At 36.1% G+C, this 144,179-nt stretch overlaps 1 protein-coding gene across 2 annotated transcripts; it reads left to right on the top strand.

Moving 5' to 3' along the window:
* Window positions 1-23,367: 23,367 nt before the first annotated feature.
* LOC138711575 (uncharacterized) lies at window positions 23,368-142,865 on the top strand. Of its 2 annotated transcripts, XM_069842732.1 has the most exons (12): window positions 23,368-23,434; window positions 29,868-30,175; window positions 34,399-34,545; window positions 62,891-63,106; window positions 70,523-70,708; window positions 97,277-97,595; window positions 112,151-112,639; window positions 117,394-117,626; window positions 129,813-130,026; window positions 140,522-140,762; window positions 141,670-141,766; window positions 142,600-142,865. In XM_069842732.1, exons 2-12 carry the CDS (start codon window positions 29,955-29,957, stop codon window positions 142,658-142,660), a joined length of 2,424 nt encoding a protein of 807 aa, XP_069698833.1. In that variant the 5' UTR covers window positions 23,368-23,434; window positions 29,868-29,954; the 3' UTR covers window positions 142,661-142,865. The 2 variants fall into 2 exon arrangements, 1 of the variants encoding a protein (XP_069698833.1); XR_011335396.1 differs by lacking the exon at window positions 140,522-140,762.
* Window positions 142,866-144,179: the final 1,314 nt, after the last annotated feature.

Raw genomic sequence — 144,179 nt, 5'->3', positions numbered from 1 at the left:
GTTTTCAAGTACAGCAGGACGATCCGTTGATTTCCCTTTGCAGAGGCATTCCGTAGTTTCAAACTGAAATCGCTGAATGGAGTTAGCGCTGGGTGGATCTTCATGGAACTTCGTTCTAAAGTGTCGCCGAACCGTTGTGACAGATTGACTTGAATGAAATTCGAGGATTGCATAAATGTTATCTCACTGTTTGTCGTCATCTTACAACTGTAGCGTTTTCGCGAGAACATATGTTTGTCGCACAATTCAAAGAAAACTTTGAGAAATGTTTATAACACCAAACGCGATTACCACATCTCTAATACCACATCATTAAAAAAAATCATGAAACCGCTTCAATCATTTGTAGACACTTCGTACGTATGAACAATCATACTCAGAATTACTCCAAGTCGTTTTTCAAAATTTATTTTAAAATTCAAATATCACACCAAAGAAAATAGGGTTGCTCAAGTTGGTATAGGATTTATATTACCTAATCAGACATGAATGCGGTACCAGAAAGAAATTATAGTCATAATGATTAAAATGATACTAAAGATAAAAATGAAATGAAAGTGAAAATGTTGAAGATGATTAAAATTTATGAAAAGAATCATTTAACTATCTATACTACCTATATTTGAAGAATATTCTGCTATTACCTATTACTATCTTAATACTTAAAATATCAAGAGATTATTGAAATATGTTGTAATATTTCTTCTACCTTTGGTGCGGAGGAGAGGCCCGAAGGCTAAAGCTAAAGGCTTTAATGAGTTTATTAGGCCTCACTGCTCCTATACTTATGAACGGCCACGCTTTTGTAAATTCCGTGATTCATAGATATGTGCTGCCACCTGCTGATTCAGACGTACAGGATTAAGGTTTCATTAAAGCCTCACTAGAGTATCTTTTCACCTCCGAAAGCGTACTTGATCTCTTCAGACTGACGAAATCTGTACTCCAGTCACAATAGTAATCACGTCTCTGGGTTTTTGGTGAATACAAAAAAAGTATTTACCTCATGCAGTATAAAAACCGATGACACACAGTAAGGAATTAACCAGAGGAAGGCAGGGAGAGCAGGCAAGAATCTTAATTGGATTGGCTCGCTATTTGAGAGTAATTGAGCTACCCCTGTAACAGACAATACAGGAGGCCCTTACCCTAATGAGATATCATGGGCTGTTCTTATTCTTATTCTGACTATTGAAAGTATGACAGTGAAAACTGAAGTGGAGAGTGAGGGTGGAATAATGGAGAAAAACGGGAGAACCCTGAGAAAAAACCCTAAAGAAACTTACCTTTTTACATCATAAATACGAATCCGCCATCGCCGGTATTCAAACCCCGTTTCTCAGCTATCGTAAACCGGTGCTTTAAAGATGAGTTATCCAGACAGTTACGTTATAATATTTAATGTTTTATAAATATTACTAATAATGTGTTGGTAATTAAAAGTTATTTTATTTGATGTTATTTCTGAAAGTGTAGCAAATATAAATATGATTTTACGATTAAAATAATGAAGTAGAAAACGTGCCGTATACAGGGTGTTAAAAAATACGGGGCATAATTTCAGGTATGTATTTCCCACATGTAGACAATCAAAATAGTTCATTACAACATATGTCCGGAAATGCTTTATTTCCGAGTTAAGGCCTTTACAACATTGAAATTCATTGGAACGTTTTCCTTTCCGCAGGTCGTTGCCGTCAAAGGAGACATTAAGAGGGCATTCTGACAGTTCATTCCGAGGCGAAGGTTACATTCAGTGTTGTGTAGGCGTTAGACTGTGCGACATGTATTCAAATCAAGAGCTGGCAGAGATACACTTCATGTACGGTAAGGCGGACGGCAATGCTGCGCTGGCTCGTCGTTTGTACCAGGAGAGGTACCCACAGCGACAATGTCCAGATCGGACGACATTTGTACGTCTCCATTACCGTCTGTGCGAGTATGGAAAATTTAACTCTCCTGGTTTGGGAAGGGGACGACCAAGATCTACAACTCCAGAAGTACAGGAGGAGATTCTGGAGGCTGTGAACATGACTCCTTCATCAGCACACGAAGGGTAGCGTTGCAAGTCAATGTTCCTCATACGACTGTCTGGAGACTGTTGAAAGAGTATCAATTGTATCCTTATCATTTGCAACGTGTACAGACCCTGTCACCAGCAGATTACCCTGCGCGAGTTAGGTTCTGTCAGTGGTTCTTGCAGCAGTGTGGTGTAAATCCGAACTTTCCTGCTTTAGTATTATTTACAGATGAAGCACAGTTCACACGAGATGGCATAACAAATTTCCACAATCAGCATGTATGGGCGTATGAAAACCCACGTGCAACTGTTCCATCTCATCACCAGGTGCGGTTCTCCCTCAACATGTGGGCCGGCCGGTATCATTGGTGATCGATTAGTTGGACCCCATGTACTTGTAAACAGACTTACGGGGCAGGCGTACACAAACTTCCTGGAAAACACCATACCTCATGTTTTAGAAGACACTCCACTGATCAATCGTCAACACATTCACTTCTTGCATGATGGCGCTCCTGCACACTTCAGTCGTACGGCTCGCCGGTACTTGGATCGAAGGTTTCCTGATCGATGGATAGGTAGAGGTGGCCCAATTGCTTGGCCTCCACGCTCACCTGATCTGAACCCTCTCGATTTCTACTTGTGGGGCCATTTAAAATCATTGGTTTATTCGTCTCCGGTGCCTGATTTGGAATCCCTTCGGAATCGAATTGTGGCATGTTCTGAGGACATACGCAATACTCCTGGAGTTTGGGATCGTGTTCGCAGGTCAATGAGACGTCGATGTGAGGTCTGTATTCAAGCAGGAGGTGGACATTTTGAACATCTTCTGTAATGACACGACCTGCGGAAAGAAAAACGTTCCGGTGAATTTCAATGTTGTGAAGGCCATAACTCGGAAATAAAGCATTTCCGGACACATGTTGTAATGAACTATTTTGATTGTCTACATGTGGGAAATACATACCTGAAATTATGCCCCGTATTTTTGAAACATCCTGTATAAAGGAAAACACGAATGAAAACTAGTCTCCTCACGAAGTCTGCACCGTGAATGAGTCGAAGAATAACAGCTTTAACAGCTTCGTCCATTAATGAAAATAATACTACAGCTGTATGACTATTCTGATCATTTTGACGTTTCTAGGATATGAGACTAATTAAATTGCAGCCAATTAGCTTCATAACCTTAGAGGGACGAACTCACATACGTAAATACAAAATCAGTATAACATTGGCCATGACAGTCACAAAAACAAATTAATTCACATTTGTTAGCTATTCCACTAATTACGTAAAATCTCTTCATTAACACACAGCCACTCTTAAGGGAGAATATATTCATAAATTCTCACACACCAACTGGTAATATATGAAAGCATTCAGATACAGACATTGGACTCATGTTTATACGAATCATATTACATATTGAAATTAGTTAAGGAATATTTTTTGTCCAAAGATAGGGCTTTAACTTTCCGCCATTCCCCCCGACTCTACGAGCGTGTTCATATATGTCGCTAGTGCCGAGAAACATAGACCACTTTAGTTCATCAGAATACATCCAGAGTGCACCATAGGCGGTAAGTAAAATTGCTTAGTAAAGTCACAGTCTAGTATATACAGTCGCGAAGCTCAATACGTAGTAAATATGCAAACATTAGATAGTTGCTCACCACTAGGATCGCTAATATCGCCTCATTACAGGCAATGCAAAATAGTACCGTCACAGTCTAGTGTTTCTAGCACCCTCAAAACTCAAGCTTCGTGACTGTATACTGAGTGTTCAGTTCAAAATGTGTCTTGGCTCGCTGTATGCCGTCATGTGGCTAGTTGATGAGCCTAGAGAATTCAATCTTCCTACACTTCCGCAGCTCAGGTGTATAACCTAAGAGGCAGAGAAGATGGCTAGCAAGTACGGCGTTCATTCTGAAGAGTACGTACCGGTACGTACGATAACGCCGGTAGTGGCAGGAATGTGAACTGTTTGGAAATACGTACTGTCGGGATATGGGGAGAGGGTTAAGACGATTACTTACGTATTTGTTGGCATTAACTTCGACGGTCAACATGGACACGGAGCATTTGATTTGTGTTGTGGAATGTTACCGTACGCAACCGATGATAGCAAATACCCTGCGTACGACTTGCCGGCGCAAAACACAGTTCGAAAGAGGTTATGGTAGCACACAGACCGTACAGACCGCCATCTGTTGCTACGACGTTCAAGTTATACCTACCGTACATGTTCTCAAGTTCAGATTGAAGAACGCCTTAAATAATAGGCAACTTCTCTAACATATCAGCTGAAACTCGCTTCAAATCGGTGACCCAACAACAGTGACGTCATGACACACTTTGAAATGAACACCTAGTATAGCAGACTGTGGTAAAGTTAAGAACATAAACCGAAAGAAAATATTTGAATTTGTATACCCTGTTCAACATCCACTTGGAGAATTGAGTGAAGAACTGTTTTCAGGACATGGCTAACAAATTTGTTTGTTTTTTTTTTTTTCAAATCTTAATTGTTTCATCACAACAATGGAAACATTCGTTTTAGCACGAAATTTTAATCCCTTTTTTTTCACACATTCCACAGCCACTTACTTTATCTTGATTTCTCAGTATGTTTACAGATTTTATACAAATTTCAATTATGTTAGTTACTTTATAATAACAATATATGTTTTTAAATATATTTTCCAATTCACTTTTATTTCAGACGTAATCTTTGTTCAGCAGTAACGATACACCTAGAGTTACGTTTTGTTACACACGAAAGTAATAAATTTAGGCAAATCTTAACCAACAATAGGAATAAAATAGTAAACTGAATCAATATTGAATTCCATCTTTAGTATAAGGTAGCGCAGGTTGGACCTATAAAATATAAAGAGGGGAAATGATAGTAAGAGAAAGAAGATTAAAGTGCATAATATTTGCTGATGATATGGCGTTGTTAGCAGAAGAGGAGATGATGCTAAGGGATATGCTACTGGAGTGAAATAAAGCTGTGAGCAATACGAGATGAAGATTAAATGCAAACAAAACGAAGACCATGGATGAAAAGTAAAGAAAGTAAACTTTCGAATTATAAATGAGACGGTAGAGCAAGTGGACAGCTTCAAATACTTGACATGTACTATAAGCAGTAACATGAACTCCTCCCAGGAAGTCAAAAGGAAAACAGCAATGACAAAGGAAGCCTTTAATAGAAAAAGAAAGACCTTCTGCGGACATCTAGAAATAAAACTAAGGAAGAGACTAGTGAAATGCTTTGTATGGAGTGTAGCATTGTATGGAGCAGAAACATGGACATTACGACGAAGGGAAGAGAAGCGATTAGAATCACTTGAAATGTGGATATGGAGAAGAATAGAGCGTGTGAAATGGACAGACAGAATAAGAAACGAAGCTGTGTTGGAAGGAGTGGATGAAGAAAGAATAATGTTGAAACTGATGAGGAAGAGAAAAAAAATTGGCTGGGTCACTGGCTGAGAAGAAACTGCCTACTGAAGGATGCATTGAAGGAATGGTGAACGAGAGAAGAGTTCGGAGCAGAGGAACTCAGATGACAGACGACATTAAGATATATGGATCATATGCGGTGACAAAGAGAAAGGCAGAAAATGGGAAAAATTGGAGAAAGCTGGGTTTGCAGTGAAAGGCCTGCCCTTGGAGAGAAAACTATAAAGTAATAAATAGAAATATATATATATATATATATATATATATATATATATATATATATATCTGCAATCCACCACATCACTGTCTTTGTATAACTTCCTCACACAAATTTTCTTGTAGTCGCTAGATGATCTATAATAGAGGTTGTTTTGCTTGACTTTACGAGGACTGGATTCGGGACGGGTCCGTAAAATCAGCGCAATAGATAGATGAAGAATGTAAACAATCACGTAAGATTCCATGCCCTTTACCTCTCCTTGTGATTGGTGCATAGGGGGAAGGAATTGGCTATGGAGTGTTTATATTCTCCAACTATCCATTGCCTGGCTGTACACTTAGGCAGGCTTTGGCCCAATCTGTGCCCAAGATATGCAATGATTAACCAAGTTAGACAGGTGGCCAAGGTGACATTGCTGAATCCGATGCTGACAGTTGGCTCATCCTGCCTTTAACCTCTGTTAAGAACCGTTTCGCGGACGAGTATCCTCATAAATTCCAGGGGCCCGGGGTCACAAGCCCTTCTTCCCCAGCATGTATTTACTATTGCATATTTGATAGATGAAATGAGGGAGAGATGGAGAGTGTTGGTGGAATGATAGAGGAAAAGGGGAGTACTCCGAGAAAATTTCTCTACAGCGTTTGCTTTGTCCACCACAAATTTCAACACGGCCTGGCCGGGGATTGAACCGGGCCCCTAGATAGAAGACCAGCGCGCTAGCGCTTCAACCACAGATGCGCTCTATAGCAGAGGTATAGAAGTTCCCTTCGAGTGGGACACGAAGGATTCCTTGGCACTTTGGTCCAAACAGGCTTTTTGTGCACTCGTGATGGAATAAGCTGAGTGCCGATTTTGCTGCCCGGCTTAATCAGCTAGACCATCCGCCACAATACGTATTTCTCTCCAGCCATCAAATCCATATATCATACCTCTCCTGGTGGTCTGCCATAACTCACAGATCTACACGAGTCGTCACGTTCCGATGAGACAAAGATGAACCTAGAGAGTTCCGGTGCCCCTTATGAGATTTGAGTCGTCTATAATCCACCACTATTACCACTACCAGTCTATGTAGGCCTACAGACCGCGGGAAACACATTATGGCAGACGATCGGTTTGGCGTCATGCAAACACAAGTATTGTTCTATTTTTCGAGTCGGAGATGATGATGAAAGAGGAATTCTGGAGTGTGTTGGTGAAGAGACGAGGAAAAAACGGGATAATCTTGAGAAAAACTCTCACAACTCTGTTTTTATCCAGCACAAATACAACTCTACATAGCGAGATTTGAACTCGAATCCGCGGTCCTTATTAGCCAGCGCTCTGCCAACTGAGTTACCAATAGATAGTCTAAGTCAATGAGATACAGAAAAATAGGAAAAGCCCCTGGTGCTAATTAAAAATGATAAATGTTTTGAAAATGTTGTGGTGTAAAATGGATTTGAGGGAGGTGGGATATGATGATACAGACTGGATTAATCTTGCACAGGATAGGGACCGATGGTGGGCTTATGTGAGGGCAGCAATGAACCTGCGGGTTCCTTAAAAGCCATAAGTAAGTAAGTCCTCATATCACTTCTCTTCTCTCTATACAGCAGCGGTGACCAAACTGAGTATCGTAATTACATCGTGTAATCAAAGACATTCATACTGGTAAGGGAAGTTTCCTGTACATTGCTCTCTGTCTCGCTCACGTACTGAAGGTAAGCAGTGTCGGTACCATGTCGCTCTACAAACCCTCTGTTTTTACGAGCAGGAACAGAAGGTTTCGTACAGAATGGGAAGAGAAATTTATTTGCTGTTCTGTCGGAGAAAATGTAATATGTTGCTTTGATCAACGCTTTATTATTAGTAGTATTTAGAAGCGACATTACAGGGTATTACGCTGAATACACAGGCATAATAGGTATTATTATTATTATTATTATTATTATTATTATTATTATTATTATTATTATTATTATTATTATTATTAAATCAATAACTAATAAATAACTGATGTCATCAAAAGATTAAAAAATAAATTATCAGTTATTTACTAGTTATTGATTTAATAATAATAATAATAATAATAATAATAATAATAATTATTATTATTATTATTATTATTATTATTATTATTATTATTATTATTATTATATAGGGAAAATGATTGAATATTACGTGCTAGTGTAGTAATGAAACGAGCTATTAAACTCCAAGAACTGAAATCAGTCTTAAATCATCGTCATGAAGAAAAAGATGACAAATAAATATAGGCTAAGGAAGTCAGTTATCTAGTGGCGAACAAAATAGATCGTTCTCTTAAGCCTTCCAACGAAGGAGAGTTTTATAAAAGCACAATGATCAAGATGGCTGAAATAATTTGTCCAATGAAAGTTGTTAATTTTGAAAAACTGCGCATTTCTCGACTAAATATCCAGAAGAGAATTCAGGAAATTTCTGATTGTGTTCATGACGAATATTTTTAAAAAGCAAGAAAATTTGTATATATTTTTATTTGTTCTTGATGACAGTAATGATAGTACTGATACAGCAACGCTTGCCATTTTTATTCGCGGGGCTGATGAAGAACTCAATGTTGTGCACGGACCACCACTGGTTGTTATTTTCATGCTATATAACTCTCCCCCGTCTTTTTACTTCTTAGACTGTCTCTCGCGTGTAATCACTGCCGTTCGAGTTTTGGTCACCGCTGGTATACAGCATATAACAGTGTTGTTCATACACCTCATATATTGTTAAATTAACCTTTGAAATTACATTAAAATTCAAAATATATCAATAAAACTAAATTCATTATGTTTAATGAGTTAAACACGAACACAGTGACATGAATAAAATTAATTTACATGCACCTACTACTTACATAAAAATTTAAAACTACGTATTCCGTGAAATTCATGTAACACTGTTGTTTGTACAGTTACCCCACGGACAGAGGGTAGTTACGTTTAGATGTATAGTAAATAAGCATGCAGTGTGCACAGGATTGCCTTTCAGTGGAGGTCACTTGATGTTAAGTCAGTCATTCAGAAATGTGCACAATGGAGCATCGTAAGAAGCTCAGTTCCGATTTAAAGAAAGTTATTGTTCGTCTGGCTCTGAAAGGCTATTCCTATAGAAAAATAAGTCAAGTAGTGCATAAAACACATTCTACAGTACAACACATTGTATAAAAATGTCGAAATCATGGAACTTGGAATAGCTTGCCAAGAAAAACTAAGCAAATATTGATAAATGCACGTGACGAGAGAGTCACAGTTAATCAAGTTGTCAAAAATCCAAGAATAAGTGTTCCACAAATTCGAGTCATGATTAAAGAGTCTTCAAACACGAAGATCAATAATCAAATTATTCGGCGTGTGTTGTGAAAAAATGGTTACCATGGCAGAAGACCATGAAAGAGGCTGTATATTAGTGAGACAAATCGAGCTCGAAGATTGGACTTCGATAAAGAATTATATATGGATAACTATATGTACAGCTGTCAAAAGAAAAAGTGGCCGCTCTCCTGAAACAAAGTTCCCTTCGGGTATCTTCGCTACAATTCGGAGACAGGCGATGTTACATGTTGTTGGACGACGTTGCCTGATATCTACGGTTATAATTAAAGTATTCTGTGTGTTATCGATAGCATAATGGTAGCGTTCAGGCCTCTTATTCATGAGGTCCTGCGTTCGACTACAACCACGTGCTTTTTATGTTCTTTTTTGTTCTGTTTTTGAGAGAGACAAACTATACATAATGGCTCCTTTCTCTTTTACGATTATTTTAGTAATTAACATCAGGTTCATTAATATATTATGCCATGACTTTATCATTATGATATTGTGGCTGCAAATGGAAAGAAAAAATATTTTATTCTCAATAAAAATGTCTGTCGTGGCATAAACAAAACAAATTTACTGGCGTCGGCCTTAAAACATTCAAACAATTAAGCGTTCAAAAAACAAAACGAAAAGCCACAATTCAATATTTAGTCTATCTTCCTCTTATCTCGATCATCTTGCAGTCGAGTGGGCATGGAATTGACTAGTCTTTGCAAATAGCGACTGTTCTTAGACACGATATTCCAGGCATTCTGCACATACATACATACATACATACATACATACATACATAAGTGTTCTGTCCATGGGCAGGTCTTTCATTGCAAACCCAGCAATCTCCAATCTTTCCTATTTTCTGCCTTCCTCTTAGTCTCCGCATATGATCCACATATCCTAATGTCGTCTATTATTCTTTTCAACCAGAGACCCAACTAATTACTTTTTATCTTTCTAATCAGTTTCAGCATCATTTTTTCTTCACTCACAATTTTATTTCTTATTCTATCTGTCTACTTCACACGCACCGTTCTTCTCCACATCCACATTTCAAATGCTTCAATTCGTTTCTCTTCATTTCGTCGTAATGTCCATGTTCCTTCCCCATACAATGCCACACTCCACACAAAGCACTTCACTAGTCTCTTCCTTAGTTCTTTTTCCAGAGTCCGCAGAAGATCCTTCTTCTTCTATTAAAAGCTTCCTTTGTTCATGTTTGCAGTTTTTCTTGGGAAGGATAGGCCTAAATGCGGTAACATCCCGTTGCTTTCCGCACACCACTATCTCTTTCGCATCTTATTAAATTCCAGGGGGCCCAAGCGTGGAGATGAGGAGAGTGGATTTGACTAATTGGGCCCTCCGGACTTCACCGAAAGTCACGGCAAGGGTTAAATATTAATTCTATCAGGATGTTTGACCCCATCAGAGATCGGGAAATCTCAATTAGCCTTTGCCCCCCGCATCCTGGACTAGCTTCTACGAATCATCAGAAAATCTTGGAGTGTGATTGGGCTAATTTTTCCGAAAATGTTTCCACACTTTTGCCCTCGTAGCTCAGCGGACGAACGTCGGAATTTAGATGTCAAAGTCTCAGGTTCAATTCCTCGTTACTCCTTTTCATTTTATTGTGGTTCAAGATAGTATAATGTAATAATACAAAAAGAAAAACTAATAGCAGTATTATGCAACTGGATTTTTCCAAACCTAATATTAAATTTATGTTATTTATATCGCTAAAGAACGATTACAATATAAATAACTTGAATATTATTTATACAGTATCACTAAAGAACGATAACACAATATAAATGATAAATATCGGTTTGTTTAATTAATATAAGATATTATATAATACGTATTTAATTATCAAAATAAAATAACCTATTTTACAAAGAAAGATGTTTATTTGTGTTATAATAATTACTTACATAAAATACAGATTATTTATATTGCGAAAGAACAATAACAATATAAATAACTTGAATATTATTTTATAATGCTAATGAAGGAAAACAATATAAATGATAATTTGAATATTATTTATATCGCTAAAGAGCGATAACAATATAAAAAACGTGAATATTATTCATATCGGAATTTCACAGATTTATTACAGATGTATTTAAGAAATTGTAGAAGAATAGTAATTAGTAACAGTGTCCTATTTATTCTTCTTGGAGCCAAATTTGTAACTTTTAAAAGTGTGGTTACTATGTTGAAGTGTATGTGTTGCAACGGATGCTTGATTTGTTATGTATGTGAGTCAGTTATGGGATGCTTGATGTCGTCGCAATGTCGTAATTATAGTTTGATTGTGTTTGTGTGACTATTGTGTATTAATTTATGATGTATGGTACGGAAAGCTGCATATTTGTGTTATAGAAGTGTTACGTATGTGTGTTGTTAATGTTTTTGTATGTTTCAAATTGATAACTGATATTTGTTTTGCAATCGCAATGCCTAATTTACGGATTGTTTATGTTTTGTTTACATCGCGTAAGCTAATTTAATTTTCTTTTCCATTTCTCTTTATGCTTATCTTTTTGTGTATAAAACTATAGCCCTAACATACATATGTAAAATAGGGCTAACCCCCATTGGAGATACTGTAGCTACAATAGTAATAATAATTATTCATATCGTTATAAAACGATAACAGAATACAAATGATGACTTGAATTTTATTCATATCTCTAAAGAACGATAACAAAATATAAATAACGTGATATCCATCAAGAACGATAACTGGATATAAATGATAATTTGAATATCATTTACATCGCTAAATAACGATTAAAAAATAAAATGAAAACTTGAACAAGGCGCGAACCCAGAACCTTTGAATCATTAAACAAGCACTCTACCGCTGGTCTGCGAGGAGCAGATATGGAACGCTTTCATAGTTCCGGAACTGCCTGTACAAGCACATGCATCGTGTAACATCGCCGCGACCCGAAGTGGACTTTGAAAATATTCGCTGTTCACGAGTGCGACCACTTTTTTTTTTTTTTTTGACAGCTGTACAACAACATTTTTAAGGTCAAATATTAGCCAGAGTGCACAAAAAATAGGGATGTCACCTGTGTATATGTTCCAACAAGACAATGACAGTATATATACTACTCAAATTAATAAGGATTGGCTCGTATGGAATACAACTCGGCAACTGCGAACATCTCCTCAATCACCAGACTTAAAACCCATTGAAACGTTTGTGGCAAATTTTGAAAAGAAGTGTGACAAAGCAAAATTGTATAACTGTAGAGGAATTGAAACGTGTAGTGAAAGAAAAATGGGATAAAACCAAACTAGAACAGTGTAAAAAGTTGGTAAAATCAATGAGAATGGGATGCCAAGTAGTAATAAAGTCAAAAGGTTATGCTACAAGATATTCGTATTAATTGTTTTTCAAAAGTGTAAATAATCAAAGTGTACAAACAAGACTGTTACATAGAAATTGGACATGTTTTTGTTTATTTTGTTTTGTTTAATGTATTCAAATGTTATATTTTATTTTTTGACCTTAATATATTCCAAAGTCCATGTGTAATAGTTCTCTCATATGAAAATAAATTAAATTATATATTTTCATAAGATAAATTTGCATTTTATTTGGAAAATAGAACTGTACAAACAACAGTGTTATATACTGCACATCCAGTAGTCTTCCTCGGTAATCTATTTGTCCAGGGTGCGAATTAACGGCGGAGATGGGGGGGGGGATTTCCCCCTGTTGGAAAGTTATCCCCCTCTCATAAATTTATAATAGTATCCCTGCCAGGAATAAATTCTATTCCCCCTCACAAAATATAATTGTTTTAATACGAGTGTACTTTATAAAGTACGGTATAAAGTAAGCAAAGAAAATAACATTAATGTATTATCTTCACCGGCAAGCTGACAATAACTTAGGAATTATACATCTTATCTTAAGCCTGCTGATGGATATAATTATTGCTATAATCAAGTTGCAAGACAAGCAACTCAGTGCGACCAAGCGTTGAGTCGTATCGAATGAGGATAGTAATAATTTTATGTATGGTGTTCTCTATCTAGGATTCTATCCACCCCTCATCAGAAATCTTAATTCGCGTCCTGTATTTGTCACCGTATCTGTCAATAGTTCCGAAATTCGATGATTAAAAAATGGAGAGAGAGGGCAATAAAATATTTATAATGAATTTCTTGGAGAAGTAAGGAAAGCTCTGAGGGGGTTGTATAGTAGATCTCCGGTACGTAAAAGATGTCATGTCCTGAATAAGAGGGTTCTGTGCAAAATGTATAGCACAGTCATCATCCTCTCCAAATTTGGACTGTGGAAGTAGCATATAGGGTTCGTGCCATATCTCCAGTGTACAGTGGATAGCAGGCAACACATAACGCTTATTGTCAATGTATGCAACATTCACTAAAATTATGGGGTATTAGTGACGTAATTATAGACCATGCTAACTGGTTTTTTCTTCGACTTTCCTGTTCTTTCCACATTTCACTATTAAAGTTAAAAACATCTAATGTTCACTTGAAAACTATGAGCCATGTGCCGCCATTTAACAACGCGTCCATCAAGACTAAAACATGTATAATGTATTTTTTTTTATTTTACTAGGTTATTTTACGACGCTTCATCAACATCTTAGGTTATTTAGCGTCTGAATGAGATGAAGGTGATAATGCCGGTGAAATGAGTCCGGGGTCTTGGACCGAAAGTTACCCAACATTTCCTCATATTGGGTTGAGGGAAAACCCTGGAAACAATCTCAACCAGGTAACTTTCCCCGACCGGGAATTGAACCCGGGTCACCTGGTTTCACGGCCAGACGCGCTAACCGTTACTCCACAGGTGTGGACTGTATAATGTATAGGCCTTGGCTATTATATAAAATGAGAAAATTTAAACAATATAATTACTCGTATATCAGATTTCAGCTCATTTTGATTCCTATTCGTTAGCCATGAACACATAACATAAAAGATCGCACACGCATGCAAACGTGTACGCACGGTATCGCCAACTAAGCGTGTATAAAATGAATTGGTCTAGTCAGAACGGTGGATGGCAAAGCGTAAAGACTTCAAAGAAACAGCATACACAGACAAACAGGCTGCTGCCATGATATGGGCGTATACAAATTCAAATCAAGCTCTTCATTTATTCACCACGCAATAAAAAACGAGAAGATCCGGGAAAAACAAACAAAAACTGCTGTTACTATTTCAATATTTTCACTTGCCGCCATTTTGTTTAATTAACGCACGAACTGGCATTGCACAGTGGAGTAATAGATCGTACGATGTATGAGCGTGTTTGCATCGTTACATTGTTGAGAGATAGCTAAAAAAAAAGTATTTTTTCACAACTCACAGAGATTCTACTGATTCCACTCCGACAATATAAAACGCTTAATTCCTCTTTTGTTTGTCATAGCTGCCATATTAAGCCATGAATTGCTGTTAAGTCGATTTTCCGATACATAAATTAGCAGACTAATACATGAATACAGTACATTTCGGGAAGAAGGTCGATATTCATTCTAAAATAAAATAATTACAAGAGAACTTTATGTAAAATTTCTCAAGCATTTACATCATTATCTCTAACAGACCCAATGGTTTGGAAGAAGGATATAACGAGCAGGATTCCTGCGCCCCGGCTACGCTCGGACGTTGGTTCCAATCCCGATTCCGCTTATTATTTAAGCTAGGTTGTTTTTAAGTTCTTCCCAAACATTAAGCGAAAATGTCAGGTAATCCCATGATCCATCCTCGTATTCACCTTGTAAAGATACTATAGAGTTTCCACAAATGATTTTTCGAGTACCGAACAAAGGTTAACAATGTTATTACGTGGCAGTGTCACCACCCGTGATGTACTGGAACAAAAAAGAACAAACAAACTTTTTGAGAGTTTTTCTTTCTATCGGTACCAAATAAGCTCGAAACCCGAAAGATCATTTCAACCTATTAGATGTAAAACTCGTCTTGTCGAAAAACTAATAAAAAATTAGTTCGACACGGTATCGCATACTTGATGTTGTTCACTACCGTATGGAATATGTTTCTACATCAAAACTTGCCTATGTGCAGTTTTGTGAGGTGTCGAAAATCGTTATTAAATGCATAACTCGTCTAATCCATTATAAAATTTAATGCAAAACTTGCATGAATCATCTATAAAGGTCTGAGAAAATCCGTTCTTATTCCTGGGTATATGTATCTTCAATGGCAAGGATCAAGCAAAACTTGTTTTGTACTGAATTGAAATTTGTTTTCAATCTCTTGCATATTTCAAATGTTTTATTCCAATAAAAATTTCAAATGTTCTCTGTAATGAATTTGAAGGGCGATGTTTCATTATGTACCTTCAATTATTGCTAAATAATAAAATTGAAGAGTCCACTGCAAGAATGATGGATGTCATTCGGAATACATTTTTCAGGAGAACCAATTGAAAGTTTGGAATGCTTAGTGCTCAAAGCTTAACTGTGATTTTCCGATCATTACTGGACAATGACTATTAGTGTTAATGCCATATAACTCTCTATGTACATCTATGTCTTAAGCTCAGTCTTGGTTCATTTTCTACAAGAAAGTGACATTCATCATTCTTGCAATGGACTCAATTATATTCAGATACACTATCATATAATCAGTTTACTTTCTTCAAAACTTGCTTTATTCATATCATTAAATAGCATAATTTGATCTTATCCAAAAATAAAAGTCAGTTCATGCCAATATTTTTGGGTTTTGATTTTTCACAAAATAAGGATTTAATACTATCATACAACGTAATCTAACATACCTAATTATGTTTCTTGTTTCAGTGACCAATAGTTCAGGCTTCAGGAGTTTTTTGCGAATTGTGAAAAATCATTTAATCTGGACAAGGCGAGTTTTGAATCTAATTATTATGAGTGTGTTTCGGGAAATACTCAAAAATCAGTTGTTTAGAATTGTGCACACTTAATTGCATGTTCGCAAAAACAAACTCAGTATTCTTATATTTTGGTTGTTCTTTGGATGGTATCTATTAATTTTGAATATAATTATTGTTGTTTTCTATTTTACAGGGATTTGTATTTTTCGAATGGGGTTAAGTACCCTACCAATTCTGTAGTGGGGGTCGCATACAGAAGTCTCGCCCAAAAGTGGGTCGCGCCTTCGAAAAGTTTGGGAAGCGCTGGCATAGATTAACATAAATAGTCAAAGTAACAGAACTATGTAGAAATACCATTACTTTAATTAATTTTGTAGTTTACAGTAAATTAATTTTAATATCAAATGTTAATTACTATAGTCGATGCATTGCATTGGCTCTATCTCCAATTATGAGTGATCTGACATACTTTTTGATAAGGCTCTGATCAAAGTGAACTGTTAGACTACAGTAAACCCGTATGTAAAGAAATTCGGTTTAGTACGTACATAAAAGGGTGAAATGTATTTCTGAGTATGAAAATGTACAATTACAGTTGTATGTTATCCGCAGGATAGAATAACGATAGTTTTCATCATGGAAATGCGCAATATGGATTTAGAGCCTCAAGAGCGATATAATGACGGTCATAACGCTTTTTATGCTCGCACGTAATAGTTTCATTTATCTGTAATGCGAAAAATACAACAGCATCATGTGTGGCATATATTCATTGCCCAAAGTTTCGTTGTAAGTGATGAAGCAATTTACTTTTTTAAATACGCATCAAGTTTTTATTAGCACGATTTACAAAAGTTGTTCATGTAAGCTTAACATCTCTGATAAGCTTCGTTTTTTCTCATCAAAATAGTGTCGTGTTATTTGAAATATATATATATATATATATATATATATATATATATATATATATATATATATATATAGTTTTATTTTCAAATTTTAGTAACTTATTCAGATTTTACTTTAAGCTCTGCTTGTCCAAATCAAATTTATTTATTCACAGCAAGAGAATGCAAATGTACAGTACATTATCAGCAACAAATTATACCATCGTTCTTCCAATACACAGTCAACATGATCATAAGACTTTCACGGTGACTATGTTCAGAAGTAGACTTCAAGATATTTCACCGTGCATTGGAACTTAACATCACCGACGTTTTCAATTAGTTTTATTAATCTCGAATAAATTATTTACGTTCCTCTTATACGTAAAATTATATAGAAATATATTTTCATATATTTTCGGGTGTCTCATTTGACTCTAGTCGTTCGTTATCAGCCATGACCATCTTACGAAAGGAGCAAGCGGATTAATAGCGCTGTCCATCCTCCCTAAGGTTTTTCCTTGGTTTTCCTAAGGCGCTAAGACAAATATCGGGATGACTCCTAAAATAAGTGGGCCACGGACTTACATTCCCTTCCTCATCAAGACTCAGGTATTTTTTCCAAACATTTAATATAATCACTTCCCAGCTAGTTCCCTTTCATCGATCGCTTCCTAATTGAGTCACAAAAGAGCCAATTGACTAGTCCCCTACACTGAGACAACATATCAGGAATCAAGTCATAATTCAATAGACACCTCACTTAAGAGCCAATTGGCTAGTCTCTTAAATTGAGACAACTCATCCTGCCTAAGGTATTTCCGTGGTTTTCCTAAGGCACTAAGACAAATGTCGGATTGAGCCCTAAAAGAAATGGGCCACGGATCTACATGCCCTTCCCTATAAAAAGTTTCTGAAATTTTTCAACAAAAATTCTCGACATATGTAGATGCCCTGGCTCAGCTTCCATATATTACCCTGTTACATGAGCGAGTTTGCTCGACTCCACGCTCACTGTGAAAGGACATAGCACCTTTCAATGTGCAGACTTACATTTTCCGGCATTTTTTTTTCCGATCCTACAGTCAGCTTCTCGAACGCATCCCCCTCCCCTCTCCCGCCCCGCATGTGGTATCTAATAGATTACGTCCATTTCCGGCTTTTCTTCTTCAAAATTTTCTAGAGCTCCTTCAGTTGAGCAGCGAAATCCGGAGTGAGACAAGAGGCCAACAGGCTTGGAGTTCACATATTATTTAGTTCCTCTCAGCCCCGAACTCCTTTTGCAAGGACGCTTTTTCGCGTAGCTTTTCAATGTCTCCTCCCATTTGCCCTGTCTTCAATTCAATGACGCTGCCCAATTGTTTAGAGTAACAGTAACAACGGGACAGGTAACTCTTCAAGTCGCAGCGACTGTGGCTACAATACTATCGCGTTGACCTTCCATCCAGACGGTCCGTGTTCGATCCCCGGCAGGTTTGGATGAAATGTGCGTTGGCCAAAACAGCCCTTTCTCGAGGGTTTTTTCTCAGGGTACTCCCGTTTCCCTCCTTAATTCCACTAACACTCTCCACTTCCCTCTCATTTCATCTATCATCTGTAATAGTAAAAGCAGGCTGAGGCGATGTCTGGGGGTAATAGGGCTACGGGTTTCCGATTCTGATCTAGGTTCCAAGGACTTGAGAGCTGAGAGCTCTGGGCTCGGGCTTGGGCTTGGGCTTGGGCTCGTCAGTAGAACATGGTAAATCAGTCAGAAAATCATCGCATTTAGATCGCACAATGGGCCTAAACGACTAAGTGCAAGGTTCCATTCAGGGTCCAGCTCTCGTGAAATTAATCAATTAACTCAAGTCGGTGTTTAGAAGTTGAGTCCCACTGTTAGAATTGTTTACCAGTTAAGTCCCCAGTCGAAAAGTAAACAGCATTAGTTGGGACCGAGTCGAAGGTGAAGAAGTGCTGGTTTGGTCCCCGTGTCGGAAGGGAACCCTTCTAGATGGGTCCGATACATATTACACTACGTATTGAAATGACGTGAATATTAACAATATTCTCCTTCTCATTTTAAACAGATTCAGAACTGTTGTAATGTCCTGCATTTAGTCACTTTGAGTAAAAGTTAGGTGTACATGGATCATACAAGACTGTACTGAGACCTCTCCCCATTCCATTCCATGTGTTTAGGCCTACATCTGCTTATTTCAAACTTGTTTACCCTCCGTGTACAGTATTATCCTCCGTGGACCAGCTTAGTCCATGGAGGGGATGTCCACGGAGCAGATAAAATTAGGTATTTCATTTTTTCATTGCTTCAGTTTTGAGGTCACAACAGTGGTATCGTCGACCTCGGTAATATTTAATCGGCCTTGATATGGACTATATTTATTTTAAAGCTTTAAAATATGGAAAATATATTGGAAATTACTATGTGTTAAACTCCTAAAACAAGGAAAATATAGAAAATAAAAACAGCATTTTTCAACTCTACATATCGTAATACACAAAGATATTACAAAACATTAATTTATATATATATATATATATATATATATATACATCATATATACCACCGCGTACAACACAGCCGAAAATCAAAATCACTCTTCTAAATTTAATATAAATTATTGAATGATTTACCTACTTACTAAAATAAGTCAAGTGTTAATTTATACTTTTCTAACAAATGTCTCGACCTAGTAGCCCATATTCAACTTTGCTCACTTTTGCAGTTTCATGAAAATGTCGAGTGCACAGAAGATATGAGTGCTTTATAAACATGGGATGAGTTTTTGATGAACGTTGCGGTCTGCGGACACTATAACGGCCATGTAATTTGGTTACGTGGGATACAGATGAGCTTAAATGTGGCTCTCGTGTGGTGATTTATAGAGTAAACGTAACAATGCAAGCTGCGGATTCGCGGAAGAGCGGGATATTCAACACTAGAATGTAATTAGTGGGGTAAGACAGTTAGTTTTAAGCTATATCATCTGACCCTACAACCTCAAAACATTATTTTTCTCCTTCTCTAACTTCTAGTTTTAGAAACGTGAAATCTGCATCTTTACCTCTCATCCATTAATTCATCCTCATCTTTACCCATGAGATTAAATTTGTAATCCACTTTGACTTTAGTAAGTGATAGTTCTCCCTACTAAAGACCCATTGAAACATAGTTGCATTCCCAGAAGAAAATAGTTACCAGCTTCTCATATTATAGACGAGCCAATTTAAAAGGAAAACAGCTCAAACTTTAAAGTTTTGATATAGCCTACCTGCATTATAAAGATTCATATTGCGAAAAATCCAAGGCTCATTAGAATCTTTTAAATTATTCCAAATTCTTTAATGTTAATGATGTTATATATAGGCCTAATGAGTTTCAAATTAGCGTGTGTTGATTGGATTTTTCACAGCAACGTGGAGTTTTAAAACACAGTTTTCTCAAACCTTTAAATTTTGAGTTGTTTCTCTTTTGAACTGGCTCGCCGCGTCGTTATGTTATGTTGATAGACTGTTTTTGTGTCACGAATGTTTTCTCCTACTTTGTACATGCCGTTTTTTAAGTAATTTTAATTTCCTCAATCTTTATTTACTAGGATTGTGAGCTAATAAATAAATTTCACTTCCAACAAAAATAGTTATTTTGGAACACTTTGCAGAAATTTCAGGGTTGGTGCAATTACTTGCATTTTCATTTATATTTTCAACCTATAAAATAAGATATAAAATTATTTAAAGACATGTAGTTCTGATATCTAGGTTATATCAGGGACTTTCTACATAAGTAAAATATGTCTACCTACTAAATAACTGCATTTAGCTTGGTTGACACAAAAGGTTTTTAATAAAAGGCCAAGCCGCCCAGGACTATAGTTTAGTCTAATAATAAGTCCACATGAACTTAGAGTACATTAAATATATCAGAATGATACCAAAATCATTTACGTATAGTAGCGAGTACCTATCTAATTCCTAAGACATTAATATATAATTATTAGGTACTGTAAACGCCAAGTTAAACTGGTTTGCCATACACCACTGCTTTCATAGGGTCTGGCGCTGCGGTCTGCTCCGAGAGTCTACCTGGATTGCTACGGAGAACGAGAGAAGCTCGCTATGACGTCACAGAGCATTGAGTTAGAATTCACTGCTCTAAGCTCTACCAATAGGCCTACATTCAACCAATATTTTAAAATTTTATACTCTTGATTACACGACTTTTAACACTGTATATATAATTGTGGACCTAGAAAAGAAGTTTGACAGAGTGGATTGGAACAAACTGATGGACATCCTGAAGAAAATAAGTGTGGATTGGAAAGACAGAAGGCTGTTCAGTAACCTATATATTAGAGACCGGCAAATCAGACAAGACTCACTCTTTATTTTATGGTCCAACACGGCAGAAAATTCTTGATTAAAGAAATATAGTTTTACAATTTATTACACTACAGAATTTCATAAAATAATAACATAAATATTATACATTTTATTTTTCTGCAAAGTGTATCTGACTCAAGAAATAACGGCAGGTAATTCTTGATTAAAGAAACACAGTTTTACGATTTATTGCGCTGCAGAATTCATAAAATAATAAGACAATATTATACATTTCATATTCCTGCAAAGTGTACCTGACTCAACAAAATAGTAACATTTCGTAACTTGTGACCAGTTGAGAAGGGATGAAAAGGAAAGTGCAAGTAATTTATAATAAATGTTGGCATTTAATGGATATTATGTTGACGAGAAATAGTTTTCTTTGTCTTTATTAACGGTGCGTTTCAGAAGACAACAAATTAAGTTTTCAGTAGTTTGTCTATATCTGTAGGCTTCTTGTCAGGTTTGAATGACTTTGTTCATATTTATCATGCATCTGAAAGCAGCAGTCTGGCGCAAGTCGGCAAAACACAACAGTCCTTTCGGGCCACTCTTAGGACTGTTTGGGAGTCGCGTGCAACCATACTGCCTGCCTGCTTGTGAGGGAAGGTTGCAGGCGGGCGAACGATACTAAGCGTAAGCCCGATCACGGACGTAAACAGTCATGGGCAAGCCTGAGAGACATTTTGCCTGTCTCTGCTACATATGGAGCGAGTTAAAGTAAGGATAGGAGAATAAATGTCTGAATGAAGCGAAATAGGGAGAGGAGTACGACAAAGATGCTCTTTATCATCTAACTTGTTCAACATCTACTTGGAGGATTTGGTGAAGAACTGTTTTCAGAACATGGGAGGGGTAAAAGTAGGAAGAAGAAGAATAAAGTGCATAAGATTTGCTGATGACATGGCATTGTTAGCAGAAAAGGAGATGATACTAAGGGATATGCTTCTAGAGCTAAATGACAGCTGTAAGCAGTATGGAATGAAGATAAATGCAAATAAAACGAAGACCATGGTCATAGGAAGAAGAATAAGGAAGGTAAATTTTCGAATTCTAAATAAGGCAGTAGAGCAAGTGAACAGCTTCAAATGCTTGTGATATACTATAAGCAGTAACATGAGCTGCAGCGAGGAAGTCAAAAGTAGGATAGCTATGGCAAAGGAAGTTTTTAATAGAAAAATGAGCATCTCCTGCGGACCTCTGGAAAAAAACTAAGGAAGAGACTAGTGAAGTGCTTTGGGTGGAGTGTGGCATTGTACAACGAAGTGGAGAGAAACGAATATAAGCATTTGAAATGTGGATATGGAGAAGAATGGAACATGTGAAGTGGACAGACAGAATAAGAAACGAAGTTGTGTTGGAAAGCATGGGTGAAGAAAGAATGATGCTGAAGCTGATCAGAAAGAGAAAAAGAAATTGGTTGGGTCACTGGCTGAGAAGAAACTGCTTACTGAAGGATACACTGGAAGGAATGGTGAACGGGAGAAGAGTTCAGGACAGAAGAAGATATCAAATGATAGACGACGTTAAGATATATGGATCATATGCGGACACTAAGAGGAAGGCAGAAAATAGGAAAGATTGGAGAATGCTGGATTTGCAGTGAAAGACCTGCCCATGGGCAGAGCATGCATGTATGTATGTATGTATATATGTATGTATGTATGTATGTATGTAGGCCTATGTACAGTATGTACTCGATACTCCTCACTTAAATTTTTATATTGTCTTATGACTCGAGCTTTGACCTTTAACGATCTCTTTACTTTAAAGATGAATATGTACAAGAAGATCGGACACAATTATTTAAAAAATGATCACAAAGTAATTTTACATTTTATACTCTAATATGCAGCATATTAACTGGAATGTTTCTTATCACTGTTAATAACAATCAATAAATGTTTATAAACCATGTTGAAATACATAAATTATTATGTATTGGTTAATATATAATTCAATGTTTTGATACATTGTGAAAATACAATTCCATAAATTAATACCGTCCTTATTATACTGAAATATACAATATTATACCTAAGATATATTTGAATGAGTCTGTCATTAAATTTATAATATTACATAATTACAACGCTTGAAACATGCAAAACATAACGTGGATAACAATAGAAGGCTGTGTATACTATTGCTTATAAAACAAACGAACGTACTTTAGGTACATGGTGAAATTGCTGCAGAAGTCGTTTGAAGGTTTTTAGCCCACAAAAGCTTCTCACAAAGTTACTATCGGTAAGTAAAATAATTTTCAAATTGTAATAAATATTAGACAATAATCAAACATCAAAATCCTTAACATGATGAAGTAAGAGTATAAAGTTCGGTGCCCGTGGCACGATCCCGCGAGAAACTTTAAATAAACTTAATTTAAAATTTTTGATGCACCGATTGATGCCATAGGATTTCATGTGTTAAAATAATCCTTAGCTATAATTAGTCATTATTTGTACTCAAACGTTTATTGTAAATTATTCCCTATGTTTTCTCATCATTTATCTTAATGTTCTTTTTTCTTTCAAATTGTTACATACATACGAGTAAATGTTTTCAATCATTGTTCATTGTGAATTGATTAGTAGGCCGATCTATGAACCCTTATTTAGGGCGGCTTTTGTTGATACAAATTTATATCATCCTTCACAGTAATTATTTTTAAATCTTACTCAAGAGACTAAGACTCAATTGGACCACATTCTGCAGAAAGGAACCAATCCACAAACAAATTTAATGTCTCAATAATTAAATAATTGCAGTGATCAATATTTTGAACAAAGGTTTTGGATAAAGCAATAAGTATGTAGTTATATTTACTTGCGAATTTATCACTCACCTTTAACTTTAAAGTGCATTTTTCTCAGTTTAGGTTTAATATGGGTTGGTTCCTTTCTGCAAAATGTGGTCCAATTAATGTTACGCAGTTTTAAAGTTGACTCGTCCCCTGTTCATTACCAGTGGTTTCTAACTCCAGCTTCAGAGTCAAGACACAGCTGGCTCTTCATGCACGAGCATACTTGACCCGAAGTGGCTGTGACGTAATTTAATTACCAGTCTTAGAGATCCAAGATAATTAGAGTACAATATGCGAATGTTCAGATACAAATCTGAGGTGAAAGAAATGAGATAATCGCTACAAGCAAATTCATACTTTAACTAGAGAAAAGAAATAAACATTATAGTCAGACAAAAACGTTTGTTGCGTCCAGGTATTAATGTTGCTTAAAGCAGTAATTTAATTTCACCAATAAAATCTAAATTTCATCATCATCATCATCATCATCATCATCATCATCATCCATTCAAGTAGTAGGCCTAGTGGTCTGTTACCCAAAGATCTTTTCTCTCGAGGTATGTAAGTTATGTGAGGAAATTGCACTTTTTCCTTTGTTGATGATAAAACAAATATAAAAAATTGTACCGAAGAAGAAGGTAAATTTAACCTCGCAAAAGTTGTGAAATTTTTTTTAATTTAAATTTTTCCACCGCAAGCGGAAGAATTTATACTTCAACCTCTTCTCAAGATGACAAATTCGGTGCATGTGTTAAAATTCGTTGCCTTTTCACTCTGGCTTTACTTGCGGGAATTGGTTTGGATTCATAGGCTATCCTTAAATAATTTAAATGCAATTTCCATAAGAGCACAAGCTATATTTTCAACATTTGTCAGCATGTCAACTCATAGCTTCTCAGGAAAGAATTAATGGCTAGATCTCTTAAATATATTTAAAAATTGATGTAAAAGAAATCGGTTATGTGATAAGTTTTCTCCCAAAATTTCACTTTTGTTTACATTTCCCATTCTATCCTTTTTCGTCACCTATTACCATATTAATATGACATCATTTTCTCGATGGTCTCTGCTTTTTAAGAGAGGTGTCAAATAATTATATTCCGTTACCCAGCTATGTTTTTATCATTTATATAAACTAAACATCCTCATGTATCTTATAACACTTAAGTTTGTGACTTATACATTTTATGAGATATGACAGAAATAGGCCTACTTGTGAGTTGCTTACTATTTCCGTACAGTAATCACCTTACTTGCCCCTTGGCAGTCAGTTCTCGGAGATCTTTGAACGTCTCATATATTTTTTTCAACTCCCTTATAGGTTATCGGTAGTTCGTAACATCCATCTCTTAATTCTCATTTTTCTGATATCATACTCCACATTTTCAATATATATTTCCGTTGATCTTCTTTTCCTTCTTCGTTCCTCCAGATTTTCTTCTGAAGATATTTTAGGTTCGCGCTGTGCTTCCATTCTACAAATATTCCTCAGCCATCTTAACTATATGGATTTAATTTTAGTTACCAAATCTAAATCTTGGTTAAGCTCTACGAGTTCTTCATTTGATCTTATTCTCCAATTTCCTTCTTCGCACACTAGTCCAACGCGTGGGAAATCTTGAGAATAAATACAAATTACTTTCCAAAGTTGTCGCAATACAAGAAATCACTAGTTTCAGATTTATAGCGAGCTAAAAAACGAGTGCTTTTGCTTTGAGGACAATATTCTGCATACAAACTTTCGTCTATTATTGGCGGATTTCCATGTGAAATCTTCGAACTACTACTGCTGCTGCTGCTGCTGCTACTGCTACTGCTACTGCTACTGCTACTGCTACTACTACTACTACTACTATTATTATTAATTTATGGAATGAAGCTGTCCTGTTTCATTTTCTTGTTTTAGCAGAAAAGCCATTCCACTCTAAAAGATCAAGATTTGACATTGCTAACTCCGATTTTTTTTTTTTTTTTTTTTTTTTACATTTTCGGACATGTTTAAGACTAAAATAAATGTAACGCGTGTATATTTATATTGCTTTTGTACAAAAATCAGTATTTCCGCATATAATTAAATTACGAAATTTTCGAAAAAACCGCGTGCACCACTTCTTCGATCAAACTAGGGTATCTCCGATTATAATCATTCATATTATTTAGTGTTGGACTCAGATGAAAGGTAAAAATATACAGTATTCATGTATTGTTATGAAGATTTATACAGCTACAATGAAAGTATAGCATGTAGATATAGGCCAATTTCCTACTTTCTTCAATTAACTGGTCATATTCACAATATGTATCCGTTTATTCAAGAGAAAATACGCAGAAAACACAAGTTGTGAAGATGGTTGTTGTAACCTGAATGCGAGTTCTGCACTTGGCGTGAAAGAAACCTGTCCAGTGGTCTTCAGCGCATGCCCGTACACAGCGACGTTTTGAAAATATAGCCGAGAATCAAAGACTCCTCAATGCAGCTAAGATAGCGAACATCGCGTACGCAGCTCTGTGTGGCCAGTCCAACTGTGAATAAACAGAGCTGTATCTTGCAAACATAGCGAACATCGCGCTGTGTGGCCTCAGTATAATTCTCGCAGTCGTATGTGACAATAGGTCTGTTACATAATTATAATATCGAAGTCAGCAATAAACCCCTCCAAGTATAACATCGACTTATACAGTTTTCTGAGCATCTATCTGGGCAGTATAAGGTCGTTTTACTAGCTCTGTATTAACTTTGCACACAGACTCTATACTTTACTGTGTTGTGTAAGGTTCGTTACAACACACGCACTATGACAATGAAGATGTTTCGATTACCAAATGAAACATAATTAGCATTGTTGTTAACTTAAGTTCATATCAGTAGTAAAACACATATGGTAAGCGGCAATATTCCTCATGTTACAAAATTACGCAGAGTTCGCCCAATACATATTGCAGTGTAAGAAAAAATGCTTGATAAAAATACCAGCGGATATATTTTTGAGATACATGTTTCTATGGTCGTGTAGCTGTTATTTCCGGCGTGACTCTTCCTCTTTGCTTACGTCTTAGCAAGTGAAGGCTCTATAAAGTCACGGAAGATAGTATCGCTCGCCATTTTTGTTCTTTCGTTGCCGAGCTACCAGACGAGGAATCTATTTGCCGCACCGTTAAACATTATCATGTCGTAGCTCTTATGATAATAAATCAAACGCACTGTAATTGGGCAAATAATTGAGCGGCAAATAACGTCCTCGTGTGCTTTCTGCGAACGCCAACGAAAGAACAAAAATGGCAGGCGATTATATTAAGTATTTATCGAGCCTTAGGAAGAGCATAACGTCATCAGCAGCGAATGACAAGACGCACACGTTTAAATGTAGCAGACCTGCAACGTGACTGAGTACCGGAAATAAGAGCGACGGGACTATAGTGAATGGCTTTTTCCACTCAGGTTGCAAAAACGTTCTCTTTTTGTTTGATTTTTAACGACGCTGCGTCAGCTACTATGTTATTTAGCGTCGATGGAATTGGTGATTGCGAGATGATATTTGGTGAGATGAGGCCGAGGATTAGCCATAGATTATCTGACATTCGCCATACGATTGGGAAAACCTCGGAAAAAACAATCAGGTAATCAGTCCAATCGGGAATCGAACCCACGCCCGATCGCACCCAGATCAGCAGGAAAACGCGCCTGTAGGAATGTTAAGCGATAATAAAAACTTAAACAAAAATTTAGGAATACGAAATAAACATAATAAAATTAGGATATGGATATACTAATATTTAGTACCCTAGTAAAAATGAGGCATTAAGACACAAGAAACAATGACCCATTCCGATAGACGCCAAGTTGAAGCATAATTTGTGCGATGGTAGGGCAGACTATGTTTTTTTTTTTTTTCATTGCTTTATTTTACGACACATAACCAACAGCGTTGGTTATGTATACTTCGTTCCATAATGTCTGACAGGAGATGAAAACATTGCCAGCAGAGGAGGAGAGAAGTATAATTGCTATTCAAACAATGGCAGGGGTACCATTCCAAGCTTGATTTGAAGTTGGGCGATCTGAAGCGTTCTACCTCCACCCAACTTCAAGACAAGCGTGGAATGAGACTTTTACCATTGATTGAATAGCAATTATACTTTTCTCCTCCTCTGCTGTCAATGTTTACTTCTCCTGTCAGACATTATGGAACGAAGTATGATGTTCAAGTGAGATGAAGGTGATAATGACAGCAAAGTAAGTCTATGTGCCTGCGCCGAAAGTTAACCAGCATTTGCTCTTAATGTGTTGCGGTAAAGCTCCGGAAGCAAGCTTAACCAGGTTACTTGTCTCAACCAGGATTTGAACTCGGCCCCGCTTGTTCACGGTCAAGCATGCTAACCGTTACTCCACAGCGGTAGACGGCAGAATGTGTTATGGATAGATAGTCACGCTACTAGTTCTCTGAAGTCCTGACTGAAACTCGATGGGTTCTCTACGCCCGATCTTAGTTGTGGATATTCCCCTTTTTTAAAAATAGCTGTAAGATGTGGAAATAATAGCATTACAACTATATTATATTTCGATCGGTGAACTATGTTACTAGTCAGCGATGGAGGGGGAAAGGAACTGGCCATCCTACTCTATCATCTCCTGACTTAGTTGGCTATTAGTGATGTCTCATTGATGTTATTTATGAGCAGGCTTCGAGACTTTGGACCCGATACAATAAGTTTACTGTGCATGCACTATAGGTTGTTGACTCGCTGCAGGTAGATAGAGATGTGTTGAGGTAACAACGTTGGTATTTAGAGTAGAGTACGGTAGAATGGGGAAACACACATATGTACATTCTGAAAATAAATATACATTGCACAATGATAATGTAAAAAGAATGTGAAAAGCATTTATTCTCCTGTCTTTTATAAGCATTTCTGTTTAATTATACACTGTTAATGGTGGAAATAAGCATGTAGCAATTTTAATTTTTTTCATTTATCCTATTGGTCGTCTTTTGGAAGTGCAGTTACTGTACCGAATTGCAATGTACCTACTACAAGATACATTTTCAGTGCCTCAAACGTAAATCTTTTTCGGTTATCTGCCAAAGTTTGTACTGTAGAAAGCTACGCTCTACGTCGCATGACGTGATAGGAGCAAAACGAAAAAAACCTAACATCATTGCAGTCTCTAAGAGATAGTCCAGTCCTTTATTCTCGTGTGACTCTATGTCCACTAATTTGCTGTTTATGTTACACAATGTTCCATATCCGTTATTTTTACATAAAATTGACTTCCACTTCTGTTTTACACGTTCAGTAACCGATGTACTTGATGTCTCATTCATTCGCTGCATCATTTTCTAAATTAATTTGAGGGCTTCCGCCATCTCTTGCTCTGACTTCTCTAACCGTGTAATAGTTTCAGACAGTTTGTATGAAAACCAAATTATTCGTCAGAACCTTCAAATCTAGAGCGTTTTCCTTTGCGTATTTGTTGGCATTCATTCTATAGTACCCCCACCCACTGTACGCTTTACCACTATACTCAGTACGCCGTTATGGGGATTTCCCACTGAACTGCTCTATTGGGTCCGAAGTCTCGAAGCCTGTTTATAAGGTTCCAACCAGTCTTCGGACTGCTGACTAAACATTCAACATTATATTTTCTTGTATCAAGTGTGTGTGTTTATTTTATGAGCAAATGGATCTTAACACCTGATACTCTGGTATGAACAGTAGTAGTGGTGTTTGTTACCTGCATCACTAGTACTTCTATTATTCCTCTTTGGAGTACGTATATTTTAATTTTTTATCCACTTTTAAATGAAATTAGTTAGTTTACATCTTTGTGCTTTAAGTTAAACCTCTCACTTATAAACATTTCTTCTTAAATTGCAGGTAACCTCTTGTGACATCCTTATAAGACGATGAAACAGTAATAAATATCCCAAATTAATTAAAATTATAAATTGAACAGAGTCGAAAATGAGTAGAGTGTACACCGCTTCCCGCGTCATGCGCCCGAACTACCCGGCTTATTACTACAACCTGCACAATGTCCAGGCCATTGCGAGCGATGCCTCCAACACTTCGGTCGTCTATTCCGACACTAACGACACCCAAGATGTGTTGATTAATTTCATCGAACAACCATCTCTCAAGGAATTGTTCAGACGGCGCCGACCTCAAAAGAGGCGTTCTAACAGGTACGATATTTCTTTATTCTTTATCCTCTCGACTAACGCCTTTTTTTTCTCGATACCAAAACATGAAGTATGAAGATAAATTAATTAATGTTATGCTACAAATAATCGACTTTTATATTTTCAAGGAAATATACGTTTAGAGCAGGGCTGGGCACCGGGAGCGAATCCAAACTCCAAACGGGGACACTTAATATTCATCTGTCACGGCATCAACGCTGCGCGGTATTCGGCGGGGAAGAAAGGGGTTGAAGAGAAGTCATATGGCTTCCCGTGACAGAGTAGAATTTACTTTTGGTGCCCAGTCCTGGTTTAGAGCATCCTCGAATCGAAATACTGATTTTGGACATGCATGTGTACAGAGATCTCTTGAATTATTTGACGCATTTTATTCATTTCCAATTTGCCAGTTTAGCTACAAATAAAGTTATCCGGAAATTACTTACATGGATAATTTTAGAAAAAAACTGAATTTATCTTACTTGAATTCAGAAACTCACACTGGCGATTTCTTTCAAATAAAAATACCGATTTTATTTGTGGTATTTTTATTGTGTTAACTAAGCAGAAAAATCAGTCTGTAATTAGTAAAAGTTATTTACTAATATCAATGTAGGTGTACACTTATATTGCGATTTTAGTGTAACATTTTACCCACCTCTATCAGTTGCTTATACAATTATGTAGGAAGGATATTCCTTTCTTAAAATATTAAAGCCATGGTTTTTCTGAACCGAAGCATGCGGTGTGCGAGATGTGAAGCCCGCCTCGCACAAATCTGGACAACACGAGAAGTAGTGAGTGGTTTTTATAGCTGCGAGATACGCAGACCTCACACCTCGCAGTTATAGAAACCACTCACTATCTCTGAGCGTATTCCGAATCTCAGCGCTGAGCAATCTGATGCCATCACGGTGTTCCGAATTTCACCGATGGAGTCACTGATGCTCCACCGGTGTCGCACCGGTGCCATCAGCTTGCAGAGGTGGTGGCAGTCTCCATCAGTGAATCTGATTGGTTCTTGTATAGGGCGGGAATTAGCAGACGAATGACATCGTCTACTGTTGTGTCATGGCGGTGTGTTCTGCTTTAGTTCTGCTGTATTGTTTGTAATGAGCATAACGTAAAAACAATATGTTAATGGCTTATGAGCGAACATGTCAACGGACCAGTTACTACTGGTTCAAGAAATAAATTGGTTATGCTCTCTTTTCTTTGAACGAGATGGCAGTACGGAAATTTCGCAAAATTTTGCTAGCGTAGCACAGACGACAACTTATACAGTCGCCATGACAGGCATCGATCCTTCCAGAGTTTTGTTCCAATTTCGCTGCAGCGTGACGTCATTGTTGTCCACCGGTCTGGTGAGATTCGGAATACGCTGTCTCATGTAGTCCGGATTTGTGCGAGGCGGGCCTCGCATCTCGCACGCCGCATGCGTCGGTTCAGAGAAACCAAGGCTTAAGAGTCACTAGTTGTAAGCAACTTTTGTTATGCGTGGGTAAATTTCTACAGAAGCAATTAGTATTACAAAGGCGTGTCTACTTAAAACGTAAAATTCATACGTGAACCGGACAATTAATACTTGAAGCCAGTGACCGATATATGAACAGCAAAACCCGTTGTGGGTGGGGAGGGTAGACCTTATGGAGCCCAGATGCTTAGGAAATTTATGGAAAGTTATTATCGATGGTTTCTTATTAGCTTAGATTTTGTTTCTATTTCCTAATTTTAGCTACTTTCTTTCCGGACAGCAGGTGGTATTGTTGAAGACTCTAATCTTGAACCTGACAGGAATGCGATGCGACCCTACACTTCGCAATAATAACTCCTATCAGTTTGGAGTCATGTTCTGGAATGAATATTTGATGAAACTTTTACTTTGGCAAAGAACGCACTTGCTTTTAGAGGTAAAAATCAGCATGACAACTATGACAGAGACACTTTACAAAAGAAAGGTTTGAACTTTTCAAAAGTGTAAAAGGTCAAGGATATGATGAAGCAGCAGACATGAGTGGGTGCTACTCAGGAATGTAAAAAAGGATCCTTGATGTTGTCATTCACTCCCACTGTGAAGTCAGTAATTTGAACCTTGTCATTAATGACATAGTTAAATGTAGGCCTATCAAAGAGATAACAAGCCGTTTCCCTCGCTCTATAAAATTTTTATGTTTATTTTCGTCATAATATTCTTTCATCTTTCAATGAAGATCCTTGGGTTCCTCTGAAGAAACTCAACCCCACTAGATGGGCAGCAAGATTCCAATTTATACTTGCCCTCAAGCTCAGGTATGATGATAAACCCGTAATATTCTTTTTTCTCTAAAACATGATTCTGGAGATTCATGAAAAAATCTTCTATGTAATGGATCGATTGGTGATGTACTTCCATTTTCCGGGACAAACCGGAATTAGGGATAACCGGGGTCGAATTATAATCTAAATCTTGTAAGATATCTCCGAGTAGGACTTTTAAAAAGAAAAAAAAAAACATTCACTACAATTTTAGTAATAATCATTTTTATTTAAACTATAAAAACAAAAGAAATTGTACCTTTGTTTTGGTTATGACTAGTTATGAGACTCTGTGATGAAGAAAAATAGATTATTGTGACATTGGGAACACCCATTCTCACACAACCTACTCGTAAGTGCTCAAAATGCCAACCATCATGTGCCAAATAACGCTGCAATCTTCTTATGCTCTGAGTTGATCAGAGAACTTCAGCACTGCTGAAAGACCCACAGGCTGCTCTAATTCTTTCTTTCATGTCGTCTCTTATTGTTGGACGCACTTGGTAGACGATTTTTAAAATCGCTCCCGCAAGAAGTCATGTGGAGGTAAGTCAAGAAAGTGGCGAGGCCAAGCTACCGGTCCTCCTCGTCCAATCCACCGTCTGGGGAATAACTGGTCAGCAAGTTACCGAGCCATTAGTGGACTGCCATCCTGTTGAAGCCACATTGTTAACCTTAACAGCGAGAGGAGCACCACCGAGCAGTACGTGTGGCTCACGACAGGAATAACTTGGCTGTGAGATCAAACTGCGCATGCGCGGACTTCGTTAATGAAAACCCAAACTAACTAAACCTAACGTTCGTATATGCAATGTGTATAATCGGAGTACGAAGGGAACTTCTTGATTTGATCTGATTGTGCACGCAAAAATAAATCCAGCTATGGATCACGCTGGTAATGCATGATAAGTCCGTTAAAGAAATTTTAAAACTTGGTGCACTCAGACAACCCTGTAAAGATTATTGCCTGGACAGATGCAGCTCGCGTAATGCAAGCGATGGATGAGACGAGAAATGTAAACGTAACACTCATAATAAAATTGTTTTAAGGGAAATTTGGTTTCTTGTAGCTATATAAGTTTACCTGTTACTACTTTAAAAATTAAAGTGGGAAGGAACTATTTCTAATTGGCTGAAGAAAATGCTTGTAATACGACAAACGGATATTTTTTAGTCATTCATTAGATTTGTAAAACATAAAATAAGCTTTTCTTCTCTCTGTTCACCACCGAATATTTAATTTAAAATTAAGTCGAAGATATTAAAAATAATATTTTTAATTTAGTTGTTTAACATAAAATAAGAATATCATATTTTTCTTTTTTTCTTTAGAGTTTTAAATGTTTTAAAGTGTTGTTCTTATAATGTGCTATAAGCATTATTATTGTTTAAGTTCTCTAGAATGTTCAATTGAAATGGAAGGGTAGAAGTATGTTTAATTTTTTTAATTTATTTTGAAATAAGCGTATCTTATTATTTGCGTTTTCTGAACATCTGATTAAAATTAGGTTTATTTTAAATTTTTTTAGATATTATTTAACATGAAATGAGCAGTGTTCATTCTCCGCTCTCTAACTTAAACACAAAAATTAAACGGTATAGCCTATCATCTATATTTTCTCTTAAGAGTTTAAAAGCAATGCACGGGGCAATGACCTTCAACATCTCTGTTCATAACAAGCCGAGTGAAGAGATTGTTCAGTGCAACACAGTCTTATGTGCACTCTCTACTGATTACACAGCGTTGCACGATCTCGTAATTCATGCATTTTTAAATGCACATTTTTCTGGAAAGAACAGCAAAATGGTATTCGACTTTTTTTTGCCCTTTACTAAAGAAATCATACACCAGTATATTAATGACATTACTTACGGTTCAGCCTGTATACCGCTACCTATTTCCGTTACATTGCTTCTTCTTTTATTTCTAGACGAATTCGTAGAGTGCCAGTAGTTCCAAGTCAGATGTTCTGCCAGGATCCTCAATGTTATGGACACTACCAGGTAAAGAAAAAACGCATCCGACATCAACAGCGCTGCGCAACTCCAGTTTTTTACGAGCCGTGCCATTGTAACAGGTGAGATCGGAATAGCAAGGTTATTTTATGTGTGTGCTTCTTCGAAATAAGTCGTAACAGTATTCTGAATGAGTAGCTTCTTTCTCTTGAAATATCAAAATTTTCTTCTCATTGTCAGACTCGCGCACAAAAGTGTATGTAGCTTATAACTACAGTTAGTGTATAACCAAAAGAATCCATATGAATGGATCGATGGATGAATGGATGGACATTATATGTGTGTACGTTCACATGCATAATTATATGCATGCTCGTAGTAAAAATGTATGGATTGCACAGAATGCATTTTATATGAACGCATAAGGCTTTCGAACAACACAAGTAATATGGATGTACGCATGCAATATAAATATACGTAAAGACGGTTGCATCAACTCACTCGTAGTATTTAAACACGTGACCAGTATTCAGGTTTAATTCTCCTTTGCGTGTATATTTGTATATATGTAATTTTCCTCAGTGTTATTTAGTTATAATTTACATTTGAATTTGTTATTCTTGTAATTTGTAATATTGGTTCACTTACCGCTTGCATATTAATTGACTGTAACTTCTAGCCTTATATTATTTTGTAATTATTATTTAGTATGTTTGCATTATTTTACTCCACTTGTGCTTGTATAACTATATAAATTTTTATTAGTGTTCTTTAAATATTTGTCTGTAAAATTGCATCAGCTTCTTTTGTTTCTGGCAATGTGGAAGAGAAGGCCTGATGGCCTTAACTTCGCCAGAATAAATAAATAAATATTATATTAAAACAGCAGCTGCAGCAGCAGCAGCAGCAGCAGTAGCAGTGGTAGTAGTATAGGTCATTCGCTTTCTCATAAAACCAAGTGTTTGCGTGCGCCATAACTCTTAGTATGAGACCCTTACGGTGGGGCAGAGTCCTGCCCAGCCCATGGGCTGCTTTATCACTGCACAGCACTGGGCTACACAGTGTCGCACGGAACTAGCCCGTGACGTCACCCTGCATCACTGCACGGTAGCGGCGGACTGCTTGTGGAGCGGTTTAGTGCGGTGGACTTGTTTATATCAAAGCATAGAGTCCAAGTTTCCTCCTCTATCAGTTGCTTATGAATTGATTTGGCACGGGTTTGTGCTTGTGTGTACGATTCGATCAAAGATCAGCTACTTTTTCAAACGTTTTCTTTTTTTGAATTCTCTTTTTCAAGATGAGACCAAATAATGGTGCATCGCAAAGAAAATACAGTCTCTGTGAGACTGCTATTACACTATCAAAGTTCTTTGACAAAGAATATTATATTTGTGTTCATTAAATTAAAAAAAAATTCTAGTTAACGATTACCATTATTGTTGATTATCGTTGCTGATGGAGTAAACGCACGGCTGACTGTGCAGCAGCGATATCTGATTACTTCACTACCCACAAAACGCGAGACGAAAAATAATTTTGCGATCTAGAGTGCCTCTATTGTGATCAGCAGTGCTGAGATTCCTTTAACCTGCGCGGTGCTGTAAACACTCAGCAACCACAGTCTAGTACAGCATATACAGTCACGAAGCTTGAGTTGTGAGGGTGCTAGGAACAATAGATTGTGCCGGTACTATTTCGCATTGTCTGTAATGAGGCGATATTAGCGATCCTAGTGGTTAGCAACTATCTATGGATGCATATTTACTACGTATTGAGCTTCGTGACTGTATATACTAGACTGTGCAGCAACTATGTTCGTAGAGAGAAAAAGAGACAGAATACCTTTACGATTCCATTCAGAAGCAGTGCTCGCGTGTTTACAGGTACAGTCGGATGAAAAATCTTCTAGCAGGTCAATGAAACAGTTTTCATGTGTGCTAATTTTTTCATTATTTAGCAACATTTGGAATTTAGCACAGTAAACTTCATTTCACTTTCAAAAGTAATTAAATAAAATACATAAATACAATACGCTTCTATGAATAACAAAAACTAGGCATTACAATTTGACATACATAAATAAAATATACTTCTATGCATAACAAATACCAGTACACGCTCCTAATGTTATCGAGAGCTGTTTCATAACATGATTGCACATAATTTTTGCGGAGGTTGATTGACATGGAGTTTTCCAGAGTTTTCCACATATGTATTTCACCATGAAATCTTTAAAAGCCAAATTTTCTACTTTGAAAATGGGAATATTGGCACTTACCAACATTTTACACAGGTCCATAAAAACTCTTATTGGGTATTTGTACTTCGTGAGGTGGACGGGAATTCTTCCTGTTGTGTTTTAACATGAATTTTCATATGTTCACTATGTCTTCTTGAATTACAGTATGATTGAACGAATGTCTTTTTTCCGCTCATATTTCCACATTACATACTTTACGAAATATATTACACTCTATCACACAAAAGAATTCACAGCCAAATTCATTTACCAATATTTGTTGCATGTTGTGTTTTCTTATTTTCGGCATATTTCTAAACAACGTAAGACTACGTTCTGACTAGCGCTTGTGCTCGTAACAAATTAAATGTTCAGAGGAGTAAGGCAAACAAACCTTCACGGGACGACTTCTTTGATATCGTATTCTCGGTGCAAGTGTACGCTCGTAACTGTATACGTCAGACTGCAGCTAGTCTAGACACCACGCAGTGTTGCCACGACCAACTCACGAAAATCAGGAGAAAACCATCGAAAAAACAGGAGATTACAGTAGATTGATTAAACATGAATTTCCTCTTCGTATTGTAATATTAATTACAAAACAGTATATACTGTAAGAAAGATGATACTGTTAAATTACTATATAGCACAACCCTAACCAATGAAATGGAACAATTTTGCTAAATATAACTACTGTCATCTTTACTCAGCGTATGTAATTAAGTCATGCAATTTTGTTTTTACACAGTAATGTCTCATTGACAATGATTCGGTAGAACGAGGTTTATTTTAAAGATGATATTAAAGACAGTAGGCCTACTGCATTAGCTACGATTATAACAGACGAAAAATATCTCTTTTCCTGCTATTGCGTAACTACCCTTTAAACTGTTCATTATTTTCCCACTCTGATTTATAATTCTGAGAGTATTTACTTTTCTTTCTTGCTAGACACTTTCACCCATTTTAAAAGATCACTGTGCAAGATATGTAACACAAAAATACCATTACCTCTACTTCACTCTCTCACTGTTACACGTGCACACAATCAGAAACAAACTTCACTACTGCACAAGTTTCGTTTTTATTCTGTTCCTCGGGTCCCCAAAACAATAATGAAATAACTTATCACATGCTTAAATTGCATGAAGATTATATACTTGAATGTATGTGTGTGCGTGCGTGCGTGCGCGTGCGTGTGCGTGTGTTTTTTTTATTTTATTTTTTTTATTGGACAGCATGTTCCATTACAAGGTTAGTAATACTACATGCCTTGTTGATCATTCAATACAATTCTAAATTACTATTAGATAATCACTATTAGATAAATGTCACATATGTCTTCAATGTTCTTTGAGTGTGGTTCATAATTATCTAGTTCCTTCCCATTTATGTTTATACTTGATACACTGCTATATCGCTAGTATTACTAAGAGATGAGTATTATATAGTTACACAATTTTCACTATGGCTACTGATTGCACTTGTTATATTGTTATTACACTACTATATACACTATTTACAACTCTGTTTCTTTCTTTGCTCTCTTCTTCTTCTTCCTTTTGGGGTTATAGCTTTTCTAAATTTACAGATTGAACAAATTCTATGTATTGTTTCTTATATTTAAGTATTAGTTCACTCAATATGTTAGTCCAGTGACCACCTAGTTTTAGGATGTTGTTTCTGAACACACTTCTTTCTTTATCAAGAATAGCACACTGGAAGATTAGATGCTCAGCTGTCTGATCGCCCTTCCCACAAAGGCATTCGGGGCTGTCCAATATGTGGAAACGGTGGAAGTAGGCCCTTAGTTTTCCGTGGCCGGTTAGGAATGCCGTAAGATTATTATTCAAGGGTATACTGACCCGGAGTCGGTCCTTTACACTGGGAAAATATGATTTGGTGACTGGTCCTTTAGTTGTTGTCTGCCAGTCCTTTTCCCATTGAGACATGCTTTCCTCTTGTAGTACTCGTAGCCACTCACTTTCAGGAATCCTCTCGTAGCACACTTCTAGGTCTTTATTCCTTGCTGCTCTCTTGGCTAATTTGTCTGCTAGTTCGTTGCCTGCAATACCGACATGCGCCTTGACCCATGTGTAGTGGATAGTCCATCTCTGCTCCTTCATTTTTCTGGCCTGTTTTCTGATTGTTTCAATGATATTTTTGTGGTTTTTGGGATTCCGTAGCGAATCTAATGTTATGAGGCTATCTGTATGGATTATAGCTGAATTCTGCTTATCCTGTAGGTTGTCGAATGTGGATATTTTTTCAAGTGCTTTCAAAATAGCTATCTGCTCAGCTTGGTTGTTCGAACATTGGCCATGTAATTTGAATTGCATTTGATGTGCGAGCTCTTGGTCTATAAAGATAGCAATTCCCGACCCCACTTCAGAATTACTTTTGCTTCCGTCTGTAAAGACTTCTACCGTGTAGTTCATATCTTCTTGCTTGTCGTTTAATTCAACTATATCTGCAGGATGCGGCCATTTGGTGTAATGCAGTGCTGTATCTATCTCATATCCTTGAAATCGATGTCCATTTTTAAATGTATAACAGCTAGCGATCTTGTGAATCTCTATTAAGATAGGTGTAGCCTTAGTTAAGATACACAGTGCTTCGTGAGATACAGTTCGGTAGGATCTCGCCATTTTTATGTTTATTAATCTCTGTACTCTCTTTATTTTTGCTGAGTTGTGTGACTTGTTCATTGCTTCTATCCACATCGGTGCCCCATATGAAATCAAAGGTAGAATTGCCCCTTTGTAAATAATTCTTAGTACATAGGTATTAAGCCCCCAGTTGATTTTTGCCGATTTACCTAAGGCGTGAATTAATTTAATGCATTTTTGAGTTACATTCTCTATGTGCTCGGTGAAGCTGAAGTTTTTGTCTATGGTAATTCCCAGATACTTTATGCTATCTTCTTGTGTTAACTTCTTGTTGTTTATGTAGATGTTAATCCCTCTTTCACCCACCCGTCTTCTTCCATTAATAACAAGTAGTTTGGATTTCTGGTCATTGAATTCTATTTTGTTACTCCTGGCCCAGTTTGCTACATTTTGAATTTCAATATTAGCATAGTTTTCTACTTCAGGGAGGCTCCTTCCTTGAATAATCATCAGAAGGTCATCAGCTTAGGCTATTACCTTAGTGTTCTTACTGTAATTTAGGTTAAGAAGAGAATCATATTGTATATTCCAGTAGCCTGGGCCAATGCAAGACCCCTGTGGGCATCCTTTACTTGGAGCTCTACTGGCTGTGACGCTGTTAACTGTTAGTGTAGCTCTTCGGTCACTAAGATAGCTTTTAGATATATTGTAAAGGTTTCTGGGACATTCCATAGATTTCAAGGAAGTCAAAATACTTGGCCACCACGCGGCGTCAAAGGCCCCCTTCAGTGCCACAGGCATTTCGTCTTTCATGCTTCGCAGTACATTTTCCTTCAAACACATAAGCGCATCGATTGTACCTGTCTGTGGAGTAAAACCGAATTGGTTTGTGTTCATTAGATTGTTAGAATACAAGTGGTGCGAAATCCGTGCTATGACCAGTTTCTCTAGGACTTTTGCTATTGTGTTTACCAGACTGATGGGTCGAAATTTGGAGATGTCATCAGCGTTTTCCTTCCCTGGCTTTATGATCGGGATAATCTTCGCTGTTTTCCATATCCGGGGGAAACATCCTGTCCGTAAACATCCATTATATATTGCTGTGGTAGTCTTGGGTAGTGATCTGAACACAAGGCGGAAAATTTCCATTGTAATGCCATTTTCTCCAGAAGCTTTATTTGTGTTAATTTTCTCTATAACAGAACTTACTTCTTGCTGTGTGAATGGCCTGTCATCCACCGTGTTAGGTAAGACCGCTGTCCCAGCTCTTGTCATCCTGTGCTGGACTTCGTCATCGCTTTCGACGTCATCTTGTATGAATGAGTCCATCATGTAGTTTATTGTGCTCTCGAGGTCGCTTGTGTACGTGCCATCTGGTTTCCTTAATGTTGATAAGGTGTAATTGTTTTTCATTTTCCCGGCTGCCACTTTATAGATAGCGTTCCACGGATTTGACGCATTGGTTACGTTGCAGTACTTTTTCCAGGACTCAAATTTGGCTTTCCTAATGGCGGACTCATACTCCCTTTTCCCGCCGAGGTATTGTTGTTTGCGTTGCTGTCTAAGTTGATCATTGCCTCTGGTCTTCTGATATCTTCGGCGCATAGCATTGGTTTTCTTCCTCAGTATCGATAGCTGTTGTGTCCACCAGGGTACTGATTTGTGTTGTAAAGGCTTTCTCGATGTCTTGCATGTTATGAATGACTTATTACAGGCTGATGTGATGGCGTTCTCGTAATTTTCAGCTACTGTCTCCATATCCGTCTCATCTGATATTATTATTTGTAATATATTATCTATGTCTTCTGTTCCATCAGCATGGTTTTGGACGTTAAATGCTTTTTTAATCTCTCTTTGTATATTTAGTTCAAATTTGACATAGTCTTCTTTTTTACACCTGTATCTCTTCCCTGAATAACTATATACATTGGTAAGTCTGTTCCCATATTCTATACTAAACTCGATCAGTCTGTGGTCGGAACAGCTAACATCATTAGAGCAGGTCCAGTTACGTACAAGTGGAAGCATCATGTTATTGGTGATTGTCAGATCTACGATACTAGTTCCTCTACTTGACTCATATGTAGTAACGTTTGTATTGCAATTGAGTATGTGCAGATTCGATCCTAGTATAAATTCCTCCATGATTTTTTCCCCTTTGGTTTGTTATTACATCAAACCATGTCTTTGATCTAGCGTTACTGTCTATTGCTATTAAGGTTGCTTTACCCTTTGCGTATTGTAGAAGTGCCTCTAATTTTATTAGATCCCTGCTTATGTCGTTAGTTATGTCGAAGTACACGCTTGCTGCTAAGATGCGTTGTTTACCTAAAGAAACTTCCAGAACTACCATATCTTCGTCTGAAATCTGGTATATTAATATGGCACCCAGTTGCTTATTAGAAACTATCACACAAGCGCTCTTCTTTCCTGTGCCTGAAGAAAATATTCTATGCCCGCGCGATATTCCCATTATATTGTTTTGATACAGGTATGGTTCTTGTACAAGCGCTAAATCTACACCTTGTTGCACGATCTGTTGGTCAAGGTTGTACATAGCGGCTTTGGAATGTTGTACGTTGGCCTGTCTGCAATTTAATAGAATACGTGTTGTCGCTTTCCTATTACAGTATGCAATGTTACTGGCCATACTAGTAATCTATATTTTGTTTGTATTTCTCTGTAACTGCTATGTAACTAGTGCAGCTCGTGTCCATCGAAGAATGGTTCACGCAGACAGATTGGTTTTTGCAATATCTGTTATAATTAATGCAATTAATGCACTTGAATTTACTGGTATCCTGAACTGGGCAGTCTTTTAAGCTGTGGTTTCCTGTACATCTAGGGCAATTTAATTCACCTTTACATACGCTGGCTCCATGCCCGAAACGACTACATTTAAAGCAACGAGTCACTATTAGGTAATCTTCCGCATAACATATGAGCCAGCCTACTTTCAATCTTGTCTCCAACAGCTTTTTCCTGGTCTGTGAGCCTACTTCGATTACCAGATTCCTAAACTTCCTCTTGGTATTGTAGATAAATTTAGGCTTTATATCGCCTAGATTCATGTTAAGTTCAGGATTCTGTGTGGTGATGACTTCTTCGGCATTTTCTAGGGTGATATTTTCAGAAATGTTGCGAATTATTAGGTTCGGGTTCCTTAGCTGAGGGATGTTCGATTCCAGCTGTTGGCAACACTTTTCATTAATCGCAGTATTAACCAGCTCTATTTCATTCTGGTTTCTCGTTTCAATCATTACCCTGCCGTCTCGAAAGGCCTTCATTGAGCAGATTCCTACTTTCATGTCGGTGGGATTGATGCTAGTCCTTATTACATTCTTTATTGCGTCGACCGAAAGGTCAGTTTTGGATTTAACTATAAGCCTATACCGTCGTTCGTTTGCCCTGCCACTTGCCGCTTCCGAGTACGACTTACGGATCGCGCCGAAGGATGTCAAACCCTCCCCGTTATTATTGCCATTGCCAGGTGTATTGTTAATGGTCCCGGGAGATTTAATCGCTGGGCCCCTCCTGTTAGCTTTCCGGTACGCATCTAGTTCCGCTCTAGTCGCACTAACTTCACTTTTTAGTACTTTGATTTGGTCACTTTCCTTTTCCAGGTTACTCCTTAGTGTTACAAATTGATTCCTTAGGGTGCTTACATTTTCTAATATAGTTTTCTTCAGCTCCTTCTTTATGTTACCAATTAATTCCAGAGTACTCACTAGTGTGTGTGTGTGTGTGTGTGTGTGTGTGTGTGTGTGTGTCTGTGTGTGTGTATATCCTTTCGTGGTAAGGTTTCAAACATTCGTTCTCTAATGTCACTCTGTAATTATGTTTCGACTATCGAGTGGATTGGAGAGACACATAACTCTGACCCATGTGTATAAAACATGGTCTGTATCTGCACAATGTGCTGTGTGCTAATATCATAATCCGCCGCTAGACTCCAGGCAAGAGGCGACAACTTGCTCCTTGTAAGAATCATTGTGGCGACGCGTTATGAGCAGGGAGACAAATGAAAACATTATTTGACTTGTGTATAAGATGCAAAAATAAGACATGGTGGCATAATATTGTATACAGTGTCTATCATCCTTATTCGTACATATCTAATTTAAACTAATAAGACAACATTATGTACAAAATAATTATACTCATATACTAATAGTAGTGTACCATGCTTTAAAACCATTTCTTAGAACGTTAATGTACAACCAGTTTTTATTTTAAGCTCTAATTAACAAAAATATTAATAAATAAATTACTTTGAAAGTAAAACTGTATGTCATTTATATTCGTACACTTGAGTAATTTTGACTTATTCGGGGGTGCCGTGCCTTAATGGTAACAGCGAGTGTGCATTACCGCGTGCTCTAGGGTTGTTTTGCTTCAGCAGCCAGTTCTGTTCAAAATGGGCAAGTCGAAGGAACTCAGTGCCGAGCTAAAGAAGACGATATTTAGACTGGCTCTTAAAGGTTATTCTTTACGGAAAATAGCCAATATAGTAAACAAAAGTCATTCCACGATACAATACGTGGTTAATAAATTCAAATACCGTAGATTTACTGCAAATCAGAAGAGAAAACCAAAAGAAAAAATACTAAATGAGAAGGAAAAAAGGTTTAAAATAAGATAGATAAAATCAAATCCACGGTTAAGTGTGCCGAAACCACGCTCTCTCATGACAAAAACCACAAGGAAGACTGTTAGTGTAACAACGGTACGACGTGTCCTATATAAATATGGATTTCATGGTAGAAGGATAAGAAAAAGGCCCTTTGTAAATAGAAAAAAATCGAGCTCTAAGAATTAAATTTCCTAAAGTGCATGTAGATTAGGAGCAAGAATTTTGGGACAGTGATGAGACCAAGATTAATCTTTTCGATGGTGCCCATAGAGTGTGGAAAAAGAAGAATGAGGCCGATAAAGTGGATAACAATCTTCCCACTGTGAAACATGGAGGTGGCGTCATAATGATTTGGTGCTATAAGTCCTCGAAAGGCGTGAGTAACATCGGCTTAATTGATGCAATTATGGACAATGTAGTCTATAACAACATCTTGAAAAATAATGTCAAGGAAATTGCAATAAAATGGATTTGCCGTCTGTCTACATTTTCCAACAAGACGACAGCAAACATACGGCCGAAATGAACAAACAAGCTGATATGGAACGTCCCGAAACAACTCCATACTCCTCCTCAATCACCCGATCTGAATCCTATCGAGCATTTGTGGTCCAAACTTAAGGAAAATATACATAAAAATACAATTTCGTCCAAAGAACACCTCAAAACTGTTGTGCTGGAAGAATGGCGAAATTTCACTCCGCAGCAATGTAAAACGTTGGTAAATTCCATGCAGAGAAGGTGTCAGGCAGTGATCAAAGCCAGAGGATATGCAACCAGGTATTAGAACGTAATTGTTTATCTTATTTATGTATAGTTATTTAATTTTGTTACTAGCTGTACGAATATAAATGACAGGTAGAGAAATTACATGTTTTGTTAAATTTCGTTTATTTACGTGTTTATGGTATATATGGAATTTACTTTTCGTTTTATTTGTTTTCATAATGCTACTGAACAGAATTTTCAAAGAGAAATGTAATACTTTCATTTCATGTGTCTTTTATCACCAAAGTTGTTACATATTTTCACCTGTACGAATAAGACTGATAGATACTGTATGTGTTAAATTGATAATCCAGGCATAGAACCAGGTGATAGCAGCATGCCAAAAACGCAGGATAAATTAGGACTTTTGAAATAAAAAACAGTACAGCAGTAGATTCAATGGGAAAAACAGGAAATCTTCTGCCAAATCAGTAGATATGGCAACACTGGACACCACTAATCTATTTTCAAAGTTTTGGTTAAAGGAATCGCAGCTCTGATGATTAGACTTCTATTGCGCTCTGTTCGTAGATTTGTGTATTATGGACTTAGGTTTTAATAGTGAAGGTGTTCAGAAGTAGACTCAGATATTCCACCGTGTCCTGGAACTTAACATTTCCAACGTTTTGGAACAACATACAGGTTCCATCATCACGGCAAATAAATACGACTTGAAGAATCACCTATTCTGTTGGCCTCTTTTATGTCCGGCTTGGTTGTGTGGAGTAGCCACACATAGCAAGCTCAACAGAATAGGCGAGTCTTCATGTCGTGCCTATTTGCTTTGATAATGAAACCTGTATGTACTGGTAGATCCAAAACGTTGGAGATGTTAGGTTCCAGGACATGATGGATTACCCGAAAGTCTACGTCTGTACAGAAGCGTTTATTTACTTACTCTAACAGCAATACGTAGGGCTTAGGCCTATATTGTCTTCTTAGGAAGTTATGAAAATTTTATTACTGTCTATACATCGCAAATCTGTGCAGAGTTTGTAATTATGCTGCAGCGTAAAAACGATATAAATCAATTCTTAAAACTCTCCAGTGTAATATTTTTATTGGACTTCAAAAACCCACTAGTAAAAATTGACGAGAAATTGAAATTATGGTGAACTGTGAAGACAATGTTTCTGTATATTATTACAAAAAACGTTTATTTCAGAAATAAATAGAAGATTCTCAAACATGATTACATGATTAGATAAACCAAATTATTTTTCTAGTGTAGAGACAAATTGAATGTTACTTGAAGCAAATAAATAGATAGGTTTGGAAGTAAATCCCGAAAAGACTAAGTATATGATTATGTTTCGTGACCAGAATATTATACGAAATGGAAATATAAAAATTGGAAATTTATCTTTTGAACAGGTGGAAAAATTCAAATATCTGAGAGCAACAGTAACAGATATAAATGATACTCGGGAGGAAATGAAACACAGAATAAATATGGGAAATGCCTGTTGTTATTCGGTTGAGAAGCTTTTATCATCCAGTCTGCTATTAAAAAATCTGAAAGTTAGAATTTATAAAACGTTATATTACCGGTTGTTCTTCATGGTTGTAAAACTTGTACTCTCACTTTGAGAGAGGAACGTAGGTTAAGGGTGTTTGCGAATAAGGTGCTTAGGAAAATATTTGGGGCTAAGAGGGATGAAGTTACAGGGGAATGGAGAAAGTTACACAACATAGAACTGTGCGCATTGTATTTTTCACCTGACATAATTAGGAACAATAAATCCAGACGTTTGAGATGGGCAGGGCATGTAGCACGTATGGGCGAATCCAGAAATGCATATAGAGTGTTAGTTGGGAGGCCGGAGGGAAAAAGACCTTTCGGGAGGCCGAGATGGGAGGATAATATTAAAATGGATTTGAGGGAGGTGGGATATGATGATAGAGACTGGATTAATCTTGCTCGGGATAGGGACCAATGGCGGGCTTATGTGAGGGCTGCAATGAACCTCCGGGTTCCTTAAAAGCCAATAAGTAAGTAGAGACAAATTCAATTAATTTCATACTTATTCTACTTTGTGAGAACAGTCTAGAAAAGTGCTTCACAAAGTGGGGGGTCGTGATCTCCAAGGAAGTCGTGTAAGTAGACGAGAGGGGTCGCGAGATGATTCATAAAATAAGTCAAGAAGTGTCCTAGTAACATACATTTATTTTGTATTTAGAAGTATAAACATAAGCAACGTTGAACATAAGAGTAAAAAGTGTTTCAGTAGTTATAAAGTATTCTCAAATCAGGGTTCAATATTCCATACACACACAGTGATATCATTTTAAAGTTCAAGGAAATTTCTCACTTTTGTTTTAATGGTGATCATAGAAGAGAAATTTATTTTGCATAAATACGAGGTTGCTAATACTTAAAAAAAAAGAATGGCGTATTTTTGCAAGTTAGAGATAGTCTAGCAGTCTTTTAACCAAAAGTGATCTACAGCTCATGCATATTGTCAAGACACTCGCGATGTGCAGTACGGGAACAATGTTTCTGTGGAAGGGGTAGGAGTAGGAGGGAAGGTCGGACGTGTGTCTACAAAGTTCAAGGCAAATGCTAACCCATTCTCCTATAATTCTTAAGTAGACTCATCCGATCTTGTGCGCAGCTCTGTAGGAAGAGTGGGGGAGTGTCTTGACACAATGCTTGAGCTCTACGTTCTGCAAAAAAAAAAAAAAAAAATGTATACATTCAGTCAGTAGGTACATATTTTAAATGAGCTTTTCTCTCATATTTTCTGCAATTTCAGTCAGTTGAACACAGTGTCTAAAAAGGCATTCATTATCCATCTGTGACTGTCGTAATGGTTTTGAGTTCCTTCCGAAAAATACTTAAAAAGTTGTTGATTAAAATTGTGAAGGCTCAGTTGTATGTCTGCAAAAACACAGTATTTTCCTATCATATGTAGTTAAATTTTTCATGAGCTTTTTAATAATACTGGAATGAATCATATATATCTGTTTGTCCAATGATATCGGCCAGAAATCAAGTTTCTTTGTAAATCTGTTAATTTTATCCCTAGTTGTTATGTTAACATCTTTTCCTTGCAAACTACTATTCAGAGCACTTAAGTGTTCGAAAATATCAGCAAAGAAGGTCAATCTAAGAAGCCAAAGAGAATTTGAAAATAGGTTTGCATATTCCAATTTATCGTCTCGCATGTACCGGTATATTAAAAGTTATGTTCTCAACTGTAAAAGTTTCTTAACAAGACTCCCACGGAAGCCATCTTACTTCCGTGAGATAAAGAACATTTTCAAACAACGAACCCATGTCTTCACAAATTTTGCTGAAAATATGAGTTTGCAAAGCTCCTCCTTTGGTAGAATATACCACTTTTTATTAAACTATTACCGCAGCGCTACGGTGTTAATAGTTTGAAGTACTAGAAATTATGTTTACTTAATATTTCGTATGATTGTTTGCATCATAATACCACAGTCTACTATATACAGTCACGAAGCTCAATACGTAGTAAATATGCATCCATAGATAGTTGCTACGCGGTCTAAGGCATCCCGCCCAGGACTCGCGTTACGGAATGCGCGCTGGTTCGAGTCCTCATGGGGAAGAAATTTTCTAATGAAATTTCTGCCAGTGTATAGGACCGGTGCCTGCCCAGCATCGTGATGCACTTGGGGAGCTACGATAGGTAGCGAAATCCGGTTGCGAATACCAGCTGTAACGGCTGGGGGGGATCATCGTGCTAACCACACGATACCTCCATTCTGGTTGGATGATCGTTCACCTCTGCTTCGGCATGTGGACGTGAGGCCAGCAGCCGGCTGGTCGGTCTAGGTCCTTCACGGGCTATAGCGCCACGGATTATTATTATTAGATAGTTGCTAACCACTAGAATCGCTAATATCTTCTCATTACAGACAATGCGAAATAGTACTCGCACAGTCTATTGTTCCTAGCATCTTCACAACTCAAGCTTCGCGACTGTATATAGTAGACTGTGATAATGCTTCAATTTGGTCGTTCTTTGAGTGATAGCCACTGATTTTGAGTAAAATTACCATTATTTTCGATTTTACATGAATTTATATTTTTCGAAAGGGGTTTAGTACAGTACGGTAGTGGGGGGGGGGGAGGTGGTCGCAAAAGAAAGTCTTCCCCAAAAATGGGTTGAGCCTTCAACAGGTGTAGAAACCACTGGTCTAGAATCTACATTACAAAATTAAGATTAATGACTTTTTTCTAGCTTCATGTTGGTAACAAACAACAACTCTAAAAGAATTTGAGCTGCGTATGTTATTTCATTAACGATGATTCTAAGACGAAACGGTGTAAAGGAAAACCACACTAATTTTAAATGCCTGAACAATGGAGTTATAAATAAAGAATAATGAACGTGAGAAATAAACCATTTCTAATATATTACATTATGTTACGACTCAATTGTTCTGTCAATATCGTTACATCGCGATATTGCTGCTTTACAGTAGTTCTGTTGCAACACGGTTTTGCGCTTCGTAATAATAGTACTATGATATATTGATATGTGTTCAATTATGTTCAAACACTGAACGTCGCAATTCGTAGTCCCGGCTATATTGAATAACAGCTGAATACATGAATGCAGAGAAGCATTGATGTCGTCTTTTTTGGTGTAATCAATAGCAATGAACTGATCGTATAACTAACTGATAGCAGAACATGTGCTTATCAGAAAACAATGGTATTCATAAAAGCGGCAATTGACTATCAACTAAAACTGTTTATGAATGGCATACAGTTATAGATTCCGTCCAGCAAATAGAATGAAAAAAGCAGCCTTTTTTACATAAACACAGAAATAAGTGCGTGCAGAGTGTTAAAAAACAATTCAAACTCTACAGAATGTACGTTATTTTACTTAACGAAGTTTCAAACAGAAGTTATTCTGCGTCGAAACTCAACATAGGCGAGGAATGGGCGATAAATTTTGCCCGAAGATTTTTTTCAAGCGACAGGGTTATTTTATTAACATTATCCAATGCCCAATCCATGTATTGTGGGTCCCTGTCAACACGGCATGGCGCGTCCTCAGGTTGCCGATAGAGGAGACGGCCTCCAGATATGGAGGATAGCTGCGAATATATTGAATAAGCAGTCGTGGACAGCCGATAGGGGTGGTCCTCCAGATTGAGGGTTGAGCGAAGGGCTAACAACCCATCACCGTAAAAAGCAGCTTATTACGAAACCTTACAATAAGCCTCGGAATGGGACTGATTCTCTGGCACGACCACATCAAAGGAATAAGGTTATGAGATTTGGTACTTGGACTGTAACTAGTCTTTATAGAACAGGAGGGGTAACATTAGTAGCAAAAGAACTACCTAGATATAGAATAGACTTCGTGGGAGTACAAGAGGTTAGGTTAGATGGAAATGGCGTATCAAATATAGGAGATTAAAAAGAATAGAGATTAAGAGTGTTTGAGAATTAGGTTCTTAGGAAAATATTTGGGACTAAAAGGGAAGAAGTTAAAGGAGAATGGAGAAAGTTACACAACGCAGAACTGCATTCATTGTATTCTTCACCTGACATAATTAGGAACATTAAATCCAGACGATTGAGATGGGCAGGACATGTAGCACGTATGGGCGAATCTAGAAAAGCATATAGAGCGTTAGTTGGGAGGCCGGAGGGAAAAAGACCTTTGGGGAGGCCGAGGCGTAGATGGGAGAATAATATTAAAATGTATTTGAGGGAGGTGGGATATGATGATAGAGACTGGATTAATCTTGCACAAGATAGGGACGGATGGCGGGCTTATGTGAGGACGACAATGAACCTGCGGGTTCCTTAAAAGTCATTTGTAAGTAAGTAAGTAAGTATCCAACACCCAATTGCAGAAATTTATTCTGCACACACTTCATCACGTGACTGCAATTTCTGAACAAATAAATAAAGTGGTACGTCATTATTTTTTATTAGACACATTAATTTCGCGATCTTACAGTGGATATTCTTTGCAACACCGTATACGATTTCTATTTATGCGTCCTTAAAAAAATTAATATAATAAAGTGTTTCGGAATAACCCGCATACGTTGGAAGAATGAAAGTCAATATAGGAGGGAAAATTGCAGCAATTTCAGAAGAAAAATTAATACGTGTTAATGCGAATTTTCTAAAAAGGCGTGAGAAGTGTGGCGACATAAGGGTATTATTTGCAACATATTCTATGACAAAGGTAGGTGGTTATTGTAATTTGCATGAGCAATCTATGCACTTAAAGGGCTGTGAATATTAGACTCTGCCGGCAAACAGCGTGCTTCCAGCTGCCACACGCCTCCGCATTTTACAGATGTACGTCTATTTGAAGGCTCACCACTACCACCACCACCACCATCACGACTTTTTGTTTAAGAATAAGGTTCTTAGGAAAATATTTGGGGCTAAGAGGGATGAAGTTACAGGAGAATGGAGAAAGTTACACAACGCAGAGCTGCACGCATTGTATTCTTCACCTGACCTAATTAGGAACATTAAATCCAGACGTTCGAGATGGGCAGGGCATGTAGCACGTATGGGCGAATCCAGAAATGCATATAGAGTGTTAGTTGGGAGGCCGGAGGGAAAAAGACCTTTGGGGAGGCCGAGACGTAGATGGGAAGATAATATTAAAATGTATTTGAGGGAGATGGGATATGATGGTAGAGACTGGATTAATCTTGCTCAGGATAGGGACGAATGGCGGCCTTATGTGAGGGCGGCAATGAACCTTTGGGTTCCTTAAAAGCCAGTAAGTAATATTGTAATGTGGTATGACAGAAAATTAATTCTGTATTTGTACAAAGTTTGAGAAGTTGCAGGCTGAAATTATATAACACAGTATCTTAATATAAATTCCAAATTATCTGAAATCAAACCTCAATATGGCCTTCAAAACTATATTAAAATCAATAATGGAAATATTATTATGTCTGCATGTGAAGGTTACACAATGGATAAATAATTACGGAGAAGAATGTTGGCGACAGAAATGGATGGTCTTACAAGAAGTATGAGGATATGGACACTTTTAATTGAAAATTATGATAGAATAGCTAAATGTGCTTAACCTTAAATAGGCAATGTTAAAGTGTGAAATACAAAATTGGCATAGCATGTGATGCGTAATTAAGAAGGGGCGAATTGTTAGAACGAGTACAGTAGCCCCCCGGCCCCCAAAAAATAAATTTTACTAGTGATAAAAAGCTACGTACTAACGGATTTACCTGCGTGAGATTTCCTCCCTGTCATCCAGATTAAAACCATATTATATATATATATATATATATATATATATATATAATTAATTTAATTTAATTTAATTTCTTCCTGTAATCACTACAGGTTGCCGTCGACAAAGAGTACCATGATACAATAGAGTAAAAGCCTTGAGACTTAGCGATATATATATATATATATATATATATATATATATTTGGAACAAATTAAAAAGGAAACTCTCTCTAAAAAAAGGCACTTTATTAGTACTCCAATTAATGACAATGATACCAGACGTTACAATTTCACAGTAGGATTGAATAAAAGATTTTGAACATTTTCACAAAATTGAAGAAGAATATTGGACTAAGGATGGACTCTTCGAAGAATATGATGTTGAACAAATTATTTCTGTGGGTATGAACGATGAAGGCGCAGCATCTAGTACAGTAAGGGACTCATCTGGCACGGAATTAGCAGAGGAAGATGAATGTGACGGAGTAGTGCAACAGATACAGTAAGCGAAGCGGAAAAGGAACTATTTTGGAAGAAATACGTCCTTCTAGCCTATAATTTAGTTCATTATTCTCTTAGTACAATATAGTTTTGTTTTTATTTTTATTAAAATAATATAATGTAACAGCAAATCATGTAGGTTCAATATTTTGAAATTAAAGGACGAGGAAACTAAACAACGTTATCAGGTTGAAATTTCAAATAGGTTTGCTGCTTTAGCAACTGCTGACGAAGCTGAGGAAGAGTTAGATGTTAATAGCGTGTGGGACAATATCCGAGATAATATCAAAATTGCAGCTGAGCAGAGCATAGGTTATCATGAAACTAAGAAAAAGAAACCATGGTTTGATGAAGATTGTTCCATTGTAGTAGATAGAAGGAAATAGGCAAAATTGAAATTCTTACAGGATCCAGTTGAGGAGAATAGAGATAGGCTAATTATTTCAATGAAAGACGGGAAGCAAGTCGTACAATTAGGAATAAAAAGAGAGGTTACTTAAAGGAAAAACTGAATGCGGTAGAAACAAATAGTAAGAATAAAATCATTCGAGATTTATATAAGGGAATAAAGGAATTTAAGAACGGATATCAGGTAAGGGTAAACGTGATCAAGGATAAGAATAGTGACTTGTTTGCAGACACTCATTCAATCCTGAACAGATGGAAAAACTATTTTGGGCAACTACTAAATATACATAGGCCAAATAGAAATGATCGGGACGAAATTCAAATACAAACTGCTGAGCCATTCATACCGGAACCCACACTTTCTGAAGTCGAAATTGCGATAGAAAATCTGAAAAAGTACAAGTCTCCAGGTATTGATCAAATTCCAGCACAATTAATACAAGAGGGTGGAAGGGCATTATCTAGCGAAATCTATAAACTTGTACTTGCAATTTGGGAAAAGGAAATTGTACCAGAACAATGGAAGGAGTCCATAATCGTACCTATTTTTAAGAAGGGGGACAAGACTAACTGCAGTAACTTTCGAGGAATATCACTTTTGTTGACGTCGTATACAATTTTGTCGAATATCCTTTTGAGAAGATTAACTCCATATGTAGATGAAATTATTGAGGATCATCAATGCGATTTTAGACGTAATAGATCGACTATTGATCAGATTTTTTGTATTCGACAGATATTGGAGAAAAAATGGAAGTATAAGGGTACAGTACATCAGTTATTCATAGATTTCAAAAAGGCGTATGACTCGGTTAAGAGAGAAGTTTTATATAATATTCTTATTGAATTTGGTATTCCCAAGAAACTAGTTCGATTAATTAAAATGTGACTTAGTGAAACTTACAGCAGAGTCCGTATAGGCCAGTTTCTATCTGATGCTTTTCCAATTCACTGCGTTCTAAAGCAGGGAGATGCACTATCACCTTTAATTTTTAACTTCGCTCTAGAATATGCCATTAGGAAAGTTCAGGATAATAGACAGGGTTTGGAGTTGAATGGGTTACATCAGCTTCTTGTCTATGCGGATGACGTGAATATCCACAAACGATTAGGGAAAACGCGGAAATTCTAGTTGAAGCAAGTAAAGCAATAGGGTTGGAAGTAAATCCCGAAAAGACAAAGTATATGATTATGTCACGTGACCAGAATATTGTACGAAATGGAACTATAAAAATTGGAGATTTATCTTTCTAAGAGGTGGAAAATTTCAAATATCTTGAAGCAACAGCAACAAATATAAATGACACTCGGGAGGAAATTAAACGCAGAATAAATATGGGAAATGCCTGTTATTATTCGGTTGAGAAGCTTTTGTCATCTAGTCTTCTGTAAAAAAATCTGAAAGTTAGAATTTATAAAACAGTTATATTACCGGTTGTTCTGTATGGTTGTGAAACTTGGACTCTCACTTTGAGAGAGGAACAGAGATTAAGGGTGTTTGAGAATAAGGTTCTTAGGAAAATATTTGGGGCTAAGAGGGATGAAGTTACAGGAGAATGGAGAAAGTTACACAACGCAGAGCTGCACGCATTGTATTCTTCACCTGACAGAATTAGGAACATAAAATCCAGACGTTTGAGATGGGCAGGACATGTAGCACGTATGGGCGAATCTAGAAAAGCATATAGAGTGTTAGTTGGGAGGCCGGAGGGAAAAAGACCTTTGGGGAGGCCGAGACGTAGATGGGAAGATAATATTAAAATGGATTTGAGGGAGGTGGGATATGATGGTAGAGACTGGATTAATCTTGCTCAGGATAGGGACGAATGGCGGGCTTATGTGAGGGCGGCAATGAACCTCCGGGTTCCTTAAAAGCCAGTAAGTATCAGCAAATCATGTATACTTGTACTTATTACAGGAAAATTTTAACGATTGTGATTTCAGTAGCATTACATTCGTACTTAGTGTTTCACTTTGAACATGAATCCGACTGTACCGATTTCCCGCATTAAGATTATAAACACGCGGTACCAGCGCATCTATTATAAGCTCGATCGATTAGTATAATAACAAAACTCAGTACTTCTTGCAACGCAATTGAGTTATCAATCGTGAAGTAAAATGCAACAAGAGGAGTTGATCCAACCACACGTTGCGCAATAGTAAACTGCTCCATGGCCAGACACACAATGACGAAATGCGAGGAATTCAGATTGAAGCAACAATCGGAATGTCTATGGATATAGAAATGAAATAAAACAATGTCGACAACCGACAAAAAAAAATACCAAACGATTCAAAACCGGCGCGCTTTTTGAACGACTATGTATTTTTTCTTTTTTCAGTAGGTTATTTTACGACGCTTTATCAACAGCTTAGGTTATCTAACGTCTGAATGAGGTGAAGGTGATAATGCCGGTGAAATGAGTCCGGGGTCCAGCACCGATAGTTACTCAATATTTGCTCATCTTGGGCTGAGGGAAAACCCCGGAAAAAACCTTAATCAGGTAACTTGTCCCAACCGGGAATCGAACTCGGGCCACCTGGTTTCGCGGCCAGACGCGCTAGCCGTTATTAAACAGGTGTGGACCAACAACTACATACATACATACATACATACATACATACATACATACATACATACATACATGTGTGTATGTATGTAGTGGAGTAACGGTTAGCGCGTCTGGCCGCGAAACCAAGTATCCCGGGTTCGATTCCCGGTCGGGAGAAGTTACCTGGTTGAGGTTTTTCCGGGTTTTCCCTCAACCCAATATGAGCAAATGCTGGGTAACTATCGGTGCTGGACCCCGGACTCATTTCACCGACATTAACATCTTCATCTCATTCAGACGCTAAATAACCTAAGATGCTGATAAAATAACCTACTAAAATAAAAATATGTATGTATGTATGTATGTATGTATGTATGTATGTATGTATGTATGTATGTATGTATGTATGTATGTATGTATACTGTTTACGCATGCTAGAGTATTGACCGGTGAACGGATAGTCAACTTGAAACCACTGTAATGCACCCTATCGGTACCCAACATTATAACCCTACTGATTATAATCAATCACAATTATCACTCTTTTTACACTTGGCACTAAGCAATTTGTGCTAATTTTTATCGAAACCAAAAAAATGAAAATAAATAAAATTATCATCTAATATCTTCAACGACTGGTTTCTTTTAGTCTTCTTTCTCACATTTTTGTAAGGATTATGAATTATTGTTACACAGTGACACACAGACGGACGGACGGATGGACATGACAAATTACATTGCATTAGACCTACATACGGAAGGAAGCGGAGTGCATAGATCATGTCATATCAGATAGCTACGACAGATTAAAATGGTAGTTCTGTATTTCTGGTAAACGTTTCCGAAACATTTTGTCAATAAAATTTCTACTGGAGCCTTCTAGGGTTGAACTCAGGCTTCCAGTGTGCAAAATGTTGTCCTAGCCCCACCTGAACTCCAGACTGATCAATAATAGATATGAACACAATCATGTAAGAGTAACTGGATTCATGAATATATCCTTGTATTTTTGTAAATATCACATTAATGAGAAAGAGAAATTGGCAGGGTCACTGGCTAATTAAAAGAAACTGCCTACTGAAGGATGCACTGTAAGATATGGTGACTGATGGAAGAGGAAGGCAGAAATGAGGGAAGATTGGAGAATGCTGGTTTTGCAGTGAATTATCAGCCCTTGGGCAGAAAACTTTTTCTACTAATGGCAGGTACTTGACTTTTCGTCATTCACCCATATGAAGCCAGTTGTGTGAACCAATTTACCGACAGAGTCTTTGCCCAGAGTGCTTCATAAAGGAGGCTGGTCTAAGCTACACCAGCGATGAGATGATGATGATGATGATGATGATGATGATGATGATGATGATGATGATGATGATGATGATGATGATGATGATGATGATGATGATTTGTTGGGATGTCGCAAGGAAAAAAATATTATATAAATTAGGAGTTCGCACTCATTTCTTATTAATCACATTATTTCGTCATGTGGGCAGAACCGTGGCAGAACAGTTCAACGCCATAATATACCGAAAAATAAAATAATTGGCATGCAACCATTTCTAAATGGATTTCTGGAATCGAATCCCGTTCCTATAAATATAATACTACTTCAGTCAAAGTGGAAGTTGAAAATGAACACTTGTACAAAATAATTATAACATGTAATAACAGAATTTCCATTTTATGGAGACTAGATATGCATCCTACGTTTTGTGCTTGTATTCTCTGAAGCTTTGACCTTGTGCAATGCAGACTATAAAACTAGGCAGTAGCGAATGTTCACGGACTAAGGACTGAGAAAAGTATCAAATTCTGGAAGCAAATATTTTGCACACTACTTAAATACTAAAATAAATTGTTGGACTTTATGTACGGCTAGCTACGAGCATTAATCTTGTGGTGCACAATAATCTAACTTGCTAAACATTTCATGTGCAACCGTGATGAAAAAATATGAATTTCAAATCGTACGTGAAGTTTTCCTCTCGCATATGGTTCCGCTGCAATTAATTTTCCCATCTTTGTCCACGATAGATTTATTACTAATAAGTAACTTCTCTGGTTCAGATTAAATACAGTATATTCACTGCACACGGAGGAATATTACACTGCCTGTCACAAACAAGTGCAACGTCGAAACAATTGATGGAACCTCTTAATTAACTTGTCTGGTTGAATTCAATTTGTAATGACGTACCACGCGCCTACAGCTACACTACACAGTCTCAGTTTATTTGACAAGTGTGTGCTCAGAATTAATATGCCCTGCACATAAATACAAGAAGAATAGTCATGGCCTCAGTAACTCTTATATTATTCTGTACATGTACTGTAGATTGATCATTTTGCAACACAACTGAAGATCTGGAGTTCTAGAGCATCATTCTGCACGCTGGAAACTTCGGTTCAAATCCGGAGGAGTCCAATAGGATCTTCTATTGAACGAAGAAGTATTGAGATTGTTTACTAGGAGTATCTACTTCCATTTCATCTAACCGTCTATTTTAATACCTATTCGTCTATTTATCCAATCAGCTACCTACAGACCTGTCAATTTATCCATGTGTCCAGTTGTCTACTATCCGGCTAGCCATTCATTATCATCCATTCGTATCTATCCTTCAGCCAATATCTATACTGATTCCTCTGTTTGCTTATTAATCTATTCATCCCTTTACGAGTACACATTAATTCTTTTCTACTTACTTATCCATTAGCCTATTCAATTACTAATTAATTTGTTTAATCGTTTTTAATCATAGAGTGATTTTCAATTATTATGTTTCGTTTTGTTTTTGTTACAATAAAATAATCAAGTTTTAACAGTCTTCAATCATATTTTTTATTTAAGAAGGATCTTTCTTTTTAAGCTATGTATATTTCCTCGTTCGAGAAGTGTGGCATAATTGGTTTGAAGTTGCAATTACTTCGTAGAGACAAAGTTTTCAGATTTTACAAAAAGTGTTATATATAATGAGGATTGAAGTTATTTTATTTCCACTTATTGTTATGAATAACTGATTTTAATTACTTTTAATTGCTTTATTTTATGATTCTTTATCAACTGCGATGGTTATCTAGCGTCTGAGTGAAGTAAAGGTGATAATGTCAGCGAAATGAATCCAAGGTCCAACGCTGGAAGTTACCCAACTTTTGCTCTTAATGAATTCAGGGAAAATACGGAAAAAACCTCAACCAGGTAACTTGTCCCAGTCAGAATTTGAACCCACGCCCGCTCGTTTCATAGTCAGACATGCTAGCCGTTACTCCACAGCGGTGGACCGACTGATTTGAAAATGTGGATACACTAACACAGCACGTTATAAACTTAATGACATTTTGAAACTTTATTTAACTTATACAGTATATAATTAACTGTTACATAACATTTTAAATACGTTTGTGCGAGATCGTGCGTATTTGCTTGTTTTCCGCACAGAACCAATACGCGGTAAGTGTGAAATACCACATTCAGTATTCCCAACGTAACACACATAACAATTTCCCTCTTCTTACCGCTTAAGCGCGACATTCATTTTACTGCTTTAGGCTTTTAACATATTATTTTTAGAGACGTTTAACATAGTAATATTTATAAATTGGAAACTTACCACTGCAATTTCACCTAAATTGCAATGTTAATTATTATTTTTAAATATTTGCAAAAATTAAGTAAAGTCTACTACTCCACGAAACTTATTTCATTCCTGATACAAGTAACATTAAGGAAGCCGTGAAAAAAATCAACAAGATTCCAGATGCCGATGTTATTACTGCAATATGTTATATAAATAATATTGTTAAAATATTAAAATGAAAAATAAATCATTACATAACCTTACCGTTTGTTTTAAGTTCGCATTTATAGACTGGGGGAAAAAAAGACAGACGTATATCACGGCCTGCTGGAGTATAGTAAACACAGAAAACATTTTATAGAACAATGTTGAAGAAAGATATTTTGGTTTTCCGAAGTTGCCGTCATTAAACAGAAAGCAACATGGAGATTTCATTGCAACTAATTAGAAATTCGTCTTTCAGGTATGTAATAAACGATCTTCGCACAAAATAATGTACGATACACGAGCGATATGTATGTTTTCATGTTCTCGGAAATTAAAAAAGCTCAACTACGTTTCGCTTTTTCAATCTTTTCCTCGACCATGAAAACGTCAACATACCGCTCTTATAACGTATATTACTATTGTAATACTAAAACCTGCTTTCATAAAGCTTCATTTTTTGTTTTGTTTCATCCTAAGAATCCAGGTCTCTAGTTAGGGCCTACGCTTTAACGATGAAGGCTTATACCAGATGAAAAGATTGCACACAAAGCAAATGTGCGCCCGAGAAATTTTGCCCATACAACATTTTTGTTAATATGAATTGCATTTCGATCCAGCAGGACATGGACCTAATTTTTTTCTTAATCCTTTTTCTTATTTTTAACAGAATTTTGTTCCGCACTTAATACTCCTATTTTCCATATTTCGTAACATATATATATATATATATATATATATATATATATATATATATATATATATATATATATATAATTTATATATAATTTGAACTGGTAATGAAATTATGGGAAAACAGCTGAACGAATTTTAATGAATGACTCCTTATTTTGAAGTTTAGCATCTATGGACTGGGTGAAAATTAGTAGTTTTCAGTGAAACATCAATTTTCATACATAATTTTCCTATTTTCTTCTATTGTCGTCAGTTTTGAGAACTAATAGCTTTTCAGAAAAATAATGAAGCCCATGATCTGCAGGACTGCCAACATATTTACAGCTCATATTTTCTGACATCACAATGCAATAAGTCGATCTTCATTTGTGTAATTTTCTGAGAACGTCTGTATATTGGTTATAAAAAAATATCAAATTGTTTTAAGAATTATGAATTTACACCTCTGATTCTCTGTTATGTAATTTTCTGAGAACAGCTATGTATTGGCTATTAAAAACTACAAAACTTAAGAGGATTTGATGACGTTATTACTATTGATAATTAAATATTATTAGAGTTAAAGCCATGGTGTGAGTTATTGTCACAAATGGCACACATTAATGCTGTTATTGATGCTACGAAAGTAGAATTTTTTGGGATTGTGTAATTAGACTCAGAGAATATCTTAAATTAGATCTTAAATTTCTATAATTTTCTGAGTAACGGCTATACATATATGTTACTAAAAGCTACAAAACTTACGCAAAATAACAATATCATTATTAAAAATTAAATACTTTCATAGTTATTAAACAAGTGGTGTGGGTGTTTTGCAGATAATAATTAATGACAGTGTAGATATTTATGTATGATTCTCTAATTTTCTTTACTATTAGTGCAGTACTATGAAAGAGGCATTAGTAGAGGTCATGCTTTCTATTTTAGCTGAGTCTTTAAAGTACATCAAAGTTAATTTTATATTCCTTTGATTTAATAGATCAGATTTGTGATCGCTACCAAGCATATAATTTTGTTGTAAGAAGAATAATAGGCCATTTCGCTTCCTGCTGCCATGATTAGTTAGTTTATTTCCCGTAACCAGCAACGAATGAAACACTGAAATAGGTAATGATTTACGATGAATAATTTTATTTAGGACGCATACAAGATTCTATAACTCAGCTTTAGCATTCGCCTCATTTTCCGCGCCTCAGCAATAGATTTTCCACAACAGCCTATACTGCTGAAAATACGATGAGATAATACATAAATAACTTGCATCTCTGAACTTCCGCCACCAGCAATTCATTATGAGCTTATGACCAATTATACGTCATCGATTCAGCATAATATGCTAACATTTTACGCGATCAAAATGATGTTCAACATTCAATGGTATCTAATGCACTCCAAACGTTGTCAGATATTTTTGCCAAAAGTCTTTATGCTACAAAAATGCAGGAAGAACAAATATTGACAAATGAAAAAGACAATTTGTAGATATAGGCTAATTTCGTTTATCACATCGGGTTAGATCAGGCCTGCAGAACTGTAGCTCTTGACAGCGACTGCTTTCCTCCCCTCTTTTACTCCACCCACCTTTTCTAACCTGTGCGGTCACGGCGTTCTAGTTACGCTCGGCTGCATCAACATTCATTCTCGGGGCGGAAGTCGATCATCCCCAATAGAAGTGGAGTGAGGCTGACTCATAGTTCCCCTACTTTGCGAGATCTGCAGGCCTGGGTTACATCAACGATGATAAATAAACCTACAGGTGTTTTGTCTCCGAAGATGGTAAGCCACCAAAATACCGTTACATTGTGCATGGCAGACAAAGGGGACCAAATTAAGTCATCGCTGTGATCTAATGATATATCCTCTCTTCTCTCTTTGACTCACAACTGCAACACAGTGCCCCACGCCAACAAAACAAGCCCACTAAAATGACTTTACTTCAGTTTGTATCATTTCAGAATTCTGTTCGTAGCCATTTTCACACATTTATTTTATTAGTCACACAAGTTAATTCAGCTATATTTAGTAGACTAGTGTTCACAAGCGCAAAGATTACAAGCACTAAAGAAAAACCGAAAAAACATTACTTACAGATCAAATAAGAAGCCAATACGATTTTGTAACCTCCCTATCACTTCAGCAAGATCTCTTAGCAGGTAAAATAGTGATACTGCCCTCTCTACTTTAAGTCTGTTCACTAAACATGCAGTAACTATGTCTGTCAAAATACAGTGACTATATTAAGGTACTATGTCTATTTTTCGAAAGCATGGAAAATCTGACATTTTCTTAACTCTTGCCTGAAATCCGCAATTACCTAAAATAGCTACTGCTTTACTTCTACATGAAAAACCCTGATCGTCCTGAGATTGTTATTTCCATCTTCGCAATGAAACTAAAAAGACTGAAGATAGCATTTGGCATAAAAGGAAAGCTTTTTAAAAGAGATATTTTTGACAGGGTTACACTCCATTGAGTTATTACGTTGCTTTCAATGTCACATATTCCGTGGAGTATGATTATTATGGAAGCAAATAACTTTCAAAATGGCTGGTATTCTTTCCGGAAAAGAATTCTGAAAAAATATTTATTTGAACTTCCAACGAATTTAATAATAATAATCCGTGACGCTACAGCCCGTGAAGGGCCTAGACCGACCAGCCGTCTGCTGGCCTCACGCCCACATGTCGAAGCAGAGGTGGACGATCATCCAACCAGAATGGAGGTATCGTGTGGTTAGCACGATGATCCCCCCAGCCGTTATAGCTGGCATTCGCAACCGGATTTCGCTATCATAGCTCCCCAAGTGCATCACGATGCTGGCCGAAATTTCATGAGAAAATTTCTTCCCCCATGAGGACCATGAAGACTCGAACCAGCGCGCATTCCGTAACGCGAGTCCTAGGCAGGATGCCTTAGACCGCGACGCCACGGCGCGGGACTTCAACGAATTTAGTTTGCAGCATTTGCTGCACAAGTCACTAGTTTTAATATGAATTGTTATAATGTGCAAGTCATGGTGAAGTTTTCGTTGAAATTGTTATGTTACAGCGAAGACGCCACCACAACTGATGCATCTCTACCACCGGATAAGGCCACGCCAAGTTGTGTTGTGTTCCGACGTACACGATCTTCTGGATTTCCCACAGTACCCACGCCACGATACTACCGACGTACCAGACTAGAGCGCCGCCCTTCTAAGCTGTGTGTGCCGCTCATATGTCAACCGGAGCCCTCGACGCATAATTACTACCGTAAACATCTCAGGTATGTGATATCGAAAATTTCACGGATAGAAGTAGGAAGTATGATCATTAGCTTACCTATCGCACATAAGCATTGAGGAAACTGCCAATGAGGCAAGTTAAACAACGGCGGCGTGTGCAGTGCTGTCACAGTTGACAAGGCATAAAGATATAAAAAATAAAGTGTAATCTATTGTTACTATTTTGTTTTTGAGGGACGCTCAGTGAATTATTCAAACATAATATTGAGAGAATGTCACATTGCTTGTAATAGGGTGTAAATTTTAATGTTGATGCTGCAAATTTGTCAATATTATACAGAGTGGGAGTAATATATATGCAGTAATGTATATAACTATGCAGATTTTAACTGCTTATTCCTTCGACAGAGTACAACAAAAATTTCTAATACCATATTGGTCCCAAATGAATACATTTCTAATGGAAAATTAATGTTCCTCTAAATCTTAACGCTAAATAAATAATCGATAAGTAGGCCTATTACCCAAACGATTTTTATTGTTATTCTTAACACTACAGAACCTAATAAGGAATAATTTATGATTTGCTGTTTTCCAATAAAATGGATGATTTTCTTGTAAATTAAAAAGTTTAACACGTATCAATTGTTCTTAGATTTCAAAAAGGCATATGACTCAGTTGAGAGAGAAGTTTTATATGATATTCTTATTGAATTTGGTATTCTCACGAAACTAGTTCGATTAATTAAAATGTCTCTGTGAAACGTACAGCAGAGTCCGTATAGGTCAGTTTCTGTCAGATGCATTTCCAATTCACTGTGGGCTAAAGCAAAGAGATGCACTATCACATTTACTTTTTAACTTTGCTCTAGAGTATGCCATTAAGAAAGCTCAGGATAAGAAAGAGGGTTTGGAATTAAAGTTGTTACATCAGCTGCTTGTCTATGCGGATGACGTGAATATGTTAGGAAAAAATCCACAAACGATTAGGGAAAATATGGGAATTTTACTTGAAGCAAGTAAAGAGATAGGTTTGGAAGTAGATCCCGAAAAGACAAAGTATATGATTATGTTTCGTGACCAGAATATTCTACGAAATGGAAATAAAAAAATTGGAAATTTAGCCTTTGAAGAGGTGGAAAAATTCAAATAGCTGGGAGTAACAGTAACAAATATAAATGATACTCGGCAGGAAATTAAACACAGAAAAACATGGGAAATGCCTGTTATTATTCGGTTGAGAAGCTTTTGTCATCTAGTCTCCTGTTAAAAAATCTGAAAGTTAGATTTTATAAAACATTTATATTACCAGTTGTTCTGTATGGTTGTGAAACTTGAATTCTCACTTTGAGAGAGGAACAGAGTTAAGATGCTTAGGAAAATATTTGGGGCTGAGAGAGATGAAGTTACAGGAGAATGGAGAATGTTACACAACACAGAACTGTACGCATTGTATTTTTCACCTGACATAATTAGGAACATTAAATCCAGACGTTTGAGATGGACAGGGCACGTAGCACTTATGGGCGAATCCAGAAATGCATATAGAGTGTTAGTTGGGAGGCCGGAGGGAAAAAGACCTTTGGGGAGTCCGAGACGTAGATGGGAGGATAATATTAAAATGGATTTGAGGGAGTGGGATATGATGGTAGAGACTGGATTAATTTTGCTCAGGATAGGGACCAATGGCGGGCTTATGTGAGACCGGCAATGAACCTCCTGGTGCCTTAAAAGCCATAAGTGAGTAAGTAACACGTATCGTTAATTCCTGCCATTAAGAGGTCTGACAACTCTACTGCAGTGACTAAGGGACGGAACTCTGCTGTTCAGACAGAGTGCGTGTATACTTCTGTACGTGAGCCGACAACGCTCTGTTGCCAAGTTACGCTGACTTTCACTCTTAATGGCTTGCTAAGAGCCAGAAGGACAGTTAATACTCTTTTAAGCTTGTCAGTAGACTATTTAGTTCTATCGAAATAAAACGGCGTGAATAAAACCTCAAAATCTCCGGATTTTTATACCCAATCTATGGAATTTTAGACGTCATCTACGGATTTTCAGACACAAAGGATTGGCAACGCTGACACACAAGCCGCCTGGAAATGTCAATTGAAACAGCGGCCTCCGCGTGGACACACCTTTACGAACGCCTAGTTAGTTACACGGAGATTCAAGTTTATGGGGGTAGTTGGGGTAGTCTATAACCCAGGCGTGTCTGGAAGGTTTTTGTTCCGTGACAGGTAATGTTTCCAAATACGAACACGTTTTGTAATCCATTTTTACATTAACACGTGGGATTAAATTCATTATGGTAATCATTTTATACTGTATGGTGTTCTAATTTCGAACAGCCATATTTTTATTCTCATAAGGACGGTATTCATTCATTCATATGTAGCACTACAGCTCATAATAAAGGGCCTGGGCTTCCTCAATCAATTGAAACCATTCGTCTCTGTCTTGCGCCCGTTGTCTCTATATCCTACATCAAACTCTCTGCAGGTCATCCTCCATCTCCTGAAACCATCTCTAACTTGGTCGTCCTCTTCTTCTCCTTGGTCCTTTTGGGTGTCCGTATAGTGCTCGTTTGAGTAATCTGTTTTCTGGCATACGCTCAAGATGTCCCGGCCATCAGAGTCTGCCTCTCTTAATAAAGGAAACTATACTCGGCTCTGCACGGTATACTGCCACAAAATAAGAGCATTGAAAATAATGTGATCTACATGAACAAAATTATTTTGAAAAGACTATAATTGATGTGGCATTCATTCACAAACACCTAAAAAATTAAAGGTATTCCCATTTTATAATTTGTACTATTACGATAGACAAAAGATACGAAAATAAAACAATCTATGAATTGTTACTGGAAAGTAGTAATCGTTTGATTGGTGTAGAAAATGTTAGAAAAGTTACATCACATCCCAGAAGGAATCAGAGAAAGTATTCCAAATATCCTCCCTCATCTTGACGGCAGGCTTGCTTACGGCAATACCAAGAAGTTCTCAACTGTTCCCACACTTTTGCATCAGCTGTGACTACAGTGACGGCATCCCAGAATCATTGCTTGAATTTTCCTTCATCGGTACTTCCAAATGGTGTAGTTAACTTCTTTTTTTGACGATCGTATTCTTTTGTTAAACAGCATCTGTTCACGTCTTTTAAATTGACACACGTTGCCTGGTTGCTATACAAACGAAAGAAGCGATATTTTATTGAAAACTTACCTCAAAGTTATGTCCCTTATCTACAACAACTACTAGTAAATAGTAATACAGTAGTACAATTTGTACATTTTTGCTGAAGTTTATACCAGCACTATTATCCATTTCCTTCAAGGTGGGGATATTATTAACATTTCCAGAACTGCAAAATAAGCTAACAAATTGTTCTCACTAATACTCGCTTTTTTTGTACTTAGCCACTTCACAATTGTCTCATAAATGCTCTCTCATATTTTGTTCTCGACTTCACCGGAACCAAATCAGCACACACTATTTTCCATGCTTCCTCTATCTCTTCATCTTCTTCTACATCAACTTATTCATCCATCATCGAGATATGATTAAAATATTTATTCTAATTAGACATACTATATTATATAACTCCAACCGTTAAAAATAATTAATAGTCAAATAAACAACATACGTAATAGCTTAACAACCACATGATCTCGTCACGGGTCTGTGATAAAACGTCGTCCAGAAGGTCTGGCAGCATAGATTGTAGAAAGTAAAGATATCCCACATCTGTCATTCTTGTGGGTGAATCAAATGGACACAGCAGGTCTTTTCCGAATATCCCGGCCCACAGATTTATTGAAACCCCAGTTAATGGCGTTAGGGTTTTTTCTACGCATGTGTAGATGTTACGAAAATTAAAAATACCACCGCGGGTGAAAGATGATTTATCGGTAACCAATATCTTACGAGGAAATTCAATGAAGATTAAAGAAGGGTTGACCGGTAGTTGGAAATACAATGGATTTTCAGTCTTAAGTATTAGCCAATGTGAAGATATTATATTTCTAGATTCAACATAGAATTGACGTTCGTGCCAAAAAGTTAGTGTACCGTTGACTGAGCACTACACTTCTCGGCTATGTTCGTAAATTCGGTGTCAATCCATTTTCAATTGTCGGAACGGTTCTTTTATATAAACTTTGTAACAAATGCATATAAATGACGAGAATAAGTGTTCATAACTCAATATACAATGTAAATATTTTATCTTTCCACGCTCGCATGTGTGCAGCTGCACTGTACGGTACACTGCCGCGTCCGCTCTACATCCTCGAGGGTGGAAATATAAAATGTATGTACTACATATGAATGGCGAAGCACAAATCTGTACTAGCCAGAAACAATGGACAGAGTAGAACGAAGTCACGTTATTCAACAGGTGTGCAACTTGGTACTCGCAGTTCTCTTTTGACTAGTGAAAGACTTTGATGCTATAATTCTTTTCTAGGAGCTTAAAAATCAATTCCTTAAAACTTATTAAAAATACATATGAGTGAATCAACACTATGAAAAATTATTCATCTCACAGATGAAGAGCTGCAATGAATGAATTAAATGGTAATAAATATGTACCTCTGTTGACAAAGAGACGAACGTAGAGGGAAGATTAAACGTCCGTGTAATTATTGTGACAGTAGAATATAAAAATGAATCCCGGAAATAATTTTACTGATTTTTATCTAATATCATAACAGTTTCTCAGTTCACTTCAAATATTATTTGGCGCTGGGAGGTAAAACATAGTGAAAATATTATCATAACTTTAATATGAAGGAGTCAGCTGAAGCTTTGAAAATTATTTTCTTTGGCATGATTCATTTAACGTGTTTAGCTGTTAAGTTCCAGAGGACAAGCAAATTTCTCTACGTAGGCAATGAGAAATTATATGAGCATTTTTACACACATATGATAATAAAAAAACGCATTTCTTCTTCTTCTTCTTCTTAGTCTGTTGGCTTCAGATTCTTGAAGCCTGCACCAGAAACTCAAAATTATTTTTCACGATTAAAAATGCAAGTAACGAAATTACTTCGCGAGGAATTGTACCAGTAATGTACTCCATGCTATGAAGTTTCAAACTGAATATCGCTATCGCTCAAGGACGCGCTTTTCTCTAAAGCAGTTGAAGTAATGGGAAAGAAATCTCGCTCTCTCCATTGCAGATAGCTCTCCAGGGAGTACTCCCCTCGCAAAGAATCCTGGGCTAAGAGAAGCAGTTGGAGAAAGACAGCTAGCTACACTTAAATGCGTCGTCTCCAGAAAGTTTCTTCTTATAACACTAGATGATGTATAATATTATAATTACCATTCCTCAGTCAACTCCATAAACGAGATCTCGAGGTTGAATTCAACTGTTCTCAATTTCGTCTTCATTTTAAGAGTATACTCAATCATTTTAAAATATTCCATTCTTTGAATTTGTAGGCCTATTCTCATGAAACTTTCAATTTCGAATTAATACGCAATTCAATCAGTTATTTGAGAAACCACACAAGTCCATTTCTTTTTAGCCAAAATGAGTTTATTTGTTCATTCATTTATTCATTCAATTTTCTACCCAAGGGCAGGTCTTTCACTGCAAACCCAGCATTCTCCAATCTTTCCTATTTTTCTATCTTCCTCTTTGTGTACTCATAAGATCCATATATCTTAATGTTGTCTATCTCTGATATCTTCTTCGCCCCCGAACTCTTCCCCCGTTCACCATTCCTTCCAGTATATCCTTCAGTATGTAGTTTCTTTCAAGCCAATTCCTTTTCCTCTTCCTGATTAGTTTCAGCATCATGTTTCCAACACAGCTTCATTTCTTATTCTGTCTGTCCACTTTATACGTTCCATTCTTCTCCATATCCACATTTCAAATGCTTCTATTCGCTTCTCTTCACTTCGTCGTAATGTCCACGTTTCTGCCCCATACAATGCCACACTCCATACAAAGCACACTGTGTTTCTGATATATTTTAAGTAGGTTATTTTACGACGCTGTATCAACATCTCAGGTTATTTAGTGTCTGAATGAGATGAAGGTGATAATGCCGGTGAAATGAGTCCGGGGTCCAGCACCAATAGTTACCCAGCATTTTCTCACATTGGGTTGAGGGAAAACCCCGGGAAAAACCCCAACCAGGTAACTTGCCCCGACCGGGATTCGAACCCGGGCCATCTAGTTTCGCGGCCATCTAGTTTCGTACACTAGTACGACACACTGCCGGTCCCAGTGCTGCTATATTAGTGCCTTTTCGGCTAGTTCTACCGGATTTTAGATACGTATTATTTAACGGAGAAAAATAGTTGACATGCAGAGTTTAGTGTTTATTTAACTTCTCATAGTGCAAAGAAACATTTCTTTACATTGATAGCATAAGAATTTAGGGGAGTTTCATTCTTGCCTGGTGGTTTTCCCCTGAACATGCATTGGCAACACTGCTATCGTCATCATTTCGTAATTTACTCGATACATCGCTTATTTAAAACCCGGTAAAACTAGCGGAAAATTCACTAATTTCGCAAAATTTGGACTGGCAGCTATGTCGTAGCCTATTCGGTGTATTCTACGTTGAAAATTCAAGCCCTTAGATTGAAAACTACCTATTTCCAACAACTTTCCCCTCTTTCCATTTTTCGCTCTCTGCACTAATAACGAAGATTGTCTATGTCTATGTCTATGTCTATGTCATGACTGTCTGTGTCTATATATATTATCCGACCATTCTGTTTGTAGAACGGCAGTTGCTTGTACTACATAGCTTGTTACGTCACCTGTGCAATACGATCGCTCTCTCATTCTACTCATAGACCATGTCCTTCTCTATCTCACATAGTAACAGCATAAGACCGCAGCGCCGCTGTTTACGTTCCACATACAAAATGGTCACCTAGTATTTACTATTAAAGACCAAACTTTAGTCGGATGAGCACTCATGAGTACAGATAAGCATTTCGTAAGGTTTTATTTCCTTATCACAAATCAAAAGTAGCTACAATTTTACAAGATAATTTATTTAAAGTTTTCCAACACAAACATTTTACTCCGCTTAATCATCGGTTATTGTGTAATGAAGCTCTCAGATGAAAATTAGTAAAATTCCACTGTATATTTACATAATTTCTTATCACGAGAGGTTACTTATGGACAATAATAGAAAAAGAAGATAATTTGAAGAGTTATTAATAAGGCTTTATTACTTTGAAATCGACAATTTAAACATTACAAATATTTCTCTCAATCAATACAGTACATTAAAATTATGTTAAGATGCACGTTTAAATTTAGTCTGACTACTCTAAGCTGATACGTAGTGGGCACAGGTGAATAACGTGATTTGACACCTAAGATCTGTGGAGAACAAATTGGTATGCAGTATTCTTGTTTCTAAGAATTGACACCTAACACCAGTGGGTTACAGAATGATATGCATTTGTTGTCTATTGTAGGAGTCAACACAGAATGCTATGCCACCATCATTGTTGCCCGGACACCGTACCAGAAGTGTCGCTCTGCCCTAAGGAGTATGATAAACCGTCCTGTAGCAGAAGGGGAGAGACCAACCCCACGAGAATGCCGTCCAATTACAACTCCCAAGAGGGCTACTCTCGCTCTAGGAGCTCCAGGAATAGCAGGTACCATTAAAACAGCACAAAATGTGTGATAATGGCCAAATATAATGCATACATTTTAACGGAACTGAAAAAAATCTAACCTTCAAATTCATTACTTCTATATTTTTTCCAACAAAAACATTCTCGTGCATTACTAGTATTAATTTAATTTATTAGTCTGACCCAATATTTTGGGTTTGCCTTGCGATACAGAATAGCTCACAATAAAATTTAAAATGAAAAATTTACAGATAAGTCATAAAGTTTGAATATGCATGTCACATAATTAATTATTTTTTATGACCCACAAGAACAACAACAGGCATTGCTTATAGCACACGAAATAATTGATAAATTAATTATTCTAAATCCTGAAGAAGAATAAATTTTACAATTATTTTCTAGTCCAAGTCCCTCTCCAATCTTTTGTCTAGAACTACTCTGTGCTCTCCTTGATTGAAACCCATTTAGACTAACGTTTGGAACGTAAAATTTTGTGGAGTGATTCCCAACACTATGTAATATTTTAAGACTAAACTAGTTTAGAAAATGTGATTTTTGGTTAGTTGAACTTAATCTCCCCTTAAGCAGGCTTTGCAGCGGAGTTTCTATGAAGCATAAAAAATTAAGTTTACAACAGCACATTTTACTGGAAGACATAACGTGGTTAATTGTTATACAATTTTTCATAAAACAGTACAATTTTTAACACTAGAAGGACCGTACCGGTCATTCTGAGCAGTAAGCGCCATTTAAGGACTCACAAATCTCACGGAATTTATGTTAGCGCCTTTATATGTTTTATGACTTTTATACAATTTTGATTATTAAACGTCCCTGGAAAAAATGAAGTCCCTAACATGAATGTGAAAAGAGTTATAACTGTTTTAACCCAAGGAACGTCACAGTTAATTTTTACCAGCAGCAGCTCTTGTTATTGTAACGTCTAACGGTCTTACTAATAAAAACTCTATATACAGACGTTTAACTGTCTTATCCTTATACAATGAGTAGCTCATTTATAAGTCGTGTGTAAATTCCTTATAATCACTACATACGTCGTGTATAACAGTATAACTGTTACACCGCTACGTCATAGTTTCGTCATTACTTCATTACGAAAGGTAATAGAATACCTGAAGTTCTCTATTGCATCTGGTAGTGCTCTAGTGTGCCGTATTAAGCAGAGTCCGTGGATGGTATTAAGTATCGATAGTACAACTGGCTCTGATCAATTACCACACTATATTTTGGTCCAAGAGTACAAGCTACAGCAATATTAATCTTATTATTCTATGCTCTTTGGTTTGTTCTTCTGCGGTTACAAGGCAACCATCACCATAAAATGACAGTCGATATGTACTGCTGTTAGAGGGGCGGCCATTTTTTTCTCTATCCTACAAAGCTTAAACAAGGGATTTCGGTATATAACTACTGCAAAGCAATTCCCATTGTATAGTTACAGGCTGTTTATACATCCATTGCTTATGTATGGTTTATTAGTAAAGTTTTCTGTCTCAACTCTGCATAAGTCTCGTATAAAAACTATACACGGTTTATTAGTAAGACCGTAAATGTACAATAATGAGTTTCTTACATTTTTCCTAGTTTTATTTTGTATAAATGAATAAATGAGATTAGTGAGTGAGTGAGTGAGTGAGTGAGTGAGTGAGTGAGTGAGTGAGTGAGTGAGTGAGTGAGTGAGTGAGTGAGTGAGTGGCGGGCGGGCGAGCCAGCGAACAAACAAACCTAATGTTAAAATGATTACGTGTAAACTATGTTTGCTTCAGTTAGAGAAAAATATTTTTTCTTCGTCGATTAAATAACACTGCAAAAAGACTTTCTGAAGGCTGCAAACGCTATTATATTACTAAGCGAAAACACATGCATCACTATCGATCTTAAAACATACATTCTTATTTGTCGTTGCATTAGGTAGATTCTGATTCAGGATATCACTATTAACTTCATGCATTAAGCAGATTTTGAGTGGAGCCTTACTTTTATACGCCTTTTTATATGATAATAGACTGTGGTAGATTTTGATATCCATAGTTATTACATTTAGTAGAGTATGTCCCAGAATACCTGATTTGGTAGATAACTTCATTTCATCAAAAAGTGCATTAAGCAGATTTTGAACCGGACCCCTCCCCCTCAAATATTCTAGCAGATAATACATTAAATCGGTAGGAATTCAAAATTCCATTGCAATTTTTCTCTTACCCCAACGGTTTATCCAGTATTTAGCAGTATATCGAGGTAGCGTTTTCGGTTGAATACAACATTTAAGCGCCAGCAAGTTTAGGCTTCCTGTAGACAGAAATAATACCTTTTTCTTTCTGGAAACCTTCAATGAAATCTTATTTCTGTATAAAAAGTCTGCTCAAGTGTGTACGTATAATCAAAAATAAAAAGAAATAATATAAAGGAAATAGGAAAGAATATTTTGTAACAATCTATATGGCTATAGATTGTGTGTTTGTAAGCTATTCATAATGCTCTGTTCTTTGACAGAGGGCATAATAAACGACGACATGTTATGACGCTATTTCGATTGATTGACAGAATGATCCACTCTTAAAATGGAATGATATATTGACTTCGCGACCTTTTGATACCCAATTCATCGATATAACGGAATGTGTTATTCCAAGAGTGATTATTTCTATAAGCCTTTTTAAGTATTTAATATTGGTTAACCAATTCCTTATCTTTCTCTGTCTCATTTGTCCCATTTTATGTATAATTATCATATTTCTCGCCCTTCTCTTCAATACGTATAAAAAATGAACATTTGAGGCTATTACCTGCAAAACTCGCCTCGTTCATGTTAAATGATTTTTCACAATTCGCAAAAAACTTCTGAAACCTAAACTATTGGTCACTAAAACTGGAAAAATTGTTGTTAAATTACATTATATACTAGTAGGCCTATTAAACTCTCATTTTGTGGAAAATCAAAACTCAAAAATAGGAGTAGAAAATGAACATTATTTTTGAATGAGACAAGTTTTGCTATTTAATGATATGAATAAGGCAAGTTTTGAAGGAAGTAAAGTAATTTTATGGCATGAAAATAATAATTATTATTTGGCAATAATTTAATCTACATATTGACACATTGTTCTACGAATTCATTACAGAGAACTTTTCAAATTTTTATTCGAGTAAAACAAAGGAATTACCGGTATGCAAAAATTAAAAAAAAATATATATATATATATATATATATATATATATATATATATATATATATATATATATATATACACATATATTAAGTTTTGAGCTCGTCTTTTTATCCTAATTTTGATGTTGGCATAATCCTTCACTCTTTTCTTTAGTAGAAACATCTGCAGTGTCGTCATTGATTTATTTTTGTAAAATATGAGGTCACCATTTTCTTGCCAGATGTCATCAAACCAAAATGTTTTTCAGTAACACATTCACATCTTTAACTTTTGCTTCTTTCATTATCATACTAGTGTTAAGATCCTCTGGAATAAACAGTTCTATTTTCTTTCCACGTTTCAAAATACTTTTAAAGGGACGTAAATCTGAACGATAGTGTATCTCTCTATATATCAGCTCCATAGCAGAAGTTGTTAATTGCAAAATTATAAGTAACGCAGGCTGGAATTTGAAATGCCAGGAAATAGAACACTTCAGTGCTTCCCCAGTGTCATGTTTCCAGTTTTTAACAGGAATATCGCCTGCTAATTTGATTAACAACCGAAATATTTGTACATTTCGAAGTAATACTCTGATTTGATGATTATGTCTTTTTTAACTCTCAATGGGATTTATAATCAGTTGTTTCTTTTAATTATTCCTGTGTGATACTTTGTCTCACCCTCAGAGCTCTTTCAGAGCCAAAACCGTTTCTAGATGTCGCCTACACACTTAAATTCTCTTTTGTTATGTGTGAGATATTTAAAAATGTTTTAGGCACACCTGTAAAACATACCAGAGTTCAGTTTTCACGTGTTATTTAGTAACAATTCCTTTTCGTGAACCACCATTGGGAGATTTCTCATGTTCAGGGTTTTATGCTGAGCTATCCTGAGTTAGAATTAGGCAATATCGGTAGAATTGCTTTATATCCCTTGATGTTAAAGCAGCACAACGAAAGTTTTTACCATTACAGTTGCAAGCAGGCATGACTGGAGGAACGCTCGCGTATTAGTATGTCTAAAATAACCGATATTCGGATATCACTACTTTGCTTCTTTATTGAGTTTATGCACTAGCCAATAGCTAACGCCATGATAGCTGGCTAGAATTTGTCCCTCAAGAGTTCTATTACATACTAGAAAATTTGACACATTTCATATTAATTTTTTACTCAGAACAGTTTATATTACAACCAATAAAATATTAATTATATCTTCAGAATCACCCTGTATGTATTAGATTATTTGGTGAAATAATGCTAATGTAGAAACAATTCTACAAGCAATACTAGTTTATTTATGAAAGTTTATTTGGCAAAGATGTAGAAGGAACAAAATAATTGTAATCAAGCATCATAGCATTCATTTTACTTTGTAATGGATCACGCCGAATGAATTAAATAAAAAATAAAAATAGATATTCGCATATATATACCCACTTCCATACATATACATACACATACGCACATACATACATACATACATACATACATACATACATACATACATACATACATACATACATACATACATACATACATACATACATACATACATACATACATACATACATACACATACACCCGGATTCGATTCCAGGATGGAGCAAGTTACCTGGTTGAGGTTTTTTCCGGGATTTTCCCTCAACCCAATATGAGCAAATGCTAGGTAACTATCGGTGCTGGACCCCAGACTCGTTTCACCAGCATTATCACCGTCATCTCATTCAGACACTAAATAATCTAAGATGTTGATAAAGCTTCGTAAAATAATATAGGCTACTAAAAAAAATAACACACGCATGCACACACACAACATTATTTGTACAGACTTTCAAAAATACAAACGGACATCGAAAAACAAAATACAAGTCATGTTTTCTCATAATAATAATAATAGTAATAATAATAATAATATATTACATAGAAGTCAGACTTAAATGTGGGCATTTGTAATATTTGTTAGTTATGTCATTTCCATAAGACATTTCACACTCATTATCACTACACAGCAACTCCAATGTAACAAATCACAGTTTCCACAAACCACTACTGGCACTTGTAAAATGGTAGACCAATAATAGGGTGCTTATTTTGAGTAAATAGTAGCTTCGTATAGCCTAAGTATAACTGGCAATATCAAATGTATGTATATATTCTGACGAAAGAAATTTAGTTACATAAAGAAAGAGTTTATTCTAAACGTCAAGTGTCAGCTTAAAATATTCTCATATGCCAAGTTTTCATATTGAACTGAGGGGCTTTTTGTTGCTATTCGACGTGTTACAAGATATGAAACTTATCTCACCTCGAGAACCAATTAGTGCGGCTGCCTTGCTTTTCAATTCGAGAGAACTACTCTAAGCGACGACCGGAGATGGCTCTCTTATATTGCCATAATTACCTTACATGCAGATTTTCATTCTGAAGACGTTCATCACGCATTTTAGCTCCTATCGGAACGACAACACTCCTAAAAATATCTGTTTAGCCTATTATACATAAGTCAATATCTAAAATTAGTTTATCACAGAACACAGCTGTTGCCGTTCACGTAACATACTGCTGTACTTACTTTGAATTCTCAAAATCTTTGCTTTATAACCATTGGGGTTTTATAAATGAAAATGTATTTTTCGAAGCACAATATATTTCACATTTAAGTTAATAAGAAAGTAAATAACTTAACTGTTTTTGTAGAATATTGAAACAATCGTCAAGGTTACATAAAGTGAAAGTTTTACAATTCTATATAGCGATGGTCGTTTCAGCTCTTTTATATCTATCTGAACTGAATTATAGAATCTCACAACAAGAAAAACTGAGAAAAGGAAACTGAGGCAGAACACATATTCCTAAAAAGAGTTTAGGGCAAACTGAAAAGCCCGTGTCCGTAAAAGTAAGCAAACCGAATCCCATATCAGACATCCATAACATATTAAATCTTATGTTTTATTTAACGACGCTCGCAACTGCCGAGATTATATCAGCGTCGCCGGTGTGCCGGAATTTTGTCCCATAGGAATTCCTTATATGCTAGTAAATCTACTGACATGAGCCTATCGCATTTAAACACACTTAAATGCCATCGACCTGGGCCGAGATCGAACCCGCAACCTCGAGCACAAAAGGCTAGCACTTGTAGGAAGTGGAAGAAGCACAACAGATGGCCATAGCAATAAATCAGAATTCATAGGGCCTATATTAATTTTATAGCTATAGCTGATCGTATGTTTAGAGCGATCGACGTCGAAAATTGAACAAATAAAGTTAGCACCATACCGGGTCTCCACCTCGGAAAATGCAGGACAGCCACCGGCGTAGCTCAGTCGGCTAAGGGGTTTGTCTACCAATCCGGAGTTACGCTCGGGCACGGGTTCGATTCCTGCTTGAGTTTTTGCCGAGGTTTTCCCCAACTGTAAGGCAAATGTTAGGTAATCTATGATGAATCCTCGGCCACATCTCGCCAAATATCAGCTCGCTATCACTAATTCCATTGTCGTTAAATAGCCTTGTAGTTGATACAGCGACGTTAACTAACCAAGTAAAAAAATGCAGGATATCACATGAAAAACGGACAAACAGCTATGCCCTAGGCGAGAATCGATCTCACGATCAAGGCTTCCTCGAAAAATTAAAGATGTGTGGCTGAGAAATTGCGTGTAACACAACAGACAACGATATTAAAACAATGTACCGAATTGCCTATGATTTGAAACTTAGGCTGCAAGGAACTTAGTATCGATACATTAGTTTGCGAATACAAGAATTATATGGTGGTTATTCTATATGTACAAATTTATTTGCTAACTATGAAGACATAAGGCTACATTTCATTTTCACTTTCCAAAAGTCGTCACGCCCCACACGATCTTTCTCTGTGACCTTGGTCTTACTTGCATTTCATATTCTGTGCAGTCTCGTCTTTCATTCCAACCCTTTCGAACCGCAACGCCATAACGCTGTAATATACTCGTAGATACCACACGTTCCTTCCAACGCTTGTATGTAATAAATAAATTAGTTCGGGTTACATACAAGGATGGATAGAGACCTTTCTTTTCAATAGGTCTACTTCGCTCTTTGATGATATACTTTTTCTCATGATATGTGCCGTGCAATAAATGATCGAGATAACCGGTTTAGAATCCTTTAAAAGAATTGTGTTTCAGGTATTACTAAAAGTGTAAAAATTATTTATCTCATCCTAGTGACATAGTGTACCGTTTATCAAACTACTGATTAGAAACAAACGTTTAATTGTATATTCGACAGGTAACTTAGCAACTGAGTATTTTTTACATCACGCTAGGGCTTTAAACATTTATTCATTGTTTATTCTTTATGGCTAACTAATACTAATATATATATATATATATATATATATATATATATATATATATATAATTTGAACTGGTAATGGAAATTACGGGAAAACGGCTGAACGGATTTTAATAAATAGCCCCTCATTTTGAAGCTTGGAACCTAAAGTTTTTCGGAAAAGTAGTAGTTTTCAGTGAAATGTCAATTTTCCTACATAATTCTCCTATTTTCCAAAATCCATCTGTTGTCAGTTTTGAGAACTAATTTTATTCAATCACGCCCGACTTGATTGAATTTCAGAACAAAACACACACTACAATAAACAATAGGCTATTACACGAAGGCCATGACCTGTAGATTGCCGACATATTTAGAGCTCAATTCAATTTGTTATTAAAAACTGATTCTGCAGTGTATAATTTTCTGAGTACAGCTGTGTATTGGATATTCAAATCTACGAAACTTGAGGTGGTTTGATGACATTATTACCATCAGAAATTAAATATTATTATAGTTAATATCATGATGCATCTATTTTTTCATTAATTGTACATAATATTGATGCTATATTGATGACATGAAAGTGAAACGTTTCGTGGTTATGTAAGTAAATGTAGAGAATATCTTAATTTAGATCTTCATTTCTATAATTTACTGAGTGGCTGCATATATAACTACAAAACTTAAGTAAAATAATAATATTGTTATTAAAAATCAAATATTTTTATACTTATTAACCCAGTGGGATTGAGTCTTTTTCATATACTTAATGGCGGTGTAGTGTAGATATTGATATGTGTCATTGTCTTCAGTATTGGCTCGAGAGCGAGTTCCTAAGGAAAGATCAAAAGGTATTACTTACTGATAAAATAAGAGGCCTAGAAAATTTTTTAGTCTCCAGATCATTTCAGCAAGATCTCTTAGTAGGATAAAATGATTTTACGATCTACATTTCAAGTTCTACATGCAGCAGCTATACGAAAATGCTATTGTTCGAAAGCTTAGCAAACCTGACATTTTTTTAACTTTTGCCTAGAATCCACAATGACCTGAAATAGCTACTGCTATCGTCCTGACATTGATACTTGCGTTTTCGCGTTGAAACTCAAAAACTGAAGTTGGATAGGTTCAAGAAAAAGTATTTGGCCTAAAAAATCCATTCAGAGGGAGTATGTTTCATTATTACGGAAGCAAATAACTATCAAAAAGACAAGTATTCTTCATTGAAAATAAATCTGAAAAATTTTTATTTGAACGTCTAACGAACTTAGTTTGCTGCACAAGCCATTAGTATATATATATATATATATATATATATATATATATATATATATATAATAAAAGTTAATGTGGCTATGTATGTATGTATGTATGTATGTACTCTATATAAAGCTACACACTTTTACCGACATTTGCCAAAGTTTGCACGTTTAACCTTCATAACCAGGAGAAGAACATAGGTTACATTAAAATTGGACAGATGGACGTTAAATTATTGAAATCAATGAACATTAGAAAGAAATACGGCATGTATGATATTAAAATGGCTTATCGTGCAGTCAATTGTTTTTTATTGACATCATTCAATCATCTTTTCTTCCGTTGTAAAAGCGGCCATATTGTTACTGAAATATTAAATAAAGAGGCATTAAATTAAAATTACGTAAATGAGTAGTAGTAAGGTGGATTTATTTTTATTTTAGTTGGTTATTTAACGACCCTGTATCAACTACTAGGTTATTTAGCGTCGATGACATTAGTTAATAGCGAGACGATATTTGGCGAGGTGAGGCAGAGGATTCGCCATAGATTACTTTGCATTTACATTACGGTTGGAGAAAGCCTCGAAAAAAAACCAACCAGGTAATCAGCCCAAACGGGTATCGAACCCGCGCCCGAACGCAACTTCAGACCGACAGGCAAGCGCCTGAGCCACGCCGGTGGCTGGTAAGATGGAACACTTTAGTGTAGAGAAACCCGGGTTCGAACCTAAAATCAACTGTTTTATTTTGACTATTACACTCTTACTACGTCATACTACTTTTGACCAATAAAACGGTACGAAAGGACGTATTTCAACCAATCATGGCTGCTTATCGCACAATTTTATCGCGTCCCTAGCATTTGTGTAATTTTATCGCGTCCCTAGCATTTGTTTAATTTTATCGTGTCCCTAGCATTTGTTTCTTTGTTTGCCAACATTTGAAACTGCGCTGGTCTGGACGTCAAAAAAAATATATATATATATATATATATATATATATATAAATATAAAATTACAAACCACTCCAGTCGATGCACAGCAGTTTCAAATATGACTCGCATTGGCATTCAAGAACAAGAATTAATAAAATCACTGATCATACCTATGCATCTTCTGAAATCCGATTTACAAATAAATGAAGAGCACCATTCGGAAATCCTGAATAAGTTGAATATACCATGTAGGCCTAAATCAACGAGTTCCACTTCTATTACGCACACGTCCAATATAACATCAATTGAACCACCAACCACATTCAAATTTGAAAATTGTACATTCAATAATTATTCTTTTTAAAATTATTCATGTTTATTTTTTATGTCATCGTCGTTAATTAAAACTTTTCTAACACTTGTGTATATTAGTTAGGTTATGTTATAGCTTCTGCTATATGATATTATGGATAGTCACATATCAGAGATTGTTTAATATTAAGATTTATTGAAAATCATCTGTCAAGTGACGTTGATTACTGGGATTCCGATAATTGAAGTGTAATGTTGCATTTTAATAAAAATGAAACTGAATCAACAAAGCCTTCTTGACTAGTAACATTGCCATCGTGTATACTTAATAGATCGAGAACTTCTCGACGAGAAGGCATTGCTCACTACTGCCATCTAGCATGCATCTAGCGTAATATTTGTAATGTTGAGATGGTACAATAATACATTTGAAGACAGTTGTCTTTTCGTAAGTCAATTAATATTTTATTGTATTGGAGTACTTCGTTGCTTCTAATCTTTATATACTTTCTTCTAATCGTGTAATAGTCAATTAAATCCCACTCGAGTTTTGATTTCCTCTAGATAAATCAAAACGTCTAGTGAGATTACTGTTGATAATTTATTTACATTATTTTAGATACGTTATTTTATTTTAACCCGACATAAAGGGAGTTTTACTACATGAATAATATATCCGTAGTATGTCATTAATGCTGTCTCAAACAAAGTAAGTACCATGGAATTGTGTGAATGTACGTTCGTAAGCTCACTGAAATTAACAGTGTATTAATTCTAAAATATATGTCTTTTAAAATCTTGTTGTTCATATCCGAACATGTGTTATTGCTGAATTACATCTGTATTATCATGGCGTGAATATACAGTAGTATGTATCTTAAGGGGTTAGGTACAGTTTATAGCAGTAAAATTTTGGAAATATTCAACATTTTTTCCTCCTTTACTGTATCTTGTACAATAATGAAAATTAGTATGTGTAAAACACTGTCCTTCTGCTATATAATACTTACAAATGGCTTTCAAGGAACCCGCAGGTTCATTGCCGCCCTCTTATAAACCCGCCATCGGTCACTATCCTGTGCTAGATTAATCCAGTCTCTATCATCATATCCCACCTCCCTCAAATCCATTAATATTAATATTATCTACGTCTCAGTCTCCCAAAAGGTATTTTCCCTCAGTCCTCCCAACTATAACTCTATATGCATTTCTGGATTCACCCAAACGTGTTACATGCCCTGCTCATCTCAAACGTCTGGATTTAATGTTCCTAATTATGTCAGGTGAAGAATACAATGCGTGTAGTTCTGCGTTGTGTAACTTTCTCCATTCTCCTGCAACTTCATCTCTCTTAGCCCCAAATATTTTCCTAAGAACCTTATTCTCAAACACCCTTAATCTCTGTTCCTCTCTCAAAGTGAGAGTCCAAGTTTCGCAACCATACAGAACAACCGGTAATATAACTGTTTTACAAATTCTAACTTTCAGATTTTGACAGCAGACTAAATGACAAAAGCTTCTCAATCGAATAATAACACGCATTTCCCATATTTATTCGGCGTTTAATTTCCTCTCGAATGTTATTTATATTTGTTACTGTTGCTCCAAGATATTTGAATTTTTCTACCTCTTCGAAGGATAAACCTCCAATTTTTATAGTTCCATTTCGTACGATATTCTGGTCACGAGACATAATCATATGCTTTGTCTTTTCTGGATTTACTTCCAAACCTATCGCTTTACTTGCTTCAAGTAAAATTTCCGTGTTTTCCCTAATCGTTTGTGGATTTTCTCCTAACATATTCACGTCATCCGCATAGACAAGAAGCTAATGTAACCCGTCAATTCCAAACCCTGTCTGTTATCCTGAACTTTCCTAAGGTGATAGTGCATCTCCTTGCTTTAGCCCGAAGTGAATTGTAAAAGCATCAGATAGAAACTAGCCTATACGGTCTCTGCTGTACGTTTCACTGAGAGACATTTTAATTAATCGAATTAGTTTCTTGGGAATTCCAAATTCAATAAGAATATTATATAAAACTTCTCTCTTAACCGAGTCATATGCCTTTTTGAAATCTATGAATAACTGATGTACTGTACCCTTACACTTCCATTTGTTCTCCAATATCTGTCGAATACAAAAAATCTGATCAATAGTCGATCTATTACGTCTAAAATCGCATTGATGATCCCCAATAATTTCATCTACGTACGAAGTTAGTCTTCTCAAAAGAATATTGGACAAAATTTTGTACGACGTTAATAAAAGTGATATTCCTCGAAAGTTACCACAGTTAGTCTTGTCTCCCTTCTTAAAAATAAGTACAATTATGGACTCCTTCCATTGTTCTGGTACAATTTCCTTTTCCCAAATAGCAAGTACAAGTTTATAAATTTCGCTAGATAATGCGCTTCCACCCCCCTGTATTAATTCTGCTGGAATTTGATCAATACCTGGAGACTTGTACTTTTTCAGATTTTCTATTGCAATTTCGACTTCTGAAAGTGAGGGTTCGGGTATAAATGGCTCAGCAGTTTGTATTTGAATTTCGTCCCGATCATTTTTATTTGGCCTATGTATATTTAATAATTGTTCAAAATAGTTTTTCCATCTGTTCAGGATTGAATGAGTGTCTGCAAACAAGTCACTATTCTTATCCTTGATCACGTTTACCCTTACCTGATATCCGTTCTTAAATTCCTTTATACCTTTATATATATATATATATATATATATATATATATATATATAAAATCTCGAATGTTTTTATTCTTACTATTTGTTTCTACCGCATTCAGTTTTTCCTTTAAGTAACCTCTCTTTTTATTCCTAAGTGTACGACTTGCTTCCCGTCTTTCATTGAAATAATTAGCCTATCTCTATTCTCCTCAACTGGATCCTGTAAGAATTTCAATTTTGCCTGTTTCCTACTTTCTACTACCATGCAACAATCTTCATCAAACCACGGCTTCTTTTTCTTAGTTTCATAGTAACCTATACTCTGCTCAGCTGCAATTTTGATACTATCTCTGATATTTTCCCACACGCTATTAACATCTAACTCTTTCTCATCTTCTCCGGAACTTCCTAAAGTGGCAAACCTATTCGAAATTTCGACCTGATAATGTTGCTTAGTTTCCTCGTCCTTTAATTTCAGAATATTGAATTTACTAATATTAACTTGTTGCTCTACTCGCTTGGCTACTGACAATCTTTCTCTTAATTCTCCAATTACCAAATAATGGCCAGAATTACAGTCTGCCCCCCTGAAAGTTCGAATGTCTGCTATACTAGTATGTCTCCGTTTATCTATCAAGAAGTGATCTATTTCATTGTATGTCAATTCATCTGGAGAAGTCCAAGTATATTTATGTATATAATGTAAATATTTTTACGATAAATAAAATTATTTATATATATATTTTTTTCCAAAACTCAATGTGGTGGCAGTTCACTGTGCAGTGATGAAGCGTTTTCCTCATAACTAAAAAACTATCCAACATTCTGTGATGAAATTTTTTGTGTATATTTATGCATGTCATATCTACAATATGATGCATAATTACTTCTCTACCTTTGATAGATTGTCTGATAAAAAATAAATTCATTTTAAAAATGGTCAAATATCAGTATTTTCTTTTAACGCAAAATAAAAACAATATTATTTATTAAGTAGTATAGTTGAAAGAGCATGATATTGTAAATATGAGTTTCAGCAATAAAATAAAAGAGAGAGAACATGAAAAACTTAACATGTTTATGAGTTATGAGGGAAATGCTTCATCACTGCACAGTGAACTGCCACCGTTTTGAATTTTGAAAAAAAAAATACAAATATTTTTTTTTTTAATCGTGAAAATATTTCTTTTTCATGTAGCAGAAGGACAATGTTTTACACATACCAATTTTCATTACTGTACAAGATGCAGTAATGGAGGAAAAAAATATTGATAATTTCCAAAACATTTACTAGTGTAAGCTGTACCTAACTCCTTAAGCCTACTGGAAAGAACAATCTGTTAATTTTTTAAAATAAGCTTCTCTCAAAATATTATTCTTCAAGTCCATAAACGATTTATTGCGAGATTATACTATATTCTCTACATAAAATAAAAAATGACATAATTAATATACAGTATTATGTACGAGTATTTGTAAGATGTCATTTTTCAAGTCATATTTAAGAAACCGGTTATGATGTAAGCAGGCGTAAAGCGGAAAGGGGTACAAAATTCTCCAATGCTACTAACTTATCTTATTTTAGGTTTATCTTTCTATTATTTTATTTGTATTTCTGATGATGTGAAAGAGAAGGTATCATGGCCTTAACTACGCCAGAATAAATGATACGTGTACACACACACACGCACGCACGCACACACACAACAATGCTAAATATTACATTAAAAACTGATGAGCAACCAAGCTCTTGACGGAATTTGAACCTACAATCGTTTCGTCCACGCAGGGCTAGAATTGGATATTGGCTTTTGCTTATATCTTAGCTATATTATGGGGTTTAATAGCAATGACTTACACAGGAAGCATCATAATTAATTTAGTTTCAGATAACTAATTTTATCCATTTCTCAAACGGTACATGTCTTAATAGTAACGCCATGCCTCCGAGAACTTTGGTGCACTGAGACTCTACCGTGGCATAAAAGTAAAACATACTCACATGTAAGGCCATAAAATTTAAAAACAGTTGAGTGGCAGCAGTTTCGAAGTGAGGAAGTACAGTTCCTGCAACAAAAATATATATTCTTGTAGCAAGCGGATATACATAAATTTTATGGCCTCTCTACTGCGTTGTATTTTGATCAAGACAGTTCTAAGACGAACGATATCCAGAAAGAATTGTAAGAGTATAAGGGAAAATATGTCAATCTACAAACTCTCTTTCACTACTATTTAACTTTCTGTACAAGAGTGTCCTGAGCACTGTAGCTCTTGTGTTTCATACAAGAGCTACAGTGCTCAGGATACTCTCTCGTAAATCATTAAATTATACGAAAATTCGAATAAATTAGTATTAAGTGTAACCTGTTAATGAACCATCTCACTGAATTTGACAACAGCTTACCTCAGTGATCAAAACAAAATCCTAATCTGTTCCATTGTAACTTCAGAATAAATCAATCATATTCATAACGAAATAAAGGTGAGTCAAGTGGAATAGAAAGTTATATGTATTCACAGAGAAAAATAAAGAGTATTCGCATTTTGTTGTACTCTTCTACAGTATACAGGGTGGATGGTAACCTCTGCATCAAAATGAAACTCATAATAGATCATGAGGAGAGACTTTAAAACTCTAAATAAGTTTTTTCTCTAACATTCATCGTATTAGAGGAAATCGTTATGCTTCTATGAAGCATTTGGCAACATCACGGCTACTGCAATAACTCTACCAAGCGAAGCTTCCATTCCTTACCTTTTCCTCTCCCTCTGCTGTACTCAGTCGATGACGCGCAACAGTGCGCTACGTTGCAAGATGTATTTTAACGATTTTCGCAATTATTCAATTTAAATTCATGTCTAAACGGTTTTATATGCAAAAAAAGATTCAAGACACTGTTCAAATTATTTTTACCTACCTGCTTGTATAACAATCAACCATTTCTCTCGGGCCATTACCGCAATATAGCGCTGCAAACACTGAACAAAGACTACTTTTATCCTACTTAATGGTGCTTCATCGAAGGAAAAGTTAATAAAAGTTTTATTACATTTATCACGTAGAATCACCTATCAAATTTTGGTGCATCGGTCCTCTTCTACCCTGTATATGTGTAGAATTTTTATAGTAGGTCACAGTAAATCTGTGAAAGACAAATATACCAGAAGTCTTCCTATTACATAAATTACATAGAGTTGATTAGGAAAATGTTTAGAAATGTGAAAGAGTTCTGTATATAATCGTCCGAGAATCAACAAAGAAATACTTTAATTCTGGTCACTGAAATCAGAGGCTCATCTATAACATTTTTAACATCAGTCCAACATGGCTAAAGTCTTTTGTCAGGAGGTACGAGATATCTCGAGTTGTTCTTAAAGAGAAAAAATGGAATAAAAATCTTCATTCAGTATAGTAAGTTAGCTGAATACACAATTCAATACAGATGATACCTATGGAACATGATATCTCATTTATCTTGCCTTTCAGCAAAGTCGCTGAATATCGGGCGAGTCATCTTTTTTCTTAATAATCCATCGGCTTTTTGTTTTACAATTTTTCTTTTTTCTGTTTCCTGTTTCTTAATCTAATACAAACTCAACACCCATGCGCATGTGCAATTTAATACAATATTTATACATTTTAACAAACAAAAATATTAAATCTTGGAAAGTCGAAAATGTTATTAATATCACTCATTTTCAAAACTGCAGTTCAGAAGAACAACTCCGATTAGCATAACATGTAGAAAGGAGATCGATATTGGACAAGAAAGGCAGGAAAATATGTCTTTATGTGAATGGCAACTATTATAGGCTGCAAGGATATACAAAGAAAACTAAGTACACATGTTTTCTTCATTATTTAAGATTGATACAAGAAAACCTTTTGCTCACAACTAAACTTTAAAACTGAAGTCCCATGAAAGTAGCGTACAACTCTCTCCAGATTTAATTTCGATTCCGCCATTATTCAATAAATATTTCCAGAGGATAAAAAAAAAACCTTGCTCAAAACATAAGGAAACAATAAAATTGTAATTTATCATTATTAAATCAACGAGGGATTTTCAGAATCGTGAGACAATATGGCAACAACAAAATAACATTCGAATAATGAAGACAGGGAAATTTTAAATATCCAGATACAGTCTCAGAGTCGCTTTGTTAAAAGAAAGCAAAAAGCTCGTGTATTTTTTTTAATTATATATGTTATGTCACCTTAACCCTTAAATTGGCAATATATCCTATAGGATACAACAGGTTAATAAGCTATATGCTATAATTTTAATAGAACATCAGAAAAAAAATGTTATGAAAATTAAAATTTCATGTTCGTTCCTTAATTGCAACTGCTTTGAAAAAAAAAGTCTTGGATAGTAGAAGAGGAAGTTTTTTGCCTTGCTACTAATGGCTCTTCTAGACGTATTGACATCATAGCGTACTCCCAGACTACCAAGAAAAGTTATATAATTGATCCTACCATAAGGATTGAAACGGGGAGTAGCCAGCCGGAGGATGTCAATCAAGAAAAGATCAACATTTACCTGCCAACAGTTGATTACTTCAAAGTAAAATACCAGCTTGAAAACATTGAAGTAACTGGTCTTCTTATTGGAGCTCGTGGTGTGATTGCCAAGTTCTTTGAAAACTTCAGGAAAACTTGTGAACTACCAAAGACACTTACTACTGACATCATAACTTCAGTTTTGAAACGCTCTTGCCAAATTTTGAGTCATCATGTTCACTCTGTTTAATTTTTTTTCCTTCACTTATAATTCATATGTTTATTTTAATTTTCTGTCAACAAAATTTATGTAAACATTTAATATTGTGAAATTCATGTAGGAGAGTATACTGAGCCTTTCTGGGCTACCTCCAATAGGACGCAGTTAACAATTTAAATTTAAATTTAATATTGCACATACTCGTATATAAAACTAAATACAAATACAAATATTTACATACGGAATACTAAATAAATTTTACAAGAGAAAGAGTTCATCCAAAGGGCTGGAATCGGAAAGAGCACCCAAAACGCTCATTGCATTTCCGCGTTGAATTGCAATACTTAAACGTTGACGCAAATAAGTAGTGCAACGACGATCACCAGTAATGGAGAACCGAAGGTCTCCACAGCAAAGGGGACAAATATATAATTGTTTAATAGATGAGCATATTTATTGACTTCATTCTTCAAGGCTAATTCAGCAGCAGATGCTGCGCGTCTGGAGGTATTCGGCAAATGAGATGGAGCTAGTGTGTCAACGCAAGTGGAGTCCCAAATTAAAGATTTTCCTCTAGATCGTGGAATTAAGATGAGACCATCAGGTCGTTTACCATCCGCGCGACTAATACCTGGTGGTTCCAACATATATAAAATATGAACATTGCGATAGTTGTTTTCTTTACAGTGCGACACGGTTTAATAAACTAAGGTACACGTACAAAATAACGCCACTTTAACACTTCAGTCACTTTTGCTCTGGAAATAAGTTATGTACAAACACGAAAATTATGAAATAGAAACAGTAATCTTATCTTTACAAAATAGCACACTGAAAATGGATATATTATATACCGAACAAGAATTAGAACTCAAATAGGAAAACTTTGTAAACTGGCTTTATTAGAAACAGGTTGTCCAATTAATGCCACCTATTTTCTAGTAACCTTTACGCTTATATTAATGAATTATTTTTTCTAAGCAACACAGATTGAACTAAGCAACTAAATATGAGTTTCTGGTAATAAAAGATACAAAATCACTCAATACTAATGAAATATTCTTGATCTGAAACTGAAACACCAGATGGATTAGGAAAATATGTTTTCCAGTGACTCCTTACTTAAAAAAAAAGACAATGTGACACAATAGAAAGTTATTAAACACAAAAGCATTTACCTTAGTTTAATATGAATGTTTTCCAATAAGTAAAACAAAAAAATTAAGTTATGTAAAATAAAAAAAAATTAAGAGTTCGATAAGCAATTGAACCAATATCACAACTACACATTCTGAACATTTGTAAGTTGGAAGCTTAGTGATTTTCCTGATGTTTTCACACTTATCATGTAAATACCTCGCACAATATGAACATAATGACATGTTCTCAACGCGATCTTCTTCACATATAAAACACATCCAACTAGTGCTTGCACTTTATCCATGGGTTGCAGCTCATGTGTTGTATTACTGGAAAGGTAATATAGTGTGATTCCGTAATTATCAGTGGCACTTGTAATGTTTGCGTCCAGATGAGATGATGCTCCATCAAATATCAACACCACCTCTCCTGCCACCTTATATAGCGCGAATTGATCAAGCCAATGGACGATTACAGCAGTTGTCATAGAGCCCTTGGCACTCATGACAGTCTCTGTTCCAAGAGGCATATCTGTCTCCCACTCCGGCTACAAACGCTGGCTTTTGAAGATAACCATATTTGTACAAAGAGCATTAGCGTATGTAACAAATTTATTGTGATATTTTCTGCGTGCTCAGATGCAACCAGATGCTCTTTCTTGCACCTCTCCTAGCCAGAACAGTCTGCTGATGCTGTACTGTCAGCTTTAGTACTAACATAACCTAAAATTTTGTCTGTAGACCTTTAATGCCACATGTCGTTAAAGCGCTACTGAGTACTTGATAACATGACATGCCTGTTTCTCCAACATTTTCAAATTTTATAGATAGCAAAAATTTTTTAATGTTAAATGTTATGTTTTATTTAACGACACTCGCAACTGCAGAGGTTATATCAGCGTCGCCGGATGTGCCGGAATTTTGTCCCGCAGGAGTTCTTTTACATGCCAGTAAATCTACTGACATGAGCCTGTCGCATTTAAGCACACTTAAATGCCATCGACCTGGCCCGGGATCGAACCCGCGACCTTGGGCATAGAAGGCCAGCGCTATACCAACTTGCCAACCAGGTAGACTGCAAATATTTTCTATACATAGAAGAATGTTTAAGGATCACGAAAATATATAGTTTAATATAGTTATTATTTGCTCAACACACAAAATAAAATATTGCCTCTTACCTTGATATAAGAACAGCCATTCACTATCAACACACAACAGGAAAATGATGGAATATCATATCATTCGTAAATGTCAGCGGACAGCTAGTAACTCATTTCATCACTAGATTGCAAGCGAATGCAGGCTACAGTAATGCACTACCGAAAACTTGTGTCGTTAACAAAAATTAATAGGGTGGCGTTAAAGGTATACATGGCGTTATTTGGCTCAGGGACCTTAGTGTGAGAAATGAAGTTTTGCCAATTCAAGTGTTAACATAATAATAACAATTTGAAGCTTAATTTGAAGATGCCTTGAAAGTAAAAATTTATGAAATTATGCTTATATCTCCATTAAAGTAGGTCATTCTCTACAGTTACAACGGCTACAGATTTCCTCAAAATTTGAAACAATTTGAACACTACAGTGTATAAAACTAAATACAAATATTTACATACGGAATACTAAATAAATTTTACAAGAGAAAAAGTTCATCCAAAGAGCGGGACTCGGGAAGAGTACCCAAAACGCTCATTGCATTTCCGCGTTGAATTGCAATACTTAAACGTTGACGCAAATAAGTAGTGTAACGACGATTACCAGTAATGGAGATCAAAATTTGGCCGATTTGAGATACCAAAACTTTAGCGTCATGACTCCAAGGATCGAAGGTCTCCACAGCAAAGGGGACAAAAATATAATTGTCTAAAAGATACTAACATACATTAGAATTTTAATTTTCACAACATTGTATTAGAGTAGAAACGAAAATTAAGTATAGACTTAGAATCACTACTAATGAGAGATGCGCGTAATAGCTGTACCTCTAGAGAGATCATTAATCAATAAAAATCAGTCTATAAGAAAATTAAGAAAAACGTAATTATTACACAAAGAAAACTAAGTTTTAATGATGAAGGGCTACTGAAAGCCAAAATAGTTAAAAATTCAACATTAAAGCGCGAGAATAATTTACTAACCTACCACTACTTTTATGTTTACGATCTACAGATAATGAACATAAACTTCTGATATTGCAATGAATATGAGTTATAGAAAAGCTAGATTACGATACACACCAAAAAGCTATTTAGCGTAATGACTATTCCCTATTGACAAATAACATTTGGAACACCTGATATAAGATCTTAAGATAAATTATTCATTAAAATATCATAAAAATAATGTATTTGAAATTAGTTCCAAGTAATTCACTGATTTTCGAAGTTTAGTCGGCGAAGAAACGAATAAAATCATACTCCTACAATTACTGCCAGCTGCTAAAAGACTGTAATATTATAATGTTGAGCGAATTAGCCACTAAAATAAATAACACAATTTCAATTCAAATCTTTGTTAAAGAATAAGGATGAGTCTTGCAATCTTGAGCAATAGCTAATAACAAGAGTGAAACAAATTAAGTATTTTAATTACAGCTTGACGGAAGCACAGATATTTGCAAACAGTCACACCTACTGTTCCCTTTCAGAAGAAAATCTTAGGGTACTTCACACTGTCCAGGAGCTTAATAAATATTTTCAACATTTCGGAAATACGTACAGGTTCCATCGCTGACGTGCTAGTGCGCTGGTCTTCCATCCAGGCGCCCCAGGTTCGATCTCCGGCCAGGAAGTGATGGAATTTGTGGTGGACAAATCAGACGTTACAGAGGGTTTTCTCAGGGTACTCCCGTTTCCCTCTATCATTTCACCAATACTCGTATGTATGTATGTATGTATGTATGTAGGCCTATGTATATATGTTTATATGTATGCCTTCAGGGTGCGACAGAAAATACTGACACATTTCAATTCGCTAAATAACCAAGTAGAAAAATGTGTATCTATAAGAGCACAATAGGCCACATCAGTTTTATTCATAGATTTCAGAAAGGCATATGACTCGGTTAAGAGAGGAGTTTTATATAATATTCATATTGAATTTGGTCTTCTCAAGAAACTAGTTCATTTAATTAAAATGTGTCTCAGTGAAACAACAGAGTCCGAATAGGCCAGTTTCTGCCTGACGCTTTTCCAAGTCACTGCGGGCTAAACCAAGCACTATCACTTCTACTTTTTAACTTTGCTGTAGATTTATAGAATATACCATTAGGAAAGTTCAGGGAAACATAAAGAGTTTGGATTTGAACCGGTTATATCAGCTGCTTGTTTATGCGGATGACGTGAATATGTTAGGAGAAAATCCACAAACTATTAGGGAAAACACGGGAATTTTACTTGAAGTAAGTAATGAATTAGATAGATTTGGAAGTAAATACCGAAAAGACAAAGTATATGATTATGTCTCGTGACCAGAACATAGTACGAAACGGAAATTTATCTTTTGAAGAGGTGGAGAAATTCAAATATAAATTACACTTGGGAGGAAATTAAACGCAGAATAAATATGGAAAATGCTTGTTATTAGTCGCTGGGAAGCTTTTGTCATCCAGTCTGCTTTCAAAAAAACCGGAAGTGAGAATTTATAAAACAGTTATATTACCTGTTCTTCTTATTGTTGTCAATTTTGGATTCTCACTTCGAGAAAGGAACAGAGGTTAAGAGTGTTCGACAATAAGGTGCCTAGGAAAATATTTGGGCTAAGAGAGATGAAGTTACCGGAGAATGGAGAAAGTTACACAATGCAGAATTGCATACATTGTATTCTTCACCTAACATAATTGGAAATATTAAATCTAGACGTTTGAGATTGGCAGGGCATGTAGCAGATACGGATGAATCAGAGACCTGCACAACGGCCCAGCCCACGGGCTGCTTCCGCATTCCGCAGCACTGGACTTCACAGTGTCGCACGGAACTAGCCCGTGACGTCAACGCACGAGTTGAGCCGGGCTGCTTGCGGAGAGGTTTTGTGCGGTGCGCTCGTATTAAGGCATCGACCCCAGTCTCTTCTTCTATCAGTTACTTATTGAGTTTGCGCGGGCTTGTGCTTACGTGTGCAGTTCGATCAACGATCAGCTATTGTTTCAAACGTTTTTCTTTCAGTTTTTGATTTCTGTTTTTCAAGATGAGTCCAAATAATGGTGCATCGTAAAGAAAATACAGTCTCTGCGAAGAAGGTTTCCCGGGCTAAGATGCCGTGGTCTACCAGTCTACTCAGGCATCTCAGGCCGGAAAAGCTTCATCACAGACACAGTCCGTGGAAGCCTACATGCTGAAATACAATCTATCTCTAGAGAAAAAGTAGTGAAGGAGAAAATCGCTACTAGAGAGCTTAAAACAACAGAGTCGGATAGAATTTTAAAAAGTATCACTGGGACAGTTTTTAAATCTGTGTTCGAAAGCAGTGGGAAAAAAAATAATTTTGTATGTTATCCGGTACCGTAAAACTACGGAACTATGGTCCACATTTATGACATTTTAACTTACAGCTTATCTAATTGAAGTAGGATATTTTTCAACAGCCTTTTGTTTGTGTGTCTAGGTAGTGCAGGTTGTTTTTTTTAAGCCTATTAGTCATGAAAAGTGTAAGGTAAGTATTTGTTAATATATTCTTTATTAAACATTGGACCATTGTTGTATATGATGTTGACAACTTTGGTCCATGTGAAAAATTCCATACTAAATCAATACTGGACTGCAGTTGAGAGACTGTATTGGAAGTACATGACATCCTCGTATGTCTTAGTAAAAAAGACACAATTTAATGCAAACAAATTGTAAATTTTCTTGAAAAATAATGCAATTTAGAAACTTATCAAACACAGTCAAACATTAAAAGAAAATACATTGGTAAAGATTAAAAAAACCATAGATAATAAATCATAAATATTGTGAAACAATTAAATAAAAGTTTGTACTGACATTTTTACTTCAATGGTTTTCCCCATCTATCTTCTAGTTGTGGCACACGATATAAAGCCCTCTTTGTACTCATTTTTGATGGAGGACTTATTGGGAATTTAATGTCCTTGTTTGGGTAGAAGATACAGTCTTCTTTCTTTGGCCACTTTCAAGACAGTCCACAGCGTGCCATACAATTGACATATGCTCCATTGTTCTTGGTGGACTTGACTCTTCCCGGCCAAGATTCGCCTTCATATTCAACTGGTACGAAGTCACCTAGCTTTGGGATGTAGTCATGGCCATTCAATGGAACGTCTTCCATTGGAACATCTTCAATTAGGTCCTCAGAAAGATTCAGAGAGGACTCAGAGACATAAGAAATTTCAGACTCACCAGCTTCACTTTCACTGTCAGATTCCAGCTTCTTTTTTTCTTGGTTTGTTCTTTCTGCCCTTTGAAGTTGAAGGAACATTTTTATCCTTTTAAGTGGAAAGTGAAGACATTTTCTGTAATTCCTCTTCAGAAATGCTCTTTCCTGCCACAATGTGGAGCCTCTTCATTCTCCTTTGCTCTTATTCTGATCAAAAACTTCCTTCCGTTTTTCTTCCAGGTATTGCACAAATGATTGTGCAAGAAGGTCTGGATTTTCTGAGTTCTTGATAGAAGGCAATCGTTGCATAACTGGAGTAGCATTAGTGGGAAAATGCCTGTTTTCTTAAAACCAGCTTTCAGGTTTGCTGCAGAGTTTATCCGAATTGTTTGCCACAATTTGTTTGGTGAAGAAAGGAACACATTTTTAGGGATAGTGGGTAATCTCTGCCCTTCAGGAGATGTTTTCCACTAATCTAGAATTTGACGCCATTGAAATTTTAGTGGCCTAAAATATGTGTCAGCTCAAATTGTCCCTTCTTCTCTGCGTAGAACTGGTAAAACGCAATTAAAAAACCAGTCTTCAAAGCTGTTTGTGTCGAACCAACCTGAGTGTGGTCTGTTGTAGCGAGTGTGCGCTGGCCCACCCTCGGTCCATGTTTTCCACAAATGTTCGGACTTGTAGTTGACTTATGGAGGCAAAACATCTCCAGCAGCATTTCCACATATCATTATACTAACAGCTGCCTTTGTTGAATTCTTAATCGCTTCTGGGTACTTACAACCACGTTTCATTAACACTTTCTTTTTGCCTGGGTCATCCACCAGGTTTGCTTCATCGTATTTGTAGGTCAGATGAGCTGGAACACCCTCTATTTCTTTTTTAAAGTGAGTGAAAAATGACTGGATCGTTTCTTCATCTACAGCAGCCCTTACACGCGTGATGTTGCTGCAGAATCTCTGAGAAAGTTCTTGCTTGTGGCGTTTCAGAAACATGTCTGCCCATGTTTTTCCAGGGATATTATTCTGAAATTGATTCACAATCACACCTTTTTTGTCTAAATACATTTTCACGATGCACCTTAAATTAAAAATTGTTATTGGAAATCCGAAGTTGCACATTTCTTCAGCATGGTGGATAAATCTGTTTCGGAAAAAATACAATGACGACCAGGTGATCTAACGTTGTCTTGTCAGATCGCCTTCAATCTCAAAATAATTGAACTTCGTGATATTTTATACTTTTTAGAAGCTTCATGATGTGTAATCACATTTTTTTATATCAGCTAGAAATAGCTCCATTTGATGATCACTATACATCTTGTAAGCACGCCCACCCACCTTCCTTCTAGACACTTTATCACGCGACAATGATAAATTCCTGGAACAAAATAACACGGTTTTCAAAAATGGTCCAAGAAATTGTTTGGACTATAGTTGAAATCAAAGTACGAAATTTTAAATTTTTTGCCATTAATCTCAAAATTTACATAAATGTAAACTTAACTATATCTAAAACATGTAAAAGTAACATTACGTTTTGAAATATGACTGCATCCAAACTAAAGCTTACCTTGAAATAATATATCTGAATAAAAGTTATCAGACGATGCAACAGATACAATATTGTTAGTGTAAAATCAGCAGATACACAGCCGCAACAAGGGTAGCAATCTTTTGGCAAACTATTAGAACAAACAGAATCGTATAATAACTGATTAAAATGCAAGTGACAACCACTAGATATCTTCAGCGGCTGCGTTAGATGTATTTTGGTTTGAAGGTGCATTTCGACCATAGTTGCGCTCTAGGACCATAGTTGCGTAGTTTTACGGTATGTGAGTAACTGTATGCTCATGCCATACGCCAAGCGAAAGCACAACCAATGCGCACAAACAGAAAAGCAACAGAATGCAACCAACTGGTGAGTTGATGTCAGTGCAATGCTGAGCAGTACGGTGGGCTACGTTGGGCTTCCAAATCCAGTGCAATGGGCTAGGAAGCGGCCGCATCAGACAATAGGCCTATTGGTCTGGGCTGAGTTCGGCTGCTGACGCGTGCGGACTGGCAGTGCTGAGGTGTGAGCTACCGCGCATTACTCTGGGATGAATCCAGAAATGCGTATATAGTGTTAGTTGGGAAACCTGAGGGAAAAGACCTTTCGGGAGGCCGAGACGCAGATAGGAGGATAATATTAAAATGGATTTGAAGGAGATGGGATATGATGCCAGAGACTGGATAAATCTTGCTCAGGATATGGATCGATAGCGGGCTTATGTAAGGGCGGCAATGAACCTCCGGGTTCTCTAAAAGCCATTTGTAAGTAAGGCCTTTATGCATGTACGTAAGAAAATAACACGACCAAGGAAACCATGAAATGAGGGGTTCAGAACCATAGTGGGCCAAGCGCCATTTACTAAAACCGTAGAAAACAATGGTTAAAATGAAGTTATTACCATAATTCAATAGGAACATTTATAGCAAGTAATATAAAGTATACACATTAAAACTAAAGGATATGTCAATCTTCATTAAACTATGGCATTCACTTAACTTTAACCCTTGCTTTCTCCATTTTTAATAAATGGCGCTTGGCCCATTATGGCTCTGAATCCTTCAAACTATATCCTCACAAGTTGTGACCGAAACAGGCCTTCTCTCTAACTTGTGCTCTATCAATGATATATTTTGTTTAATTCAGGACGGAAGATGTGGCGGCCGAGATCAAGGCAGTTAGTAGCGACCTGGACGCACTTTTGGCGCGCTACCAGCAAATGTGCGATTCATCTCGGTTGCAGTCACGGACAACAAGCACCGACGTACCCAAGTCTCTGCCCAAGATAAAGCCAAATTCGGTACCGCATACGTTGTCTCCTCATCTCCTGCGCCCGCGGATGCCGGCCACTGTGAAGCAGCGAATAAAGACGCAACAGGCGGGAGACCTCGAAGAAACGCTGCTGCAGCAACATCAGCAGGAGCTCGCTGCTTGTCTAAAGCAGGATGCCAAGCCCGAGCAAAAGGTCAGACAAGCATTTTACTCTTACACTCGAGTGAGTGAGCTGTAGTAGAAATGTATACTTGTGTATGTAATGCAAATATACTTCACATAAAACCTTATACAGGGACATCATTTTATTTTTACTTCAATTTTTATTGTACCTGAATTCCTGAATGTACTTCACTCCCACCCCTTCTACTACAAACCTCACCCTCCTCCAACCAGAACAAAGGCCGCATATACAGTCAAGTTGACTTACGATCATAGTAAACAGTACTGAGTGAGTGAGTATAGTACAGTACGTTCCAGAAATATGGAAGTGAAGAAAGAGCATTCATTATTGAACCATATTTTCGCACACACAGGTACCTGTGTGTACGTTTAATTACGTCGCATTCCAATTTCTCTCACCCGTTTCTGCTGTAAAGGCTAGTAGCTGGGCTGTCTAAGCTCTTTGCTGAAAGCATTGGCTGTTAGAAATTGGATGTCTATGTAATTTTATACAATTGTTTAAAATAATTTAAATAAAAGGGTCTCTTACGTAATTGTCTCGTGATTTTCCAATTTCTATGACTTTGCGACATAATCGCTTGGACGGACAGTAGATAGCATGTCTGAGTAAATTTATCTGTGCAGATCGGGCAGAATGAAGATAGAATTTATAGTACTTAAGGTAGTACTCTGTTATAGAATAGGCATAGAATTATTTCAGCGGGCGCAGGATTATGGCTCCCCATGTCGTCTGATTTGAGTGGTTTACATAATTTCTTTTGGAGTTCTTGTGAAACAGTTCTTTGCTAAACAGCCTACAACAATAGCAGAATTTAATAATTACGTCCAAGAAACAGTACATTCAATTTGAAGAGTCCATTGCAAGAATGATGGATGTCACTTCCTTGTCGAAAATGAACCAAGACTGTCAATGCATAGCTTAAGACACATAGAATGTACATAGAGAGTTATATGGCATTAACACTGATAGTCATTGTCCAGTAATGATCGGAAAATCACAGTTAAGCTTTGAGCGCTAAGCATTTCAAACTTTCAATTGCTTCTCCTGAAAAATGTATTCCCAATGACATCCATCATTCTTGCAGTGGACTCTTCATTTCAGAAGATGTGCTTAAAAACGTTTTCGATAATATGTACCAAAGAACTGAAGCCTTTATCGAAATGAACGGGCAGCATTTTTAACAACTTGTTAAAATATCCATATATTTTGGTTATTTTTCAATTTAAATGTACTCTCCATACTATATGCTAATGTGCTGTACACAGTAGACTGCACACTGCATAACGAATACGTCCTCCTAGGTAGTTCAGTTAGTAAAAACACTTATTGTTAATACTGTACTTATTTTGATTAAATAAAAACATAACGAAAATAAACTAACTCAAAATCATAAAAGTTCCTAGTTTACGTAAATGGATGCATTACTTTTCTGCCTTCCTATAACTAGTAAAGTGATTTGTTTGTGTTATCAAACTCCAGTCGTGGAAGGAGGTAACAAACAGTGTTTCCGGTTCTCGACTGTTAATCCAAAGGTATAGCCAGGTTAATATCATAAATGTTAGTAAAAATAAAATGATGTCTCTGTATAAACATCTAAGTCTCGTCAATACAAACTCACGAACACAGGTCTCCTGACTTCATACGAGTCCCGTATGGCACGGATGAAAATACTCAACCAACTTCCTAACCCTCTACCACACCGTGGTGGAATGCCACAAGGCACATTACTTTCGCCAACGTGATATAGTATGTTGCACACGTACCCCAACCCGTCTGACCACGTGTAATCCTCGGATAGTTCGCCGATGACAAAATCTGCATGCCAACACACCGAAAATAAGGCTTAGCCAGCAACAAATCAACGCTAGTCCAACTCATAACAAAATGTATACACAAATGGAGACACCAAGAAATCCATCCCAGACTATGATTTTAAAAAGAAAGCACAGATGCCTCTCTATTCGATTGAGAAACAGTTACAAAATCCGACTTCTAGACACCGATTTAAATTGCACTAAATTCATTAAACATTTAGTAATAACATTCTTAAACAAACTCAGTTTCTTCAGATACCTCATTTCTATCGACACTAAATTAACATTACCAATCAAAATTCTCTACAATTTATCTAGAAAACCCGCCTTTAGGTTAGATAACCTCCCCCCACTGTCATTATCATTTACAAATGTATTGTTCGGCCCTCCATTCTTCAAATACTCACTTGCCTAACAGATAATCGAATTCAGTCCCTGGAAAACCTAAAAGGAAGATCAATACGTAAGCGTTTCAACCTCTTAGTTGTACAAAATCACTTGCGGTGTACAGAATATCCAAAATCATACTCTATCAGAATAAATAAAACGAAAACATAAAAATACGTAGACAAACGCCTAATAAAACCATTCACTAGCGATCTACTTCAAAATATTTCCCCGGATCTAAATTTGATAATCAATTTGTTATGCCAAGACCAACGATATTTACAGAGACCTCCATAATACTGGACATTATATCATTAGAAAAACTCTTCTCGAACTACTAACACTAATCCTAATAAGCACTCGCAGCATCAGATAAAAGAAAACATGGCACCGACTAGTGAGCATTATAAGAACGCAAACAAGACACTTCCGACTTCAGCGCAGCTTAACTTCCGGACCACAACTTTAACAACATTAATATCTCAAGAGGGATGGAATCCTGAAACTAGTTATTGTGATGTACCGAAGTACATCTTCACCTGAAACAAGTGTTTCTGCATAGGTTGCATAGGTAGCAACATTACACTCACATATGCACACAATATCACTGATGACAAATAGTTTTAATGTAACTGTTGATGTATTAATTAAATCTATTAAATATAAAAGTTGTTGTTGTCTAGTGCCTTGCATTTGGCAATGAAGCCATTAGCTGTCGTGCTTTCCAAAACTTTTGAACTGTAGTTTCTTCTGATTTTAATGCTTCACAGGTCTTCAAGTGGTCTTAATTCATTTCTGCTGGATCGTTACACAGAACACATATGAGTGAAGCTGAGATACCTATAAAAGTCAATCAATAAATTCTGCATCTTCAGTTATAAAACCTCAGCACTCAATGTCTTCACTATCTTCGGATTGTTTATGTTTTCTTTCATCTGTTTTTAGCTCAAGTAACTGTTCAGATGCAAGTTACATCAGTTTTCTTCGTTAAGACTAGATTCCTGTGAACCATTTCTAGTTACATCAGTTTTCTTCGTTAAGACTAGATTCCTGTGAACCATTTCTAGTTACATCAGTTTTCTTCGTTAAGACTAGATTCCTGTGAACCATTTCTATTTACATCAATTTTCTTCGTTAAGACTAGATTCCTGTGAACCATTTCCATCACTAACTACAGGTTTCGTTTGTAAAACAGAAAGCACATAAAACATTACTTAAACTCGATTATTTTTATATATGCACAAGAGAAGCAGAGAAATTGTTGATGATTTTATTTATTTTCAAGAACTCATTCTGAATCTACCTTTTCTAACAAGTTTACATGGTTTCGTCCCAATTGACATATTCCCTGCAAAATCTCATAAATAAAAATTTGGCATTAATTTACTCTACACTGCGATTTTAATATACCAATAGTAGTATAAATAATAGTACCTACAATAACAGTAGTAATACGGTACAGTGGAGTCCCTCAGTTGGAAATTTCTGTTATGGAAACTTTTAATTTGGAAAGCTAGCTGACTCCTGCCATACAGGAACACCACTCAATACGTTACTGATAAGGCGATCGCTTTGCTCATGCTCGACGTTGACATCAAAATATACAGTAAAGAAGAAGAAAGAAACTCATTTTCACTTATACATGAAGATACAAACTTAAATATGAATTATTTTAGCATTTAAATATATACATAAATGTAAGGAGAAGATTTTTAAATAACACATACAAATATAAGAGTAAATACACTGGTCAAAAAAAGTTAAGCATAATTAGGCATATAACTGTTTTTATTAATTAAAATAAAATAGATAAATTATAATTGGGTTTCTTGGTTCCACAGAATAAACTTAAAAGTAGAAATACACTATTTGTTAACAATGGACTCAATATGAAATGAAAAAGTTGCATTGTTTGGAAACAACGGAAAAGATAAGGGAAGTTGAAATTCGTACATCATCAAAGAAAAGGAGATGGTGCTTTCAGTACCCTGTTTAATAACGTGTTGGTCCTCCACGAACCCTGAGGCACTCTTGTATGCGACGGGGCATACTCAGTACCAATGCATCTAAGCTCTCCTGAGGCAAATTGTCCCATTCTTCCAAGGCAGCATTCCTGAGTTCTTGAATCGTTAATGGGTGATGTGGACGATTGGAAATGGCTCTCCTGAGAAAGCTCCATGCATGCTCTATGCAGTTCATATCCGGTGAGCATGCTGACCAATCCATTCTTCGGATCCCATGTTCTACAAGATACCGCTGCACACTATGAGCACGATGAGGCCGAGCATTATCGTCCTGTAGAGTGAACCCTTCTCCTACAGTCTCTGCAAAACCACTTACTATGGGTTGGAGGATGTTGTTCTCATACACGGCAGCAGTCATGTTTCCCTCTATTGAAACCAGTGGTGTGCGGCGGCCAAACATGACACCTGCCCAAAACAAGATTGAACCACCAAACTGTTGGTGACGTTCCACGGTCATTGAGGGATGATTTCGTTCCCCTGTTCGTCTCCATACGGAATAGAGTTGTTGTCAGGGTGTAGGCCCATTCTCACTTCGTCTGAGAATAAAGTTCTGGTCCATTGGTCTCGTGTCCAATTCTCATGTGCTCTAGCCCATCTTGCACGAGCACCCCTGTGATGTGGACGGAGTGCTGGAGTCTTGAGTGGTCTTCGAGCATACAACCCTATGTCATGAAGTCTATTGCGCACAGTTTGGCTACTTACAACAACAAAGTGGCTTCGCGCAGGTCATGGCGCAGAGTTGTAGCTAAGGCTATAGGGTTCCTACGTGCAGATAACCTTACATACCGGTCCTGACCTGGTGTTGTTTTGCGTGGACGGCCTTCGCGAGGTCGATCTGCTATTGACTGGGTTTCCTGGAACTTTCTCCACAGTCTGGAGACAATACTCTGATTCACATGAAGGATCTTAGCAACATCAACTTGTCTCATGTTTTGTTCCATCAAAGTGATGATTTTGATGCGGTCTGCCATTGTAAGGGTGTTCCGAGCCATTGTACTGCACTATGAAGCACTATGAAGCAAAACGACACTGATTGAACTTTGCTCGAATTACAGACTTTGTTTACTGCACTATGAAACACTATGAAGCAAAATGACACTGACTGAACTTTGCTCGAATTACAGGCTTTTCTTTACTAGCCGTGATTTGGACGTTACCTAGTGATGCAGACTAAAACAAATGAAAGAGTTTGAATTGGTAAACATAACACGTGCCACATAAAACCAAAAGAAACATAAATATCAGGTATCATTGTGTAAACTGGAAATATGCTTAACTTTTTTTGACCAGTGTAATTACAGTGGTGACTCCTCTAAATAAAATAATTGTTTTAACATTAACGAGAAAGCTATTTTTAATTCATTTAGACTGATGCCATTCCATCATAATACATTTACTCAGACAAAAAATTAAGTTGAAACGTGCAGGAAATCTGCTGCATCGTCCCTCCAACGCTTAAAGACTAGTACATCATCCTCAGTAATACGTAATATTAAGACAGTAAATAGTTTTTGTACTCCCCATCCTCTATATACGAGTCACTGGTTCATTGCTCGGCAGTGGTTGCATCGCCGAGGTGGGAACGGGCACATAAGACCAATAACGTAGTACACAGTACGTACAAATCTATTAATTACCTTTGATTGGCTAATAGTTTTTACCCCATTTATGAACAAAGAAGAACTCTACTGTACTAGTAAAATAGTAATAGTAGTACTAGTAATAATATTAGTAGTAGTCGCAGCAATAATAGCAGTAATATTGTTGTTGCTTAGTCAACTATCTGAAGACAGGTTTGAACCTCAAAAGTGACACCAATAAGGTACCACTCATGAGTTAAGCCAGCAGATAATGGGGGTAGAGTTGTGTTCCTTTCTCCCTTCATTGCATATACATCGCTGACTAGATACATTTTACACTAATCAGACTTCAAATAGCGCTAATATTGGTAGTAGTAGTAATAAACAATACTAGTAAAATGTAGTAATAATATTTGCAGTAGTAGTAGTAGCAGTGGTAATAATAGTAGTAATAATATTTATAGTAGTAGTAGTAGTAGCAGTAGTAGTAATGATAGTAGTGATAGCGGTAATAGTGATGGTGGGGTAGTAGTAGTAATAGTAGTAGTAGTAGCAATGATGGTAGTGGTAGCGGTAGAAGTAGTGGGAGTGGTAGTAGTGATGGTGGGGTAGTAGTAGTAGTAGTAGTAGTAGTAGTAGTAGTAGTAGTGGTTGTAGTAGTATTCTCCTAGTCTTCCAATAAATTGGTGAGATGTCCATTGTGGTTCTAACATCTTTAAGATTTTCACATCCTTCCAGATTTACGACATACGTACTTATGCAATGTTCATTGTATACAGTAAAATTCATTCTTTGATGGATCGAGATTTAATTTCTACAGATGTGCACCAAAGTAAACATGACAGGTAATCATCATCTATACTAATAATAAATCTGTAGCCGAAATTTTTCTGGTAATTTTCGATTTTCCAAAAATAATTGGTCCTAACATATATAATTAACCACCCTGAAACCGAAAATCCTTTTTTGAAATTTTTGTTTGTATGTCTGTCTGTCTGTCTGTCTGTATGTATGTTTGTTACCTTTTCACGCGATAATGGATAAACAGATTTCGATGAAAATTGGAATATAAATTAAGTTCGTTGTAACTTAGATTTTAGGCTATATGGCATTCAAAATACATTATTTAAAAGGGGGGTTATAAGGGGGCTTGAATTACATAAATAGAAATATCTCGCTTATTATTGATTTTTGTGAAAAATGTTACATAGCAAAGGTTTCTTTAAACATAATTTGCAATAAGTTTTATTCCTTGAAAAATTTTGATAGGACTGATATTTAATGAGATAAATGAGTTTTAAAATTAAAATAACTGCCATCTAAGGCCGTATAATGAATTAAAAAACAAATGACTTCGTCTATTAGGGGTCTTGGACAGCAACAATCGAAAGCTCTGAAAGATAGCCTACAGAGAATGTTTCTGTGTTTGTATGAAGTAATATCGGAAGCTAAATTAACCGATTTGTATAATTAATTATTATTTCACCATTGGAAAGTGTAGTTTCTCTAGATGGACATAATGCTATAATGTTATTACAGTAACTTCTGATATAATATAATATAATATAATATAATATAATATAATATAATATAATATAATATAATATAATACAATATAATATGTAATATTATATAATATAATTTAAGTTATTTGAAGGGTTCACAACCATAGTGGGCCGTGCGCCATTTACTGAATACGTAGAAAACAAGGGTTAAAATTAAGTTATTACCATAATTCAATGGAAACCTATAACAAGTAAAATAAAGTATACACATTAAATCTAAATGATATCAATGTTCATTAAACTATGGTTGCATGTAATAAAAATTAGAAACATGTTAAAGGAATTGTCATTGCACCAATGAGTGGTCTCTGGACCAAAATGATCGCATTTTAATTATTTGGATGCAATTTAAATTAAGTAACATATTAAACGATTTATCCTTCTATCAAACACGAATGTTCCCTGGATCAAACGTCCTATTTTAATTATGTAATTACTTTATATTTACTTCTAACGGGTGCAGCGGAGCGCACGGGTACGGCTAGTGTAATATAAAATGCAATCTTCTACAGTCAATTGTTTTTTATTATTGTCTGTTGTATTCAACATCGACTTTCACGAGGCCATGGAAATTTTAACACGAAATTAAATTACATTGTTGTTGTTACCATCATGAAGGCTAAAACTAGATAATTCATGCAATAACTGTCTTTACGCAGTCCAGGACCGTATTATGAATTCCTCGATGCAGTTTTGTAGATAGTGAGCAAACTGTTTTATACAACTGAATTCTAGAATTCTTTGAAACTACAAGGTTTGCTACCACATAATTTACTTAATATTGAATAACCAGACGTATTACTGCGAAATATTGACCCACCAAAATTATGCACGAATAAGAATTGATGTGAAAAACTCATACGAAATGTAATAGAATTGGCAATATTAACTGCAAAAATAAAAGGAGATGTTTTTATTCCACGTATTGCTAGGATACTCATTCAATTTTAAGCAACTGCAATTTCAATGCCACTAATGGCCATATTAAATGAAGCTCAAGGACAGTCGCTCAAAAGTTGCAAACATTAAATTAAAAACTGCGTGTTTTTCACATCCTCAACTATATTTTATACAAAGAAGTGAAAAAAAAAAGATTTTTACACATATCAATAAGCAATTCAATCATACTTTTGTCATGTTGCTAATTTAGTATGTGAATGTAGGTACATACTCCCACTGAAAATAACATTGTATTAATTCTCAAAATATTGTTGTTCACGTCCGAAAATGTGTTGCTGCGAAATTATATCTGTATAATCACGTTGCAAATTTAATATGTTAAGCGTTGTGGAAATAAAAATCTCTTAATTTCTAAAATAGCGGTAGGCCTATACGTTTCTCAGAATATTAGTCTTTACGTTAAAAAATGACTTATTGCGAGTTTATATTGTTTCTGCATTCTGTGTATAAAATTAGAATTAATATAATATGTTCTGAATTTAAGAGATACAGTTTCAAGTTTTATTTAAAAAAACTGGGTATATTATGTGGGTGTACAGCGGTCAAGAGGTAAAATATCTTCCAATATAAATTAAATTATATATGTATATATTGATTCGATGCTGAAAATGATCAGAAAGAGGAGAAGGAATTATATTTTCGTTGGGTTTTACTTTGTTTACAGTTTGAGTTTTCTATTACTTTATTTGTATTTCTGGCGGTGTGGAAGTGAAGGCCTAATGGCCTTAAATAAATAAATAAATAAATAAAAACAAATGAATAAATAAATAAAAACAAATAAATAAATGAATTAAAAATGAATGAAAACAAATAAATAAATGAATAAAAACAAATAAATTAATTAATAAAAACAAATAAATAAATAAATGTAAAACAACAGTTTAACGTCAGGCACATGATGAAATATTTTATTTTCGGTGCCTGATTTACAACTGATTTAAATTAAGTTAACCCTGGCAGGCATTTTGGCTAAGGAGTTCATAAATTCATGTAAATGAGGATAAGTAAAGATTCATCTTTATGGGCGAGGAAAGCTTAGTAAAGACAATTCGTTTTGGTTGTGTATAGTTATGTTTCCGAGATTTCCGAAAATATAATAACCAGTTTAATTAAAAATAGAAGCAGAAAGGAAAACCCGGGCAACGCCGGGTGCTTTCAGCTAGTTATAACTTAAATGTTACCACAGACATACTTCTTGGAAGTCGGGAATCTGTTGTTTCATTACTTACTGGCATTTAAGGAACCCCGAGGTTCTTTGCCGCCCTACATAAGCCCGCCATTGGTCCCTATCCTGAGCAAAATTAATCCATTCTCTATCATCATATCCCACCTCCCTCAAATCCATTTTAATATTATCTTCCCATCTACGTCTCGGCCTCCACAAAGGTATTTTTCCCTCCGGCCTCCCAACTAACACTCTATATGCCATACGTGCTACACGCCCTGCCCATCTCAAACGTCTGGATTTAATGTTCCTAATTATGTCAGGTGAAGAATACAATGCGTGCAGTTCTGTGTTCTGTAACTTTCTCCATTCTCCTGTAACTTCATCCCTCTTAGGCCCAAATATTTTCCTAAGAACCTTATTCTCAAACACCCGTAATCTCTGTTCCTCTCTCAAAGTGAGAGTCCAAGTTTCACAACCATACAGAACAACCAGTAATATAACTGTTTTATAAATTCTAACTTTCAGATTTTTCGACAGCAGACTGGATGATAAAAGTTTCTCAACCGAATAATAACAGGCATTTCCCATATTTATTGTGTTTAATTTCCTCCCGAGTATAATTTATATTTGTTACTGTTGCTCCCAGATATTTAAACTTCTCCACCTCTTCAAAAGATAAATTTCCAATTTTCATATTTCCATTTCGTACAATATTCTCGTCACGAGACATAATCATATACTTTGTCTTTTCGGGATTTACTTCCAAACCTATCTCTTTACTTGCTTCCAGTAAAATTCCCGTGTTTTCCCTAATCGTTTGTGGATTTTCTCCTAACATATTCACGTCATCCGCATAGACAAGCAGCTGATGTAACCCGTTCAATTCCAAACCCTCTCTGTTATCCTGGACTTTCCTAATGGCATACTCTAGAGCAAAGTTAAAAAGTAAAGGTGATAGTGCATCTCCTTGCTTTAGCCCACAGTGAATTGGAAACGCATCTGACAGAAACTGACCTATACGAACTCTGCTGTACGTTTCACTGAGACACATTTTAATTAATCGAACTAGTTTCTTGGGAATACCAAATTCAATAAGAATATCATATAAAACTTCTCTCTTAACCGAGTCGTATGCCTTTTTGAAATCTATGAATAACTGATGCACTGTACCCTTATGCTCCCATTTTTTCTCCATTATCTGTTGAATACAATATATCTGATCAATAGTTGATCTATTACGCCTAAAACCACATTGATGATCCCCAATAATTTCATCTACATATGGAGTTAATCTTCTCAAAAGAATATTGGACAAAATTTTGTACGACGTCAACAAAAGTGATATTCCTTGAAAGTTACTACAGTTAGTCTTGTCCCCCTTCTTAAAGATAGGTACGATAATGGACTCCTTCCATTGTTCTGGTACAATTTCCTTTTCCCAAATAGCAAGTACAAGCTTATAAATTTCGTTAGATAATGCGCTTCCACCCTCTTGTATTAATTCTGCTGGAATTTGATCGATACCTGGAGACTTATAATTCCGAGGCTTATTTGAAGGATTCGTAACAAGCTGTTTTTTACAGTGAAGGGTTTTTAGCCCTTCGCCCAACCCCCAAGCTGGAGGACCACCCCTCATCGGCTGTCCGCGACTGCTTATTCAATATATTCACAGCTACCCTCCATATCTGGAGGCCGTCTCCTCGATCCGCAACCTGAGGACGCGCCATGCCGTGGTGATAGGGACCCACAATACATGTTGTTCCATTAGTTCCCGTAATTTAGACCATGGTTTGTTAACATCGCTATTTATATTTAATTTTGAAGTATGTTTTATAAATTCTTATTGTATCACATGACGTACAGAATGGAGTGACAGTGAATAAAATTATTAACTGTTTAAATAATGTGTTAACTTGGAATAATTCTTCTCAGGTTCTCAGCCGGGTGAGTTGGATTGTTGATTCCAAGCTTTCGATGACTAGCTCCGCCATCTTCTTCAATCCATATCCAACAATGTGTTAACTTCTTTGGTTAGTTTATCAGCTTTCTCATTGCCAAGTATGTTACAATGAGGTGTCCATTGAAAAACCGCGATCTTGTTGATTCTATGGATAGTATTGATGCACTTTTGGATTTCTTCAATTCTCTTTCTCTCAATATTCTTATTAACAAGTAGCCCTATATCCGTCCTCTTCGCTGCACTTCTTAGAAATAAATATTTATTTATCTATTTATTTATTTGTTTGTTTATTTTTTATTTATTTAATCCAATGCTCTAGACATTTGGAACAAGGCCATTATTCTTCTGGCTTCCCAACAAAGTTGTCTTAGAAAAAAATATAATTGACTTAAATCTATTATATTTTCAAATACAGCTTTCAAATTTCTTAGTTTATTGTGTGTTGTAAGTCGTTTGCTCCTGAATTATTTTCAAAGTTGTATTCAAAACTATTAATGTAACTGTTATTATCAAGCTATATCTACTGGAGTTGTTCAGGTACTATATTAGACCAAACAGGCAATTGGTCAACGTATGAAACAAAATATACTCTCAGCTGAAAGAAGACTTCCATGATAAGTGTACGCTCGAACTTAAAGGGTGCTATTCATAGACATTTCGCTAGCCCGCGCTACGAGCGTGCTAAACAGGATTCATATCATATCATATCATATTGCTAACACTGTTTGATGAATACGAAAAACGTTAGTTCGTTGATCATCCACCGAAAGCCCGGGCTAAGAATGTCTATGAATAGGGCCCTAAATGTTGGAATAAAATTTACTTTATGTATTTCTTTTGCAGCAAACGGTGCCACATGGAGTAAATTGTTGTATTGTCTTATATTATTTAAGAAGTGTGTTAATAACGGATGTGTTTCCATAAGTAAACAGTTAAATGCTTGTGTGAGGCTCTTGTATCTCAAGAGGAACAAATTTTTCAACAGCGCATTACCCAATTTTTTTATGCACTGAATGTATTGCATAGTTTAGGCCTATTCATTTTACCTATTTGAACACAATTCAAATGAGCATAATCAATATTTGGATCACAATGGAATGCTAAGCTAACATGCTATTACAGCATACTAAATCAATACATGCTCGTTGTTCGTTAATTCGTTAATTATTTTTTTAATTCTCTGAGAATGTTCAGCACTGTTTTCTTTTTTTCGAGTCTTGCTGTTATCGGCAAAGCGTTCGATGCTAGTTTCCCTTGGTCGAGCCGCTGAAATGATTGTATTATTACTTCGTAAACGAATCTCCCGTTCTTCCTCACTCTTATTAAATCTCCGTATTTTGATTTACTTTGAGTCGGAAGTTTTTCGGGATAATTGAAACTTTTGTTTTGGCATTTCGAAGTACGTACTATATAAAAATCAATATAGCCTACCTGTCTACTTGACGTTAACGGCTAGAACCTTTTTCAGAGAATACTACCCGAAATTATGAATGTCCAACATATACTTATCACTAAAATGAATGAAGCACAAATTGAATTCAAAACCACACACGCACTACCGCTCCTCTAGAAGGCAGCGGAGCCTAGACTCAGTCTACCATGATTGTCTGTAAAGCAAGGCACAACCGCGCAATATCATTTAGTATATAAAACATTCAAAATAGAACACACAAATTATTAATGTCCAACCTACACTACGAAATAAAGTGCAACTTCTATATTCTCCCACGCCACAACCGGGAGAAAAAAGTACTTAAATAATTCAAAATAACCTCAAAATTATAACACACTACTCTAAAGACACGCCATGGTCACTGAGAAAGTTATATACTTAATGGATAAGAGTTCTCTATAGTGCACAACAATCCATACTGGATTAATAATTAGCAAAGTAAGATATTTAGCACAACTTGTGGCTATGGCCCACAAGTCACTTCGATCTCCACCCCACTATATTGAGCAAGTCTTTTGCTCGATCACTTATGGTCTACAATTAACAATAGATATCTCAGTCATAACAACCTCATATACGTATATAATACCAGATGAAACTATAAAGTAATTACATAATTAAAATAGGACATTTGTTCCAGGGAGCATCCTGTTTTGGTACAACGATAAATCGTTTAATATATTTTAGTTGAAATTCTATTTAACTAATTAAAATATGATATTTTGGACCAGAGAGCACTCATTTTGTCAAGTATAATTTCTCTAACATGTTTCTTAATTGTTATTATATGCACATAATTGAAATAGATCATTTGGTTCGGGGAACATCTGTTTTCAATCAAGGATAATTGCTTTAACATTTTTCTAAATTAATCTTGACTACAATCTTTAATAAATCACTTCAAACTAACATCAATATAGTGTTGATTATGTACGAAGATACATGTTTGTGGTCGCCTCAGTGCATAGTTTTTAACGTAAATAAAAACAAATAAAAGATATACATAATCTACTAAGGTTGGAAATAGAAGATATATTTATATTTTCTGGATTGCTAACGAAAGACACTGTTTATAATTGCAAAAGTGAGACTTTTGACTTCACTTACGATTTAAATATATAAGTTACGTACATGTAATTAACTTAGTAAAGTATAAAACTTGTTTTTAAAAGTTACGTAAATGTTAATATAATAATATATTAGTGATTTATACTGTTAATTTAAGCAAACTCCTTTCTTCTCCTTTAAAACAGTTCATACCTCCTAATGGAAATTCACCCACACTAGCGAAGAAAAAAACAAATATCGTAACGAACATTTGAAATAATTCTGTATACAAGAATTAATTTCCGTTAAGAAACCCTTTTTTCAATCGATATCAACCTCACTTTCTCATTTGTCATTTTATTCTATATATTACAAAAAAATTCAAGAAGAAAATCTTTCCATTTGATTTGAAATGGATCTTTTGTGCCTCTCTAGTTTAAAATAAAGATACGTCAGTTTTCTTTTACTAAACAATAGTCATACACTGCTCCGTTACTTGTGGATGCTTAGTGTTGATTCAAAATGCTTACAGGAGTAAGTACGGAATGGAACAAAAGATGCAATCCTTTAAAGTAGATTAATAAACTCAACATGTTTCATCAACAGCTCCAGGAGAAACAGAGCAACCAGTCCGTGGGCGAAGAATATCCAGCTGAACATATGGGAAACAAGAAGGGAGCTCGAGATCAAAGAGTGGGAAAAACACACTATCCACGTGGACAAAAAGAAGACTCTCACACCGACTACAGGCAGAACTGCAATGAACATTCGCACCAGCAGCACAGAGACGTGGACTCCAATCACGCGGACGATGTGAGAGACAAAGCATCTATGTCCATCTTCTCGCGCGAGGGCGGGAAGCTGGCTCCAACATGCTCCTCCGAGGAGATAAAAGTAGCTTATCCGAACTACTCGTTCGAGCAGGTGGAAGAAGATTCGTCCTGTCGCAGTGGGGACCAGAGAGACGAAAGCTCCAATTGCTCCCAAGAGGTCAACTTCAATTACTACAGCGACCTGCAGAAAATGCGTGCAACACTGCAGGAATGTGAACACCAGCATGCCGCCCGGGTTCGAACACCTCAAAGAAAATCTGTGGTGAGTAAAATTCTATGACAATTTACTCCTCAAATTGACGTATGCATCTTTTATTACCTCAGATCAGCCCTGGCGAAAATGTGACTCACGAGCACATTGTGGCTCATAATGATACCTGTACATTTCCCTTGCTTCCTACCTCCCACAACCCCCACCCTCTCATTCACTGGAGTCGAACTCCGTTCCATTTGTATTTTCTCTAACCTGCGAGTGGCGTATCGTCGCAATGTCTCTCTCGAAACCATGTACCTCTACAAAAACGAAAGTTTCAAGTAGGATGGGAGGACGCATTTTTTTGCTGACAATAGATGGTGAGAATATTAAAATATGTATTACAAGTATTACGAGGAAAACGGTTGTATAACATAAAACGGCATTATAAGTTACTACATGTTACTGATGAAACATTAAAAGGTTAAGTGTTATTATTATTATTATTATTATTATTATTATTATTATTATTATTATTATTATTATTATCATCATCATCATCATCATCATCATCTCTGTACGTCGATCCTTTTTCAGCAGATGTACGAATAATGCGGTTAGATCTTCAATTTAAACTCACAGATTTACAATGTGATGTTAAATGAAAGCTAGATGTAAGGACTTGACAAATGTTGAACTTTTCAAATCTTTGTCAAAAAATAAATATCCAAACTTTGTTCTTTCGCTTGCTCTTTTGAAGCCATGTTCGCTACAACTGATGTTTGTGAAAAATTATTTTCAACAATGAAAATTGTAAAAACCAAATTTATATCACGACTGACAGACAAATACCTTCGTGATCAACTACGACTGGCAGTAAGTGACATAATTCCTGATTTTGAAACTCTGTCGCAGAGACATTCTGAAGACAGTTAATTTTAGGTTGTGATAATGTGTCCTATATTTTCTTGTTCATTTCTTTCTTCTTTACACGTACTAAACATTAGTTTGTAGCCTTGTACTGTATAAAATTATATTTAAGTGCTTGACGTAAGGAAAATGAAAATCCGTTAATAAATCAGACAGTTGCTTCACTCCCCCTTCGGGTATCCGCCTCCCTCCATAGGTACTATGCACGTTGCAGGTTACACAGTGGCTCGGCGCACGATCGCATTTTCGCTACGGCTGCCTCAGATACGTAATATGAGAAATAGGGTATCTCAGGAGGAATGTAAAATAACTCAGCGTAGTGTAGTTTCGGTTAACATACATCGATTTAACCTCATGTACCTACGCCCGAAATGTAACGGTTGGGAAGTTATTGATGGGCAAACTTTTAAAAAGAGAGAGGCATGTTTTAAGAAAATTGTGATAGGATACATTATTGAAAATGCTGCATCATGTGTTGTTCCAATAAGTTTATTTCATAATTAAGTATAAATAAGGATATAAAATTTGGAGCTCCCTTATTGTATGTTTCGCTAACAACACACTGCGCAAGTGCAGTAAACAAGAACCCCTGTATATGTATATGCTACTTGTGAACAGATTACTATGATGTACCAAAGTAAACATGATATTTTCGTGCAGGAATTCTGCATTACCATATAGTGAAGAATGGGTAGAACGGAGAAAAATTCTCTCCGGCGCCGGGACTCGAACCCGTGTTTTCAGCTCTACGTGCTGACGTTTTATCCACTAAGCCACAACGGATTCTAGTTCCGATGCCGGACTGAATTCTTCTCAGTGCACCTCTGTACATAGGGAGAACAGAGAGGTAGAACTTAAACTGAGAGGATTCAATCCGGCATCAGAATTAGAATCCGGTAGGGCTTAGTGGATAAAGCGTCAGCACGTAGAACTGAAAACTCGGGTTGGAGCCCCGGTGCAGGAGAGAATTTTTCTCCGTTCTACCCATTCTTCACCATACTTGTGGACAGTCATGCGAAATTGTTGCGTACATACAGGTGAACTCCCATCAAGATTCGCTCCAGATTTTAATTCCCTATCTGTACAAACTCAGTGAGAAAATAAAATAATTACACAAGACAAATTACTAAGATTGTCCTCTTATGGAATCCATGAATTGTAAGTTCATATCAGGTACCGATACCGGTTCTCTTTCCGACCTCAATGAAACACTTGGTAGCTTGCCAGTTCCAGATAGCATCCGGTAAACACACAGCTAGATGGAACCCTTCGATTGTGAAAACGTCATCTGCAACTATTCTCAACTGCAGTCAATGCATTGCAAGCACACAATTCATAAACAAAAAGCATGTCTGCATATTCACTTTGCGAATACACGAATTAAATGTCAAGTGAAAGTGTATTCAAGTTGTGAGTGTTGTGCAGGCGTTGTGGAGCTCAGATGTTGCCGTGTGCGAAAGATTTGACGTACACGTCAAGTATAGCACATGGAACCGCAAGAGTTCCAGTATTCCTCACCTTAATTTCTCCCCAACCGTTACACTTCGAACATAGGTACCTATACCAGATTAAATCGATGTAGGATAACCCAAACTACTTTATCCTGAAGTATTTTACATTCCTCCTGAGACATCCTATATATTTTGGTGCTATCTACAATTATGAATAGTTAAATAATCTTCTGGAATCTTCGTTTCAGTGATTTGTTTGAAGAACTGTGTATCGTTAAATGAAAGTTTGTTTTTATGTTAATATTTCCTCGAATTTTTTATGCTTTATCCTATGGAGACTTCTTCCTGTTTACTGAGGACAGAGATGTGACTGTGTTTTCAAATGTCTCTCACATTATGTATATTGGGTTCATTTGCTTACACTCGTAATTTTAGTACGAGTATATTAACTGATCTTACATAATTACTGAGGATATATTTTTGGCGTTACAGTTTTGAATAGTTAATGTTCTGAAATATTCGTGTCAGTGATTTGTTTGAAGAGTTACGTGTAGTTAGATACAAGTTCGTTTATATGTTAACATCTTCTCGAATTGTCATGCTCTTTTGTCCTTTGGAGACTTCTTTTTGCATACTAAAGTGTAATTCCAACCTTCCGGAAACTTATTCTAGGTAAAAAAACATTTTGGTGCTGGAAAGTGCTTAGCTAATTGAGTCAATCATTATGCCTGGTAGGCCACGGTGAAAGAAATTACAGCGAAAGCTTAAGTCCGATATTACTTGAACGTGAATGAAAACGACGTCTAAGAGATAACGAGGCTTTTCGACGGAAGAACAGAAAAGGGGGCACTAAGACTTGTCGAAAATCTCGGCAGAATGAACTCAATTTATAAAAGAAATGATATAGCCTAAGAAAATGGTGCAATTAATATAAATTTGATAGGTAGAATTATAATGGAGAGGAGTAATGAGATAGTGAGGCAGGAAATGTTTCGCAATTTAAATAGTTTAAAATAATTAATAGATTAAAAAGTAAAGAACAAATATGGGGACAGGAAGAATATTTACAAGTTAACAACAGGTAAGAAAGGATGGAACTAGCTTGGTGGAGTTTGGAAATTTGGAGGTTAAAAAATAGAAGAGGACACACAGAAAAAGATATATGTCCTTTATGTAATCAAAAAGAAGACGTGATATGCATTCTACTATCTTGCCCACAAAATTAAAAAATAAGAAAAAATGTATTGACGATCCAAAAACTAAATGTAGAAATAGTGTATAGGAAATTGTGTAGAATAGCAAACGGAAGAAAATTGAGGGAACTCAGAAAATTTTTGTATATAGTAAAGAAAAAATGGGAAGGGAAAACTAAGGTATAAACGTATGTATATAAATAAGAAATAGTAGGCTTTAATTAAAGGGAAAGAATTTTTGTTAAGAAATAACTAGAATGATTGTACGTAGTATGAAATATGTAGTCATAATTATTAATAGTAAAATGTAGTTAAGGGTGGGTTCCTGGAAAAGAGAAATATAACAGAACCACCATTAACGAATGATATACAAATTGTACATAATTTTTATGACAAATATACTTACAGCACAACACACCGCACCACATCGCACACGCACGCGCACGCGCACGCGCACGCGCACGCGCACGCACGCACACACACACACACAAAAGAAATGATATTAGCCTTCTTACCTGTAATGGGAGAATTCGCTTATGTTTTTCATTTCATAAAATAGCTCTAATGTTATGTATTATTTTGATAATTCCCGTTGATTTTCAACGGGTACTGCTAATATACATATATAACTGTGTAAGTGCTATTATTTATTGAAGTTATATTACTACAAGTTCGTGGGAGGTTATAGATGAATAACAGTGTAACCTAGGTCGGCCACACATGCATGGCTCGTGCGCGTTTCTGGCTGAGAAACGAATGGATCACTTCGTATATACTGCTATTACGACTTTTTAATTTCCATTATATTATTATTTATGATTATTTATATTACCAGTTTTACCCTTATATTATTATTGCAGTATTTTATATTATTATTTTATTAAAATGAGGCTAAAACAGAGCAAGACCAAGGCTAAAATTATACGATATTTGAAACTTGAATTTACTTTAGCAAGAAATGCTATCACTTCAGCCATGGAGAGATACTGTATTTATTACTATATTACCATAAAGCATGAAGGTATATTTGCGATTTTTATTTCAATTTATTACAGTAATTAGAACAAACATAAGTTATATTACGTGATTCTCGAGATCACAAGAGACTAACTACTGCTGAAGGCAATTGAATTGCACAATATGTGTGAAGTATTAACCAGTAGAGAATAGATAAATATAGCCTAATTTTTATTTTACTGTTAATTTCAACTTTTCGTTTAATTAAGGAGTTGCACTCTTTAATTCGCAGAGCAAACTGAAGGACGAGACTCTTACAAAGCCGACAGATAGCACTAGCGTGCTTGGTGGCTTACTATCGGATCTACTCTCCAGGGGATACATCACTTCCATCTCGGAGGAACAGAAGCGCTCCTTGCAGACTATCTACTCCCAGTTGCAAGACGAAACCCGACCAAACCAGCAGACCGAAAATAATCCCAAGACTTGCTCCTTAAGCGTCTTGGCCAATAGGAGTCAGGCCACGTGAGTATAGCATCTCAAAATGGTCTTCACTCAATTCTGAAAGTACATATTATTTTGCGCCAACATATTTGCAATTAGAACGCCACGGTTGCTCACTGCCACAGCGCTGGGCTTTTAACCCAGAGGGCCCGGATTCAAATCCCGTTGTACCCTAAATTTATAGGCCTAACTTTTGTTGGACAAGTCTGTGGTTCAGACAACATAGGGGTTTTCTCCGGGTATTCTGGTTTCCCTGATATCACAACAATTCTCCACCATCATCATCATCATCATCATCATCATCATCATTCATTAACTTATATGAGCCGTTCAGAGCAAAAGTAGTGTAAGTCAAAATTGGGTAATGAGGTTTAAAGTAATAACTTTGTAAAATACAGGGTAAAGTAGCAGTTAATATGGCCTTCTTGCTATCCATTGATTACTAATAGTTTAAATAAATTGACTATTAATTGCTATTTTGAGCTGTATTTTACAGAATGTTTACTTTAACCCTCATTATCCATTTTTGACTTACACCACTTATGCTCTGAACGGCTCATATGGACCCATCGTCTGTGGTGCATTCTAGATAGTCTCTGACGAACTAAATGGTCTACACTTCTCAACACTAGCGATATCAAAGAACCCGCTCTTAAAGTCGGAGCGAATAACGACAAGTTAAGGGCTCTGCCATTGGATGAAAAAAATTGCAATATGTGTTGTTATTATTATTATTATTATTATTATTATTATTATTATTATTATTATTATTATTATTATTTTATTTTATTTTATTTCTCCTACAACAAAGAAAATCCTATCTGAATACAAATTTTGAGTTGAAATTAGTTCTTAAAAAAATCAAATACTTGTATAAATTATCCATATTAAAACTTTATTATTATGTGAATAACAATGGTAATTAGAGGAGAAAAATTCGTTCCGGCACCGGGGATCGAATCCGCGCCCTTGGTTCTACATACCAAGTGCTCTAACCATTGAGCTACGCCAATGTTCAATCCACAACACCGGATCAAATCCCTCTCCTCTAGTGTTTTTCCCTTTGTGGCCTGACTCCAAGTTCGACATATATGTTGGCATATATGATACCTATTAAGTCAACTACCATTATACAAGAAGCGCACTCAATTGAGTGACTTGGTGGCTGGTATTCCACAGTATTATGCACTGTTGGGCGAAGAATCTACGTAAAGATTACTTTTTTGGTCCTACAGTATATATGTTATGGTAACAATTAATCTTCACGTAGATTCTTCGCCCAACAGTGCATAATACTGTGGAATACCGGCCACCAAGTCACAATTAAGTACGCTCCTTGTATAATGGCAGTTGATTTAATAGGTATCATATATGTCAACATATATGTCGAACTTGGAGTTAGGCCATAAAGGGAAAAACACTAGAGGAGAGGGATTCGATCCGGTGTTGTGGATTGAACTTCGGCGTAGCTCAGTGGTTAGAGCACTTGGTACGTAGAACCAAGGACTCGAGTTCGATCCCCGGCGCCGGAACGAATTTTTCTCCTCTAATAACCATTGTTACCATAAAAGACATATTCTGTAGGACTAAAAACATTAATCTTTACATATATTAGGATGTGCATAGTTTGCAGAATTGTTTTATGCAATTCTGTGACATTTTCTAAAAATATATTTTAGATAATTTCGTAGTGAATATTATATTCAGTTCGATTTCGAAATGTTAAGATTTCAAGGTATGCTTATTACCTCGGTTAGCTTCACAAATTGATTCTCCTGTGATTTTCTGTGTAAATATAGATGGTTAATTTTATTATGTCTTCTAGTTTGGAATGAGTAGAAAATTCAGACGAGTCTATTTGTAAGGAAGTGCCTTCCAAGAGTGCGTGAGTCAGGTTGTTTATGGCAGCTTAAAAGAGGTCGAGTGTAGTGTCATCTTCGATCACAAGCCAAGGATAAACAGTAAAGTGCAAGGAAAAATCCTAGACAGAGACGTAATAGGTAGTGTGCACACGTTCACGAAAAATTAGTCAAGAAGATAAGATGTATTATCTCATTACAACTTTTAGGCGTTTCATAATAATTCAGCTCTATCGTGTTGCGGATAACACTATTATGTAAAGTTTATTTTATAGCTAGTATTCGAAAGACATACATAATTTACTACGATTGGAAATAAGATGAATTTATGTTTTCTGGATTGCTAACGGAACACACTGTTTATAATTGCAAAACTGGGACTCTTGACTTCACTTACAAATTTTACGATTTAAATATATACGTACGTGTAATTAACTTAGTACAGTATAAAACCTGTTTTTAAAAGTTACATAAATGTTGACATAATAATATATTAGTGACTTATACTGACAATCTAAGCATACTCCTTTCTTCTCCTTTAAAACAGTTCATACCTCCTTCTTATGGAAATTCACCCACACTAGCGATCGGTAAATTTTTTACTAGCTGGTCAGTCATACTGTATAAATTCAAATGTTCAAATTTAAATTCAATAAAAATGTTCATTGAAATGTTATGATTCAGACTAGAGTTGTCTGAAATGAACATGAAGGAAAAAACTAATATCGTAACGAACATTTGAAATAATTCTGTATACAAGAATTAATTTCCGTTAAGAAACCCTTTTTTCAATCGATATCAATCTCACTTTCTCATTTGTCATTTTATTCTAGATATTACAAAAAAAATCACGAAGAAAATCCTTCCATTTGATATGAAATGGATCTCCATTGTGCCTCTCTAGTTTAAAATAAAGATACGTCAGTTTTCTTTTACTAAAAAAATCCTTATACACTGCTCCGCCGATTTAGTAGAATCCGTTTCAGTCTAAAGGAAGCAGCAAAACAGTACAATGTAGTCTGTTGTGACGATAATTCAAGGTCTTGCATATCGGTAAAGCATCATGTCACAAACACGTTCACGTCTGAGTATTAGTGACAAGTAAATATTATTCAACGCCTTAAAAACGGCGCAATATTAACGATATTGCTGGAGAATTTAAGGTTATATTTATTTATATATTTATTTAGTTATGTTTTTGTTTGTTTATTCATGTCTTTATTTGTTTACTTATTTAATTACTTAATTACTTACCTGCTTATTTACTCATATATTTATTTATTTATTTATTTATTTCGCTAAACTGGAGAATTCCCACGATATCTTTGAACCGTGCCGTTACGTTTAGTACCAAATTTAAGTAAATACACAATCTTGCCAACATAAGAATACGACGTTGGTGTGTGGCGTCGTTGGAGGGAGAAATTTGTTTCTTTTCTCTCTCTACCTCCTTCGTTCTGAACATTACTGAGAGATAGCACCACTGTTAGCTACAAGATATATTTGCGCAAATATATTGAAGTAGATTACGTGACCTATTACGTGACTTAGATGAGAGTCTCGAGACAAAACAGTTTTGCTATATTTCTTTTTTTATTAAATGTTAAGCACAGGAACGCCATTTCGTAATTTTATTTAAGAAACAAGCCAAACAAATTATCTTTGCATCAAAAACGGATGCTCCCTGGACCAAATTATCGTATTTTATAATTGTTTGAATGCAACAGAAGCCAGAAGTCTTGCATTTGACTAATGCAGTGAATTATTTAAGAATATAGTCGCGAATTTTACTACCACCATTTCGATTGTGTTTTGTTTGGCACGGCTCGGTACAGCCTGGTAACTAGTGGCCAGCGAGTAACGTCGACTATCGACATTGCTCTGCCGTGGGTATTATCCAGTTGTTCCATTTATTTATAATTGTATCATATGGATATATTCCAGGAAGTAAAATTAATTTGTATTAACTTTTTATCATAAGTATTATTATTCACTTTTTATAATAAATTAACAATTCTTAAATACCCATTCCCGTGTGATCGATCTTTTACAGTTTTCTTTTGTTGTAATAAATTTTAAACAGAGAGTGCGGATACTTATTGACTAAAGGCCCATTCACAATGAAAATTAAACATAACCGTAACATAAACACAGAAGTTTGCGCCCAGGCTACCAAATGGGATCATTCACAATGATTAATAATAATAATAATAATAATAATAATAATAATAATAATGATTTATTTAACCTGGCAGAGTTAAGGCCATACGGCCTTCTCTAACACTCAACCAGGAGTAAAGACTGCGTTACAAAAACACTACAAATTTACAAATTACACTACAATTTTACACACAAAATTGAATAAGATAATAATAATGATTCACATAAGCATTGACATAAACATTACCGTAAGACGTTAACATGAAAGTTTGCAAACTCCCAACTTTCATGCTTATGCTTACGTGATTTGCAAACAGAACACAATCGTGGAGCGCTGAAGTATACGACAGAATATGAGGAAATGGCGTCGTTGTTATGTTTCCATGGTTACCAAGTATGTTTGCTGTTATGTTTATGTTCCCATCGTGAATGATGGTATGACTTCTTGATTTTACTGTAACGTTAAGTTAACGCTTACGTTATGTTTAATTATCATTGTGAATGAGCCTTTACTCTCATACATATTAATGTGCTTATTATTTAACATTCTTTACTACTACTCATGTACCGTTGGAAAAGCAGACTTTAGGTATAGATTAACAGGACACCTTGATTCGTAGCTCGCTTAAAAATCTCAAAGTCTGAAACGAAATTCTGCAAAAAAAAACTGTTTCCAAGGCCATATTCCATATAGTATGGAAAAAGAATGTAAATAATTATTATTGTTTAAAACTATTACAACCCTCTGCCATATATTCCTGTTATGAATGTCATTGTGCTACGAAATGATTAGATTGACTGCTGAACATAAAATATTCATTAAACATTCACATCATTCACATAGATATGAGAACTTATTGGGTCGTTCCATTGAGAATAAATATCTTTGGAAGCATTGGTATCTAACAATAACTAAGATCCATATTACTGGCAAAGTCCGAAGGAAAGTTTGAAGTGGAAGACCATGTTCGATACGTGTCATAGAAAACTTCAGAAGTTCATGTAGTGAAGATGATTCCCCTGGAATGAGTTTAAGTGCAAGACAAACATCGAAGCAAATAGGAATTAGTCACAGTTCAGCCAGGATTTGGGATTGAAAATGTTGAAGAAAAATACTATAGCCACGTTGAACAATATCATCCGAGAAGAAAAGAAGAGAGCGAGAAAGAAGTCTTCTAACAAAAAGATCGGAAAGATCGTTTGAGAGAGAAACGATATTCACTACTTAAGTACCAGTGAAAGCCCAGAACGATAAGATTTATGCAAAATAATGTTTTTTTTTTTTTTTAAATAAGGAACATTGCTGCATGAAAGACCTCACTTCATTGACAGTGTAATGGTTACTGCATGGCCTTCATATTCAGGAAAAAATTACCTGATATTAAATGAACAAAAACGAAAATTGAATGCTGCAACTACTGCGCAGATGTACTCGAGAAAATGCTTGAAAATACAGGGCTATTCAAAAAGAAAGAGCAGATTTCAAATATTTATTTTAAAAGAAGTATAAACACTAGAAGCATTTACCGCACACCAATGGATAGAGGAAGGTTCAAATTTTTTAACGTTTGATTACACGCGATACTCGATCCGGGGCCATAAGCAAAGCGGAAAAAGCAACGGCCTGTCCGCCGCAGTTACTCGCCAGTCCGAATTTGAGGGACTGAAAATCCTTGCGTAGTTGTCGAACACCGAAGGTGAATGTTTTTTGCGCCGTTTCTGTAAAGAAAGTGTATGAACTTTTTTTTATTAGAGCATTATCCGAAAGACACCATTCCGAGGCGTTGGATTGAAAGAGGTGGAGAAGAGGCCGCTCTAAGACCTGCCAAATGTTAACCATGAGAGCACGGCGATAATACTAAAACATATTACAAAACAGAGTTGTTCCAAGAAATCATTTTTGCTTTTGCTATAAGAAAATTATGTTTATAAATGTTCGGGAAAGTAGTTCATATATATTTCACACCATATCCAGTTTGCTTGATATTAAAATTGTACCGTATTTAACAATTTTGGATTTAAATAATAATAATTAGTACGAATTGTATTAAAAGCTTTCGTCAAAGGACAATATATAAACATAGCATTATGAAACTAATAACATCAGTTAAATAGAATTCGTTAGTTTACATTTTCTCCCTTGCCATCAAAACGAGGTTGTAAATTCCAGGCCACTATACGATGCAGTAGTGCATATTCCCTGCACAATTTCAAGGCTTGTGGTGGACTCAATATGCAAATGTATTTCGATTTTTTCAATTTCAGCTCTCCTTTTATTTGTCAAAGCCACACACGTTGACCTAAATAGCTGCCATGTGGAAGCTTTTACTTTGCAAGGGAGCACAATGTAACGTTTCATGTTTCAAATTATTGAAGTGCGCAACAGTTTTTACGTACATCCCAATTTATATTTAGATAATGAACAACGTGATGGCACTTATGTTCACGAAATATTTCACAACTTACTAAAGGTTACAATTTTCTCTTAACGCAACAAGTTTACTACAAGGATTCATGTTATACCTGGCTATTCTAGGGATCAAAGAACAAGCTTTCTGAAATTAAATGAGATAGCACGCAATAAAATCTATTTTCTCTCCATATTTCCGCTACGCTGAACACAGAAAGAATCTCGAGAATGAATACAAAGCATATCCCTGACTGGTTTCTGAAAGGCACGTACGATTTCTTAAATACACTGACCGGCAAAAAAAAAGGAACACTTTGAAATCTTCAGTACAACTAAATCAATTGTTCATTCATCAACAGTTATAGTAAAAAATTTGTATCTGCATCAATTTTAAACTTCTATAATGTAAAAACTTTAAGTGAAACTTTACTAGTGATGCCTGCTACGTAATAACATTAAAAATTTTGTTTCTGCGCAGATGTTAAATTGAAGCTCTAGGAAAAAAGAATAGCGCAGAATTTGTGAGTTCATTGTTGCGTTTTCCATTTGATATAAGACAGCCATTTTGTGTTTTTATCAAATATGCCTTTCTCATCTCATTTTTATTTTTTATTTTATTGGGTTATTTTACGACGCTGTATCAACATCTAAGTTATTTAGCGTCTGAATGAAATGAAGGTGATAATGCCGGTGAAATGAGTCCGGGGTCCAGCACCGAAAGTTACCTAGCATTTGCTCGTATTGGGTTGAGGGAAAACCACGGAAAAAACCTCAACCAGGTAACTTGTCCCGACCGGGATTCGAACCCGGGCCACCTGGTTTCGCGGCCAGACGCGCTGACCGTTACTCCACAGATGCGGACTCTCATCTCATGAAGTAGCAGCTAGAGTGGTATTGGTGGTAAACGGCCATAGTCTTCGACTCGTTGCTCGGACGTTGAATGCAGTCCCCTCTATGATGCATAAGGCACTGCATCACATTTGGGAAACACAGAGTACACTAGGAGACCGGGTTCAAGCCGTAAGAGAAAAACTTCAGTCAGAGATGATCAATTTTTGGTGCTCGTATTGGGTTGAGGGAAAACTACGGAAAAAATCTCAACCAGGTAACTTGTCCCGACCGGGATTCGAACCCGGGCCACCTGTTTTCGTGGCCAGACGCGCTGACCGTTACTCCACAGGTGTGGACTCTCATCTCATGAAGTAGCAGCTGGAGTGGTATTGGTGGTAAACGGCCATAGCCTTCGACACGTTGCTCGGACGTTGAATGCAGTCCCCTCTATGGTGCATAAGGCACTGCATCACATTTGGGAAACACAGAGTACACTAGGAGACCGGGTTCAAGCCGTAAGAGAAAAACTTCAGTCAGAGATAATCAATTTTTGGTGCATCAGATCTTGCAGACGGCACACCACCACCACCGTAATCCACTTCAATTGGCCACGCACACCAACAACAGTGAAAGGACAGTTAGAAGAAGGCTTAATGAATCAAATCTGAGCTCTCGGAGGCCCGCAACTTATCCTCTGCTGTCTGCAGAACGCAGAAATCGCCTTGCATTTGGAAGAAAACATGAAGACCGGAGCCATGTACTCTTTACAGACGAGTCCAGATTCTTTGTAAGAAGATTAGATGGAAGGGAACGAGTATGAAGGAGACCAGGAGAACGCTATCTTGACTGCATGATCTCTAAACACACAACATTTGGAGGTGGCTCCATTATGAACTGGGCTGGAAAATCTACCAACAAGAAAACGGAGCTTGTCCTCATCGAAAATGGATCTCTGACAGCAGCACGATATATTGATGAGGTTCTTCATTATCATGTGGTTCCGTTCTCGATATTTGCAGGAGAACATTTCATCCTTATACATGATAATGACTGTTCTCACGCTGCTCGGTGTGTCGGATTTTTTGGATGAAGTTGGTATCGTGTCTCCTGGGTGGCCTTCATACAGCCCGCACTTAAATCCGATAGAGCACTTATATGGGATAAATCTAGGACGATGTGTTCGAGGCAGAGACCACTCTCCAGAAACAATGCAACAATGGAGGGAACCTTTACGGCAGGAATGAGAAAACATTGGGCAAGAATACCTTAGTACTATGGTAAGGAGCATGCTGCCAAGCCGAATGGAAGCTGTCATCAGAGCAAGAGGAGGTTGTGTTCCTGATGCGGGTTTCTCTATCAGCAAAAAATTGTTTTAATGTGTGGACAGGTATTAATTCACACAAATGAATTCAAACCTTAATTTGATGATATTTTGTTTTATATTTTACGATATTTGCATCGTAGAGTCATTTAATTTACCTCAGAAATCAATTTCGTTTCATAGTAATTCATGAAATTTCCCTAATTAAATGTTAACTGGAAATATTCAAGGTGTTCCGATTTTTTTCCGGTCAGTGTATAAGCAGCTTGGATCCGAGCAAAATTAACTAAAATTACTAACAGTTATGATTAATCAATGAGGAAGTACGAATATCGCGCTTTCTAATTATACATTCAAATTCCACTATAATAAATATATTTCAGGATAAAAACTAGAACGTTAAAAGTTAACAAGAATGAACCAAGAGTATAACAAAAACAACACTAATAAATACAGTACTAACAATTAGACCGCGGAACTTCATATAATTGCATATTTTTATTGATTTGGCATATTAAAAAACTAAACGTAGATCTTTGCCGATCATGGTTTTTACGTTCGAATAAAACCAACTTTATTTTGCATAAGTGCATATTTTGGGTGTTTTACCTTTTAAATGCATATATATTTTTATTTTGCATATTTAAATGCATATATTAACATCTTTTCTTGTTTTTCTGATTTATTATCTAATTTCAAATTTATATGTGATAAAAATACAAATAATTTCCAAGAAATATAAAAATTGTGTCAGAAATAAAACCAATAATTTAGTTAATTTTTGTTCAGGACATGAAATTGCTGTGACGACAACGGATAATTCTCCCGAGTGTAGACCAATAAGTTGACTCGCTTTCCATTTCAAATTTCTGCGATGGCAGATATAATTTGTGGTAAAGAAAGCCGAAATTGAAAGATTTTACTTGACGTTCTCTCATTTTCTCCTCGTCATTTCACCCACATTCTACACAATTCCCATTTCAATATCATCTCCACTTTAAACTGAATATGGCACCACTTGTGTTTGCATGACGCTGAATAGATCAACCGCCGAGGTGCGTATTCCTCGCTGCTTGATCAAATAGTTAGTAGATTGCGGTAGTGGTGGATTCTAGAAGACTCGTGTGGGCATAAAAGCGCCGGATTACCCCAGATTCTTCCTTTCCTGATAGAGACATGACGTCTCACGTAGATCTGTGAGGTATGACAGACGACACTAGAAGTATAGTAAGCTTATATTAATTTGATGGCTGAAGAGGAAAGCGTGGTGTGTGTGACGATTGAGCCGTTTTAGCCGGGCTGCACAATCGGTATACAACTCATTCCATCACGGATGCACAAAAAGTCTACTTGGGTTGAAGTACTTAGGGATGCTACATATCTGAACAGACAATTACCTCTATCTCATTACCATTATTTTCCTTCCATAATGACTGGATTTTATTATCAGCAGTATATCTCACTTGATATGTGTCAGAAGAAGAACAATATATGTTTGTTTAATCTAAAGTCTGATTAGTATAACATGTTACTAGTCAGCATGTATGAAATGGAGGGAGAAAGAAATTGGCCACCCTACCCCATTATCTTCTGGTTTAGTTGCCTCATGATTTATGCTTTCTTTGTGTCACTTATGCAGTTAAAACCTGTCTTTGGACAGTTGACTAAACACAACAAACAATGACTGGATTTACTGTACATAAATTATATATATAGGCCTATTCGGCCCGTTGTCTAAAACTAGTTTTTCGCTATGTTTACCACAAGAATAGAGATTCTTGCTATTGTAAATGAGATTGATTCGTAATACTCGCAACAGAACGGAACAGAAAAAGGAATTTAATACTGAATTGAAATCAAGATCATGGTTAAAATTCCGTCGTGACGTATATCTAGAGCCGTACAGAACTCACATCATGGAGTCCCACCATGTGTATGCCTAGTATCAAATAAAGAGAGAAAAAGTCAGCTATAAACAAAGAAAGAAGCTCTTCAAGCATTGTGAAGACCATGGAGTATTACTGTGAGAATAATATACTATAAAACTCTGTTTCGTTGAATAAATTGTCACAAAATTACTACGTGAACATATCTGTGAAGCATAGGTACTAAGTAAACATACTGTATCTGAGAAGCATGAGCGCTCATTATTTCAGTATGTATCGAAAAATTAAATTCGTTATAATTTATTCTTCTTATCACATTTACATAACGATTTGGCAAGAACAAACAATGGGGATACAAGGATGGTAGTGGTTGTGATGTTGCTGTGGCGTTCCGCATGCAACAGCGGCCGTCTGTGATAGAAAAGAGATGACAGAAAAAGACAACGAATGAATGGTAGATTAAAACATGGAAAATCTAAGAAAAGGCAAAGAAGTAAAATCACCATTGTGCCCCTCGGTTACCAACTTGGGTGATACAATCTCGGAAACGATTCTCTTACTGTATATGTCATTACTCTATTTTTATAGGGTATGTGGAAGTGTATTCAGCTGAAAAAAACCTTCACAGTAACACAGCACACGGGGATTAAGATAAATAATTTATTAATTATTCATTGGAATGACATTACATTAACTGTAATTTCACATTTATGGTGCATAATTTTTCATCGGTTAGGCCTACTTAACGACGCTGCTACCAACCGCGAGTTATCTAGCGTCGAAGAAATATTGGTGATAGCGAGATGAGGCACGATTTTCTTTGAGATTGCCTGACGTTCGTCTTACAGTTGGAGAAACCGCCAACCAAGTAATCAGCCCAAGTGGGATTCGAACTCACGTTCGAGCAGTCTCGAATCGAGGCTGAGTGAACCTCGGGGCCGTTCTGAAAGTTTGGCAACGAGAAAAATCCCGTCATCACTCGGGATCAAACCCCGGACCTTCCAGTCCGTAGCCAGTTGCTCTACCAACTGAGCTATCAGGCACATATATAAGAATGCATATATAAATATTTTGTATATTTACATATTCGGATACTTAATGGCATTATTATTATTATTATTATTATTATTATTATTATTATTATTATTATTATTATTATTATTATTATTATTGTAGCTGAATAGCTAAGAGCTATTGGCTATGACTCGAACGTCACGGATTCAATCTTGAGTGCTGGCGGAATTTTTCTCGGTGTCAAAACTCAGTCTCCTACCAAATTGTGTACCGGGTCTTTTCGGAAATGAAAGACGGTTGGAACGTGGTGCCGACTACACCTCATTCCAGTGCCAAGGTCACAAAAGCATTGAGCTGTACTTCCATGCCCCGAATACCTTCATGGCATAAAGGGATACTTTTACCTTTATTAGTACGGTATCGGTATTATTAAGTTAACCTTTGTTTCAATTGAACTTGCTCCTTTACATAATAATAATAATAATAATAATAATAATAATAATAATAATAATAATAATAATAATAATAATAATCGCAAGATGCAAGATTATACGTGTTGGTTCGAACCTTTGAAACAATTTCCAAAACTTATTTCTGAATGAATGCAATATTCACACAACCTCCAGTTATATTTGACAGTTTACTTTCCATGGGATGCAATGGAACAGGTTCAGAGAATAAATACAATACATAAACACAAAAAAGTGAACACGAACATTTTCACAGGTATCACGGCCAACTGTATGAACCTAAGACCAACAGTGTGCAGAGCATTTATAGCGACACTGAAGACATGCATTACCAGGACCTGGAAGATAACAAGGTTCTGGGTGACTCGAAGAACTACATTGTGTCCATGATAGACAAAGCGCTGAACCGCGAATTGGAAACTATCAAGGAGGAGATCCACGGTGAGAAGAGAAACATGGAGCGCAAAACGGTGAGTATTGCATAAGTTTATTCTTGTTATCTAACTCTAACCGCAATCTCCTGCGGTGGGTGAGTGGTCAGACCTCCAGCCTGTCACGCAAAATCCATAGTGACACTTGTGGCGGACAAGGTCGCAGTTGGGGTTTTCTCGGGGTTCTCCGGTTTTCCCCCATATTAGGCATCCATTTTGTCATTATTCCATAGCATTCCCCGACCATTTGCTGGCGACGCACGAAGGGAGCTAGCCTAGGGACGAGGGGAAGTTGTCCACTCGAAACCTGGGTACGCAGCGAACCTTGGTGTAATCAGCCGGTGTGGATATGGAAATGCGCCTAACTTGAGGGTTATCGCAACAGATCGTAACAGGTCGCAGTGCTGGGCCTAGTGCCTCCTCCCTAAATTGTATTCCATTCGACACCTAACTTGTATTGAAAGTAACCAAATTCTAGTTATAATAAATACTCATAATATTCTCCGTTAGCATGGATGCATGCATCAACCAACCGTAGCGTTGTCTCCCGAATGCGCTGATGTATTGGAAAATTTCGGATTGTCTCACAACCTTCCACAATTTAATCATAAAATCTTCTAAATCTTGCTCTCGGATTGCATACACAAGCGATTTCAAATGCCTCCACAATCAAAGTCTAATAGATTTAGATTAGGAATACGTGAGGGCCAAGGAATTGGGTTATATGAACATACGTTATATAACAGCGTTGTTTCTACACCTCATATATTATTAAACTGACCTTTGAAATGATCTTAAAATTCAAAATATATCAATAAAACTAAATTCATTGTTTGATGAATTAAACACAAACACAATGATGTGAATAAAATTAATTTACATACGCCTGTTACTTATATAAAAATTTAAAAGTACATATTCCGTGAAATTCATGTAACATTGTTGTTGGTACACTTACCCCACGGACAGAGGGTAGTTACGTTTAGATGCATAATAAACAAGCATGCAGTGCATAGGGTTGTGTTTCAGTGGAGGTCACTTCCTGTTAGTCTGTCATTTACAATGGAGCGTCGTAAGGAGCTCAGTTCCGATTTAAAGAAAGTTATTGTTCGCCTGGTTCTGAAAGGCTATTCCCATAGCAAAATAGTAAAGTAGTGCATAAAATACATTCTGCAATACAACTTCGAATTCATGGAACTTAGAATAACTTGGCAAGAAAAACCAAGCGAAATTGCTAAATGCACGTGACGAGATATTCATAGTTAATCAAGTTGTCAAAAATGCAAGAATAGAAGGGCTCAAATAGCCATAGTAGCTGACACGCCCTTTTTAAACCCCACTAACTCCAAGAATAAGTGTTCCACACATTCGAGTTTATGATTGAAGAGTCTTCAAACACGAAGATCAGTAATCAAACTATCCGGGGTGTGTTGTGGAAAAATAGTTACCATGGCAGAAGACCACGAAAGCGGCCGTACATTAGTGAGACAAATCAAGCTCGAAGGTCAGACTTCGATAAAGAACATGCTGGTAAGGATGAGGAATTTTGGAACAGGGTGATTTGGTCAGATGAGACGGAGATAGATCTTTATGGTTCCGATGGCATTCATAGGATATGGAGAAAGCCCAACACAGATAACGACAGAAACAACACATTACCTACAGTGAAACACGGGGGTGGATGCATACTATTGTGGGGATGTATGTCTGAAAATGGTGTGGGGAATAATGAGTTCAAAGATGGGATTATGGATAAATATACAATAACATTTTAAGGTCAAATGTTAGGCACAATGCACATAAAATGGGGATGCCACTTGTGTATAGGCCTATGTTCCAACAAGACAATGACAGTAAACATACTGCTCAAATCAAAAAGGATTGGCTCATATGGAACATAGGTATCACAACTGCGAACACCTCCTCAATCACGAGACTTAAACCCCATCGAACATTTGTTAGAAATTTTGAAAAGGAGTATGAGAAAGCAGAAGTGTACAATCATAGAGGATTCCAAACGTGTAGTGAGAGAAAAATGGGCTAAAATCAAACCAGAACTGTGTAAAAACTTGGTAAAAATGAATGAGGAGGAGATTCCAAGCAGTAATAAATTCGAAAGGTTATGCTACAAGATATTGTTTTTCAAAAGTGTGAATAGGGATATTTTACAATGACTAACGTAACAATCATATACATATTGTGGATAAGTACATGAAACATAATAAATGCTGGTATTTTTAAATTAGTACCGTACCATAAAATTCAGTACATAAAGCTCTATTGATGGAACTAAAAATAACGTTTTAAATGTCAACTCTATTTATACAATACTCATTTTACGTAGTGTGACAAATGTAACATTTTTATTGCCCTCTGAAAAAATATACATAAACTAAACAATTTTTCTGTGATTTGGTTGTCTACAAAATGAAACTATAAATTTCATAACTAATGATGTGTTCTAGATAAGATTCGTTGAAAATTTCGTATTTCAATTATGAATAGGTCACTCAGTACGGTATATGAATATGTCAATACATGTGTGTGACTAACGTAACAGAAAGTAACATGCACAAAAGTAGCTTAATACGCATTACCTGGTTAAGTTTTACTAATGAGTAAGAAGAATAGCATTACATATTCCATCTAAGGTTTCATTTCTGCAAGTTTTTACAATGAATACTTAATCAATTAATGGATAATACTTAATATAAATATGGAAACAGACACTCTACGGCCAGAATCTTATAACAGTTTCACATCTGTTGCAACTGCCTCCCCGTCTCCTGTATTCCTGTAGAAGTTAATGTAAAGATGTCCTACTTTCACTATACTGTGACATGCCTTTATTCCGTGTATGGACTTAACTTCAGCAAACATATTTCCAAGTTCATTCTCATCATCTTCCATATCAGATAGAGGTATACATAAGCAGTTAACTTTTATGTAAGCGGTAGTGACTTCTTCATAATAGGTATTGGTGTTTCTAATTACAATCTTTTCATTTCTGACGTCTTGCTGGCAAATATAATGTTTCAGCGTAACATCAATACCATCATGGGGGCCCTTTCCGTGGGTAGTACTCGAAGAATTTACGGGAAATGTATCTTTGATCGGATGAGAGTGTTGCCATTGAGTAGCGATTTTTCAAATGAGCTAAAATACCATCAGATCACAAGATTGCTTTCTGAACAGGACTATGTCTTTTGTTGAAGTTATTCAGAATGTGTCGTTTAAATATGTTTACTTTTGATGTGTGCGATCTTGTGTCCGAAATAACACCATTTATTTCAATTTGTAAATCCTAATTCTCATCGGTTTTGTAATATATATCAGTGTAAATTATTATTGTTGTTGTTGCCAATGCTTATGGAACTTTGATTTCCTCCATTCTCCTACAGGCGTCCCAGTAGTAATTTGTAAGCTGAGATGCTATATCAGCATTAATCTTCGTAATCGCTGGACACTGCAGTAAGTAGTCTTTATTCATGATGGAATTCACGTCCAAGCAGAGAGTACAGTGTGGCGAAGGAAATATACCGATCCTATGCAGGTGTGAGGCCAAGCAGTCATGACCAGTTGTGAAGAGAAATAGTGCCACAGATTTCTTCCGGGATAGATCAGGAATGATAGGTTTGTTCTCGCTATCTTCAGAATGTCTTGTCCTGCAGGCTTGATAGACTTTGTGTTTGAACCAGATTTTAGCATTCTGGAAGGATAATTTAGGATTAGTAGTTTGTTTAATGGTTATTCCTTTTTTTTTTTTTTTTTTTTTTGCAAGAAGGTCAGCTACTTCATTTCCTGCAATTTGACAATCTGCTGGTATCCACTGGCCTACAATTTCCTTATGCAATGCTTGAATTAATTTTTTGCAAGGGTGTGTATTTCTCTTATTTTAGAATTTTCAGGGTGTAGTGATCTTATTACTTGTAGTCCTGCCTTGGAATCCGTGAGTATCACAACTTTTGTGAATTTGTTAATGTGGTTCATGAGTTGTTGAAGAGCTGTGTTAATTGCCTATTATTCTCCATCATAGTGCATTGCTAATGGACCCAGTGTGATATAGAAACTGAAGAGATCGCTGTAGATTCCTGCCCCAGCATTTCCATTTTTGTCTAGGAGAGATCCGTCTGTGTATATATGTAACCACTCAAGGGTGGGATATCGCGTATGTATGGTTTCAAGTGCTAGTTGTTTCAGTATTTGAGGGGTAATGTTGCGTTTGGCAGTAATATGTTCTATTAGCTTTTCTTCACATCTAATTTCCGGCAGTGAGATTGGATGTGTTGGTTGTGGTAGCAGCTCAACTTTATCTGAGGTTGGAATATTGTACTTAGTTTGTAATTTCTTGACTACTTGGATAAAACCTGATTGAGTTTTAAGTTTGCGTTCTACATTTTTAGAAGTTCTCCGATAATTATTGTTAGGGAGACCGCGTAATTTCTCATAAAGGGTGAGAGTTTGTTTCTCAATTTGAAGCTGAAGGAAAATATTGTTTGTTACTATCTGTATAGCTTCAATTGGATTAGATCGTACTTTGCCTGTTATTAATCTCAAGGCTTGATTCTGTACTCTTTCCAAGTCTCAGTGAAAATTGTAACTCATGTTAATTTTTTGTCTAATGGACAACCATAACTTCATTCTGGTGCTTAATCTGGTAGTTTTCGGTACGATCTTTCAAGACAATTGTTGTCTTGTTGCCCTATGCTTTGAATTTTATTTTTGTTTTCTCAGTTCGAGTGCTTGACGTTTTGTGTGAAAATTGTGATCCAAAATTTTTAGATAATGTTCCTTCAACGTCTTGGAAAAATCATCTACAGGTATGTCTGTTCCTCAATTATTCCTCCAACCTAATCATGAATACCAATGGGTTCATTGCAATCGTCCATGTTCTTTATAGCAGTTGAAATAATATCGTCATGTTTGTTTTTGCAGCTCTGACAAGTCCGTGTCAGCGTGTATTGTGGATTACTTTTATTAAAAACAACCATACAAATTAATTCTCTAATGCTTATAGCGTTTGATTTGAAAGTAAAACTTTGTAATAGAAAAGATAAATTCTCGCAATAGGGACAGCAGCATGCAGATTGATAATTACATGATGACAATTCTACATATAGTGGTTTGAATTCCTGAAATTTTGTGAAAACAATTTCTATATGGGGATATTCTGACTTGAATAACTGAAACCCTTCTTTCAAATTGAAGGGTTCAGAGCCATAGCGGACCAAGTGTCATTTATTAAAAACGGAAAAAGCGAGGGTAAGTAAATACTATAGTTTAATGAAGATTGACATATCATTTAGTTTTAATGTGCATACTTTATCTCACTTGCTATATGTTTGGTTAACTTACGGTAATCAATTTTAACCCTTATTTTCTCCGTTTTCAATAAATGGCGCTTGGCCCACTATGGTTCTGAACCCTTCAATTGAACATCAAGACCCTTTTTTGAATCTTTAACTACTTTTTTATTCTGCATCTGTTACAATTTTATAGCCTTTCTTGCCAGGACACTAACGTGATATATAATCCTGTTGATAAAGTCTTGTACCAATTTTTTAGTCTCTTCTGATATGAAGTCCACTCTCTTAGTTTTTGTTTGTTCCTCATTTTCCACACAACAAGCTTTTTAGGAGAACTTTTCTCTTGCATGGACTTGCTGGAAGTGAAGTGTGAACTCCTCTTACAGTTTTCCCAAATGTTTGGTGAATTGTATGGGAAATGAAGAGTATGGACATCTGCTCTTTAATTGGCTTTTTTCTCTCTCATATTACGCATACAGATTTTTCCTACTTCTGCTTCCTTCTTCTTGAACTTATTATTTCTTCCTCTTTCTCTGTATCGTCTCATACCTTCCTTCGCTTTTTGCCCTTCTTCGACTACTTTATCAGCAGCCCTGAGTGCACGACTGTCTTTCTTTCTCCCCTTGGAAGTCTTTGCCATGCTCTAGAACCCACTATTAAAGTACCTAACGACAGAAAGACTTTGGCAGGAAAAGAGTACTTCTGTTAGGTTACATTTTTTCAACATGAGACGTGACTAACGTAACACCATTTTAATGTTACGTTAGTCGCAATTGGATGTTACGTTAGTCAGAGTAGTACTTAAAAACTGCTTTTAAATTTAAAATTAAATATGGCTGACGGCACTCGGTATATATGGTATTTAGTTCAATAAATATTATCTGAAACATATTTCATTTTTGTGACTAACGTCACCCAAGATTTAGTTTGTATTCAACATGTTACAAGTACTTATAATTACAACTAGAATACCTGTACTAACAGTAAACAGCATAGTTATACAGACAGATCAAGTCATGTGATTTTTACACTTACTACAAACATAAAGCATAGGACCTACATCCACAAGCAACTTCACTGGCCGGTAGGAGCTGCCATCTAGCGATAATTTGTTTCTATTCATGTTACATGTTTGACCATTGAATGAGCAGGCAGTATAAGCAGTCATCGGATACATGGATGCGTTCAAGCAGGCGGTGATTTGAAGCCAAGTCAATCCAGAGCGATGAAAGCCAACCAGTGTCCCAACTGTAAGGGAATTCAGTTACGCCTGAGTTACGTCCCTTATCACATAATATTGTATAACATATTGCTCAGCCTTAAGCCTATAGGCTTTGACAGCAACAACTTTTATCAATTTCGCTATGCTGCTATCTAGCTACTGTATAAGAAGTCACGTTATAACTCTCATTTGAATTGCATGAAGCAACTGGTACTGCACTTCCATCTAGCGGTCGTTCCCAATCGACGGTGGCGATCCTGGTGGTTGCTCTCTTCCACATGGGAATGGGAGGTCGGAAGGCGGAAGCTTGGCAACATGTGCATCAGGCAGTCTTCTTACAAGCGCGTGGTGTATGTGATTTAAGCCTTGCTTTCGCGTATTGAAAAATATTTACAATTTATACTAAGTTTTTCTTTTTAAGTTTTCGCATGAAATCAGCCACGAATGGATTTCTAAAATGGTCCTCGGAAGCATTTTAAACAGACAATATATGTAGAACCAGAAAGAAACGAAATGGTAGATGTACCGATAGCTCCATTGTTTAGAGTTATCCAACACCTGATACTTTTAGCTTTTACGCTGATACATCCAGCTTCTGAACATATTAGCTTATCCCTCTTTCAATGTAGGTATCCTCAAAGTTACATTGTTCCCTTTGTATTGATTACTTGGTAGGAAAAGAAACCAACAATCAAGATTATTTATTTTGACAATTTGAATCGAGGAGGAGTTTAACGTGTTAATGAAGAAAGCTATGTAAAATGTAGAAATCAAAAGAAGTTGTTGCAGTTACTCTCAAAAAGTCTTGTGTAGTGATGTTGGCTTTGTAAAAGATGTATGCAATGGAATAAGTTAAACTTGCATATAAAATACTTTCAGTCATTATGAACGTAGTTAAATAATAATATTCAAAGGCAAGGAATGATATCATAGCTTCCAGTTAACCAGTGTATGGTAAGAGAAAATTGCAGACATTTTAGAAAAAAAGATGTGAAAAATGTAGATAAACCATATGTAATAATAGTGTACAGCCTAGGCCTAGACATTTAGGCATATGCATTGTACAGTAGACTATGTGTTGATTTTTATTGGGTTATTTTACGACGCTGTATCAACATCTAGGAGTATGTGTTGAGTATTGCATGTAATGTAATGGAATAATGTTTGTTTTGATAAACAATATAGAATTGCCGTACAGATGTCGGAAATAAAATAAGAATATCTAATAATAAAAACACGACTCCTTTTAGGATATCTACAGTGTCTTTTTTTAACCACACCACCTCATTCTAGTGCCGAGGTCATGGAAAGCATGGGGCTCTACCTCCATGCCCCCCAAGTGCCTTCATGGCAAGTTACGGGGATACCTTTACCTTTTACAGTGTCTTTTTATAAATGAATATTACTGAAGTGTGGAAAAAGTGCCCTAGCCTGACTGGATAGATCCATTAATTCTGGCTGAAAACCAACGTAGGCCTATGACCTAAATAAATTACAATGTAACAAAATGTGTAACAAAAAAATCCACGCCTATGAATCGTACGTGTTTGGGTTTTATACATAATGTACCTTAATGGAATATTTTTATAAATAACATAAAACTATTGTATGTGGAAAATAACGAGAAAAATAATGAAGACACGATATTATACCCTACCCCATACAAATCCTTGTACTGTATTAAATTACAGCAATTTTTTAAGCAATGACATTATTCAAGATTTTAAAAATATGTAAGAGGATATGTAAATAAATTTAGCTTCCCTTATGAAAAGGTTGCCAGATTTGACAAAGCGTATTACATATAATTTGGAAAAACATCTAAAAGGTAAAATGATACACATTAGAAACTTTGTTGCAAATGTAGCTATATATCTATAATCCGTAATGTATTATACTGGCTCCTTGTACGACGTATGATTAGATTTTTAACGGTTTTCTTCTGATATTAACATTAAAACTCTTCGGTTCTATTAGTGAAGTATGATAGCAGTATGACTGACAACAGCAGACGACACAGTGTTGCCAAGTTGAGCCTTCCGACTTTCTACTAGAGTCGACCGCGGATTGGGCACTCTGTTATATTAATATGTGTTTTGGAGTTACGCGTAGCGGAATTTGAGGCTCCGACAGACGTAACGGCGATAATCGAAATCTTTCCGAAATGCAGCGGAATTTAAAAAAAACATGTTACAAGCTTAAATTTGTATGTTCTCTGTAACTTCCAAATAAATTGTATTGGTTTTTCAATAAGATTTTGTTAACTCTAATGTCCCTTAAGAGATGGCGCTGTATAATGCTTGTAATCACTAATCAGATGTAGAAATTTAAGATATCACTCTAGTAGAGAAATAAACTGTAATGTGCCATTGCCTTCCCTCCCCCCATCTCTCATGTACGAAAGATGGACCCAAAGACTTACACTGCAACCTGAGGTTTATTGTGCTTACCACTCCTATTCTATGAATGATTGGGTAGCCGAACGGCCGCGCTCTTGTACAAGTACAGCATGCCGCACCGTGAACTTAACCCTGGCTATGGTATGGATATTGGATAATGATGATATAATGATGACATTATTGCGAAATAAGTCCGAGATGCAACGCCGAAAATTACCCAGCAATTCTGCTTCAATTGGTTGAGGGAAAATCTCGGAAAATCTCCACCCAGGTAACTTGTCCAAGAACAGTAAAATATTACCACAAAATTTTGCAAAATACAAAGAGTTGAGTTATTTTATGTTAATTTGTGCGAAGTTAATTACGTAAATCAGAGTCTATATGCGCAATGTACATTAAAGTCAAGCAATTTTATCACAAATCTCTTTTTACGGAGACCTAATGTTATTAAATAAGATGTAGTCAGGGATCTTGGATTTTTCATTTACTGTACCAATACAATATATGTATATTATTTTTAACACCATGACATAATGAATTCCAGGTCTATCCTAGATTCATTATTAGCACACCATTTCGGGTATTTCAATGTTCAATATAGAATAAGTAGCTCTTCAATTTGTAATGACGCTCTAGTCTATGTTGTTAATGCGTACAATATTGCATGTTGAATAGTAAGGGTAGTAAATCTGTATAGTAGGTATTAAATACCTTACAGCACTTGTAAATTACAGTACAACATAATTGTTATAATTACAGTGAAACCTCTTCTTACGGACACCCCCAAGATACGGACACTCCTTATATACGGTCAGATTTCCATGTCCCAACTGAAATAATATAGAAATAATGATAAATTTAACTCTCGTTTAAAGACACTCTCAGACACGGACAGGGACAGCTGTTTCACAGTCCTAAAACTTGTTTTATCACCTGACTGCGGACAGAACTTGGGTTTCAAGATCTAATGTTTTACAAACATGGAAAATTTATCTTTGAGAACACGGCACCTGAACGTTAAGGTTAAGTTGAAAACTGTAAATTACAGTACTGCATAACTGTAGACCTAGAATAAAATTGCATGGCACAGTACTGTATTTTCCTTTTTAGGTCTTATCTACTGTAGTTCAAAATTACAAATAATTTACTGTAGTACTGTATACCGTATTTATAATTAAACTACAGTAATACATTTCATTTAAAGCTTGAAGAGATACATAATGCATATTATAAATGTACTGTTAGATTGGGGAGCCTCACTCCCAATAAAGGACACCTCCCAGATGCAGAGAGATTGTTACGTCCCTTCGATATCCGTAAATGAGAGATTTTACTTTATACCTATGCACTAAGTTCTCGTACACAAAATCATGAAACTTGTCACAAAGTAAAACAACTAATTTAAAAAGTAAAACATGTCCAAACTAGGGAAAAAACTATAGGCTAAATTACAAGACATGTTGGCAAATTATAGGATAGTCGAGATACTGCAGTCAGCTAGTAAATCAATAATACCTTGAAACTCGAGGCCATGATCAGCTAGAGTACATCTTGATTCCATGTCATGTAGTTGTCCAAGTGTCCGTACTTTTTAATCCTTGTTGCAGAATGTGAGCAAACCCAGGCAATGCGGGCCGAGGTCAAATAACGATGATGTTTTCGTTCGGATGGACGTGGCTGAAGCTATTGACCTTGTAAACAGTGAATCTTCTTGTGGAATTAATAAGGATCTTTGCATGGAAATCACACAAGCTCTAACGGACACATTGATTACAAAGGCAGATAAAGATAAGCAGTCCGAAATTAGTGGCTCAGCTATGTCAAGAGACAATTATATTCTCGTGCCAGGTAAATCAGAAGTGTCACAAAACATAGATTATGTAAATAAACGGAGAATGATAGTCATATGCGAAAACACGGTACACTTCGAACAGAATAAGCATTTCACTACACATTTGTTAGACTTTCAGACACAACTTAGCTGTAACACTGTCGAAAAAAATATCCTGAATGTAGCGCCACAGGTAGCGCGGCGATTGTCATCTTGATGCTGGGAGAATCTTTAGTACTTATTTTCACCGTGTGATGACAGGAGTATCTAATGTTAATGTGAGTTGCTTTGAAGAACCATTTTCTTTCTACGAGAAACACCTTACAACACTTTCATTAACTGTAGTTAATGCTATTCTTTCATGTTCTAGAATGTAACAACAGTAGAAATTAACTGGTAATTAACTCGCGATATGACCAAAGATGTTAAAGAGAGTATAAATAACAGCGAGAGGAAAAAGAAAACAGTGAAAATATAAATCTCACAGGTTTCTTCATTAATAGAGTGTTACCAACAAGTACATAAAAATCTTAAGTGGTCAACATAATATTTCTCCAGTATATCATAAAGTGATGATACTAAGAGCATACAGTATGTCGATATAAACCATTAATACCGACAAAATATTAGAAAATAAGACCGAATACAAATTGATAATTATTTTACTGTATTATGACTTGCATTCCACCCAGACACAAGTTCGTAATACCAACTGACGTTTTTCTCTTTAATTGCTAATCAGAAAAAAAAAATGTAACAAACTCGATTGACCATGCACCGAAGACCTACTATTAATGCAAAATCCCTTGTTTAGGTCAAACTAACAAAAAAGTGTATGCTGCATTTCATAAAAAAATAATTATATATCAAAATCTTAATTATTATTACATATTAAACTATATTCTTCATTTTTTGTCAATATAGCGGAAGAGCCTAAATATTTACGTCGACTAAGACAACTTCGATGGGATCATCTAAAACACATAAAAAGAGAAGTTCAGCGCCTTGAAGATATTGAAAGGTAATAATTATGTCAGTACATTGAAAATACAGAATTTATTTACTGGTAATTATGTACTAAGCATCGGCCAGTCAGCCGTCTTCCCGCAATAGAAGTCCAGGGCACATACATTATCAAATAAGCTATATACATATTTTTAAATCAAATTTTCAAAGTTTTCTTATAACATTACTCCTTGATTTATCTCGATACCGGCACATAGTGTATTATAACAAAAAATAAACATGATTCTTCTACTCGTGCATATCGGTCGTGTTGAACAGCATCCTTGTATGTAAAAATATTCTATTTTACGAATACAGGAGACCGAAAATAAAATTTAATATCTTGATAATGAACAAATATCTGGCATAAGAGGATATTATAAAGCTTGTATCCATGTCTTGACATAAGATATATTTGCAGAAGATTCGGAGACTTTCTTCATAGGGCTGAAGTAAAATCTCAATTTGTTAATTTTTTTACATTCGAGGTGGTTATTCAACACCATCGATATAGGCCTACTGTATGTTTACATAACCGATATGTTGTTGTTGTTTTCTAATGCCAGGCGTTTGACAATAAAGTCATTTGACCTCTTGCACTCCAATATTTTTCAAAGATATTATTATGACTAGCCACTGAAGCACAGATTTTGAGGTGTTCCGAATCCATTTCTTGACATAACCGATATATATAAGAATATCTAAAAGAGAAGCAAGTTAATCCAATGTTTATCCTCGATACGGTAGGCCTTTTCTGAGCATAAATTCCATTCTTTACTATAGAAAACTATCTTCAAATTCCATGCTGCAAAATAATAAAATTAATACATGTTATTCTTTTAATTTCAGGTTTTTAGATAGATGCAATAGTGGACTTTCTGTCTGTGAAACTGTTAGCTCCCCAACTTGAAAACACTGTTTAATGTTCTTTACAAGTTGTATTGTCTTATATTTCATTTCTTTGTATCCTATATTATTGTCTTTAATATTTTGATAAGTCATCAATGATAAAGTATTGTACGTATGTATCGTATGATCATATTTTGGAAGATTTTGGCCAAATTTGTACATTTTATAAATATATTATACATAATAAAACTATACGTTTTACAGAATCTATTAGCATAGAAACAGATGACAGAGTATTCGTAGAATCCTCATAATTACTTGAAACGTTTAAGTGGATTGTGATTGTGTGATTTCAAACAATCGTAGGTCAGCACTTGCTGAGAATCATTTCAGCCTGTAACCATAAAACAAAGAATTTGAACTTTTAATTAATATCGTAACTAATACAAGAAAATAAATGCAGAATTCACTGCTTGAGACATTTAAGTCTGTCTGCTCTTATTTTGCGTCCAAATGTAAACTTTAATCACATGCCTGTGGCCACAAGACAATTCTACTCACACAGGAGCACACAGTTTAAATCGACATGGCCTACAAAACAGAAAACAGTGACCATGGATGTTTACATTATGACCCATTCCAAGAGTAAACCGCGTATAGTAATATGTGGAATGTAATATATACACGATAATATTCAAATGTCATTTATTTTTCCAGAAATAAAATTAGGCCTATACGTTGCGGATTACTAAGGAGCAAGAGTATATCACAGCATGGTAATGGATATTTTTTTTCGAATAGATGTCCACTTAAGCGTTTCACGTTGAAAACGATAAGCAGAAAATCACTGACCTGTGATTTTATCACGGTGATCGAAAAATCACGATCACACCTGAGATTAAACAGCTCTTTAAACAGTGATCACAGTTCGAGAACTAAACTGCTCACCAGCTGAACAATTCACGTTCTTTACTCACTGCGTGCGCTGAGCTGCTGTGTTTATGCTACCTAGTGACAACACTGAGAACAACTACGCCCGCGAACTGTGAGCGCCCGATTTTAACAATACATTCAGTGTAGCCAACTCAGTAGCTGATGCTGGCAGATTTCAATTTCTTAAAGCCGGAAAATATACTATTGTCAGCCGACAGCCGAAAATCTGGCAGGTTTTTATATTGCTTAATTGATTCCATTATTTTAAGCAGTGACATTATTAACTGGCTACACTAATCAACCAGTAAAATTACAATAATAACAAAATTTTACCAAATATGACAATGACTTAAAAATAACAATGTTTCATTCATCTTCTGAGTGATGTGTGAATTCACACACACACAATGTCAAAATTACTAATTTTCCACTTTTTCCCTTATAATACTGTATTTCACTTCAAGAATAGTGGACAACATCAAATGGAAATCATTATATTGGGTAGCTAGACGAAAAATGTTCAGTTTGTCTATAGCATTAGATTAAATGAACGAATAAATAATTAGATAAATGAATAAGTAAATAAAAAAATAGATACTGACTTTTAAATCTTTAATCTGTTTTTAAAGTGATGAATCGCCTGTATT

Source organism: Periplaneta americana, chromosome 13 (assembly GCF_040183065.1).
Source record: "Periplaneta americana isolate PAMFEO1 chromosome 13, P.americana_PAMFEO1_priV1, whole genome shotgun sequence".
NCBI classification, from domain to species: Eukaryota; Metazoa; Arthropoda; class Insecta; order Blattodea; family Blattidae; genus Periplaneta; species Periplaneta americana.
This window is presented reverse-complemented; position numbering and strand designations above follow the sequence as displayed.

Bases quoted from the DNA above. Each gene is read 5' to 3' on its own strand.
- LOC138711575 (XM_069842732.1), top strand. From the start codon at position 29,955: ATGAGTAGAGTGTACACCGCTTCCCGCGTCATGCGCCCGAACTACCCG. The intron at 97,596-112,150 runs GTCAGACAAGCA...TTTCATCAACAG, and splicing joins ATGCCAAGCCCGAGCAAAAG to CTCCAGGAGAAACAGAGCAA. The intron at 130,027-140,521 runs GTGAGTATTGCA...TCCTTGTTGCAG, and splicing joins GAAACATGGAGCGCAAAACG to AATGTGAGCAAACCCAGGCA.